The sequence below is a fragment of the Diplotaxodon limnothrissa genome, linkage group LG20 (assembly GCF_057381915.1).
Source record: "Diplotaxodon limnothrissa isolate DT_005_m linkage group LG20, D_limnothrissa_male_GT1.1, whole genome shotgun sequence".
Taxonomy (NCBI): Eukaryota; Metazoa; Chordata; class Actinopteri; order Cichliformes; family Cichlidae; genus Diplotaxodon; species Diplotaxodon limnothrissa.
Genome location: NC_140615.1, coordinates 17,052,463 through 17,196,641, shown reverse-complemented (window position 1 = coordinate 17,196,641; position 144,179 = coordinate 17,052,463). Strand labels below are relative to the sequence as shown.

General features: G+C 41.3%; 4 protein-coding genes across 10 annotated transcripts; all 4 read left to right on the top strand.

Annotated features, from left to right (window-relative positions):
- Positions 1-23,713: 23,713 nt before the first annotated feature.
- On the top strand, positions 23,714-59,517 carry lamb2l (laminin, beta 2-like). The gene is made up of 34 exons (XM_085345478.1): positions 23,714-23,732; positions 25,526-25,695; positions 30,210-30,345; positions 31,131-31,204; positions 31,433-31,621; positions 33,789-33,852; positions 34,969-35,171; positions 35,376-35,496; positions 38,102-38,290; positions 38,434-38,613; positions 38,707-38,819; positions 39,615-39,694; positions 39,909-40,065; positions 43,343-43,483; positions 45,980-46,141; positions 46,230-46,351; positions 48,905-49,025; positions 49,395-49,587; positions 49,699-49,842; positions 51,544-51,775; positions 51,867-52,030; positions 52,138-52,362; positions 52,467-52,681; positions 52,781-52,877; positions 54,299-54,671; positions 54,753-54,934; positions 55,087-55,334; positions 56,397-56,612; positions 56,690-56,834; positions 56,928-57,135; positions 57,699-57,840; positions 58,194-58,370; positions 58,469-58,634; positions 59,378-59,517. Exons 1-34 carry the CDS (start codon positions 23,726-23,728, stop codon positions 59,515-59,517), a joined length of 5,496 nt encoding a protein of 1,831 aa, XP_085201604.1. The 5' UTR covers positions 23,714-23,725.
- Positions 59,518-62,474: 2,957 nt separating this feature from the next.
- On the top strand, positions 62,475-106,562 carry lamb2 (laminin, beta 2 (laminin S)). Of its 3 annotated transcripts, XM_085345399.1 has the most exons (36): positions 62,475-62,537; positions 62,903-62,969; positions 76,772-76,941; positions 77,063-77,198; positions 80,614-80,687; positions 80,782-80,970; positions 81,725-81,788; positions 84,798-85,000; positions 85,906-86,026; positions 86,207-86,395; positions 87,210-87,389; positions 87,485-87,597; positions 89,369-89,448; positions 89,980-90,115; positions 90,202-90,360; positions 90,455-90,582; positions 90,663-90,795; positions 90,866-91,058; positions 91,371-91,514; positions 92,020-92,251; positions 93,378-93,547; positions 94,011-94,046; positions 96,281-96,505; positions 96,608-96,825; positions 96,906-97,002; positions 98,315-98,496; positions 98,595-98,785; positions 100,668-100,852; positions 100,989-101,230; positions 101,413-101,616; positions 102,139-102,283; positions 102,385-102,592; positions 102,679-102,820; positions 103,983-104,159; positions 104,235-104,394; positions 105,379-106,562. In XM_085345399.1, the coding sequence occupies exons 2-36, from the start codon at positions 62,939-62,941 to the stop codon at positions 105,513-105,515; spliced, it is 5,394 nt and encodes a 1,797-aa protein (XP_085201525.1). In that variant the 5' UTR covers positions 62,475-62,537; positions 62,903-62,938; the 3' UTR covers positions 105,516-106,562. The 3 variants fall into 3 exon arrangements, with proteins under 3 accessions (XP_085201525.1, XP_085201523.1, XP_085201524.1); XM_085345397.1 differs by lacking the exon at positions 94,011-94,046; XM_085345398.1 differs by lacking the exons at positions 62,475-62,537; positions 62,903-62,969; positions 76,772-76,941; positions 77,063-77,198; positions 94,011-94,046 and adding an exon at positions 80,246-80,505.
- An 819-nt stretch (positions 106,563-107,381) lies between these two features.
- usp19 (ubiquitin specific peptidase 19) lies at positions 107,382-131,803 on the top strand. 5 transcript variants are annotated; one of them, XM_085344229.1, is made up of 26 exons: positions 107,382-107,693; positions 108,712-109,102; positions 114,208-114,336; positions 114,567-114,703; positions 114,946-115,476; positions 116,482-116,866; positions 117,998-118,154; positions 118,255-118,326; positions 118,849-118,964; positions 119,305-119,528; positions 119,765-119,957; positions 120,377-120,510; positions 120,624-120,782; positions 120,895-121,005; positions 121,114-121,224; positions 121,328-121,429; positions 121,549-121,689; positions 121,772-121,890; positions 122,792-122,935; positions 123,852-124,243; positions 124,340-124,450; positions 124,674-124,890; positions 125,793-125,945; positions 126,113-126,279; positions 126,390-126,565; positions 130,639-131,803. In XM_085344229.1, the coding sequence occupies exons 2-26, from the start codon at positions 108,877-108,879 to the stop codon at positions 130,777-130,779; spliced, it is 4,548 nt and encodes a 1,515-aa protein (XP_085200355.1). In that variant the 5' UTR covers positions 107,382-107,693; positions 108,712-108,876; the 3' UTR covers positions 130,780-131,803. The 5 variants fall into 5 exon arrangements, with proteins under 5 accessions (XP_085200355.1, XP_085200354.1, XP_085200352.1 ...); XM_085344228.1 differs by having other exon boundaries at positions 119,299-119,528; XM_085344226.1 differs by lacking the exon at positions 130,639-131,803 and adding an exon at positions 128,126-129,237 and having other exon boundaries at positions 107,382-107,583; positions 119,299-119,528.
- A 1,255-nt stretch (positions 131,804-133,058) lies between these two features.
- Positions 133,059-142,653, top strand: LOC146610747 (uncharacterized). The gene is made up of 6 exons (XM_085345186.1): positions 133,059-133,394; positions 133,883-134,055; positions 137,047-137,262; positions 141,071-141,231; positions 141,331-141,463; positions 141,908-142,653. The coding sequence occupies exons 1-6, from the start codon at positions 133,115-133,117 to the stop codon at positions 142,082-142,084; spliced, it is 1,140 nt and encodes a 379-aa protein (XP_085201312.1). The 5' UTR covers positions 133,059-133,114; the 3' UTR covers positions 142,085-142,653.
- Positions 142,654-144,179: the final 1,526 nt, after the last annotated feature.

Sequence of the window (144,179 nt, the reverse complement as noted above, 5' to 3'; positions counted from 1 at the left end):
ATATGGCTGTTGTGCAACTGAACTTGTTATTTGCAGTCTAATGACAAGAATCAAAATAAAAAGGACTTGAGGAGCAATAACTGACAGAAGAGTGCAGATAGAACTAAACACAGGAAATGACACAGAATGAAAAGGCGTGAAACACTGAGGGAATATAAAGAGGTGAAAGTAAATAAGACTCAAACTGAAGATATTTAATACTAAATATCTATACAGAACTTGAAACACCAAAAACATAAAACATTGGATCAAAGGCTGAGGAGCATGACAACAGCCCTAGTTCTTTCATAAAAGAACTCACACATGGTTCATTTAACAGAGAACTGGGTCATCATTTCAAAGAGGAACTTGTATATGAATATGAAAAGTAATGGGAGGATAATGCAAAGAAAAAAAATCACTAAAAGTCTAAAAATGAATGACTATCCATCAAAGAAATAGCAAAGACCTTTGGTTTGTTCAGTTGAAAAAAAAAGTGGTGTAAAAATGGTATAAATCCAGTAGATTTGCAAGGTGAAGAAACAAAACTTCACCAAGTGAGTCAGCAATGTTTTTATGACCAATTTGTACCGTTCTTCTGATGGCTGTTTCAAATCATCTTAAACTGGGTTCTTGAACATTACAATGGGTTCACTGTAGTCACCAGGCCTCAATCTAACAGAGAACCTTTGGGATGTGGCAAATCATGACCGCCAGCCCACAAATCTGCAGACGCTGTCATCTCAGTATTTGCAAATACATCAAGGATTTTCCAGCACCTGCGCCACGAAGACAAAGGGGCAGTTCCGAAAACAAAAGGTTGTCCAACTCATACTAGTAAGGAGTATCTAATAAAGTGTCACGTTAGATTACTTTTGTTTGCTTTTGTTCCTTAATACAAACCTATAAATAGGGCTTCTGTGCTCTTAGTCAGTCCAACAGAACAATAGGAATTTCAAATATTGTAATATAATAAAAACCTTTTTTTGCACTTTTATGTGCAAAAAATGTAGATGCCAATGAGCCACACAAGAAGCTGTGGAAGAAAAATTATTACAATAAGTGATACAGATCTGGTAATTTTGCATTATCTGCATGGCTAGCCTTTGTTGTTGGAATTCCATGCATTGTGTTAGCTAGCCAAGGCTGACAGAAGTCGGAGGTACATTAATATGTGACACTGCACTTCTAATAGTTCACAGGTAACACTGTTGTCTAGTGAACTGCAGCACTCTCTCGGTTATCTCTATAGGCACTACTACAAAGGTGTTAATGCTGAGCCACAACCTCACAGCTGCCCTGTTCATCTCCACCTTGCGCCAACTAATCCTCGGTTTTTCTAGTCCAAACACGACTACGTTCGTTCGCATGTGTCTGCAACGCGCTGCAGGAGCTCCTCACTCGCTACTGTTTGGTCATGCCCTTGCGTGAGTTTTTGTCAGGCTTGTCAGACAGGCATGTCCCTTTGAGTTTATTTTGCTTTATATGGTAAAACACCAAAGACTTTGAACGATAACGCTCATTTCAGGTGATCTGATGCAGAATGTTGCTCGATTGTTTAGAGAGAAAAAACAAAATGTATCGGTTGTGTTTTGAAGGGGATTGCACGTTCACACTTCCCATTGTGTGTCTGTGTGTACACAGGTGGTGTGGAGCAAATGTAAGCCAAGCAGTAGGCGGTATTGGGTGTGCTTTATTTCATGCTTGTGTCAAGCAGCAGAGAAAATCTGGATAAAACTGTCTTTGATTGTGATCTTTTCTTTACTGTATAAAACGCGCCAACTGTCCAGACAGCATTATGAGATTTCCTTTGGCTCCCGGGGTGATGATCTGATGATTTATGCAGTGGTTTTGAAAGTCGTTTGAAGGCAGTTTTTCTTTAACTGAACTGTTTACTTTGAAGGTGTTCTGTGTGAGCAATTGGTGCATACAATTGTTATAACATGTTATAACGTGAGACTGAAGCAATAGAGGCTTAAATGAGGTCAGTGAGCACCAGATGCTCTGAAATAAAGGGGCGAACATTGACTGAGAAGGGCTGAGGCATTTAAGGCCGCTCATCTATAAAGCTGGAATTGTTAACTCACCTCCAGCTATATGGTAATAGAAAACCCAGCTCATTCTATTAATCTAAATATTAAGTTAATTTCCTTAAAGGGTAAGATTTAATCGTGTCCTTATTATAAACAAGTCTCGACTTCCATCACAAACTTTTCCTGTAGGCTTTTAAAATGTGTTGCATTTTGAAAGATGTGCTCCAAATAACTTCACAGTGACTTCAACATAGGCTTAATTTGATCTGAGGAGACACAGTTATTGTGGCTTTAAGGGATGTTAAAGTAATTTATGACCAATATGACTCATGTCTTGCAGTTCAGTGCAAAAAGGCTTTCATGTATAATGAGTGGGATTGAACCAGTATTAACAAAATGGAAAGACATGATCTTATTTGATTCCTACATACACAAAGTGATTTGGTGTATTTTTGGACAAGGATTCTATTAATATATTGTGTGTATTCCAGCAATGGACTTTCACATTTTTAATTAAATGTCTGTATGTTTTGTTGCGTTATGCTCTTATTTAACCTTGTATTTTTTATAGCTTGTATCCTTCATTTTCATACGGAACATCACTGTACATTAGACTAATTCAAGGGTGGTTTCAATCTTGTCTCAGTTCTTTGCTCTAAACATTTAGTCAGTATCATTAGAGGAAGTGAATTTGTACAAATTTAGGGAAAAAAGTTAAGCTGCTATATATGTAATGTGTATTTGTCTATATTGTATAGTTATGAAGCATGTTACAGTTGTAGTTCCAAAAATTGTTAAATATCTGTCTCTTTCTTGTAGATCTTTTCTGATTGCAGATTTTCAGAATTCAGAAACAGCTTCTTCCATACACTCTTTTATAATCAAATATGTTGTGTCCCATCCCAAATAGGAGATCTTTCCTAAAGTTTTAAAGTCTGAGGGGCATGGTGTGAAATAGATTACTTGTAATTCCTTCCTGAAAAACATTTCCTACAATATAATAGATTACTATGTAGGTGTTACTCTGTCTTTCTCCCACAGCCTGAAGGCATGCAGAGGGTTAGATTAATCAGTGATTCTAAAATGACAGACGGTGTGAATGCCAGCATGAATGCCTGTCAGTCTCTCTGAGCCCTGCTACAGACTGGGAACCTGTCTAGGGTTTTCCCTAACTGGGATAGATGCCAGCACCATAATAAAGATGATGGATGGATACCATTAATGTAAGTAGAACTTAACAGGATTCCAGGTCATTTGAGCCCGCTCTACAGCAACCGAAGTAATGGCAGAGAAGTAATTTCTTGAAGAAATCGTTAATTTTCATCTAATTTTAAATTTTAATTGAGATTTGACCAAACAAAAGTATGTATGGTTTTTAGTTTTTATAAATGATTTAGATAATTTGATTACAGATATTAAAAAAAAGTTAAAATACACATTTGAATAAACTAATAAACAGGGTGTAACAAATAACAAAAACAGTAACTAAGACAGCTAAATAAAGTAATTATTACAGAAGAAGAACACTGAAAAAGTTTAAAAATAGTCTGGCATAATGTGTGACATTAGTTGCTCTAAAATAAAGGCGATATATAAAACCCCACGCTGTAACCTTCTGCTTGGGCTCACATGTACTTCCCAAGATATGGAATCACACTGTGGGTTGCCCCAGGTATCCCACAGCAGCTTGAATGGCGTGGGGGGGTTGCGGTGTAGGGGTGGGAGCAGTTTCCATTTACAACGTAAGTGAGGATGTAGATTTCCCGCAGATGTTTAATTCAAGCATGTTCACCTCCAAAGCGCTCTTGCTGAGACCTGAAGTTTGTTTGTTCTGCTCTGGATTTCACTCTTTATTTGCTCGGATTAGTTCTTCACGCTCCATCAGAGGTGGTTTTATATTCATTTATACGGGGTCAAAGTTATGTCAGTAATTCTAGGTATAAGTGGTCATAATTTCTTTATTTGATCCCACAGACCCACCATAATTCAGTATTTGATGAGTAACCCTGGTTATTAGCACTGTGGTTAGCACTGTTACCTTAAAGCATGAAGGTCCTCAGTTCAATTCCACCATCAGGCCGGCATCTGTTTGTGTGGGTTCTCTCTGGGTCCAAAGACATGCACTTAGTGAGGTTAGGTTAGTTGGAAATGTTAAATTGCCCACAGGTGCGAATGGGTGTTAGCCCTGTGACTGGTGACTTGTCCAGGGTGTACGCTGCCTCTTGCTAAGACAGCTGGGTAAAAAAAGGTGACATTTTCTTATCAATAAATTATATAAATTATGTTCAAGGCCCTCTGCTGCTTTTTTTGTTTTATTGTCCTGCTTTAGACGACTATAACATTGCAGAAATGGGTTGTCTATGGGTTGTCTATACTACGGTACCATAAATATCGAGTCACCTGCCTGTTGGAAAGTAAACTTCCTCCAGGAAATGATCTGATCCCATTTTCAGCCCAACCTTGTTTTACAGCATGTTAACAACAGTGACTCAAGCTGCAGTGTGTTGGCAGCAGTGATTTCAGTAGTTCGGCCTTCATTTCATGTGTACACAAACTCACAGACACACACACGCACAGAGTCAGGCTTATCATGTTATGGTTTTCAAGGATATGGGAACCTGGGTTTGTTTGGACTTGAGTGTAGAGATTCCTTGGCTTTGTCCGACCGCTATGCAGGAGTTATAGTGGTGGCACTGAACTTTCTGCAGGGTCCGTCTTATCTGTCCTATTGTAGAGATTGTGTGCTCGTCTGTGCCAAAGTCTTTGCTCAAGGTCTTTGACTGCCTGCAGTGAAACCTAACCAAAGACCTCTAAGTGTGATGATCATTGTCTTATTTGTCTACTTTAAGAAGAGTTCCAGGTTCAGTTCCTATTGCTTGCATATTCATAACAATGTTTTTCTTATATTTAAATACATCCATAAGAGCTTGCTACTTACAGCCTAAAACTGGGACACTTTGACCTATATAAAAATTTAAAAAATGAATAAAATGATGAAAGTCTGAAAATGTCTGTACATGCAGCTGAAACCACTGTCAACCCCTAAGTTGCCAATCTGATTTATTTTACTGTAGTTTTGTCTAACACCCAGACACCCGCATAGTTGGATTACAAGAGGATTGCAAGATATACGTTAAAAAGAGCTGCAGGCTAGAGTGTTAGAGGCATACTTGCAATTCTTTTTAATTTTTGATCTGCTCTTTTTTCTTTAGTTCTGTGAAAGTAGTGTCTTAGTTTCTGACCCTGAATAATATGTTGCATTTATTTTCAAGGGGATCAAATTCTCAGATGTTTGTAGAATTGTAGTTGAAGTTTTCAGTAATTGATTTATGAACTCTTACAGCAGATTAAGAAACCGCATTGAAGTCACTACTAGTTACACTTGCCACGTACGTGCTTACTGTGTGTTGAGACGTATCTCGCTCTTTTAGGAGAGGTGAAAGGTCACATCAGCAGAGAGCTGTGATTGTGAAAGCTGCTTTGTTCTGTGCTGCAGCTTTTAAGTTGTCGCGCCTGAATCACACACATGCATGCAGGGGCGTAATTTTCAGATGGGTTAGGGGGGTTATGATCCCCCTCCCAATAATCAGACCCAACCAATATAACCCCATATATGCATAAATAGGCTGTTGATTTTCTTTACTCATCTCAGGTATTACCAGCAAAATAGTTGCATGTTTAATCATCTGGGAATTTACCCAGATTTATTTATTTATTTATTTAGACAGAGATGGTGACACCCCCCCCCCCCCCCCCCCCCCCCCCCACAATGTTCAGCACAAAGTTACGCTGATGTATGCATGCACATGACCCACACACACTCATTTCAAATGCACATGCGTACTATCATGCATCTTCATGCACCTTTCTCTTTGCTAATCTATTCACAGCAGCAGAGTCACTTCTGTGATTTGAATGGAATTGAACTCTTTGACCTTATGCTTATGCTTCAGCTCAGTTTTATTTTCAAATCCTTTATTTTTTCAGTGGTTAGGATAAAAAAGGAACAACAAATTCTCAGCACATGCAATTTTGTGATTATACAAGTAGTCTTGTTTTAAAATATAAATTAAACTTTATTTTTAGAATAAAATAATCCTCTTTCTGGTAAATTGTTGATGAGAAGAAGATTATTGGCACGGTGTTATCTTTCCTGCTAAATATCGAGCTAAAGCAAGGAGCTAATTAGCAGTGCAACAGATTGACAACCTGTCCTTTCGCCCTGACAGCTGGATTGACAGCTGCATCTGTGGATGGATGGGTGAATGCTGCTTACAGGTTTGAAAAGTGAAACCAATGCATACATATCATAAACTAACATTTTTTTTATGTCAAACAGGGGCAACCCCTCTGGTCGCCAAAAGAAGTTTGTATAGCCTTTATTGTCACATGTCCAAAATGACACACGGGTTAATTTCATTTGGTTTGTAGTCACATTAATGAAAAAAACAAAATTAATCCCAAAGATGTTTCCTTTATACTTTGAAGAGATTTAGTCGGTCTCTTTTATGTTATTTAGTCATTTAGTTTGTACAGCACCTGACCTGAATATTTGGGATTTCTACCATAGAAAATTTCCTCTAAAATTTGCTCTTCAGTATTTTGGTGGACTTGTTATAATTTAATGCAGAGACAGGGCTGATCAGAGTAGATGTGGAAAATTCATCTTCTGCGTCGTTCTTCTTTCTAACTTCCATTAAAATGCTGTTATAGAGTCGCCTAGTTTGTATTAAGCTAAACTGATCAGACTGCCGGTACCACTCTTCTCAGTTTCTTTTGTCATTATTTTCCTTATTTTTGACATTAAATTTTCCCTCCTCTTCCATCATCCTCTCGTCTTCCTCTTCCTCATTGAACTGTCCCTCTCGCTCTTTTTCTCTGCCCTCATCTTCCTCTCTCACCATTCACTCTTCCAAGTGTCCAGAAGAAAGGGGTGGTGCATTCCAAAAGCCTGGAGACCATTCCCTTCTTTCAGGCAGTGGCCTGTAGAGTGACAGTGAAATTAGAATAAGAATAGCTGCCCATTCACCCCAGTGCCCTAGTGACGGGCTGGAGGGAGAGCAAAAAAGAGGGAGTGGGAGGGACGAGTGGAATGAAGGGGGTCCCTCAGACACGTTGCGTTCCAATTGGCCGGTGGCGTTCCCTGTGTTTTTACATCGCTGCCGTCGGTTGCACTTTCAAGTTTGTTTTACACATTTTGCCGCACATACACACTGCACATGTGCATGCATGCGGAAATGTACACATTGGGGTCCAAGGCTTGAACACGTGCACTGGAATACAGGAATCTACGCACTGTCAAGCAGGTTGGCCTCCAGTGAACAATTCTGACCACGCTGTGCAGAGCAGAGTGAGGTGACCCATGGCTGTGTGAGTACAAGGCTGCTCTCAGTTAGTTGGATTCATCATGAATATTACCCAGTTGTGTTTTTGTTGTTATTTTTTTAAGATAGGTTTTTCATTTGTGTAATATCAGCTAAACTCTGAATATATTTTGGGTATTTCTGTAGCTTGTGGCAAAGAGTTCAGATTAAAAGGCAACCTCGTGCTGTCGCCACTCATGTGGGCCACTTGTGTCTAAACTGTAAACTTTTAATCATGTAGCTGTTAAAATTTAAGATTAGTGCTACAGGTTGTTTTTTTTTCTTTGTTTTAACTCTTACCAAATGGCTTTTGCTAGAATGTAGTTTTGATCAAAACTGTTTATTGTCATCTTCATCCTTCCATGTAGATCTTGGATGGGTTAAATATAATATTACTGATTGACAAAATACCTCTTTGCAACTCTGCGGTGGCAAACAGGCATTATGATTCTTTGCAGATCTTCCCACTCTTAGACTGTGCAGTAAGTGGCCCCTCACTAACAGGGATCTAGTGTTTTTGGGACTTTTTTGTTTTTGAAAAAAAAAGAAGCACATCCATCTTACCTTTGTTGTAAGCCCATGAAGTTATGTGATTGATGGAAAGATGACTGTATGCCTTCTGCATTAATAACTAGTTTATATGCTCTTGATTTTAAACAAAACGTGTAAAACAAATAGATTTTTTTGTATTATAGATAAAAATCCAGCATTTTGTGTTTCCATTTTTTACTTGAGCATCCTACCAGTTCCATCGTCTAGACAGTAAATAGTGTCACATGTAAAATTCTGGTAGTGCATGAAGCAAATTATTATTGCAGTTATAAATAATAAGTATACTATTTTCTTTACAATCTAGCTCACCAAGTTGAGTAGTAAGGCTACTGCAGAGGCCCTGGTTCAAATTTATCCCAGGTTGTTTATTGTGTGTCTTCTCCCTTTATGTCTCTCTGCATGGATGTCTTAATAAAGGCAAAAAGTTTGCATTTAGGCAGCAGCTAAACTGTTCTAAAACGATATGCATATAATAAAGAAACCCTGCAGACAGTCTCTTTTTACATTTTGTTTATCATGAGAAACAGACCGCACATAGTAGAAATTTTCTCTACCAATACAGAAAACTTGATACTTTTTTTCTTTAGAGATCAATAAACTTTTTGTATCCTTTGATATTTTTCACATGCACAAAAAGTATCTCCTGGATTAGCAAGCAAAGTTGAGCTTTCTGGGCAATTCTTTCATATTGAAAACCTTTGTGGGGCAATAAAATCTGTCTCCCTCTTAACTAAGTAGGTTTATGTAGGGCGAAAGAAATCAAGGATGTGACATGCTTTCTAAATACACTTAGTCTTTTCATTTATTCTGGTCCTCTTGCCTTTTTGATAACCACTTTTACTTATCTCAGAGTAACATTTCAGACTATCTAACATGAGCAATGTAGACACTGGTTGGTTCTTTTCAGTCAAGACCATCTATCTTTCCCATACTACTACATCACAGCAAAGCCTGGAGGTTGTGTTGTAACATCAGCTGTTACCACAGCACTGAGTAATTATTACTCCAACCAGCCAAGACCATTGTTAAGATCTGTAAGGGACTCTACCACCTGCCTTGACTGACAGTGGTTAATACTCTACTTTAGTTTATGGACAAGCAATGCCTCTGTGTATTGTGGTGTTTTACTGTGGCCTAAATGTTTTATTGATTTCTTTCTCTCACAAATTATTTATGTGTGTTACAGGCAAAGAGACAGCCTGTTGTCCATCATGAATGTTCATCTGAGCCTCCTCATGCTGGGTGAGTAGAAGTCAGACATGTGTTTAGTCTTTTTCTGTGGGGTGAACAAATTCCTCGACCTGTGTAATAAGTACTGAGCTCTCTTAGCAAGAGCTCCGGTGTGCAGTGACCAGGACAGAGTGTTTATTACCTCTACTCCCAGGAACTTGTTACCATCTCCACTATCATGCTGTTGATAAGGAGTGGTGTTACCGCCCTGGCCGCTCCTGAAGTTGACAACGAGCCCTTTGATTGTAATACAGCATCTGCATGTTTGTGTTTTTATCATCCAGATGTGCTTGGCTCTGTTGTATTACAGAGGAGATGGCATCTGCCGTAAAGTGATTTGAGCGGTATGCAAACTGTAGTGGGTCAAATGCAGGAGGGAGGCTGGAGACAATGTGTCTCTCAAAGCACGTCATCATAAAAGGAACACTGTGGGGCAGTAGTCATTGAGATGAGTGACTGTGGGTTTTTGATGCCAGCAGTCTTAAAGCAGGAAGGTACAACAGTGGTCCAGCAACAAATTGAAGATGACTGTGAGAACTGACATTAGTTGGTCATTACTGTTCCTGAGCCCCTGTCCTGGCATATTAGGACTGCTTATGTTCACTCTCCTCAAGGTCTTTCAGACATAAGTTGTTGTAAGATTGACTGTCTGTTCATGGTATGTTTTAATCTCATCTAGTTTATCTTGTTAAATAGGTAAATAGTGGAGAAATGTGTTTTTGTGTGTACGGGGAGAATGGGGCTGGGGCAATTGTCTCTGCCAGTCTTTCTGTAAAGTCACTGCATGCCACTTCCTCATAGGTCCTTTATAAAGTAAACTCACTTCTTATTGTAACAGCCGATGCCTTAGGCATTAAAATATTTCCTCTATTGTCATATTCTGAGTAAATTTAACACCAGAACCGCAGGTTCAGAATAGACAACATAATCTTCAGTGTACACTTAGGATGAATTCCTTCTCTGAGGGAAAATTCTTTGAGATGTTTGTTTAGAATTAAATTTAAAAAGATTCCTGAAATCTGCCATGATGGTATTTGTGGAATGATAGGCCACTGACAGGAGAGCTAAATCAGAGGACTTGCAGGCCTAATAGTACGGTTGTGCGATACTTTTTAGGGCCACACAAGAGCATAGCCACCATTTCACTTGTAAGATTTACCCCCTGGTTAGTTATGCTGTACTTTTATAAGTTAAAGGGAAATTGTTATATATTTTTAGCCACTCACACACATGACAATAAAGACTGATTACATATTTTATGCTTGCCATTCCTAACTCGCCTATTCTCAGGTATCTGGGTCAGTCTCTATGTTGATTATTAACTGGAGGAAGGAACCATTCATACGTGCAGGGTCAGAAACTAAACTTTAATAATAATGAGCATGAACTTTGCTTCATCTGGTGATACATATTTGTGAATAAATGAAAGCATGGAAGGATCAGTTTAACAGTCATTGAATATCTAGGATGGATGATAATTTACTTAAAACCTTTCATATTTTAATATTTGTAAATATTGTGTAAATATATAAAGGTATATGTAAATATGTCTGACCTCTGCATTAAATATCCTGCAACAGTTAGTGAGTGTGCTTCCAGGAGATGAAGCAAGTTTAGAACTTGATGTTGTTGCTGACTTTCAAGCTCTGTTTTTTCATATATCTTTGCATATATTTATTACATACATATATTTTACCATTAACTGTCTTCTTTGTATTCACTCCATTCACTCCATTCTTCATCATGCCCTCCACACACAAAGCACTTTTTTCCCAGTGGGAAAAAAGATAAAGGAGATGAAGTAAATGAGCAGTTCTTCAAGTGCAGCTATATAATAATAATAATAATAATAATAAAAAGGACATAAAAGGAGGTACACTTTACTCACTTTACTCAAAGCAAGAACCTTGACAAGAAGGCTGTTCTCGAAAAAATTTATTTCTTGCCAGGAAAGAAGCTCTGAAAAGCAAAACTGGTTAAACATTTATATTTAAAAGGAACTAAAGCTGCAGCCACCTCACTGACTTTCCATTTACTATCCTGTCGGTCTTAATTAAGTGATACCCTCCCATTCCAAGAATCTAATATATTCTGGTGAAATGTAGAATGTTGATTGTAATCTTTTGAGAGGACCAACAAATTTGCATCAAGGAAAAAAAAAACCTACTGTAGTTCTTTTTACAAGAATACTGAGTGTCAAAAAACAGCCAGGTAAAGAATGTGCCTCGCACAAACAGCAGCTGGTTTGCCTCCATGTGATTATATGTAGCACTGGCACATGGCAATGAAACCCACACCATCCACTTGAATACAGCCTTATAGCAGGAATGCAGGAACATGAGGAAAATGTTATTCATGACAGAAAACATTCCTGGTGTTAGATGCATAGACATAAGTGATGCATACACAGATGGTACAGATGCTTAGAATTGCTGCCACCAGCCTGTTTCCAAGCCGCTACGAGTCCTCCATTCTTCTCCTGCAGTATATCTACTCTTCTCTATGAACATGTCCCCCTTATTCAATTGTTATTTCCCAAGAGACTGTTTTTTACTGATCGCAATATAGTCCATACAAACTGTTGATCAAGTATGGAAAATTTAAAATGGTTGGATAAAACTTGCAGCCAGTTTGACATTTCGTACAAATACAGCCACTTAAAATGGCCAGCTTATTCATAGCAGAACAGGATCCTTGACTGATCCCAACTGTGACGCTGTCAGCACTGATCCCGTAGAGCAGGGGTGTCAAACTCCAGTCCTCGAGGGCTGGTGTCCTGAAACACACCTGAATAAAATGAGTAGGTCATTAGCAAGACTTTATAGAACTTGACTGCAAGCTGAGGTGACAATTCAGCCATTTGATTCATGTTACGGCAGCTTATGAGTGAATGAACATGGTGCAATAAAAGTACTTCACAACCCCAGGTCAACCCATGCTCATGTCTGCTAATGCGATTCTAGAATTTTTGTGCAATCGCCCCTCTTTTGATTTTGTGTTCATTTAGAAGCAGGAAATTAGGGTGTCGGTGTGTTGGTGGTTCTTTGTGTCTGGGGGTGGGCGTCCGGGTACACACCGGCTCACTCCTTGGCGGCCGCTTGTCGGGGCCTGGGGCCTGGGGCTCGCTCGGGCCCCTTTGGAGGTGGGGTGCCCCCGGCCTCTCGGCCTGGGGCTCGGTCACTCAGGCACAGCTGGGGGCCGGCGGAGCTCACGGGCGCGTCACTGCAACTCCCCCTGACTTCTGCTCCGCGGCTGCTGGGCGAGCCCTCATCTGGGACTCTCCTCAGCTCTTACTGGAACAGTGGCGCGGCTGCCCCTCTGTTGGTCTTCCATGGTCTCTTGTGTTCTGGGGGCCTCTGGATGTCTGGAGTTTTGATCACCTCCATACCCGCTTCACACCCTGGAGGACGGGGCTGTGGCCCCCCCACACTCCCTAGCAGATCATTACATGGAGAAACCTTTGGAATGCAAGCATGCTGATCCACACAGGTATGCACACATGGGTATTCACAGACGCGGACTAAAGCTTTCTTGGCTGCTGCCTCAAAGCACACTGTGCGCTGTCTATCTTGCGTGCTGCACAATATCGTTTATTATTTAGTAAATATTGATATCTATGACTAGCTAGTTTATTGTGATGGTGCTTTGTTTTCTCTATTATTATGTTGCTCTTTGTTGTTTGCTGTCTCCTCTGTTTGTTTTTTTTGTTTGTTTTTTTTTTTTTTTTCTCCATACAGGTGACCCAGGAGTTCTTTTTTTTTTTCTCTCTCTCCCCCCCCCTTCTCACCGTCTCTTCTCCCCTTTGGTTTTCTTTCTTTCTCTCCCCCTCTTTCTCACATTCATTCCCCCTGTCCTATTTATTAAAAAAAAAAAAAAAAAAAAAAAAGACAAAGGATGAACTGAAGCTCTGCCATCACGTAATGTCGCATACTGCTGTTTCTGATGTCATTTAGAAGAAAAAAAAAAAAAATGACAAAGGATGAACTGAAGCTCTGCCATCACGTAATGTCGCATACTGCTGTTTCTGATGTCATTTAGAAGAAAAAAAAAAAAAAAAAAAGAAGCAGGAAATTAGAGATCATACAGATCTTTATGTATTTGACACATTGCTGCAGTTTAACTGATTGGTTTGTATCATCTGGCTTCATGGATATAAGCTGGGTATCATCTGCATAGCAAAGAACATGTATCCTATGGGTTCTGATAATATTGCCTAAGGGAAGCATTGTGTAATGTAAATGGAAGTGGTCCCAGCACAGACTCCTGTGTAACTTTGTGACTAACTTCTGTGCATGTGTAAGAATGTGCATGCACAAATTGGAGTCTATTACATGGATATGATTCAGACTACTGAATTCCTTTAAATCCATCTCTGTAGTAGAATATTGTGGTCAGCAGTATTGAATGTCTAACGGGACAAGCACAGAGATGAGTCTGCTGTCAGATTCAATGAGAAGATCATTCATATTCTTCACTAGTTCTGCTTCTGTACTAAGTTAGCTCAGTTAGCTGTTTTACAACTACTCTGTCATTTTTGATAGTGTAAGTTTTAAGTATAAAGGTAGGCACTACACAGGTGTATTATTTGTCACCTAATTATATTAATAGAAGGCAGTTATGAAGATGGGAATTATCTACAAGAGACCAAAATAACTGGTGAAGTTGGTACTAAACACTGCAATCATTATAATAAGATGCTTCAATGCAATCAGCCACAGTCACACAGTAATTGTGGGTACTGTGAGTATAAATGCATTTGCAAATAGATATACAGTATTAAAAAAAAGTCCTCAACAATACACACACTGAAGTCTTACATGCTAGTCAGGACAGGTAAAACCAAAGTGTCTGTAGCCCACACAAAGAGAAAGATCCACGCTATTGTCATGTCTGAGGTGCTAGAAGCATCTCAAAAATTAGTCTGCATAGGATGATGACTTTGCCTTGTAATTACCAAAGCAAATACAATTTTCTACCCTATCTTACACAGATTGAGGAAAGACATTAGTCAGAGCACTTTTGAGAGTGGCTTATATTCAGTAGCATTCTTTGCATGTGTGGTCTCCTTCAAAACACAAACTCAGTCATTAATTAAAACACAGGCTAAATCAGTACTGAGGTATACATGCCTAGACAGTGTTGGGAGAGGATCTCTTGGCACATTTGAATGCTGCTTTTATCATAGTCTCTATCAGTCTTTATATTTCCAATAAAATTGTCGTTGTCGTGCCAAATTTTCCCTTTTAAAAAAACTGCCCTTTTTTGAAAACCTGATGTAGGTAATTATCAGAGTACATTAAATGCACATTTTTATTTCTTTGCGCGGCGTGACGTGACTCAATTTTAATTTGGATTCTCATATTTTGTTTTACTCTAAAGCCAAATTTATTACAATGTCTGTTAAGAGGGTTTCCATGTACAGTGTTTTATGGTGCCTCACCTTGGACAGGTTATTTGATCATACCTTTAAAGTGAGGTCAGGTGAAACTCAGTTATACCTCTTAGTCATACTCTCTGTGTCTGTATTGTTAAATAGTTATCAGAGTAGTGAACTGGAACATAACTCTTAATTTTTAGCTGCGCCAACGACAAATATAAAGTTGAAGGTTTTTCTGCTTCTGAAAGAATGTATTTAAGCTTAAAACACGGTTTATCTTCCTGCATGTATGTAAGTGTGTTTTATGTTTGTCCAGGGTGTGTCTGCTCTTTATCAGTAGTCCACAGGTTTGCCTTGCAGCACGTTTTTGTACATTTCTGTATGTGACCATTGTACATGTTGTGGCATTTTAAATGTAAACCTCTTTCCTTTTGCTTTAACATGTTCTGCAATATGCTAAAAGCTTATTGTGTATTTCCTGGTATATTATAGTAGAATAGTCTGTAGTACCGCCAGGCATTGTTAATGTTTCACTGGAATTCAGAAAATCTTCCTCTGTTAATCTTGTACTTGAACTGATTCCAAGACATTGTGTATGTGTCTGTGTGTACAGAGAGATTGGAAGAGCTGTAGTCTTAGTTACTTTGGCCTGAGTAAACCAGAGAATCTTTAGGTTTTGAAAGCAAATATTTAATGTAAAATGATTTCCACAGTTGTCTTTTCAGCTGCAAAATGCAATTGCTTTACTCTACAGTATGCATACTAAGCATACAAAAGGATTTTCCCAGTTTTAATCTGGAACAAATCATGGGAGCTAGATCTGCAGTTTACTTTTTGAAGATCTAATGAGGAAACCTGACCTTCAGCTGAGAGCCAGTAACATTGTCACTACTGTGATTCTGTCATTGAAACTTCAGAAGAGCAGTCTGATGCCCAAGTGTTTTGGCTTGTGAATCTAATATGAAGATCCGCTACTGTAACAATATCTCTGTCTTTAAAGTGGAAATGCACCACTTATTTCACTGAATACAGTATTTTTTAACACAAAACATCTGCACCCTTTATATCAAAATTGCTATATTTCTATATTTTATATATATATATACATACATGTATATACATATATGTATATACATATATGTGTATATATGTGTATATATATGTGTGTGTGTGTGTGTGTGTGTGTGTATGTATATATATATATATATATATATATATATATATATATATATATATATATATATATATATATATATATATATATATATATATATATATATATATATAGGATAAACCGCCCGCAGGGGCGTGCTGGGTGTTTTTTTTTTTTACACTTATATATAGCTATATATATAGCTGACTATATATAGATATATAGATATATATAGATATATTTAAAAAAACAAACACCCAGCACGCCCCTGTGGGTGGTTTATCCTTCAAGCTCGGGTCCTCTACCAGAGGCCTGGGAGCTTGAGGGTCCTGCGCAGTATCTTAGCTGTTCCCAGGACTGCGCTCTTCTGGACAGAGATCTCCGATGTTATTCCCGGGATCTGCTGGGGCCACTCGCCTAGCTTGGGAGTCACCGCACCTAGTGCTCCGATTACCACGGGGACCACCGTTACCTTCACCCTCCACATCCTCTCAAGCTCTTCTCTGAGCCCTTGGTATTTCTCCAGCTTCTCGTGTTCCTTCTTCCTGATATTGCTGTCATTCGGAACCGCTACATCGATCACTACGGCCGTCTTCTTCTGTTTGTCTACCACCACTATGTCCGGTTGGTTAGCCGCCACCATTTTGTCCGTCTGTATCTGGAAGTCCCACAGGATCTTAGCTCGGTCATTCTCCACCACCCTTGGGGGCATCTCCCATTTTGACCTCGGGACTTCCAGGTTATACTCCGCACAGATGTTCCTGTACACTATGCCGGCCACTTGGTTATGGCGTTCCATGTATGCCTTGCCTGCTAGCATCTTGCACCCTGCTGTTATGTGCTGGATTGTCTCTGGGGCATCTTTACACAGCCTGCACCTGGGGTCTTGCCTGGTGTGATAGACCCCAGCCTCTATGGATCTTGTGCTCTGAGCTTGTTCTTGTGCTGCCATGATTAGTGCCTCTGTGCTGTCTTTCAGTCCAGCTTTGTCCAGCCACTGGTAGGATTTCTGGATATCAGCCACCTCCTCTATCTGCCGGTGGTACATACCGTGCAGGGGCCTGTCCTTCCATGATGGTTCCTCGTCTCCCTCCTCTTTCTTGGGTTTCTGCTGCCTGAGGTATTCACTGAGCACTCGGTCAGTTGGGGCCATCTTCCCAATGTATTCTTGGATGTTCGTTGTCTCATCCTGGACTGTGGTGCTGACACTCACCAGTCCCCGGCCCCCTTCCTTCCGCTTAGCGTACAGCCTCAGGGTGCTGGACTTGGGGTGAAACCCTCCATGCATGGTAAGGAGCTTTCTTGTCTTTATGTCAGTGGCTTCTATCTCCTCCTTTGGCCAGCCTATTACCCCAGCAGGGTACCTGATCACGGGCAGGGCGTACGTGTGGATGGCCCGGATCTTGTTCTTACCATTCAGCTGACTCCTCAGGACTTGCCTGACCCTCTGCAGGTACTTGGTGGTTGCAGCTTTTCTAGCGGCCTCTTCATGGTTCCCATTTGCCTGCGGGATCCCCAAGTACTTGTAACTGTCCTCTATGTCTGCAATGTTGCCTTCTGGTAGTTCAATCCCCTCAGTTCTGACTACCTTCCCTCTCTTTGTTACCATCCGACTACACTTCTCCAGTCCGAACGACATTCCAACGTCATTGCTGTATAGCCTGGTAGTGTGGATCATTGAATCGATGTCTCGTTCACTCTTGGCATACAGCTTGATGTCATCCATGTACAGGAGGTGGCTGACAACTGCTCCGTTCCGTAGTCGGTCTTGTTAATGATCTCACTGAGGGGGTTCAGGCCTATGCAGAACAGCAGTGGGGACAGAGCATCTCCTTGGTAGATCCCGCACTTGATGGTGACTTGTGCTATGGGCTTGGAGTTGGCCTCTAGTGTTGTACGCCACATCCCCATTGAGTTCCTGATCTTGTACAATTCTAGGCATTCCAGTATCCAGCTGTGGGGCATTGAGTCATAGGCCTTCTTGTAATCAATCCAGGCAGTGCACAGGTTGGTCAGTCTGGTCTTGCAGTCTCGGCTGACTGTTCTGTCTACCAGTAGCTGGTGTTTTGCGCCTCGGGTATTCTTGCCAATTCCTTTCTGTGTCCCGCTCATGTATTGACTCATGTGCCTGTTCATCTTAGCCGATATGATTCCTGACAGGAGCTTCCATGTAGTACTGAGGCAGGTTATTGGTCGGTAGTTGGAGGGGACCGGTCCTTTCTTGGGGTCCTTGGGGATCAGGACCGTCCGACCTTCGGTTAGCCATTCCGGGTGTCTCTCGTTAACTAGCAGCTGGTTCATTTGTGCTGCCAGACGCTCGTGGAGTGCAGTCAGCTTCTTTAGCCAGTAGGCGTGAACCATGTCGGGCCCTGGTGCTGTCCAACTCTTCATACTGGAGACCCTTTCTTGGATATCTGCCACTGTGATGGTTACTGTACCCTGTTCGGGGAGGTCGCTGTGGTCAGCCCTCAGATCCACTAGCCACTGAGCATTGCCGTTATAGGTTGCGTCCTTCTCCCATATGCTCTTCCAGTATTGCTCGGTCTCCGTTAGTTGGCTAACCTCCCTCCGTGCTACTTTGATCTTGCCCTCTAGCCTCCTTCTCCATGGAGGGTACTGCCCCTTGTGGCTGTTCAACTTGTAGCCAAGCATCTCCCTGATCACTGCTGCCGTATTGTAGATCAGCTTGTTAGTGTCGGTATTGTCCGTAGTGCTGCATTAACATCATCTAGCAGACCTTCTGAGGGTACTTCACGTAATCTTGGTAACCGGCTACGGGGGATCCAGGTTTCAAGCTTGGCCATGATCCTATCTTTCAGGTCAGTTCCTCTCGCACTCAACGATCCTTCTCCTATCGCACTTGGGGCTATGTACCCAATCTCGGGTCGGGGTGATGATATCTCCCCCCTGACCTGGCGTCCTGACTCTTCCTTGCCGTAGCATTTGTGTTGTACCTCGTCAATCTCTAGCTGTGAGAGCAGTCCCTTCTTTCGAATGTTGGAACACTGAGCTACTAGTTGTTTCGCCGTCATTGTGGATGTTGGGTATCGAAGAATCCATAGGTTCATCATCCTATTCATGTCTGCGGTAGGCTTGTTTAGCATAGGGGGTCTAGCCTTAGGACCCTTACTGGATACAGACGCCCCAGGCAGAAATCCAACTTGCGATCCTCTGTTCCAAAGGCGTGTAGTCTAACCACTACGATATATATATATATCTATATATATATCTATATATATATATATATATATATATATATATATATATATATATATATATATATATATATATATATATATATCTATATATATATATATATATATATATATCTATATATATATATATATATATATATATATATATATATATATATCTATATATATATATATATATATATATATATATATATATATATAAGTGGACAAACATCTTGAGAAAGGAGGTACACCAGAGAGATAGAAGGCAGGAGAATAAACCAGCTGTTCTCCACAGAACGAGCAAAGGTGTACTCTCAGTGGCAAGGGAACAATAAGAGAACAGCACCACCAAGGCTGGAGACGGAGCAATACTGGAAGAGCATATGGGAGAAGGATGCAACCCATAACGGCAATGCTCAGTGGCTAGTGGATCTGAGGGCAGACCACAGCGACCTCCCTGAACAGGGTCCAGTAACCATCACAGTGGCAGATATCCAAGAAAGGGTCTCCAGTATGAAGAGTTGGACAGCACCAGGGCCCGACATGGTTCACGCCTACTGGCTGAAGAAGCTGACTGCACTCCACAAGCGTCTGGCAGCACAAATGAACCAGCTGCTAGTTAACAAGAGACACCCGGAATGGCTAACTGAAGGCCGGACGGTCCTGATCCCCAAGGACCCCAAGAAGGGACCGGTCCCCTCCAACTACCGACCAATAACCTGCCTCAGTACTACATGGAAGCTCCTGTCAGGCATCATATCGGCTAAGATGAACAGGCACATGGGTCAATACATGAGTGGGACACAGAAAGGAATTGGCAAGAATACCCGAGGCGCAAAACACCAGCTACTGGTAGACAGAACAGTCAGCCAAGACTGCAAGACCAGACTGACCAACCTGTGCACTGCCTGGATTGATTACAAGAAGGCCTATGACTCAATGCCCCACAGCTGGATACTGGAATGCCTAGAATTGTACAAGATCAATGGGACCCTAAGAGCCTTCATCAGGAACTCAATGGGGATGTGGCGTACAACACTAGAGGCCAACTCCAAGCCCATAGCACAAGTCACCATCAAGTGCGGGATCTACCAAGGAGATGCTCTGTCCCCACTGCTGTTCTGCATAGGCCTGAACCCCCTCAGTGAGATCATTAACAAGACTGGCTACGGATACCGACTACGGAACGGAGCAGTTGTCAGCCACCTCCTGTACATGGATGACATCAAGCTGTATGCCAAGAGTGAACGAGACATCGATTCACTGATCCACACTACCAGGCTATACAGCAATGACATTGGAATGTCGTTCGGACTGGAGAAGTGTAGTCGGATGGTAACAAAGAGAGGGAAGGTAGTCAGAACTGAGGGGATTGAACTACCAGAAGGCAACATTGCAGACATAGAGGACAGTTACAAGTACCTGGGGATCCCGCAGGCAAATGGGAACCATGAAGAGGCCGCTAGAAAGGCTGCAACCACCAAGTACCTGCAGAGGGTCAGGCAAGTCCTGAGGAGTCAGCTGAATGGTAAGAACAAGATCCGGGCCATCAACACGTACGCCCTGCCCGTGATCAGGTACCCTGCTGGGGTAATAGGCTGGCCAAAGGAGGAGATAGAAGCCACTGACATAAAGACAAGAAAGCTCCTTACCATGCATGGAGGGTTTCACCCCAAGTCCAGCACCCTGAGGCTGTACGCTAAGCGGAAGGAAGGGGGCCGGGGACTGGTGAGTGTCAGCACCACAGTCCAGGATGAGACAACGAACATCCAAGAATACATTGGGAAGATGGCCCCAACTGACCGAGTGCTCAGTGAATACCTCAGGCAGCAGAAACCCAAGAAAGAGGAGGGAGACGAGGAACCATCATGGAAGGACAGGCCCCTGCACGGTATGTACCACCGGCAGATAGAGGAGGTGGCTGATATCCAGAAATCCTACCAGTGGCTGGACAAAGCTGGACTGAAAGACAGCACAGAGGCACTAATCATGGCAGCACAAGAACAAGCTCTGAGTACAAGATCCATAGAGGCTGGGGTCTATCACACCAGGCAAGACCCCAGGTGCAGGCTGTGTAAAGATGCCCCAGAGACAATCCAGCACATAACAGCAGGGTGCAAGATGCTAGCAGGCAAGGCATACATGGAACGCCATAACCAAGTGGCCGGCATAGTGTACAGGAACATCTGTGCGGAGTATAACCTGGAAGTCCCGAGGTCAAAATGGGAGATGCCCCCAAGGGTGGTGGAGAATGACCGAGCTAAGATCCTGTGGGACTTCCAGATACAGACGGACAAAATGGTGGTGGCTAACCAACCGGACATAGTGGTGGTAGACAAACAGAAGAAGACGGCCGTAGTGATCGATGTAGCGGTTCCGAATGACAGCAATATCAGGAAGAAGGAACACGAGAAGCTGGAGAAATACCAAGGGCTCAGAGAAGAGCTCGAGAGGATGTGGAGGGTGAAGGTAACGGTGGTCCCCGTGGTAATCGGAGCACTAGGTGCGGTGACTCCCAAGCTAGGCGAGTGGCTCCAGCAGATCCCGGGAATAACATCGGAGATCTCTGTCCAGAAGAGCGCAGTCCTGGGAACAGCTAAGATACTGCGCAGGATCCTCAAGCTCCCAGGCCTCTGGTAGAGGACCCGAGCTTGAAGGATAAACCGCCCACAGGGGCGTGCTGGGTGTTGTTTTATATATATATATATATATATAGAGAGAGAGAGAGAGAGAGAGAGATATATATATATATATATATATATATAGAGATATATATAGATATATATTAGGGGTGCAACGATACACAAAATTCACGGTTCGGTTCGGTTCGATACTTTGGTGTCACGGTTCGATATTTTTTCGATATAAAAAATGTTCATGCATTTTTAATTTGTCATTTATTAAAATTATAAATATATAGTTTAACTCAAAAGTACAGTTTTTAAATTTAACCCTAACCCTTGTGCGTGTTTTTTATTTTGACAGCGAATGCGCACCTGCGGACCACTTATGTGCAGCCCTGGTTATTTAGCTCGTCATATTGCAGCCACAGAAATTATTTTGTCCATGAAACCATAAAGCTGCACTTTCTTTTTGCCTTATAGTCTGATTTGTCATAACTTCTCCGTTTTGTGGTAAGCTTTTCTTTGGCTGTCACTTCTTCACCCTGACCTGTCTTATTTGGCTCAGCAGAACTGAAATGCTTTTACACACGCACTCACATAAGCTCAGCGATTCTCTGCGCGATCAACCTCTCACATGTTTAAGCTGCGGGAGATTTCACTTGTCATGTTTGCATAGTAAGCTAACGATTAATAAGACGATGTCAGAGGAATTGGTGCACAAATTATCATCACTCACAGATCAGTGCTGTCGCTCTCTATACACAGTTCGCACGATTGCAAAGTGAAAGCAAAAAAACAAGCGCAAATTCAAACGCGATTTCAATATGTCACATATCGACAGTGGCTCACCGATGCCAATGACTTAATTACCCAGCTACATTTCCAAAAGAATGCAAAAGCATTGACATACATTTTTCCTACAATAGCCCGACGGGCAGGGCAGAGATAGATTTTGGTAGCCCGACTGAAAAAATCGCTAGCTCCGGGACGTCGGGCTAGCGATATTGCAAGCCCTGTATCTGATTGAGGAATCACTCATCTTTGGAAAAGAGAGTTTATTACAGAGAAATGGCTCTTTCCAAAATAAAAGCTATACTATCCGTTTCTTCTGGGCTATATTCTCAGCAGCATAAGGAGAATCATGTGCTAACAGCTGTCTAAATGACTCGGCTAAAGTTAGTAGCATGCTTGCTTTTTTTTGTCTGCTTCCACTTGTCTTTGCACTAGGATGATGTCGGCGTAAATGTGCAGTCATATTCGTTGTGTTCCCACTAGTGCTTTCAGGTTAATCTCGTTGAAATGACCTTAACGCCACAACACGGCAAATCTCCGTTAACGAGCTACCGCCGATCGCTCCATGCATGGGGCTAGATGGCCAACACGTTAACGAGCTAACTGCGCTAACACACTAGTTCACACCAATGTAATTGAGCATTGCATGGCACATCCAACATACTGTTTTACTTTAGTCCATGACGCGCTTACCTTCAGGGTCATACGTCACATGAAAACCAAAATAATTCCAAACGCCAGATCTGAATGAGAGTGGGGGAGGTCCATCTTGCAAGGAGAGCTTAACTTCTGTCTCGCTAGCTTGCCCTGCGCTCTTCCTTCTGACTATGCTGTCTGTGTTGAGCGCTCAGTGGATCTGCGCTCGGCAGCCTAGGCGGAGTAGTCGAACACAGATTCACTGAGCGCTCAACACAGACAGCATCGTCAGAAGGAAAATTGATAAAATAAATTACAAATGTTGTATTGTTCGATACATATGCGTACCGAACCGAAAGCACTGTATCGAACGGTTCAATATCGATACGAATATCGTTGCACCCCTAAAATATATATATATATATATATATATATATATATATATATATATATATATATATAGAGAGAGAGAGAGAGAGAGAGAGATATAGATATATGTGTGTGCAGTGAATTGTTAGTATGTTGGAAAATCAATCTGGGTAAGGGAGCAGTGTCCTTTGTAGCCAGTAAGGTCAGTAACAGATTTGTCTTTTTTTATAGTTTCTAAATACGAAAGGCCATGATGAAACTTTCGTTTACATTTATTTGATAAGCTGTTATTCCCCAGCATGATCTAACAAATCTCTAAGGTCTTCTTCTAATGCCAGGAATGTTTGGTTTTGTCAGTCTTCCAGTGCTTTAATGATGTTTAGTGAGGCTTGTATGCAGGCTCACTTAACTTGCCTTGTCATGCTTTGTACAGAACTAATCCAAAGCATTTTAGAGTGGAATGTGTTGTCTGTCTCAGAAACTTTCTGTTAATGATGATGCAGAGATATTCTGTGTTAAGAAAAATAACCTGACGTCTGACAGTCTCTGGGAACTCTGATGCCATTTTTCACACTATCGCAACGCTATTGATGATTGATGTGAACACCGAATGAAACTCCTAATTACTATTCTTGTGATTTACTGCATGTATTGCTTGAATAAACCTGTTGGGATGTCTTTGTCTTGTCTCCCTTCCCTCACCCCATCCGGGCAGATGTCTGCTCCTCCCTCAGCCTGGTTCTGCTTCTTGTTAGAAGGGAGTTTTTCCTTCCCACTGTTGCCAAAATGCTTGCTCATAGGGGGTCATATGATTGTTGGGGTTTTCTCTGTTTTCTTTGTGTTATTGTAGGGTCTTTACCTTACAATATAAAGGGCCTTGAGGCAACTGTTGTTGTGACTGTATAAATACATTGAATAGTCAGGTGTACAGGGGTTCCTAATAAAGTGCCTAGTTACTGTCAGTCACATTAGAGAGGATGCTTTTGAGTCCATTTTGAACCATCTATATCTTTCCTGTTTGCTTTCTTTAGATCAACAGGATGAACAGCTATCTCTCATCTTTTATGTCTCTGTGCTCCGAGATTATCAAGCTTTGGCTTTTTCTTTAAATCAGACAAGAAAGGCATGTTTTTTTATTCAAAAGTGTGACAAGAAAAGTAGAACTCAAAAAGAGAAAAACTGTTTGACAGTGAGCATAATGGAACACATTCAAATACACAAAAACAGATGGCAATGATAGAAACTGGACTATAAACTGATTACATTTTTAAGAACTGTTATCAACACATATACTGAACATGGATAGACAGTGCATTTGATTGTGAGTAGCAACCTCCAGAGTTTAAAAATATTCATGCAAACATAGCAAAAACTGCAATTTCTGCATTTACCACTTGAGTCTAAAAGCGCGTCAATCCCTGTAGACTGCCATGTTAAGGTGCCGAACTTTACACAATTAAAAATTATGATCACATTATAAGAAATTGATTGTTTGTCCCATTTATAAAAATGGTTTCAAATAACCTACCTGTATGAAAAATTGCTTTAAGATTAGGGGCATGGCTGGTTTAGCTGATAACTTTCTAATGAAACTCTCCTCAGAGTCAGTCAGGACACTGAATTGGGCCTTTTCAACATGTTTGTCCCTTTTTGAGCAGTTGTAAATGACTTCTCTGACAATTTATATGGTCTTCTTGGTGGTAGAGAACTCCAAGAATTTTGTGCTTCAGCTTTGTTCAATGAAATACTGGTATTTTATTAATCTTTCACCTATCAGAAGTGGCTAATATATACATCAACATTGCATTATGGATGTGCACATTATGGAGCTTATTAGTATTAGAGTTAATAACCACTCCACCCTCATGTCCAAATACGGACACTTGTGGTTAAAGCCGTCAGACACAAGCCAAAACGCTCACACTGATGCTTCTGTGCCCATTTAGACAAAGTTTCCAACATGGCTTTCTGTAGATTCAAGCCGTCAAAAGGTCTAGTTTGCTCATATGTGATTCAAAGCAGAGGTTTACTTGGCAGTAAAGAAGTAAACTTTATGACTGTTTAATTCTTTCCAGCTTTTTGGGGGGCGATTTGAGATTTGTGATTCTTTTAAATACAAGAAAAATATCTAGTGGAAACATTGTTAGTGTGAAGCTGACTGTGATTAATGATTCTGATGATTCTGTTTTCTGTTTCTACCATCCATTAATCCATGGCCAGCTGTCTGTGTATTTGGACAAGAGCTCCCATCAAGCCCTCATGGCTGCACTGAGGGAAGCTGTTACCCTGCAACAGGAAACCTCCTGATTGGACGTGCTGTCAATCTAACGGCCACCTCTACTTGCGGCCTTAATGGACCAGAGCGATATTGTATTGTCAGTCATCTGCAGGTCAGTCACACACAAACTCCTGAATGTAAAGTGTAAAGAGCGAATACAAAGAGCATACCCACATTCATTCTGAGCATGAATTGGGAATAAGTGGTAATAGCTTCTCATTATATTTGAAGATCCAGGTAATGACAGACCACACAAGTACATCGTTTTCTTCCTTTATTTGAATTTACCGATTGATTTTTCTACAGCTGTTTTTTTTTTATATGCACTCTGCTTGACTCTCACTCATCACATTGCAATTTCCCTCACAATACATGGCAGACTGAGTAGTGCAAAGAAAAATGAGTTGGCATGTCCTGTCTATAACACATTCATCCATCTTCATCGTTCCCTCTGCACTACTCCATCTTCAATTGTTCATTTGTCTGTTTGTTTGCAGCCTTGTTTCAATGAGCAACACTCGCTGCACAGGCCCCAGGTGTAGATACACAAGTCAGCCACACCTTCTTTACCTATATGCTTTCACCTCTCTCTTTCTCTTTTTTGTATGTGTTTTTTTTTTTTGTGGAGCTATGCTAATACACATGTATATGATGCGGATGTTTTAGTGAAATAAAGCAGCTGCAGTTATTCAGGACAAAATGATGTTATAGTGTTCATTTCTGCAACGTGCAACTTTTTTTTTTCTGTTTACAATAATACGTCTCCCAGCATGTTCACCATGCTGTTGTCGTTTACGCTGCCTCCATTCATGCATTTCCGTTCGTCTGCATGTATGTGCCTGCTCTTCCTTTGCCTCAGGGTAGGAATATTCACCACATTCAACTTCCAGCTCAGCAAGACAGCCTTCTACTGCAGTGATAGGAAAGGTATAGGGTTCAGATTGTAATCAGTCACAGTATTTAATGTGTGTTTATGCTGCTTGTGTTTTTGACTCAGTGCTTTTGACTTTCAAGTTCTGTTTATTATTCATTGTTCTCTGTTGATTGTTAGCTTGCTCTTCATTTCTTTTGTTTTTATCACCCCTCAGCTGTAAAAGGCTGGTGGAGTTTTGTTTTCGGGCCAGTGGCTAGGATACCTATGTTTGTAAATCCAATAACTTGAGAATGAGGTGACGTAGGAGCTTCAAATTGATATCATAGCGGCATCTACTAAAAATCTCTGAGAAATCTGCATCTCAGCGACTACTAGGAGGCTTGGGTGTAGCACTGGCGGTTCTTACCCAGGTTTTCTGTACTACAATGGTTGTTCACTTCACTTTTTCTTTATTTTTATTTCTGTTGGCTGTAAAAAATCTTACAAATTGTATTTTTCTCTAAGAGTTAAAATATGATCCAAAACAGGACACGTGTTTGATGACCTTATATAAAATTTGTACATAGACAAATTCTCTGTTTGTGTCAAGCGGCGGCTGTGTAAAGGCAAGAGAGGACCCAAATGCACGGCTCTAGACACACGGGGATGAACTCAAAGGCAGGTCTTTATTAACAGGAACATAAGAAGTCATACAAACACTATACTGGGAGCAACTAAAGCTGAGGCGCTGGGAAGACACGGTAAATGCACACAACCTAGAGGGACGACGCAACACAGAACAAAGGGACACTCTGACATAAATACACAGAAGGTAACGAGGGAAGTGGGAACACACGGGGAACACAGCTGAAGACAATTACTCATGACCGAACAGGGAGGACACGAAACTGAAAATACTGACACCAAGATGTGGACCTTAAACACAACACAGTACACAGAGATGAGCACAGAGAGGCAGAGAGAGAGGCAGAGAACAAGGATGAATACGAGGGGATGAGGAGAACACAGAACACAAAGGACGGGAACACAGTACCAGAACAAACACCACAATAAAAGCATGGACACAGGGGGAATCCAAATACCAAACCAAACAATCCAATGGACATAAGGAACAAAATACAAAACTACAGGAAAACTAAGAACACTGGGTCAAAATGACCCAGGACCATGACAGTTTGAGTTATGTACTGTATGTCCAGGTGGAGACACAGATCCCTTTGAGGAAGGTATGAAGGAGCATGAGGGCCAAAGAAATTAAATGAAGTACAATAATAAAATACATTTTAGTTTTTTGCACGTTGAAATGAATTTCACTGGATTTTTAAGATTGTAATCTTTTCAAAATTAATATAAATTTTGATAATAACGTTAATATTTCCATCACCTCTTTCATTGGATTGCATAGGGGGAATCCCTGGATTACCTTAGCAGGTGGATAGCCAACTTTGTGTGACTGCTTATTGTGATTGCTGAGTTTAGTTTAAGTGAATCCAGGTAACAGAAAAATACCCTTGTCGTGTTGAACTTGTGTTGTAGTACAGGGCCTTGTTCATCATTTCCCGCCGAGCTGTGTTTTATTTCTCTAAAAATGAACACTGGCTAGTGTATGTGTTAGTTTAAATTGCTTCAGTTGCGCTTTGTTATTCATTGCACTGTTTGTCCACTGTTGAGTTCCCTTTTTATCTTCTGTTTGGATATGTAGGCATTGTTTTTCTTTTTTTGTTGGATTACTGCCTCAAAAAGGTTTATTTATTATGCTTATTAATTTGGGTCTACCTTCGGATTACACTGTTCCCACTTTGTGTCATTGAAGATTCAAATGCATTTAGGAGCTGCACGCACACCAGTTGTATTAAAGACTTTCAGAAATTGAGAAGAAAAAGGAAGAAAGTCATAGAGAGAAGATTGTGTGCAGGAGAAAGGATAATATGAATTTCACTTGTGGGGCTGAGGTAAAAAGAAACACAAATGATGAATCAAAGTGGTAGTTAATTTTAAAAAAGTAAAACAATCTCTGCATTATAGCAAAACAATGTTCTCAAAACAGCATCAAACCTAGGTGGGTGCATCGCTGACCACGACTGACTAATTAGTGATAAATATGAGCTGATCACAGGGAGTGAGGCTCGCCAGCTACAGCTTTAAAGTGTTTTTGAAATGTGTTGTCCTTACATAGCAATCCACAAAAATAAAAATAAAAAGAATTCACTTCAGTTATTCTCCCACCACTGTCACCAAAACACCCCCAAACCATAACATTTCTATGCTTGCTGGAAAGATAACCATTCTTGTAATGTATGCTCTATGTTATTTTTCCTCTTGCTTATTAGCTCAGGGCCTTCTCATTCTATTTTTGTTATAGTCATTTTGAAGGTTTTGGTTATTACCTACATGTATTAGTCTTTATCTTATAAGACTAAAGGAAAAAAAAACCCAACAATATTCTAAAGACCTCCACATGGTATAATGATAGCTGCAGAGGTAGTGGGTTGACGTACCTACGAGCGCTCATTCAATCAAATCATTGCTTTAAAAAAATCAGCACAACAGTTTTTTAGTTTTTCTAAAGTAATTAGAAAAGGCTACTTTATATATATGTGCACATGCACATGGATATACATGTGCATGTGCACACATAAACATCCAAGTTGAAATAGTGTGTATGTGTGAATGGATACACGCACGGTATATCCAGCATGCCTTCTTTTCAATTCTCAGCCGAGTCTCATTAACAGCCATGCTGTTGTTAGCAGCTTAATCGCCCTTGACAACCTAATTTATCAGCTCTGGAATCTACTGTTTCTCTTGCCAACATACCCTCATCATCCCACTCTGGTGTGCCCTCTTTCCCTCCACGTACTCCCCTTTTTATGGCCCCCTCTCAAATTGAGCCCTTTTTTTGCTCTTTCTCAGCATCTCTCTCACTCCCTGGATCTCTTAACTTACTACCTCCCCTCCAAGCACATTTGTCCTTCATCCCTGTTGCTCTTTGACACTCTGCTGCAGATTCTCTGCTCTTATCTGCATCTTTCACTGTCTGCCTTTTTTGAAACCACCCTTCATTCAAACTCATGCCTTTGACCTTGATCACATGGTTTTATTTCTCCCATAATCTCTGATTTCAAGTGTCCACCTTCACTCCTGCCTCATGTGTGTCAGTCTATTTTTTCTTCTTCCTGTACTTTCTCCTCCTACTCCTAGACTTGGACTTTTTTGCAACTCTTTTATGTTGCTTATGCAAAAATTCTGTTACAGTGTTAAGCAAAAAGAGCTTCTTTTTTTATTTGTGCATTTCATCCCATAGTAGAAGTAGCCTGAGAACCTGTTAGATCTCCTGTTGTTGATATACTTTTAGTGAAATGTCCTAATAATATTTGATGGTATTTAGTCAGTGTTAAGGTTTTGTTGAAAGGATGTTCTGTTACCTAAATTTGGTTGAAAAGTAACAATCTGTAATCTCCTCAGATGACAATCAGACCGCCTTGGACTTTTCATGTTTGTACATTTAGTACCATGACAGAGAGTTGGCATGCTCCTTCTGATGATGAATGTTGGATTTTTGGCAGACTTAAATAGAATGAGGACACTCATTCATGGCCTCCTTCTCTCCTACTTTCTTTGTTTGATGCTTCTCCTCCCTTTCTTCAATACCATAACCATGAAAGCCTTGCTTTCTATTTTAACAATTGAACTTTTTTTGAACTTAAATTTGTTGTTACTTTTAAAAAGAAAACTTTTTTCTGTTTCCTCAGCAACCAGAGAAGTGTTTTGAGTGCAACTCCCAGCATCCCTACGACCCGAACGTACACTCGAACAGCCACCGCATTGAAAATGTGATCTACCTCACAGACAGCAACAGAGTCAACACCTGGTGGCAATCTGTCCATGGTGTGTGTGTGTGTGCGTGTGTGTAATAACAGTTAAAAAAACCCAAACATGATCAGTGTGTTCATTGTTTGCCTCCATCCTCATATATTTATATGTATGTGTGTCTGTGAAGAATATGTTTCCTTAGATTGTGATGCACTGTATGAATAACCTGGGGACCTCTAGTGATGTGCAGTAATTATCCAGGTTGTCTGTGATGTTAACCCTGTGTGAATCTGTGATGTATCTGTAAGTTTCAATTCATGTTAATATTTCTACCGCTACGATCAGCATACTGTGGACACTTCTAAATCAGTCTAACTCTAAATCAAAGTTTGGACAGCATTTTGAAGACAACTTCACATTTCTTATGTTTCAGCATATGGACCCACTTACAGGTAGGCCAAGGTCAAATCTTGAAGGATGATGAGAATGATAACAAGCGTAGCCACAGATGTCAATAGGCCCATATAAAGTACAGACTTTTCTTACTCCATGTTTTTCTGTTTTCAGAGAAACAGACATGGAAAAATTTCTAAATCAGATAAACTCTCCGGGTTGAACTAACCCCACGTCAATAGGTATTACACCTACACCAGAATAATACATCTAGACAGCAAAATAATACGAAGGCAAATGGTCCTTCACAGAAAGGCTACTGGGTAAAGGTACTGATGCTACATTTGAGTTCCTGTGGGAGTAAGAGCAGGACTCTGGTATTTCTCGAATGAGGGAAATCTGAAAAGAAAAAAGGTAAAGGTCTGCAACAGTCAATCGACATTCATCAACAGTTATTTTCTCCACAGGCCAGGAGAGTGTCAGCATCAGACTGAACCTGGAGGCTGAATTCCACTTTACACATCTCATCATGAAGTTTAAGGTACATGCACTTTTCTTTCATGTGTGGGTATCTCCATGTGTTGTATACCTCTGTTGGATGTGCAATACTGTATGTGTTTAAGCACGTCAAAGGACATAATTCTTCAGGTGTGTGTTTGTTATGTACACTGAGAAGTGTGGTGGCTGCATTCCATCAGGCAGAAATCCTTTATCTGTGTGTACAGCAAATGAAAGGTTCAGATAAATCTTTCGTACTCTGTCTCCTCAGACTTTCCGACCTGCAGCTCTGGTCATTGAGCGTTCAGCTGACTTTGGCCGAACATGGCGTCCCTACCGCTACTATGCCTCCAACTGTACCAGAACCTTCCCCAGCATTCCTGCCAATGGCTTGCACCATATCAATGACATCATCTGTGAGGAACGCTACTCTGACATCGAACCCTCCACTAATGGAGAGGTAAAAAGTTTAAAAAGTACCTGTAGTAGTAAAGAGGCATGAAGAAGAAGAAGAAACAAAGTTCAGCACTTTTGCTCTTTGTTAACCTTTCTGCATCTTTTAGATTTAAGCCCACTCAAGGACTCAATGTAATTTATACAAAAGTACTTTCTTTATATTCCTATATATAGGAAAATGCACAGTAGGCAGCACAGCGATTTATTCAAACGTGCAAGTAGAAATATGGTGTACGAGGCAAAGAGCTGAGTATTATTTCTTGACGGGCATTCCAAAGCTCTGTTTTGGCTACCTTTTGTTCCATGACAGAGATTCTATTGGTTGTAGATAATCACCACATGAGACTTGTTCCCACTGATTTTCAGTCCAGATGTTATGGAATTTGGCATACCTCATCTTTTCTTCTCTGTTTGCCTTCTTTATGATTGGCCTTTTGACAGCCACCCTTCCACTGAGACCATTTCTGAGGAAATCAGTGACTAGTATCAACTAAGCATCAACTAAATGAATGAGCTAGGGCTGATTGTATCTCTCAGGTCTTGTATCAGGTCTTTGCTGGATTTTTTTCTCTCTATTTCTTAAGGATAAGACTTTCAGATGCTGTTCATCTGCTGTAGATAATGTTTTTTAGCCCTACCACTGATTTTGTCCTTTACTTGACCTATTTGGAATTTTTCATAGCTTTGTGTGTTAATTGCTGCTTGTAACAAAGTATCGAAAGATTTAATATGTGTTGTTTGTTAAGTTTTTTGTTATGTATAGAAAAAACACTGTTTTATTCCTTGATTTCGGTTCCCTTTTGTGTTTGAATGATTCTTAGGTCAGTGGTTAGTGGTTTAAAAAAACAAAAAAATGCTCCTGTGAAAATGGTCATGTACAATGACTCCACTGAAAATGAATGAAATGCACAAAAAGAAAAGAAAGGAACTTTCAGAAAGCCTGAAGAACAATTGTCTCTTTAAAAAATTACAAAAAAGATCTGGCTGCTTGGAAGTAAAGTATAAAGGAATGAGTGGTGGCTCAAGAATTCTGCAAAGTACTGCAACTCTAATCTTTTAGAGCAGCTTAGCACTATGGAGTTTTCAGCAAAGTAGGTTAAATGACACGTTTATAGTGGGATATTTTCAGCCTGCTTCACAGGGCAACATTTGCTGGAAACTGTCGTATGTGTTCATGGTAATGAAAGAGCATGTCAGTTTGGCCCTTACCACTTTACACCATCTACCCAAACGTCATTTATATCTGTAATATGTTTGTAGCTCAACATTAATGCATAAAAATACAATGTTTTGGATGAAGGGCACAATCTGACAACTCAAGTGAAGGTCTTATGATTTCTTCTAAAATAATATAACATGCATTTGGTGCTAACAGTTTGCAGTATGTTTAAATGCTAAGGGTCCCTGGAGAGGACAAATACACCTTTTACATGCTTTAAATTGCAACCAAAACAACTCACTCCTAAAGTTTGTCAGGAATCACACTTGATCAGCAAGCAACTGCCATCTGATTTCATCTGAACCATGGCCCATGTAATTTTCCGCATATAGCACCATAGCACATTTAAGGAAGATGAGAATCTTGCAAAAAAAAAAAAGGGGTGTCTCCCACTCTTCATGTAATATCAGGCCATTATTTTATTTGAAATCATGTGGTCATTTCACAATAAAACCCAGCATTTGCTTAAATGCTTGGTTTGTGTTTCTGGAAATAAGTGAGGAAATGCACTACTGGTTAGACCTCGCTCACGTGGTGGAGCAGGTCATCTGCTAATCAAAAGGTTGGCGGTTCGATCCCACCAGTCTGCAAAGGTCTTTGGGCAAGATACAAACCCCAAGTTGCTCTTCAATGCATCCTTCAGAGTGTGAATGTGTGTGAATGTTAGATAGAAAGAGCATAGAAAAAAGACAAAGTGCTTTGAATGCTCAGGGTAGAAAAGCACTGTATAACAACATTTACCATATAAACATAGCGTGTTTCTTTAAAGCACACTGAGTGGTTAAAAAATATGACTCGAACTTTATAAGCGCAGTTGGAAGATATCAAGGTATATGTGACCAGTCATTGCATATTTTCCATTTTGTGCAAATTTTTGTTTAACATTTGTTGAATATTTATAGAATTTCCTTAATACTGCAGTCTAATGAAAACATCTCTTCTTTTATTTAAGGTTATTTATAAAGTGCTGGATCCTGCCATTCCAGTGAAAGACCCCTACAGCTTAGATATTCAAGGTCTGTGAACACTTTTCATTCATTAAATGCATATAGTATTCTCATATATGTTCCCCATAGAGAGATTGTATGCATGAGGAATTTCATACAGAAAATGCCGAACCTTATTCCTTATGAAATAAGACACCGCATTTTTAAAATTCTGTATTCTACCAAGCTCCTGCTGCAAATAAAAGCTTCAAATGCTTCCTGTCTCTGATATTTGTTTAGCTGAGTCGTCTGGATAATGAAAAAGTCATACTGATGTTCACAGAAAACTTTGCACTTAGAATGGAGTTGCATCAAAAGAGCCACATTTGGACATAATTATGTTTTGACTTTGATGAAATCTTAACCAGAGATAAATGGATTGTGTGAACCATCACTGACCTCACTGACACGCATTCATCCCAAACAAAAACTAGCAAACAGTACAAACTGGTGTTGGGAACACTCTGTTTTGTTACCTAGCAGTCGCACCTATGGCAACGTATCCACTGTGTGCAAAGCCCTTTTGATATAGTAGAGGTTGGACAGACATTGCTGATGTTTAGGCCACACCTCTCCCTCATTTTCCCACCATTGTCCACTGTTTCAAAGAACTTGTCATTCTATCCAGGAACCATACCCAAATGTTTCACACAGTCTTTGGTGGTTTAGTAACCAGCACTGTTACTGCATATAAATAACACCACTGGTAAATATAAAGGGTTTGTAGGGAGGAGACAAATCCCTTTGGAGTTGTGTCAGGAATGGCATCTGGCATTAAATTCTGTTAAACCAAACATGCAGAATTACCTGCATGTTTAAAGGATGAATGAAGAGCTTTAGGTAAACACAAAGACCTGTCGTTTGGGTACCCTTTTCAGATAATACATTTAGATATAGATTACATGTTAATACCAGGTGTAAATATTGTACAGTACTTTACAAATTCGTCTTATTTTTCATCAGAATTCATCATCAATCAGTACAATTCTAACATTTACTGTCTCATCACACTCCAGGTTAATGCAGAAAAAAAATGTAGAAAATGTCAAGGAAAAAATGTGCATATTAATGAACTGTCAGCCTCGTTTTTTAATGTTGTTTATCTTGCAAATCTGGCTGACTTTTTAAAAAACATTTCCTTTGCAGATCTTTTGCGCATCACCAACCTGCGCATTAACTTCACAAAGCTCAACACTCTGGGAGATGACCTTCTGGACCGACGCCCTGAAGTCCTGCAGAAATATTACTACGCTATCTATGAGCTGGTAGTGCGAGGGAGCTGCTTCTGTTACGGACATGCTTCAGAGTGCGCTCCTGTGCCGGGGGTCAACGCCAGGGAGATCGGCATGGTCAGTTAGTGGATGATACTGCCAAAAACTCACTGAATCTGTAATTATCAGCATATCCTTTGTAAGACTAAAGGAAAATGGAAAATTATCTTCTTGTTTAAAATAATCAACAGCAGCACAGTAAATCACAGCCTTCTCATTTGCACTGCCCATACTAACCATGTCACTTTTCATCCTTGTCACCTTTCATCTTGCTGTGCTCAGATCCACGGTCGCTGTGTGTGCAAACACAACACAGAAGGCCTGAACTGCGAGCGCTGCCGGAACTTCCACCATGACCTGCCGTGGAGACCAGCGGAGGCCGAGAACCCTCACACCTGCAGAGGTGGGGCAAATATGCACTCCTTCAAAATTCAGATGGAAACATTTGTAGCTGAAATTCTTTCTTTATAGTTGTCAAATGTGCTTTTCTAACCTTTAGACTATTTAAGGAAATAGAGAACAAGCCCTTTGTTGGTACTACCAGCAGCAGCGCAGTCAGCTGATGAAGTCGGCTTTCTGTGACTGTGACAGTATCTGAATATGATTAATGGGGCTTTTTGTCAACCAGTGAAAACATATTTTCACGTTTCTTGTTTTACAAGATAACTGAGACACTTTTTGGGGGTTTAAATTAAAAATAAATATATGCTAGAAAGATAAATTAAGATGTACAGTGGGGCAAAAAAGTATTTAGTCAGCCACCGATTGTGCAAGTTCCCCCACTTAAAATGATGACAGAGGTCAGTAATTTGCACCAGAGGTATACTTCAACTGTGAGAGACAGAATGTGAAAAAAAAATCCATGAATTCACATGGTAGGATTTGTAAAGAATTTATTCGTAAATTAGGGTATTTGGTCACCTCAAACAAGGAAAATCTCTGGCTCTCACAGACCTGTAACGTCCTCTGTAAGAAGCTTTTCTGTCCCCCACTCGTTACCTGTATGAATGGCACCTGTTTGAACTCATCATCTGTATAAAAGACACCTGTCCACAGCCTCAAACAGTCAGACTCCAAACTCCGCCATGGCCAAGACCAAAGAGCTTTCGAAGGACACCAGGAAAAGTATTGTAGACCTGCACCAGACTGGGAAGAGTGAATCTACAATAGGCAAGCAGCTTGGTGTGAAAAAATCAACTGTGGGAGCAATCATCAGAAAATGGAAGACATACAAGACCACTGAAAATCTCCCTCGATCTGGGGCTCCACGCAAGATCTCATCCCGTGGGGTCAAAATGATCATGAGAACGGTGAGCAAAGATCCCAGAACCACACGGGGGGACCTGGTGAATGACCTGCAGAGAGCTGGGACCAAAGTAACAAAGGTCACCATCAGTAACACACTACAACGGCAGAGAATCAAATCCCGCAGTGCCAGACGTGTTCCGCTGCTGAAGCCAGTGCATGTCCAGGCCCGTCTGAAGTTTGCCAGAGAGCACATGGATGATACAGCAGAGGATTGGGAGAATGTCATGTGGTCAGATGAAACCAAAGTAGAACTTTTTGGTATAAACTCAACTCGTCGTGTTTGGAGGAAGGAGAATACTGAGTTGCATCCCAAGAACACCATACCTACTGTGAAGCATGGGGGTGGAAACATCATGCTATGGGGCTGTTTTCCTGCCAAGGGGACAGGACGACTGATCCGTGTTAAGGACAGAATGAATGGGGCCATGTATCGTGAGATTTTGAGCCAAAACCTCCTTCCATCAGTGAGAACTTTGAAGATGAAACGAGGCTGGGTCTTCCAACATGACAATGATCCAAAACACACCGCCCGGGCAACAAAGGAGTGGCTCCGTAAGAAGCATTTGAAAGTCCTGGAGTGGCCTAGCCAGTCTCCAGACCTCAACCCCATAGAAAATCTGTGGCGGGAGTTGAAAGTCCGTGTTGCTCGGCGACAGCCCCAAAACATCACTGCTCTCGAGAAGATCTGCATGGAGGAATGGGCCAAAATACCAGCTACTGTGTGTGCAAACCTGGTAAAGACCTATAGTAAACGTTTGACCTCTGTTATTGCCAACAAAGGTTATGTTACAAAGTATTGAGTTGTATTTTTGTTATTGACCAAATACTTATTTTCCACCCTGATTTACGAATAAATTCTTTACAAATCCTACCATGTGAATTCATGGATTTTTTTTTTCACATTCTGTCTCTCACAGTTGAAGTGTACCTCTGGTGCAAATTACTGACCTCTGTCATCATTTTAAGTGGGGGAACTTGCACAATCGGTGGCTGACTAAATACTTTTTTGCCCCACTGTATGTAGCTATGCTGGGCTACTCTGGTGTCCAGGAATAAAGATATAAAGCTAGAAATTTACTTTATAGGTCACCTCTAAAGGAGATGGGAGAAGCTAATGCGATGTGATAGTTTTTAGGGTATCATTATTATTATTAGGACGCCACCCAAAAAAAGGGTGGTCAGAATGGTATTCATGTTCCTCTAAATCAGGGGTTTCAAAGATAAGCCCAAAGCCTCCAGACAGCTAGACAGCTTCGGACATGTGATAGAAGGCATCGATTTCTGACTTTTTACTGTGTTGTCATAGCTTTTATAGTTTTTCCTACTCGTAAAGACCTCCCCCGTTCCCTTTGATACTACACCAAAGTAATAACAGTTAAAACACAGAAAAGTTCCCGTTTTTTCACTTGGTACTGTAAATTTTTATTTTTTACAATGACAAGTTTTTTTTATTATAATTGCTACCGTAACTTTAAACATTTATGGATTTTTTTGCTGACAGCTTTCTTTCATTACTACAGCAGCATTTTTTTATCATGTAAAAAAACTGGACTTCTTTTTTACGTTAAGCTGTTAAACATTTAGTTAAACATCTTTACACTGACAGATGGGAGAGTTTTGCTTTGTGACCCAAGACATAAAATAAGTTTGCTCTAATTGCTCTTTAACTGTTCTCATTTTGTTTTTGCCTGTTTCTGCAGAGTGTAACTGTAATGGCCACTCGGACCACTGCCACTTTGACATGGCAGTGTATATGGCAACGGGTAATGTTACTGGAGGAGTTTGTGATGACTGTCTGCACAACACTATGGGACGCAACTGTGAGACGTGTAAACCTTTCTACTACCAAGATCCAAACAGAGATGTTAGAGATCCACGGGTTTGTATCTGTGAGTCTCTCATACCTTGATTCTCTCCTTTGGTACAGAAATTCAGTACTGAGTATAAAAAAGGAATTTTGCTCTGAAACATAAAATTTTCCTGTCATTCCTGTCATCTTTTACCTACAATCTCCATCATTCCTTCACTTAAGCCTGTGACTGTGACCCAGTGGGGTCATTGGAGGGAGGCGTGTGTGACACCCACACCAACTTTGAAATGGGAATGATTGCGGGACAGTGTCGCTGCAAAGTCAACGTGAAGGGGACGCGCTGTGATGACTGCAAGGAGGGTTATTATGGACTCAGCCAGAATGACCCTTTGGGTTGCCAACGTATGTGTTCATCTGCCGCCAAAATGTGTTTGAACAAAAGTAGATATCTCAAATCTTTATGTGCATTCATGTTTCTGTGTCTTTATTCATCAGCTTGCAACTGTGATCCTCGTGGCATCATCGTGATGGGAGCTCCTTGTGATCAGATCAGTGGGGACTGCTCCTGTAAAAGATATGTCACCGGCCGCTACTGCAACCAGTGTCTGGTTAGTAACAGTCGTTGTTCTGTCTCTCAGGTTTCATCCTAAGCTCATGTCCAGGTTTGCTCAATAGCAGGCCTTGAATGCATGAAAATCTACTCTGTGTAGATATTCCAGTGCAGTCCAAGAATAAAAATAAGGAGGTGAAAGTGAGGATCTTTAAATAATGCACTGGAAGATGTTTGTCTTTGACTTGTTAAACTAATGGGGCCATATTTTAAAATTCTGTGTGGGATCTATACCTAAACCGTGCGTCATCACAGCAATTTTGTATTCAGCAATCGGACTGAATCTGAACTGGCCGACATGATTGCATTAATTGGCTATATGCACTGGGCTGTTGTTTAAAAAGACACTTTCAATAGCGCTATTTTCTTGCTGTTATTTTGGTAAACTTGGCCTGTGTAATGACAGAGAATACAGTGCAGTGAGCTCTTTGCAAGAGTTGAAACTGCCTTCATTTACAGCCTGGAAACCTAAACATCCATATTATTAGATGAGGTGACCAGAGAGTGTGTGCGCTAATAAAACACTGAGTGGAGTTTATCTTGATGCATGCACAACCATCCAGGTTAGGAAATCCCAAAAAGTTGATTCTGTTCATGTGGATGTAATGTTTTCAGTGGGAGAAATGTTTTTGTCACTCATCCAAGTGACTCCTTCAGTCTCTGCTGACTGCAGATTAGCCATGGATCACTAGCACGATTACAAATAGAACTCCTGCTTTGAGCAGCAGTGTACAAAAAAAGTGTACATGAACTGTGAAAAAAGCTAATTGTGAGGTTTGTGTTCCTCCTACAGCCTGAATACTGGGGCCTTAGTAATGACCTGGCAGGCTGCAGACCTTGTGACTGTGACTTTGGAGGAGCCTTCAACAACAGGTAAAAAGATTTTGTATCGTCTGTGTTCTGCTTTTAAGAACTAAGCATTCTGTAAATTGCAAGTATTTCGTTTAGATGCAAAAAGCATCAAGTGGACACGAAGTGAGGCTGTGACTCATTCAGTCTGATGGTCTGTGCAGACAACAAATAGACAGGAGATTTCAAGAACACCAGTAAAAGGCTGTCTACACATTGTTGTATGTGATACTTAAAGGTGCATGATGGAAACCGGCCAGTGTGACTGCAGGAGGCACCTAATTGGCCGGCAATGCTCTGATGTGCAGCCCGGGTATTTCTGCGCTCCGCTGGACTTCTACAAGTATGAGGCCGAAGATGCCACCGGACACTCTCCTGCTGACCCCGTACTGCCGGTGAGCACAGCAGCATGGTGCCGTGTAAACCACTTATTCACATTTACGATCATTGGCTCATACTACTAGGCTGACTACGTCAAAACAACACACTGTAGAATCTAACTTCAAAAACGTACATTTTATTTGAAGAAGCGAATGGGGGTGGGGTGGCTATAGCTCAGGTGGCAGAGCAGGTCAGCCACCAATCAGAAGGTCGGTGGTTCGATCCCAGGCTGCCTCCTGGCTGCATGCCAAATATCCTTGGGCAAGATACTAACCCCATGTTTGCCTACTGGTGGTGGTCAGAGGGCCTGGTGGCGCCTGTGTCCGGCAGCCTCGCCTCTGTCGGTGCGCCCCAGGGCAGCTGTGGCTACAATGTAGCTTGCCATCGCCAGTGTGTGAATGGGTGAATGACTGAATGTAATGTAAAGCGCTTTGGGGTCCTTAAGGACTAGAAAAGCGCTATACAAATGCAGGCCATATTGTAGAAAAATGCTGAGCTTACCCCAAACCCCAAATGAGTAGATGCAAAATTCACTTAAAATCATAAGCTGGGGAGAGCAAGCCATTTGTAAAGTTTAAGGAAGGCCATTGTGCAAGCATAAACCTAGAACTTAGACGTGTTTGTGTCTCATGCATGCAGCAGGTTTGAAATACTGATTGATGGTGGAGAGGTTATGTAACCGCTTTTCAAGAAGATGGTTGTGAGCTCAAAGTGAGAAAAAGCATGATTAGCTGCTGCAAGAAGACACATGAGGTGTTAAAACACACAAACAGATCTTAGTAGTAGCCCTAAATTTGACAAATTCATAAAAGCGCTTGAAGATTTTAACCTGGGTTTATAAAAAAGGACTGCTGCTGATTACAGCTACGTTATAGTTTCTGCATCTGCTTACCCATTCAGGAGGATTGGATTGTGTGTGTGGAGTCACTCTAATCCAAGAGGTATAGTTCCATCTTGTAACCCCTAATAAAGTTTCCTTTGGGACCTTTTTGTTTGTGTAGAGAACTCCTGTCATATAGTGGGATCTCTGTCACAAAAATTCATTAATTAAATGGACACGACTTTAATTAACAGGCTTTTTTCTTGTTTTAGCAAGAATGTGATACATGACGACTGTATCCATGGAAGTATGTTCACATAGTGTGGCTTTCAGTAATGAGCTGTATGATCCAACATGTTCACTTAGGAAACCTCAAAGGTCACCGATCACTTACAGTATCTCTACGTAAAAGACACACACATCTCAGCAAAAGGTCAGAGTCTCTTCTTCTGCCTGTCTTTTGTATTTTTTGGAAACTGTGTGAGCAAAAGAAAGATTTCACTCACCATCAAGCATCAGTTAATTATCCTTCATCACATTTTTAGCTTTTTATTAAGTTTTTCAATTATCCACAATTGGAAACAATGACCAGAGTAACTGGCTACAACAACAGCTTCTGCTGGTGAAACTGGGAGCCCTGAGTACTTTCCACCCAGACCTGTGTCCTGTTCCTGAGTTTTGACAGAACTTGCAACCGGTTGCAATTTCCGCATGTAAATGGTTCAGCTCTTTATCCTTTCAACCACATCCAAGGGTGCGTGGGAGCTTGCCGAACCAGTCTGCATGTGTTTTGTGGGCTTCAAGAAGGCTGCATTTCTCAGTATGTCCTGTGGAGGAGTGTTTTGGTTTCATAGAACATTGAACTAATTTTTGGGAGCTATCCCAAAATAAACATGGCTGGTGATAAGTCAGCCTCTTTCTCAGTGGAATGGGATTTCACCAGAGCTGCTCTCTGCTACCACTTCTGTTTATTGCTTTTATGGAGAAGAATGAAAAAGATATAGAATTTCTTGGCACAGCCGAGGTGTAGCGGGTGGTGAGTTTGGTGCTCTGAGGAGTTCATCTTTGCTTTTTGCAGATGATGTGGTTCTGTTGCCTTCATTGAGCCATGACTTCCATCTTGCATTGGAAGAGGCTTGGGTTTGTAGTTGAGTGTAAAACGGTTATGATGTGAAGTCTGAGGTGATGGTTCTCAGATGAAAAGGGTGGAGTTTCCACTCCTGGCTCGGAGCAAGTGGCTGCTGTAAGTGGAGGAGTTTATGTATACTCTACATCGAGAGGGCCATTTGAGATACTTGGACCATCTCACTTGGATGCCTCCTGGGCATCTCCTAGGTGAGGTATTTCAGTCATGTCCTAACAGGAGGAGGCCCTGGCATATACCCAGAACACTCTCGAGGGTGTCTTTTGGCTGCTTTGGGAACGCCTCGGCCTCCTGTAAAATAGCTGAAAGAAGTGGCCGAAGAAAGGAAAGTCTCTGCTTAGACTGCTGCCCCTGCAACCCAGACGGATGGACCGGATAGGACCAGACTGATCACCAGACTACAAAAGGGTCCCCCCATCCACCCTGTTTCAACAAGGAGATCTTGTCACTGCGACAAGTCTGTTCCTGTAATCGGCAACTAATTTTACATGCCTATCAGACTCCATTCTTCTTCACATCACTGTTTTTGTTGTTTACCACGTGTTTGTACCCACATTTGTACATTTGTTGTCCACTGTTTCTGTCTTCTGCACTCACCACCTGCTGCCATCCTCCTCATTGTTAATAGACACACAGCATACAATAGTTCCTCCTTTAGCCCTCAGGGCAAGCTGCAACAGTCCTCACTTACAACATCACAGCTGCAGGAATGTAGGGAAAACTTCAGTGACTCAGGAATGTTATGAGAAGAAATGTGAGGCACTAAACAAGTGAAGATATTGCTTGAACAAATAAGGGTTGGTGTCTTTAAGTTGTTAAAGTTGCAGGATGGTGTAGAATAAGCAAGATGTAGTCAAAGTGCTGGATCTCTGTGTAGGCCTTCACAGCTGAAGTAATCCATGACATCGCTAGACCAGATCACAGATACCGACATGTCACAATTTATTATTGCTGTACAACAAACAGCACACACACAAAAACATCTCACATTTTTCTTATCATTGTTTCTCTCTGTTACACCCCAGCAATTTGAGCACAGGAGACGAAACCAAAGTGAAGGTGTTTTGACATGTTTTGCTAAATGTTCTATGCACGAAAGACTCAGATCATTTCATCTCAGTTTGATAACTTTTGATAAAAAACATTTTTTGTTATTTACTTGCTTGTGAAAATTTGTTTGTATTTGTGTGGCGTATATAAATTTGACACTGTTGAAGATGGGATGGTGTTTTTTTGTGTTTTTGTGTGTGGAGAACTAGAAATAAAAATGTTATTTTCCTTAAACAGTCAGTTAAAAGTCAAAACTCTCCTCTTCTCTCCCCTCCAGGGCCAAGTTCGCCAACAAGCAACTAATGACTGTGTTCAGCACCTCAGCAACCAGCTCAGGAGGCACCGGCGGCACCGTAACATTGCCAAGTCGCAGCAACATCAGGCAGCACTGAGACGTATTCGGCAGCTTCAACAAACAGTATGATTTTTGTTTCTTTTATTGACTTATTCATTTAATTTTTGGTTTGTGAAGACCCCTAATAGGAACAGCTCACCACTGTACTATGCAGAGGTGGGACCAAGTCATTGTTTTGCAAGTCTCAAGTAAGTCTCAAGTCTTTATCCTCAAGTCTCAAGTCAAGTCTCAAGTAATGTCAGGCAAGTCAGAGTCGAGTCTCAAGTCACTGGTGTAAAAGTCCGAGTCAAGTCACAAGTCTGAAACTTTGAATTTCAAGTCCTTTCGAGTCTTTAAAAAAAACAAACGAAAAAATAATGTTGCAGTTATGCTAAATGTAAATATTAGACCATGTAATTTTAAAATCGGTGTTTTTCTCAACACATACAAAATAGTGAACTTAGAAAATATACACAAATTGTGAAATTGCACCTCTTTAAAATGCAGCTCAATTAAACTTAGCTCCAAGAATAATTTTCACCGACAGTTCTGAGATACGCTGCATGTTATTCTTGGATGCGGTTGTAGGACCAGCTTTAAAATCGCATGACAAAAATATCATACACATTAAAAAAAACTGTATCACCAACGTAGCCTGGAAAACATTTGCTAGTTAGATGAAGTCAGCTATCTCATCTTAGCATATTTATATGCATATTTATAATTATACGGTTCTTGGAGTGAGTGCATACACTCATGAAGTTTAGTAACTTCAGGTCACTGCAACAAGCCCAGGTACAGTTTACCGACGGATGGGTGCAGGACCTTGAAATGCACCGTGTAGAACGAAAGACCATCGTACGTATCATAAGTTTACCAGTCTCACAAATCGTCGTCATAAATACACATTCGTTAACCGTTTATTAATAGGACCTTTGAGCTCAACGGTAATTAATTAGTAGTGGAAATAATTTCTGGTAGCATCACAGAAATGTAGCAGTGACAATAATACTGTATGCTGTAATCGTACTGGACAATTAGTGATACAAAAAACCTGTTTTATCCTGTGAATAAAAGTATGTGTTTTTGTCAGTGTACCATAATAACAGAAGCGAAACGCAATATTGTGTCAGGATAATTTACTATTTATGCACAATAAATAAAGGAGCATAGCGCGACAATTTCTGTTCAGCGCCAGACTTGCTTGTAACCTATATCACCAATTATGTTAAGAAAAATGACGCATTAACTACAACAGCAGACTGACCTTTGTGGAAATGCTTGGAGCAGACTAACCTGTGAGCTGGAGTGTTCTAGGACGTTATATTTGATCTTTGAATGGCTGCAATCCAGTCGCCTCTTTGTTACTTCGGAAACATGGCTCGAACAATTTCTCTTCAACGACGTAATCCGATAACAACCGATCTCTTTACCCGTCGGCTTCCCGTGGCTGTCATGCGACCGGCTATTGCAGTTAATAATACAACAGCTTCTTGCCATTTTTGTGTTTCTTTTTATCGCTGTATAACTGATTTTAATTGAAAGCCTGCGTGCGCTAGTACCGCTTGCCACGAGTTCCCAGAATCCTTTGCGGTTCTACCCGTGAATGACGTCACATTTTCAATCTCCATATAATATGCATGTTAAATTTTATATTTGGGGTAAAATATCAAGTCTTTTCAAGTAAACCGGTTCAAGTCCAATTCAAGTCCCAAGTCATTGGTGTAAAAGTCCAAGTCAAGTCACAAGTCTTAGAACATTTTTTCAAGTCAAGTCTAAAGTCATAAAATTAATGACTCGAGTCTGACTCGAGTCCAAGTCATGTGACTCGAGTCCACACCTCTGGTACTATGCCTCTTTATACTGAGGTGTTTCTGTTATTTAGCCTATGCTTACTGATATAAATTGCATGGAAAAATAAAAGAAACAGTCATTATTAGACTACAGCCTCCAATAAGACTCTGCAGTTGTATCAGGAGAGTTAAATAGCAGAGCATTACTAATGTCTACAGTTTTAGGCGTTTGTGGTCATGTGCACGTAGACCACTTTCCAAGTGGACGTCAGTTTGCCTAATTAAAAGCTTAACTGTCAAATCAATGATATCAGCACAAACTAGTCAACCTGAAAAAAGAGTGTGGGGGTAGTGGGTACAAGACCACCAACACTGGGACAGATTAAAGAACAGGAATCCCAAAAGAGTCAAAAACATAATGAAAAAGTATTCTTTATTATTTAATTTTAATATATCAGGTCTTGTATTAACAGATGGTAGACTGGAAGTCAAAACAGAGTTAAAGAAAGAATTACTGTTGGAATAGCAACGTGATAATAATACTGTTGTAATAACACTGATGGGGACACCGGTCAAGATGATTTACATTTATTTGGTAAGCTTTGGTAATTTTAAAAGTTGTTTTATGAGACTTTTTCATTCCACCGACCTTTAATTCAGAGCTGCTGGCAGGAAGTCAGTTATGTCAGTAAGAGGAAACAGAAAATAGCACAAGTATTGCATAAAGTAGAAGTGATAATAGGTCAAAAAGAAAGCCATGCTTTGGTGATGTGTCTTTGTTATTCAGCCGGATGTGAGGACCGTTCATAGAGAGCACACTCTCAGCCATATGGTGACATGGACAGGACCTGGTTTTTCCCGTGTTAAAGATGGCGCTGGTCTGGTTTTCACCATTGATAACATACCCTATCCCATGGAGTATGACATCATGATCCGCTATGAACCTGAGGTGTGTGAGTATGGAGAGAATATGATGTTTTTTGTTAAAAAAAAAAAAGCAAAAATAGAAGTAAAAGCCTTTTTCCTTTTGTGTGTAGTCTACAGAGAACTGGGAGGCTGTTGTTAGTATTACATCTGTAGAATTGCCCTCCAGTCTCCGGTGTGGAAACCTCCTACCTACTGAACAGCTCTACACTGTCACTTTGCCACACCACAACAGGTAACAGGACCTGAATGAATGCATGCGAGTGTGCATGGGGTTTGCATGTAATCCAGAGAGGGAGCCATCACAGCCAGTATGTTTGCAGGATTTGTTCAGGAAAAATTGCATCATTACATTGTTGTAACTGTAACTTGCTCTCAGTCAGGCTTATTGCACTATACCAGGGGTCGGCAACCTGCGGCTCTTTAGTCCTTATAGTGCGGCTCCGCGTGGTTTGGGAAAATAAATTAGTAATAAACAAGTATTTAGCTGAAGTGGATTTTATTTATGTTAGTTCTTTTTTAACTTGTAGTTCTAAATTGGAAGATTATTGTGATATTGAAATATAAAAATAAAATAATATTCTATTATTTTTTCATCGCTCAAAATAAGCGTCACACTCGCGGAAGCCGGTATACCCGCCGAAACGCCGTGCATTTATCCAGACTTTCAACCCCAGGTAGGCCAATTATGGATCTTCGGATCCACATTGTGTCAGCAGCTGTTCTCCACCGTGAACTATGTTAAAACCAAACACCGCTCACGCCTCACAGATGACAGCTTACAGTCACTTCACTGTGCGCAGAGGTTCAGGAGCAGAAGTGCCATTGTAAACATATCACAGCAGACCCGACGATGTTTGCATGAACACGCTTTTCAGCATCTCTTTATTGACCACTTTTCACACACAGTTGCTGTACGCATACAGCCGGCTGTAGCTTTTCAGCTCACAGCCCGACACATACCAACACAACAGCACAGATAGCATGGACGTTAAGGCGGCGAGGCGTGATTGCGGGTGCCGCTCAGGTGCGTCCGCCTCCCCTGCAGCGGCGCAGCAGACCACGCCCCGCCACACACCTTAAACTGGTAAAATACATATTTAGGTAGAATTTTGCAAACATTTATTTTTCTTTTTTGAGCAGCATAGTGCTTTTTTTCCAATTATTTTTTAAAAGCCAGGTCCAAAAGCCCAAAGGCGATATAAGGATGGCGGCTCACAGCAGTTTTTGTTTGCTACATGGATCATTTTAGTTCAGCTGGGTGTCTTTCCTTTTGTTATATTTCTTTAAGAGTTCAAAATATGTTAATTACATAAATAAAATGTAATTTCCTCTGTAGCACTTCATGGATTTCATAAGCAACACACCTTAGTTGTTCACACAGAGCATAAGAGTAAAACACTATATATACACAATGTTATCTTCATTTTAGATGTCAAAAAGTATTTGCGGCTCCCAGTGTTTTCTTTTGCGTGGAAACCAGGTCCAAATGGCTCTTTGGACGTTAAAGGTTGCTGACCCCTGCACTTTACCCTCCTGCAGTTTTTGGGACAGTAAGTTTCAGGACTCTAATAAGCAACCATCACTTTAGAAATAAACAGCAGCACAGAGCGCCCACTCATTGATAAAATAATTAACCGCAATTAAAATTGTTTATTTTCCAACACTGTGCGCTAAATCACCAGATTAACAATTTTCTGTCATTTTTACAGCTATGTTGCATTTTACTGGTATATTTTTATAATCTTTATAGACTTTATCACCATTTGATAACATCTCTGTAGTGGGTGACACTCGCAGGGATCATTTTCTGTGGGATAAAATTTATATTCCTTTGGAGGAAGGTCAGCACTTTAGACTGATGACTGCAGAGTCAAAGTCATAATTCTTCATTTATTTGTATAGAGAAACAGAGGAAACATAAACAGGGTATAAGTTAAAATGCTCAAAACTGAAATGGTTTAGCTTTTCTGCTGAAAAGCATTTCAGAGTTTTAACTCATCTGGAACTAAGACCCTGCCCGGATCTGGCACTTCAACCGGAGCATATCACAGCTTCCTTTCTCTCCCGCAGTGGATCTGTCAGCTAAAACCAATTAGTAAAGTGAGACCAAAACACAGACGCAGGAGTTACAGCAAATATGGGTAGCTCAAGTCAACCCTGGTATAAAATGCTTGTTCTAAAAAACAACAGGAAGCAAACTGGCATGGTACTGTTCTGTAGTTTACTTTCATATTGGGTGTTTTCTAGTCACTAAAAGCTGTTTTAACTGCACAGCACTAAGCCCTGTTATTGATCTCATTTGCCATGCTGTTTTCAGAGAGAACCACATTTATAAAACCAAGGCTCACACTGTGTTATTTTGATTAGCATCTATCTCTCTCCCTCATGCTCTCTCATCAAATCTGCAAATTTCTTACATTGTTTTCTAATTTTCTGCTTTTAAAAGTCTTTGCTTAGAAATTAACACATTGTTAGTGTTAGTCACCAGAACTTTCTACTCCTATCAGTGCATTTATTGTGATTGTGACCCAATGCTAATTTGTCCTACTTAGTAGATTTGACTCTAAAACTTCATATGCTGTCATAATAACTTCAAGGCACAAATATGCCGACATAGCTGGACCTTTGTGAATGTGCCTGTGAATGACAACCACGATTTGTCACTTCACAGGCTTTGTTAATGTTGCCTCTCCACACATGAAATGAGAGTGGAAAGTAAAAGTAAGATAAAGTATAAAATATATCTATCATTACATGTTCTTTCATGTTCAATGTGTTCTTACAGATACATCCAGATGCCCAGACCATTTTGTTTTGAGCCCAGCAATCGTTACGTGGTTACAATCAGGTTCCAGCGTCATGGCGCCACACACAGACATCTCACTGCCTTCATTCTTATTGACTCGGTGAGCTAAGACTGGAAGCCTTCCCCTTTCATTATGCCCTTCTCATTCAGAAGTGCTGGAAGTTGACATCACCATGGCTTAGTGGGCTTTGGCTGTGCTTTTACTAGTATGGCTGTTAAGTCTGAACATGGTCCAATTGAGCTGCAGCAGTGGGTGGCCTGTGGGGGTGTTGCTTGGTGTTTTGCACCATCACATTTCCCCCTAGTGGTGGGACAATCCAATTGCAGTAACAGAAGTTGCGAAATGATTGTACATATAATAATAATAATAATATACATTTTGATTTAAGAACTTAAGATCATTTTCTTATCATTCCTGTTTACATTAATTGATGTAGCTGTCTCAAAGCTTTCTTTTTTCGCCCAATAGCTGGTATTGATCCCTAAATACATGGAGCTTCCTGGGTTTCAAGGTAACACACCAGAGTCAGAGCAGCGTCAGGAGGAGATGATCCACTACATGTGTCTTGATTCCTTTATGATCACTCCGATGCCTGCACTGGCTGAGATGTGCTCTAAACTCATCTGCAGTATTTCTTCCATTATTCACGACGGTGCCCTGCGTAAGTAGACACAAAAACACGAGGATGACAAATCCATTCAAACTCAGCACTGTTTTAAATGATAAACATTTCCTTTTGTGTATTCCATTTATTCATATCTGCTGTATCCAGCCTGTGAGTGTGACCCTCAGGGCTCCCTCAGCGGTGAGTGTGACGTAGTGGGAGGTCAGTGCCGTTGTAAACCCAACGTGATTGGCAGGCGCTGTGACCAGTGTGCCCCGGGGACCTACGGCTTCGGTGTGAACGGCTGCACTGGTGAGTCTGCCCACTGATCAGCTCAGTCTGTCATATAGTTCTGTTTATAAAACTGTGATTTCACACAATAATCTACAGCACAATAAATCACTTTATAGTGTTGTAGGTTTAACTTGAAATTACATAGATTTTAAACTTTACAAACTCTAAACGTGTTTTACTTTGAAAGCTGAAACCTGAATCCTCTTATTTACAAAAGTCTTCAGTCCCCTCTCTAAATATATATACATTCTTGAGCTACTTGCTCATGAGCGTTCTCTTGGTTTCAGTCTTTTCTGATTTTCACTGTGAGCAGCTGTCTGTGCACTTGTAGCCTGATGCTGAAATGATAACTGTTAATTCATTTCTACCTAAAAATACACAACAAATTTCTGCAGCACGGTGAGGTTTGTAAGAGCAGCAAGAACTGCGCAACAAGCTTGTTCATTTGATTTGGGAGTTCAAGGTCATCCTCTTCAAGTGATTTTACACAAGCGATCCTTGGGGACCTGAGACACCACACAAAACTCACTGACATTCGCAGACCTAAAATGACGACTGTTAAATAATCACTGGCAGTATGAAGTGGGCAGGTCCTAAAGTTTAAAGTTTCACAACTTCTAAGGATACCACTGATTAACACAGGGGTGGGCAAAGTCCACGAGGGCCGGTGTCCCTGCAGGTTTTAGATGTGTCCTCAAACCAACACAGCTGATTTAAATGGCTAAATTAGCTCCTCACCATGTCCTGAAGTTCTCCAGAGGCCTGGTAACGAACTAATCATGTGATTCAGGTGTGTTGACCCAAGGTGAGATCTAAAACCTGCAGGGACACCGGCCCTCGGCCCTCGTGGACTGAGATTGCCCACCCCTGGATTAACATATAGCAGAGTGTTAAGTGCATTACAGAGTTACCTAGGCAACCAGAGCCCAGAATGTTCCCTATAGTTCGATGACATTATAAATCGCTTCGTGTGTGAATGCCCTTTATATACTTTTACTTGTAGAAATAGAGCCAGGAAAGGTGTTTTTTCTCTGTAACTATAAAGCACTGTCTAAGAAAATCATTTTGAAGGTCAGATGCATTCAGTGGCTGTTTCCTAACTTCTGTTTCAGCTGTAATTTTCTTTTATTTTCTTTTTCCCTGCTCATGAGCTGTTTTGCAAAATAAACATTGTCATAAATCCATTTATTACTCAGGCTCGTTTTCCCCGTCAGGGAGAAATACAATCACCCTGACATGGTTTTGTTGGTTTTACTGACATTGTGTTCGAGGCCATGTGCACAAACGCACACCTAGAATGAATTGTAGGTTAAATGATGAGACATGTAGACATGAAATATGTAAATCACATGTGCGACTGTAAAAATGGGCTCACATACTCTGTTCTGTATTAACGAAGCTACTTATTTAACTTGCTGTTTTCTTTCTTTTAGGAGATACAAATCAGGGCCATTTAGAATAATAATAATGATCATAAGTTTTCTAAGCAAGATTAAATGTTCAACATAAAGCAAATCAGAGAAAAGCTTATAAAGTGACACATTTGCTCGTTCTAATGGGAAAAAGAAGAAACTTTAAAGAGTCGGTTTATACACACACGTTCATGTAAATATGAGTGTGACTCATTGGTAAGGCAGCTGTATTTTTAAATATATATAAATATATATATTCATGTTTGGGGGAAAAACAAAATATAACCCTCTAAACTCCCCTACCCAGCCTGTGACTGCCACTCTGACGGCTCATTGAGCCACCAGTGTGACCCAGTTACAGGCCAGTGTCAGTGCAGACAAGGAGCCACAGGGCGGCAGTGCTCTGACTGTCAGCCGGGCCAGTGGGGCTTCCCCAGCTGCACCCCCTGTCAGTGTAACGGCCATGCAGACCTCTGCGATCCCCGCACGGGAGAATGCCGAGGCTGCAGGGACTTCACAGCAGGACATCTCTGTGAGCGGTAAGGAAAATTCAGTGCCACACTTCACACTTCAGCTCCTTTGTCCGAGTGATCAAATTGAAAGCAAATCTTTTATCTCATTTTGTTCCAGTTGCATGGACACGTTCTTTGGAAACCCAGCACTTGGATCAGGGCAGCACTGCCGGCCCTGCCCCTGCCCAAATAACCCCAACTCCGATAACTTCAATGCGTTATCTTGTCAGGTTGACCACACCTCTGATCAGATCATGTGTAACTGCAAACAGGGCTACATGGGTGAGCGCTGGTTCATACTGGTTCATTCATCCATGTTTGACTGACAGCACTGTGCTGTCAAGTAAATGAAAACGACTTGTATCTTTATTCCAACTTTTCTCTCGTAGGTCTTCGGTGTGACCAGTGTGCCCCTGGTTACTATGGTAACCCTGAGCAACCTGGCGGACAGTGCTTTCCATGTGAGTGCAACGGCAACATAGACACCCAGGATCCTGAGTCATGTGATCCCAGGACTGGCGAGTGCATCAAGTGCCTGTACCACACTGACGGCCCGTCTTGCGCCCAGTGTCAAATCGGTTACTATGGCAACGCTTTGGCCCACGATTGCAGACGTGAGTGATGACAAAGTCACTGGATTACATAATCTTTAAAAAAAAAAAAACGTGGGTGTGTGATTTATGTTTTTTTTTCTCTGCACACCTGTTCCTGTTCTTAGGCTGTACCTGTGTGACTGCTGGTACCCTACAGTCTGCTTGCAGCGATGGACACTGTGACTGTGATCGGCAGACTGGAGCCTGTCTCTGCAGGGAGCATGTGGTAGGCCATAACTGTGACCAGTGTGCACCTAACTACTGGAACTTCGGTCAGGATCAGGGCTGTGAGCCGTGTAATTGCAACTCGCAGCACGCTCTGGGAACTCACTGCAACATGGTGAGGATGATTGCAAGCTTCTGTCTAAAGAGGGCCTCAGATGTGCTTTTTGATATGCTTGTTGTGTACCTGTATTGGACCAGTTTGTGTGCTCTTCAGTTCACAGGCCAGTGTCACTGTCATTCAGGCTTTGGAGGTAAACAATGCACCGAGTGTGAGCTGTTCCACTGGGGAGATCCACGGGAGCAGTGCCACGGTAAATCACACTGTGACTTTTATGAACGCCATGTAACGTCTTACATCACAGGTGGTTTTTTCTGAGCATGATGAGTGTGAACAATAATAATTCATAATCATTCAATGAAGAATATAATACATTTGTGTTCCACACATTGCTTTCAGATTAAATGGGATCAAAACAAATTGCTGCTAAATTACTAAATTGACAGTCAGATTTAAAATCACCCTCTTCAAAAAATAGGCGGCCAGTTTCACAAAGTCACCCGTGATGGGCTATAATTTATTTGCACAAAGATCGCGTGAAACCACTTCAACATTTCAGACTAGGTTGCCACAACAGTTAGAGTAAATACCAAACATTACGACAGATTACAAGTTTGAAATGCAGCATGAAATATAAACTCTATAGCTTACCCAGGAGACACAGTACATAGGGACATGTTACACCAGTAACATCAGTGATCCACTCTTTACCATACCAAGAAATATATTAATCAAACAGTTAAATTAGTCCTTCAAACATTTCGGCTTCTGTAACCAGAGCTGAGTATTTTGGTGTGTTTGGTTGTTTGTTCTTAAATGTGTTTTTTAAAAATCTTGTTTTACACTAAATTCATACTTACTTATTATCCTCAAGAGCCGATGCTTTGTGCAACGTCTGGATTTTAGGGATCTGTTTCACCTGTGCTGGTTAGATCTACAGCTTGGTCAGCATCTGCGGTTATGTCTGAAAGTTTCTGGACAGTTGTGTTTGTTTCCAGCTGTGACTCAGTACACCTCAATGCAGGTTTGAAAACAAAAGAAAAGATGCCATTACATTGCAGACTGTCATTTCATTTCAAGACAATAATCAATAATATTGTGCTAACCTTTGAAAGGATACACCTTAAACCACCTGGAAAGCATTTCTTCCTCACATCACCCCGCAGTCATTCGCGACTTTTGTCTTCCTTGGATATTTGGGTCTTTTCATGTTGATGTGCTCACCGGCGTATTCTTCTTTTCTCAAGTAGTGTTCAAACTCTCGCTGTTTGATGGATTTACGTTGCATTTTTGCACCCGAACAATCATGTGGCAAGAAAGAAACAACTCCCACTTATCCATGAAACAACTTTTGAGATTTTCCGCATCTGAAAATAGGGGACTGTGTATTAAAAAAAAAAAAAAACCTCAATGGTTAAAATATTATTGTTCAACACGATGAATTTAACCTGACAGTTGCTTCTTTATCGAAGTATTTTGTAGAGAGTGCTTTATAATAAGATGTCATCTTAGGACTGGTTTTATTTTATTTCTTTTCTTTTCTCCAGTGCTCTTCTTTATGATTATTCCCAGTTTTGCTTTAATATAACCTAAATGCAGTATTTAGTGATATGAGGTGTGGTTACAAGTATTTTATTTAGAGGTTCTGTTTATTTCTCTCTCTCCTCTACTTAGAATGCAACTGTAACCCAGAGGGCACAGAGATTGCCCAGTGTGACAGATTAACGGGTGCGTGTGAATGCCGGGAAGGAGCCGCGGGACTGCAGTGCAACCAGTGCGCTCGTGGTTTCACCGGCATCTTCCCAAAATGCATCCAGTGTCACCCGTGCTTCCAGCTCTGGGATGACGCCCTGTGCCAGATTAGAAGGGACCTGGATCACATCCAGTCCAGAGTGCAGGAGATCCTGAAGGGTGGCATCACACCGGGAGCTGGGGACGCACGCATCAAAGAACTGGAAGGGAAGCTGACGCAGGTGAAGGATCTCATCATTACGCAGGACAGGGACAGGGTCTACCAGCTCATTGGCCAGAGCATCGATGACCTCAGGTGAGGAAATAGCAGCATGTCGTTTGGTGTTTCTCATCAGCTACTTTATTATATTTTAAGAACATCCTGTATGTGTTTCAGGGCTGAGATTGCCCTCACTGATGGGCGTCTGATGGCCATGGGCCAAGAGCTGAATACGACAGCAGAAACAGACAGGGCACTCCGACACACGCTGGATAACATGGAAAAAGAGCTGCGGGACCTCAACACCACTGTGACTGACAAACAGAAGCTGCTTGAACTGTTCGGCTCAGGGTTTGCAGGTAATTTGTTGCCATCAGAGGCACAAATGAAAACCTTGAACATGTCACATGAAGCCTCGCTGCTGTAAATACAGGAAGCAGACTAAATCCATATCCAGTAGCAGAGTAGGTTTTATACGTTGCTTTTAAAAAGCTGCTGGTGTCTCTCACAGATCAGTTTGAGAAAGTGAAGCAGTACTATCAGGAATCGCTGCAGGCTGAGATGAAATGCAACGCTTCAGTGTTTGGTCCTATGAGTCCTGTGGAAGAGTCAAATAAGACCAGAGCGCGCACAGAAGACCTGCTGGATGAAATTGAAAACAGCATTAACCGTAATGTGGCTGCTCACAACAAGTCACTCAGCGACCTACAAAAACAAGCTCACGACCTCCATAAACAGGTCAATCAGCTGAGCGACCAGGTAAGCAGTGTGCTATAATAAAAAAATGTATGTTGGGTTAGGGTTATGTATGTACCCTAACCATGACCTCAACTAGATTAGACAACATTCATTGAAAGAGAATGGCAAGTGGAATAAGCGTAGATCTAAGCCTCAGAATTTGGAGTAGGGAAGGCCTCAGCGAGGAGTACTTTCAGGAGACTGTATAAGGTGACAATTCTGAACTCCAGATACGTTTTCTCTAATTAAAAGAATCCATGCCAGAAAAAGAAACTTGTTCTGTCATTCTGAGGTAGAAAAACTGACAAAGTGAAAATGAGATTAAAGCTTAGGCATTAGGCATCTAATATTGTAAATTCATAAAAAGTGGAGTTTTCTTAATAATATCAACATGTTCTACCTGTTAAAAAAAGAGAAGTTTACTCAAAAAAAAAGGAAAAAACCTCACTGATGTGTTTTTAAACATGCAACATGCCAAGTTTGTTTATGAACATTGTGAAACATCTGCAAAAAACAGTGTTGGAATTTTATGCTGGCAGTGACATCTAGTGGAAAAGCCAAATCAGCTCATGATTAAAGGATTAAGTAGAAATTGAAAATGGTTTTCCATCACTGATTGGTGAGTATGTTTTAATTGTGACAGTCCCTGATGTGCAAACGTAGCAGCAGTGGGGTTTTTTTTTTCAGAGCCTTAAAAACATTATTTAAAATACATGGCATTTTGTCATGTATCGTATTTTTACAAATTAGATCGCACACACACATTATGATGTCACTGCATTTCTTTGCTGATGGTAGTCTGCAAATTAAGGTATTTATTTGCAGGCTTTTAAGAAAATTAAGATATTTCCAGTGAGTCTGAGAATGCTGACACACGTCTGTTGTCTCCACTGACAACTATAGAGTGAAGCTGTCTACTTGCACTGTATTTTTGTTTGTTTATTAAGAGTATCTTGCAGTAGGGAAATTAAAATATTTGGTTTTTATATTTTTATATTGATAACAAAACTGCATTTAAGTCTTGCTGTCCAGCGTTGAAGTCTTATCCCACTAACTCAGTCAGTGCATGGTGCCATCTTTAAGGTGTGTGGCGGTCACAGCAATAACAGCATCAATGGCAGTTGCCCAGACAGTCAGTGTGGTGGTGCCGGCTGCCATGACAATCAGGGAAACCATGTATGTGGAGGAGTGGGATGCAGCGGGACTGTGGGCACATCTGTAGCTGCGCTGAATGACACCAGGAACGTTACAGACAGTCTGAACACTGCCAGTAAGGAGCTGCAGAAAGTCTCCAAAAAGGTGCTCGCAGTATCCGTAGTTTAGCCTCATATGAGTGAAATATTTCTTTGATCTGACTCTTGATTTCTTGTGTCCAGCTCCAGGACATAGCTGCTATGACACAAAAACTGAAGAACCAGACGATAAACACGCTGGAAAAAGCCAACAAGTTGAGCAAGGAGCTTAAAGAAAGCAATAAGAACCTGACAGAGTTCATTGAGAAAATTAAAAACTTTCTCACTGGTATGTGGATGATATTGCTTCAATGTCTAAATGTAACTTGATGCTTCCTGCATTTGCACTCCTTTTGTCCCTGTCCTCTCTTGTACTGCCCAGAGGAGGGAGCCGACCCAGAGAGCATAGAGAAAGTGGCTCAGGAGGTCTTGTCGATCACACTGCCACTGAACAGGACCGTTCTGGACAAAATGATCGCGCAGATAAAGGAAAGTCTTTCCAACATCAGCAATATTGAGGGGATTGTAAATCAAACCACACTGCACACCACTAAAGTCAAGGAGCTTCTTGACGCAGCTAAAGAGGCCAAGTGAGTTATCATTTTTGTTTTGTTTTGAAATTAAGGACCACATTTCCCATAAGCCAGCTTGCTGAAAGTTAAACTGTGACTGCATATAAAAGATGAATGTTGCCTTCAGCAGAAGGCAGTTAAGATTCCCGCTGGACCACGAGAAACAGACTGTTGCACCAATAAGCTGAAGGCTGCTCAGTATTTCAAATTGATTAATTTGATCTCTTTATATGCTTATTGGTGCCCCCCTCTACAACAGCCCTCTAAAACTCTCCTGCTCCTGCCACCCCTGCTCCAAGGCTATGTTTGTTACACCTGCATTCTGTGGCTACACTATTATCATCCATACCCTACAACATGAATTTTGGTTTCGGATATTGTCTTTCTTGTTGTTATTAAAGTTCAAATAGGATATCCACACATCTATCCTTTTTCCTTGGGTTCAGCTGGCACCAGGCAAACCATGGCATTAATAGGCTGTGTATAATTAAGCCTTATTAAATGCACTGAACATGCATTTATTAAGCAGAGCTGTAGGAAAAAGGTTTTCTCTCTGACTAATTTTTGGTGCTATTGTGCAGGAGGCGAGCAGAGGAAGTGAAAGACATGACCAATATTACCAAGGAGGCGTTAAAAGCATCTGGAAAGGCCATAGAGAAAGCACAGGCTGCCCTGAAAGAAGCCCACAACAACCTGAACAGCACAAGAAACGCTACTGCTGAGGTACAGAATCTTGGAACATGTAAATTTACAGGTTTCACATATTTTCTGTAATCTACCTCCCCAATGAGCACTTTTGTTCATTTCACTTCAGTTTTATTTATATAGCCCAAAATCACAAAAACAGTTGCATTAAGGTGCTTTTATATGGTAAGGTAAAAATACAATAATAGAGGGAAAACCTCATCAGACGACTTATGATGAAGCATGTGGTGACAGTGGGAAGGAAAAACTCCCTTTTAACGGTAAAGCTCCAGTAGAACAAATGACTGGTTGGGGTGAGCGGTGGGATACAGGAAAAAAGGCACAATGTGGTTCCCATAACTCTTTCCTTCTTCATGTCTCATTTTTTCCAGGTGGAGGGAAAGCTGGTGAGCCTAGACGCCAAGCAGATGGATGTCATGATGCGTTTAATGAACCTCTCCAAGGAGGTGGAAGCTCTGAAGAACAAGACGGAGCAGAACAGACAGATGGCAATCGAGGCTAAAGCACTGGCCGACAATGCCACTGACCTAACATCTTCACTGGAGCAGGTGAGGCTGTTGGTGGAGTTTGGACCAAACTTATTGAATAAATAAATATATATATATATATATAAATTCTTGAATAAAACGATTGCATCATCTGCCAGAGCCTCAACAACACAGAGAAACAGTATCGTGAGCTGCAGATGAAGATCGAGTCTCTTGGTGGGGTGTCTGGAGGTCTGAAGGACATCAACCAGAGGGTCAAAGATCTCAAAGAGGATGCAGAGAAATGGCTCAAGAATGCCACCAGTGGGATAAGAGAACTGGACGGTAAGTTCATATGGCTGCTCTCAGTGTTGACTTTGTTCTTCAGGTGAGCTACATACAGCACATTGTGACCGTAGTGCGCGACTTGACCAGAAATTGCCTGTAAAGAAGTCTCCCGTGTTAAACTACCACCGTTTAAATAATGTGCCATTGTTCATAGTGTACAAAAGACTCTGACTAGATGGCACAGTCATGTAATACAGCTCCTGCCTTATGCTAAAACCAGGATAACTTGCAGCTGTCACTGCAGCAAGATTCATAACATAACACATGATGTCACAGATGAGGATGAGATGAGTAGAGTTACACTGTTAATATTCATAAAATATTCCAAGATAAAGATCAGTTCCTTTCACAGGATCCGTGGATGTGCTGTAACAGGCACTAAATGACTAAAAGTAAGTGATAGAAATGAAACAATATCATTATATGTGGGCAGGATAGAAATGCAGAGAAACATTAAAAACATCAAAGCAGAGAATTCACAGTTCAAATCAGTGAAAATCAAGTGAGCGTTTCTGCCTTGGAACTAGTTTTAAGTCCTATATTAATTTAGGATAGAGCTATTACTGATATGTTTATTGTGTACTGTATGGTTTAACAATCGCATCTGCAGATTTGGCATAGATTTTTGGCTCTAAACAAACAACTAAGAACTTCGTAGTAGGACGTGGCTGTAGATCAACCTTTCAGCCTTTTGTGCATGCTTGTTACTTTAACTTTTCTCTTGCTCCCTGTGATTGCAGAACTTGAGGAAAAGTTCAAAAACAATGAGAGGCGGATGGAGAAGCAGCGCTTGGAGTTGGACAAGCTGAAAGACAACGCAACTAGTGTGCGGGACGAGATCCGGCATCGAGTGCAGAACTACAACACCTGTGTGCGATGATGCCTCCTGCGTGTCATCAGCTGCTGTAGTAGAGGAGAGTTAGAACTGCTGTTGTGACTGGAAAACAGAAAATTTGTCACCAATGAAAATAAAACGCTGCTCTGGAGGTTCCTCCATTCTTTCACTGGTATTTCAAGTTTTACACATTACCTGCAAGTGTTATGTCACAGAAATGCCTTCAACTGTCCATGTACTGTTTGAGTCCTCAATATCACTCCTGCCCTTGGTGGTGTTCATGTATTTAAGCTATTACAATAGGCGGATAACCTGTGAAGAGCATTTATTTCACTCTATAGCCAATAATAACGGATAATAATGGAATTGATTTACTGTATGTGGAAAGACTATATCAGAGTATGTTATCAGTTACCTATACCAAAAGTGCTTTCAAGATGTTGAGTGTTTGTGTTGTTTGACCACATTAGTATGGGGTGTACACACTGACATTCCTATTAAAAATTTTGAAAGTACTTTTTGTGCTTTTTCTTTAATTATAACGTACAAATATTCATATAAACATACACTGTGAGGTGATATGATGAAGACAAAGTCAATCTGACACTTTATATAAATGCATCATATTTGTGTGAGACTGTATGCAATATTTACATTGCTTAAGAAGGTATGTTGCTTCAGTGTTTTGCTACACAGGGGAACCTTATACACAGTTAAGTGTATAAGTTCAATCCCATATTTGTCTCTCTTTGCCCACAGCCTTCATCTCTTCTCAATTTACCACCTCTGCAAAAACACAGCTTCTACACTCACTCAAAGTTACACCTAATAGATCTCACCCATCATTAATGCCGTTAGTTAATAATGATAGTCACTTTGCCAGCCTATTGAATCCCTGGCTCAAGTTACAGAAAGTCATTTACCGCTCCAATTTTTAAACATTTTCAATTTACAGTAAAAAAAATAAAATTCAAAGTGTGACACAAGTGGCTGGTGATGGGCCGACACTAGCAAGCTGCCCCCTGAATCTGCATCTTGCCAGGCCTGTGGAGCATTTTAGCAGCTTTTAGCTGAAGGTTTTGTTTTACAACTTGACTGTTTTTGTTCTGTCTCGTTGTTCATACGCATGTTGTTTTCAGCTGAGGATTCGGCATTTTTCCAGCTCTAAAAACCAAACTGTACGCTGCTGTTTCCCTATTAAGCATCCCAGTTTGCTCTTGACTAGCTGGTGAACATTTTGTGGCAAAAGAGCCAGAGATTTTTTCTTGGGAGTTGGAGGAGAGCAAAAATGTAGCTCAAAGAGAATGTTGACAACTGTTGTATTTGTCAAGTTGCCAGAAACTGCAACTCAAAGTCAATGGTGAAGCTGATCTAATTGAACTACACACCCTCTGATATATCCATACACACAGCACCATTTTATTGGCTAATTGTAACTATGTTGCTGGGTGGTATCTTCCAAGTCATTAGATGGGTGTGCTAAATGATATGAAAACCTCTGTGTGAGAGTGCAGCATGCAAAAGACGAACAAACAAAAACCAAAAACAATGCTAACACATGGTGAACTTTCACCAAATACTGGCTCTTATTTCATTTAAGTGTCAGGGATCTGTTCTCAGTATGAAAGGCCTATTCTCTCTTGGTTGTGGCATTGGATCCTGGTCTCTAACAAAGAGGGGCTGTCCTGCAGCAGCTCAGGGAATGTGCAATATGACAGAGGTTTATAGCAGGCTTTGTTCTGGACGACGATCTGCCAGCAGTGAAACACTGGCGCACATCAGAAACAGTTAGAACTACGTACTACTCCCATGTGAAATGATCCACATGTGCAATGCAGTGGATTACATGAAGTCAACAGCTTTAGTTCATATAAGATTGATTCATTGCACCAAACTTAATTTCTATGATATTTCTTATCCCCGGACATAACTATTAGTCACGCCGTGCGGTCCACCTGCGTGGCTGGGCTGGTGCTTTCAAGCATAGAATCTGTGATAACGATCACGGCTCCTCATTGGATTAAACCAAAGGGAATCCAATCCGTCCTGCAGGGAGCGCGCATTCCTGCTCACGGGGACAGAAAGGGGGCTCGTCGGAAAACATGCAGCGGGTTACTGGAGGGAAACTTGACACAGGAATTACTTTGAATTCATTTTGCTTTAGCAGGGGTTTTTTCACACTCCATTATTGCCTACATAGGACCATGTTGATAAAGTGAAGTACATAATCAAGTAGCTTTTGTGCCGTCCTGGTATGTTAACAAACTGTTTTAAAAAAAAGCAGGTAAAGCAGCCAAATAAACTAAAAAAATAAATATAACATAAAAATAAAACAGACATGACAGTGAACTCAAAAAGAGAGTATTGTGCTATGAATCCAGTACCAACACCTGGACTCACCTGTAGAACCTCCTACTCTGAGGACAGTAACACTTCTGGCAGGGGTAACTTCTTTGGCACAACACCATAGCTTTCCTTGTATGTTTATTTACTTAAGCACTGCGGCCTAGTCATATTTCACATAGGAATCATTTTAAAGGTTACTGTATACATTACGTATAATCTGCTGGAAGTTAACCTATTGTAATATAGTGGGGGGGGGAGCAGATTGGTGGAAGATACTGTAAACGGATTTGCATGGACTCATGACTAAACACCTGAATAGACGGCTCTGGGTGATGACGTGTTAATAATAATAATAATAATAATAATAATAATAATATGTTTTGTGAAGACGTTTCACCTCTCCTCTTTCACTGGTAAAACGTCTTCACAAAACATAAAGAAGTCCAGTTGTTATCTTTCTAAACTAATCGAAAACTCATTTAAAGAAAGGCAACTGGGTGTGCTTCATCTGCCCACTGAAGGAATCGAACACGCGACCCAAGGATTCGGCCCATTTGTGCGCATTAAGAAACTCCGCTCCAGTAAGTCCGGCCCAGGGTTTCCCGGGCAGAGAAGCAGGAGCAGAAGAACTGCTCAGCTCCGCTTCTGTCCGAGAACTCCGCAACAAGTGGACGAAGAGGGGCAGCAGAGAAGGAAACGTTGGAAACGCGACACAAACGGTGAGAAGGTTTAAGATAATGCTTATGATCAGTTCATTTCTGAAATAAGAGACAATCAGTTATACTTAGCTCGCTGGATAGTTGAAAGCAGTTTATACTTTTTTTCTCCTTTAGTGAACCGGTTTACAGAGAACAGAGTGGCAAACGGTGATTTAAATAGTAGAAACAGAGAGTGGATGAAAAAAAGTCTGTGAAGGAGTCCTGGTTGTCCTCTGCACTTCAATTGTTGGTCGTCAATTGAAAAAAAAAAAAAAATCAAAGCTTCAATTTAACTTTTCCCAACGCTCATTTTGCATCCAGTAACACAAAACCCGCCTTTAGTTGTTACTGTGTATGTCTAATGATGAGTGTGTTGCGTGTGGCAGGTTGCTGCGGCCCAGCGGGTGGATGAGCGCTCAGAGATGCGAGCCTCGGTTGCGGTGCTCCTCTGCGGTAAGTAACCTGCGCACCCTTTGAAGTCACTCCGTGTTTTCTGCTCCATAACAAACCCTCAGAAGCGATTCACTGAACGGATATGGCGGCTATCGAGCGACTTCAGGTCACTGGTCCTGCTTTGATTAGTCTGTGGAAGATGTGTAGCTTTGTTAATCCTGTAAATGCTGAGTTCAAAGACACGCAAGACCTGAAGGGAATACAACATAACAATAGCAGTGAAGTGAGATGGTCGGGGTCATACTCCCTTGATGCCTGCACTTGGTTCATAGAGTCCCTGTCAGTGAGAATGCGCTGTGATCAGCACAGTTTTCACTTGTCATGATGGAAAACAGGGAAGAAGACTGCTTTGCAAACTCATTTACAGCAAGCAAAAAAAGTCAAGAGTCAAGAACATTTCTTTCAAAGTGGCTTACACTCTAAAAAGATTTCTCTAAGCCTCGATGGTTGGAGTCAGGAACTATACCAAGGCACTATCAGAAACAGTAGTCTGGATGTGAGGCTCAAGGGATTGCCTTTTACATTTCCCTGTGCAGAGATAAGATAGCTGGTGTTTCTTTTTTAAGGGCCCCTGGTGCCTTCAGGGCCTCAGGGGTCGTCTGTCTGCGTCTCTGTCTTTCTCTGGGTGGTGTTACCGTGTTTTACGGTCCTCCTAAAATGGCCCAGTTGAATCCGCAAATAGAGACACCCACTGCACACATCTAGCGCCTACATACTTTCTGGATGTTAATGGTAAACACACAGGTTTATAGAATGTGGCTCACTCACCCATGCGCACACATTCACACTCCAATGAGTGTATCGGGAGCTACTCAGGGTTAAGTATCTCGCCAAAGTATCCACGGGCAAGATGCAGGCTGGGGCAGCCAGGGATCAATTGGTAGATAATGTGGTCTGTATCATTTCTAAGTAATCTTCTAGGTGAATGTGTGAGTGTGTCCAGTATTGAACGTGTGCAGCGATGAAGCTAAGAATTGAATACAAAGACATATCTGATTTAAATCTCTTTTCACTGCATCCTTCATTTGTTTAACACAACTTACACGGTACATGTGGGCTCCACTCCAAGCTGAGAGGTTGTGAGCTACACCTCTATTTCACTGCCTGATAACCGTCAGTAAATGCATTTGAATGCGTTGCTCCTTGCAGCTAGAAGCGAGTGTGCTTATTGCTGCAGTTAAAGTCTATGAGCGCCTGCTGTCAGGCCTCACTGATCAAATCTGCAGCTCTTTGTGATGGCTGACAGAGCTTAGTGGGAGGTTTCAGGACTGAAGTTCTGTCAGTGTTGCTGGCCTTAATGTCTCAGAGTCACATCAGAATAAACTTTGCAGGACAGTTTTTTTCTTTCTAAATCTGTCTGAATTGAATATACCCGTGCCCTTTGGTGCCTGTAATGGTTTACCCAGAGCTGCTTTTGTACACATTTTTACACAGCTGGACAATAAAGCACCGCATAATCCCATCACGTTCATATACTACTAACCAGCCAGCCCCGGTCCTTCTTGTCTTGCGTTTTTCCTGCCGGATGGCTCACTTACCAGCTTGCTGTGGTGTCGGTCCTCAGAATCATCACTCATGTGCTTCCCTGGAGAGAATCTTGTTGTGGCGGACAGAAGTTGGCCACAGTAGTAGTTCTATTCAAGAGATCCACTGATGAGCAGAACAAGTTCTGCTTTTGGCAGCCGCACCACAAGAACATGGAACAACCACGCTTGTGGTTCATGGACAGGAGAAACAATTACAGCAAGCAATAAACCTTTTACTCTGCACACAGCAGGCCTGTGTGTGTTGTTTAAGGGTATCAGTAGAAAATGTAACCACGCAGGTAAAGTGTAGGTCAGAGTTGATTCTCAGTTTTCCCATTTAGTAAGTCAAGAAGGAAAAAGGGATAAAGTGGGCTATAAATATGATTCCTCAAAAATTCCTGGCAAAATAAAAACAGTTTTTAGGAGAGTCAGGATATGAGAAGACTGAGAGATGGAAATGACATGGAGCAAGGTTCAGTTCAGTCCAGCCATGGACTGTGGGCTTAACCCTGCAGGGGATAGAAGCCATGTACTCGTGTTTTATCTTTAAGCAATTAACAGCACTCAAGTCCAAATGTAATGATGGCGTTCTGTCAATTAAACCTGATCAAGTCACAGCCAGCGCACAGCTCATGAATCAGATTAACAAGAGCTTTCAACACGTCAATTACCAACAATTAAAAGTAAAATACGTCTTTGCTTCTGGTCTAATCTTCAACGCTATATACTTTCAGGAGTTTGATTAAAGGTGACTTTTTCAGGAGCTCACAGGCTTCAGCTTAAGTTTACTAAATTGGACAGAAGGACAGAAGGAACGATTAATGTGGTGAACTCTGATTTGACAAATGACTCCTGAGGATCGTTTTCAGACAGAGGAAGCTAACCCACTGCCAAACATAAATAAGAATTAAAGATAAATAGACTGACCAAGTATATCAGTAGGCATAGGACCTATTCTGTGTCATTTATGGCGCCATTATATCATCCTTGGACTCTAATAGTGTAGCTTTGCATTCACAGTTCAAAATAATCTTTATGGTCAAAATCACAGTGTTAGCAGCTGGAATAAGTAGAGAGAGGTGGGAAGTGTTTGACCTGATAAACCTCCCGCGCTGTCATTACTAACATTGGGAGGTGTCCATTCAGATGTCTCTGAGGATGAGCTGTGAGGTCAAGGGTCAATTCCAAACCCACAGGTCAAAGGAGGGGTTAATTGGCGTGTGTCATTATGTGTGCGCGACAAAAGCGAGAAAGGACTCAGGCTGATCACAGGAACAAAAGAGTCAGCCATCCCTTCACTCTTCTTTTCTTTTCACATGCTAGTTTCTTTTCTTCATGACTCCAGTTAGAAGTAGGAGCTGCAGCGAGACGGCCATATGTGTTGGTGAAGCACAAATAAGCTCTGGCAAAAAGGCTAGTTACCTTTAGACGCCTACCTTTAGTATTCGAAACCATTTAAAGTGCAGTTGAAGGAGGCACCAACTCATCATTACTCTGTAGGAACGAAAGGAAAGAGCTGGGAATAAGAAAGAAAAGAAAGCAAGCAAACCTGAACATAAAAAAGGGATCTGGATTGCCTCATCGCACAAAGTAAATCCTCTGTAATACACCTTTCTTGCAGGTTTATGTGTGTAGGAATTTGGCTTTTTTGAACTGCTGATACCCTCCTCATGTGTGTGTGTGTGTGTGTGTGTGTGTGTGTGGGCAGGTGAGAGCTGGTTAGGCAGTGGGAACGAGAGAGTGTGTTCCCAAAGCCTTTGTAAGCGACAGCCTCCGGAAATGTGCAGATGCCAGAACAATGGTGCACTAAAGCCTGCTAACCACCAGTACTAGAAACAGAGAGAGAGGGGGGGAGACAGAGCCTGATTAAATAGAAGGGGGGTGGGGGGTACAATCAGGATAGAATCAGGACAATGAGAAAGAAGAGGGAGAGAAAGACTTTAGACACAGGGGTGGAGGGAGAGAGTAAACCTGTTTGTATAAAAGGACCATGAGTTGGGTTTCCTGGGCAGGAGCTTTTCTGGATGAAAAGGGGAGGTGCAGATAAACTAAAGGAAGGAGGACTTGAGGATGGGGGAGGTGATGGAGAGGAACAGGAAATGGTGCTGGCCTCATTAAAAACAATGAAGTGGCTGGTGAAGTTATGAACCTGAGTGGAGCTGCTGTGAGTCTCAAGGAGAACGAATGCGCAGCTGTAAAGAAGCGTGACCTGTGACCTGTCGTATGAAGACACACGATTGTTAATGACATAACACACTTTGAAAAAATCACAATGTTATTATTATTCACAGAAACATGTGAGACTAGGGAAAGCACGGTGTAGTTTAAAGTGGGCCTATTCTGCTCATCATGTTTTAGCTCCTCCCTGTTTTAGAGGTTAAGGACACTCTCACTTTAGGCCAGCTGTTTTCTGATTGGTTTCCCTTTGTAAGAGCAGCAGGTGGGTGGGGCTTCTGTGCTCATAGCTAGCAAGGATTCCTTGAGATGAGACTAATCCCATAAAGGTCAAAGAAGGGAATAAACATGTTAAAGAGTTATGAAGCCTGAGCCTTTGGTTAACATGGATTAATTGTTCACACAATCTTTGTTCATGCTTAGTATGAGCATCATCCATTGGAACAGAATATACATCCAAAGGAAGTAAGGACGATTTGTGATGTGAGCGTGCAATCAAAAGTATGAAAGGAAAGCAGTTTTTATGCTAGATTAACAAATTATTTTCAGCAAATGTTATGAATGATGTTATGAATGGATACTTTTTATTCAATAAGATGTGGCTCTAATATCCACAAGAAGCAGAAATATGAATGTCCTTTTCCTTTCCAAAAACTGTGGCTGCACTGTCTTTATGTTTGTCAGATGCCAGGAGCTTTTATTGCTACGGGCCACAGGCTAAGTCCAATAACAGGATTAATGGAGTTCTGTAGCATAGCTTGTTAAAAACTAGCTATGCTCTCAGACGCGACCACACCTGATAGCAGACAAGCAGCAATTAGAATGTGACGCTGCAGTGTGGGAGGGTTGAAGGAAGGAGACGGAAGGGAGGAAGGACAGAAGGAAAAGGGGGATGAAGTCGAGACAAAGAGAAGAAGAAAGGAAGAAGGGAAGGATGGATTTGGTGTGCTTAGCATTTTCTTGAGATATTTGAAATTTTACTTGAGTTGCAGTGGAAGAAGTCACAGTGTGTGGTGCTTTCATCTTGGAGGCCTGTAATTACACACACACACATGCACGTGCGCATACACACACACCCCCACATGTAACCATGTACATATATAATGTTTCTTGTAACCTTGGGCTAGCTGTTTCATATGTTCCAAGTCACTGAATGAACAGTCCATGATTTACTGCTGAAATCAGATATGTATACTCCACAAAATGATGCATTAAAAATGTACTTCATTGAATATTATACTGCCCCCAAGGATTTTGGAGGCTTGTTTTTTATAAGTCATAGTTACAGGCTATTACACACTAATGAAAACATGGATGTAATGACTACATTGCATTTTTGCAAGTGGATCTATATCTTGCTCCTTTCAGGCAAGCATACAAGCTCCTACAGTGTGGCCTTATGGTCTTAGGTCATTGTGATTGCCCCGCCATGTTACAAATACTGCACCCATTTTCTATCTCCGTATTTCCCCACACCTCTCTTTCTACTCATAAAACTTACAATGGCTGTTGCTTCAATGCAGGAAAAAAAAGAAACCTTCTTTTGTGGCTGCTGCAGATTGTGGTACATAGAAGAGCCTGCTGTCTGTACTGAGTCAGACCCCGTTAGTCCTCTTTTTGGGAGTGTTTTTTTTTCTTCAGGTAAACGTCATTGTTTCACCTTGTGAATCCAGTAGGTCCCACACTGCAGTGGAAAGAGAAAGGCCGGAAGAGCTTATAAGGGGAATTTCCTGTAAGTGTGCCACACCTGCCCTGAGCTCCTGCAGTGAAAAAAGGGTGAATATAAATGCAAAAAGACCCAGTTTGAGATACAGAAAACTTAACAATTTTTGGTTACCTTTGCTCCTCTCTCAAGGGACTAATGGGGTCATTGTCAGTTCAGACCTGGTATTACAAAATGACTTCATGAAAGCAGTATTCCCCAGTGTATTTTAAATTGTGCTCAGAGGATCTGACCTAAGCCTCAAGCCACACAAAGGTTACCCTCCTCTCTTTTACACATGTGGCAATTTCAGCATTTATCAAGCCGACACAGTGCAATTATGTTATTAAAGTCACTTAGAGTCACATACAGGAATGTGAGCACAAGAATAGACCACACTAAATGCTAATTTCAAGTCCCATGTGATGCTTTCAGTTTTCCCTCTAAGTGGAGCCAGATTTTCTTCATCAGGCACTCTGATTAGCACGTCCAGCAAACGAGTATGGAGTCTGCTCGGTGCTCTGGGTCACCTGCTGAGCACCAAGGCAAATACACAGCACCGTAATCACTAAAGAGACCCACAGGAGTGCAGTCTCTTTGGTTAAATGACCGAAGGAAAAGCTGCACCCAGCATCTGGTGGCCACGTGTGCCTCGTATTTGGTGGATTTATTGACCTTTAGACAACATGGCAGGGGGAGTGTGGCTGGTAGATCATTTTTAGGTTACAGCAAACATCTCACACAATCCTGCTAAATCTGACCTGCAGTGTTTCCATAACTCCCTCTGATCACATAAAGCTTACACTTTGTAGGTGTTATGTGATGGGACTCTACTATTTTGCCAGTTTTGCAGTGGGGACTTTAACATCAGCAGCATTTAAAGATACCGTAATTGCACAGCATAGATATATATCCACTCAAAGTTAGGTCTTGACTCCTTCTATCCATCCCAGCTGCAACAGGGTGAAAGATGGGGTGCACCCTGGACAGGCCACCAGTTTGTAAGCCTGTTTGACCAGCATAATCTCCATCTTATGGAGATTATGCTGGATAAACTCACGAATATATGAATTATTCATGCAATCTAACATTTGATTGTGTTGATGTAGCTGACTAATGTATGTGAATTTCCCATTTGCTCATTCCCTGATGAAAAAACAAAATGCATCAAAATCATGCACTCTGTTTCACGTTGATGCTTCTTTGGATGTAAGTACTTAGTAACAACAGACATGTGGGAATGACGGCTTGCGGGGTGGGCACTAAATGCACTTAGCATGTTTCCCGTACCGCTAAGATAAAAACAGGCATTGTTCTAGCTCCTCACTCCCCTGCCCACCTGTTACTCACAGTGTCTTGTTCCATATTTTCTCTCCGGTGCGGAGCAGCTCAGACATCTCCAGGACGGGACAGGAATGTGAGCATATCCTCTATTCCAACCAGCTGCTTCTCAGTGCCATGCCTTGTTAATGTAACAGTCTGTGTAATGGGCAGCGCCTGGCCTTGCTCACTGAAACTCTTGCGTTTTAGATATCAATGCAGGCGGTCAGTAATAAACAGTTGGGAAAGACTCAGAGGAGACGTCGGAGTTTTTATTATAGAAATGATTTGAAATACAAACTTTAATTGGTTTAAGACTTCACGTGTAAATGAAGTGAAATGTGTAAATAATGGCTTGTGTGTCTGTGGTAACTCCAGTTACTGCAGTTTTGAATTATGGTGTGCATCTGTAAGATGTCTCAGAGAAAGCGTACTAGAGCCCTCCATGTTAGCCTTGTTGATTATGACATTTTCCCCAAGATCCATGGCCCTGCTCTTAGGGTCTGCTTTTGTAATAATAATTTTGAGATAATAAAGAAATAATTTTGCTCTTATTCAGTAAAACTTTTGTCTCAGCCACTGATTTATTAGATTTTACAAGAATTTTGACAGATGTCAAGATTGTCGTGGGCCCTACGCTTAGCCTTGAATCTCTAACAAGAAAGTAAGAAATACAGACACAGTATCGTCTCTGCTATGGACATCATTTACTTAAATGATGGGTTACATCAAGGTTAGCAACTATTTTTAGGAAGGAGGCCTTTTTCAGTAATGAACAAGGTGAGCGGGAGGTCAGAGTGGTGAATCCACCGCTCTGACCTCCCGGTGCAGTAGACATTAAGGGAGGAGAGAGATGGGAGGTGAGCTGTGAGGTGAGGAGGAGGAAGACCAGCTGGTTGTTTGGCTGTGGGAGTTAACCGTCCATCAGCTAAGTGCCGAGCAAAGAGAGGACGGAGACGCATGGAAGGGGAATGTAAACTAATTAGCTAGGAGGAGTTAAAAATAAAAGCAGTTGACTTCTCTTTGCCGGGCCCTTAAAGCAGCTATGCCATGGTGACTGCTAAACATATCTGTGGTGCCTTCTAGTCCCACACTGTCTTATGTCATGCAGCTCTTAAATGATGCTAATCCTGTCTGTTCACTTCCCCGGGTGAGCTAATATTGGATCTGACCCTTCCATCATTTTATTAATGTTGGATGCATGTATTGTCTGTGTTCTCCCAGAAAATACGTGTGTCCTTACGTGCTTTCTCTTCAGTCCAATTTTTGACTGTTTGCCTTGGTTTCCTGCAGAGTTTACACTGGTTCATGTGACAGCAAACTGTCTTGCCAGACCGTGCTTCTGGAATGTACCACGCTGATGTCACATCCCACTCACACACACAGAGCTAGAGGTTTTCATTAGTCTGTGGATTAGATGGGTACAGCTGAGTGACAAATTTAAGGAAATTAAAGAGGCAAACTGAAAGAAGGAAAACCGTTTTACAGCTTTGTGATGGTGATGATGTGAAACCATATGCAAACAAAGTGTAGCTGATTTATTCCTGTAGTGAGCTGCAGGCTTCTAGTTGGAGGTGATATCAGTACTTGACATATTAGCCCACTACCATTCAGATTTATCACAGCTGTTGCAGTGCAGTTTCATCTCTGCACAGATTATGCATGCTGACTTTGAAAAACTAACAATATATTAATCTTAGGCTAGCTAATATAGTTGGTACTGAGTGAAAAGTATCGTTCTAACAGACTGTTCTCCTTCACTTTCTCAGTTTGCTTTGTGTGTTTGTTAGGCGAAGGTGTGTAGTATAAAACCAGACACAATTTCATAAAAAGTACTGAAGGTTGCAGATTCTGTCCACAAACTTTTACATTTTTAATTGTTCTTTTTTCCCCACATGCCAGTTTTTACAATGAGAATGTTTCACTGGTAGAAATCTTCTGTAATCTGTCACCAGTCTCTAGGCAGCGAAGAGTTACAGTAAAGTATGTAAATGCTGAGAGCAAAGGAGGTCATCTCATGCTGACAACTGAGAAACATTTCTCAAGAGTTTTGTGAAATAGTGCCGATTTAATGTGGTATATGGTCTGCTTATAGAGAATGGTCAGAATTTGAGTGCAATCAGTGGCAAGTATGAAAGGAATAAACAGGGTTCGTACGGGTGCTTGAAAATGCTTGAATTTTAATATTGTCCTTTCAAGTGTTTGTATTTTGGATGCGGTGCTTAAAACTGCTTGAAATTGTAACTGTATTTTATTCACAAATAACTATCTGATTGAATACTTTTCTTATCAGATAGAGAATTAAAATGAGCCGCAAAGTCTAAAAGCTAAATTTCTCCACCTGAGCTGCCTTGCTGGCAACCTTATCCTTTTAGTATTGTTGTGTGGTGCGTTTTTCTTTGTTTTAGCAAAAGGGTAACAAAGGCATTTAAATCAACCTAGGATGATTTGTTTTCATTTTCACGTGTTGTTACTGAGGTGATGTGAAGTGAAACGTGCATCCTTGTTTTTTGGGAATGTGCTGGAAAAGCTACAAAATTCACCTTGATAGTGCTTGAATTTGACCCTGAAAAAGGTGTATGAACCCTTAATAAAAGCAGACTTCACTTGGAGGAGGTGTGTGTGTGTGTGTGTATCGAGGGTGGTGAATTCATTTCTGAAAGCTCCGCAGAGTTTAATCTGTATCACTGCCTCTGACAGTCAGAGACTTTCCTTATGTGGAAGACCTTTCGCCTGAGAGCCAAATTTAACCATCCAAGGGCATGAATGTAATGATTTCATGTCATGTTTTTAACTCAAGCTGAGAATAGGTTAACAGCTGTTGGCAGTAGTACACGACATGGAAAGCAAAAGCAGTTTTTACAGTCTGATGTCAAGATTATTAGAGAACAAATATAAATAAATAAGAATGTGCTATGTGGCTGCAAGATGATGTACAAGCTACATTCAGTATGGTTTTACTAGGGTGTTACAAAAGCCTGGTTGAACAGCACTGTTTTGCAGCCTTTGTGACACACACACACACACACACACACACTGCACATACCAGTAGCAGTGCCCGAGCCTCCCCTTTTTTCTTTCAGCTGTCACCCCACGTTTCACTTTGCATTCCTATAATGACAGTATATCAGAAAAATTGAGGAGAAGAAGGAAGGAAGCAGCTGATGCACTGGATTGTCCTTGTGACATGGGCCTTGACATCCCCTCACTTCCATCAGTCATCAACATAATTATCAGTGCTGCAGTTTTTATTATGTTCTTGAAAAACTGATTAAATGATTAAAGGTAGTTTCCTTGAACCTAATACTGCTCCCTCTTGTTTTTAGTGCATGTTTGTGATCAAAAGTTCAAAGGTAAAAGCAAAGATATGCAATGTAAATTGATTTAAAACAAAAGTAGATCATCCGATAAGCCAGAATGAGCAAATGGCATTTTGTTGGTTGGTAAACTATGAGGGTTATAGGGTCACGGTCCAAGTCCAACAATGTTAGGTCCACTTTTAAAGAGACATTCAGTAATGCCAGCTAACAGCAGCTAACAGTGACACAGACATTGGTGCTTACCCACAGAAAATGTCAGGATATCCTCAACAATTCAGATCAGTACTGCTGTCATTAGACAGAAGAAGAGTATCTGCGGTAAATGGGGGATAAACAGTCTAGAAAAGTCAGCCATTGCTGTTTTTTTCTGCATTATCCTTGGATTATGTATTTGGAATTGTAAGGGGTAAGAAAACGGAATACAGACTGCAATATAGTGACATCTAGTGGTAAGATTTTATACACTGGACCTTTAAAATCTGTCTGATTACTGTTGTCCTCTTCTTCTTCTTTTGGCAGCCCCCTTTAGGGGTTGCAACAGAGGTTCATTCATTGGAAAAAATATGTATTCCCTGGCCAGTTGGCGATTGTGGAAAGCTGCTTGCTGTTGCTAGGAAAAATTGTTTGCAGTAAAACACATGGTGCTGCACAGACAACCTCCTTTGCATTTGCTTTGGTTGTTGGCAGATTTCTGAAGTCATCAGTAGTTTCTATGGAGGATGCTGACTTGTTTGCAAACAGTTGCCAACCATGTGCTAAGCAGTTGTGAAACTGTGAAGCTAAAGTTAAAAAAGGATCCCCGCTCTCTTCAAAGTTTTGTAATGTGTTAGTTTCAGAATGAAAGTTACAGCTTTAACTTAGAGGGTGAATAGTCCCTGCTTCTGCTTTGCATTGTTCTTTTTTAAGCTTCATTACTGCTAAGTGCTTAGTTAGTGAGTGTTTTGAGACAAGTTGGCGTCTTCCAATTGCATGGAGGTTTATGGTGCAGCACCGTCTTTGTGACCAATCTGTTCATTATCCTACATGTCTTGTTTTTACAAGTGGTGATGTCATCCTGGGAGCACAGCGTAAAGCCGGTGAATTTTTCACAGAGAGATAAAAGACATCCAGAAACCTAGTGATTACACGACACATTAGATGTCTGTTTTACTCCTCCACCCTCTCCTCTCCACCTCTGATACATGTACACATGAACACCTTTGAGAGTGTGTCAGTAGTTTCCCAAATAGGTATCAAGTAGCATCTGTGTATATCCTCTCATTGTCTGCACAAAGGCTGTCTCTCTTTTTTCTTTCACCCATCAAACCATCCATCTGACTCGCTCAGTGTCCTCTCAATGTCAGATTTCTTTGATAATAATAACTGCTCAACAAATCCTCTAACAGGTGTCTTTTGTGTAATCAACAAGCACACAGTTGTTCACTTAAAAGGGGGGCTACAAAAGGTTAAAGTGCCTTTAAACTGTCATTTGAGCCATGAGTTTAAATACATTAATGAGTGTATCTTCATGCAGAAGAAGATAGAAGAAGTGTTGGTGTAGATGCACAGGTGTGTGTGAGACTGTGACCTCATCTGCTTGTTGCGCACTTAGCTTCAACAAATGTGAAACTTTGTCAAATGCCAGTCAAACACAGGTTTCCTCCGTAGTGTATGTCAGGATTGGGTGTGTCATATGTCAGTGTCCATGTGAAATCCTCTGCGCTGTTGCCATCAGGCTCCTGTCTGAGCTCTCAGGTCATCTGACCCAGCGGTCCCCAACTTTTTTTGCGCCACGGACCGGTTTATGCCCGACAATATTTTCACGGACCGGCCTTTAAGGTGTCGCGGATAAATACAACAAAATAAAACTAGTACCGGTACCGAAAAAAAGAAGATTTATTCATAACACATGTGACAAGACCCAGGAAAACCGAGTTAACGATAAAAACGATAACAAAATAATGCTAAAAACCGATAAAAACCCTGAAAACCATACATTTCATACCCAAGCCTCAACTCTCGCGGCCCGGTACCAAACGACTCACGGACCGGTACCGGTCCATGGCCCGAGGACATATACAAAAATCTAAGCAGAAGCTCTTAGGGGACAGAGCGTTCCCCATTGTTGCCCTGAGGTTATGGCATAAATTGCCTTTGGACATTAGACAGTCACCTGCATTGTCCATATTTCAACTGCCTCATCTGAGAGTATAAAGGTATAGCAGGTATAGCACCTAGTCTTTCCTTATGTGTGTAAGCATTAAAAATATCAGTGTTTCACAGAAACGCCCAATTATGCAGAAGGTTGATGTCATGGCAGGCTCACAGTAGTCATTTAGACGAACATTACTCCCTCTTGAGAAAATGAGCTGAAACTGAGGCACATAAAAGGTTCAAAATAAGTGTGCTGTCAGTTAAGTTTTGGAGCCTTGCCCAAAGGCTTTCAGAATCCCACTGGCTCACCAAGATCTCAATAAATGCATGTAGTTTATTCTGCTACAAAAAAAGTTCATAGTAAGTTGTTAAGTGTTAGCATTTTATCTTTTAGGGCCATTTAAAGTGCATTCATAGAGAGGGAGGGAGGATTAGAAACACCTGTTATTTGACAGCCCATAGACTGACAACAAGCACCCGAAGATCTCGTCTCATACCAGTTTCCTCATAGCAGTACATACACAAACGATCAGAGGTCCCAGGAGGAGGAACTCACGTCAAGATGTCCGGTGGAATGTGTGATGGCTGCTGCTGGTTGTCATGAAAGTTTATGAGGTTTATTTTAACTCCCACACATAGCACTGCTGTTCAGTCACAGCGAGGCTCTAGTTTTGTATCACCTAGACGCCCTGTCTCGGTACTTTGTGGTGCTCACCAAATCTATAAAAAACAGGTGTTTCTGCTTTTTTACGTAGCTTACAAGTCTGGCTTAGAGTAAATAATCACATCCCTATTATAATCACCATCAATAAAAAGGAAACCTGCATTGGCTTCTTCCCATTGGCTTTTAGCCAGCGCCTGTGCTCGGGTCATTTCTTTGGAACACATCAGAGCCTGTTAACCTTCAGAGCTGCTTTGACATAATGTTGTCCCAACACTGAAATATTTCTTGCTACTGTTTGATTGAGAATTCAGCTATGACTTATTGATAAAATCAGATTTTTGTTTTGTTTTTTGTATAGCTGAGCATTATTCTTTGTATGTGGCCAGTACAGCATATCTTTATTAACAAAAGTGCTACACTGTCAAAATGCACAAAGAACAATAGCACAGATGTCACACTGCTCATGCTGTTGTACAGATATGGACACAGAGGTCACTGAAATCTGTGTTTTCAGTTTCATATATAATATCATTGATAATCTGTAGAAGCAAACTAATTTGTACATAGTTATTTTTGACCATTAGCTCATATTATTTCCTTACAGGGAGTGATGTGAGAATTTCCTGATGTTAAAGGCCATTGCTAACTATATCTGCCACCATTTCAAAAGTTTCTCTTTGATATTTTGCAGGGACTCACAATGGATGTTGATGAAACTAATGCAGCAGTATTCCATTGACTCAAAGCTGCACATGTTTAGTTTCACTACCCATCCTAGAGTCTTTTCCTTGGGAAGTGATAAGAGCTTGTGATGTTGTCTAAATAATCAGGTCAGAATGGAGGGTACTGATTAGGTCTGCTTTACTTGCCAACTCAAGCTCGTGAGTGGGTGCACTGCTGGACAGTGATGCAACCATTGTTTCCTGTTCGCTTTAATGAATTTCCTGTGTTCTTTCCTTCAGTCCTGACTGTTGCTGTTGGTCAGGACCCCAGTCAAAGCCACGGCTGTGCCCATGGCAGCTGTTACCCAGCAACTGGGGATTTACTGGTTGGACGAGAGAAGAACCTTAAAGCCTCATCCACGTGTGGAATGAGATGGAAAGAGCCTTACTGCATTGTCAGTCATTTGCAGGTAAGTGTTTTTGTTGAACTCTGCTTTAATCTCAAGTAACAATTGAAGGAGTTAAATGTGTTTCTTCACTACATTCTGTCTGTGACTCTGTCACACTTCCTATTTTGCTGTCCTGCCGCAGGATGAAAAGAAGTGTTTTGACTGTGACTCGCGACGGCCTTATAATCCACTGTACAACACCATCAGTCACCGGATAGAGAATGTAATCACTACCTTTAAGCCTCACCGCAAGAAGTCCTGGTGGCAGTCTGAGAATGGTGAGGAGACTTTATGGTCATCTACTGATTTCCAAGCCAAGTTTTTGAATAAAATCTCTTTGGGAATCATCTTGTTGGTGCAAAAAACCATTTTACCTGTAAATGAAAATAACTGAAAAAAAGCAGCTGTTGTCCAAAAACAATGTTCAAAAACTTTCAGAAAGCCTGGAGAACTATTGCTAAAAACAACTTTAAAACTGTAAGAGAGTCTAGCTCTTTGGAAGCAAAATATGAAGACATGAGGAGTGATTTTATGATTGATGAGACCTACAGTGGGTTTTTGTTATTGTTAAATGTCTCTTAGATTAGCGTGAAATTTTGCATAGTTTTCACACTTTCCTGTCAACCTCAGATGTACTCTGTGTTTAGTGTGTTTTGCGAATATTATCAGCATGTGCCAGATCATGTTAGCATTCATGTTAGCATGTAGCTTAAAGACTGCTGGACATAAGAGCAGTAGACTCATCATATTCCCACATAGCAAAATTGGTATGGCCCTGATCTGGCCCACACAATGTGCTTACACATGTCCCACATACCGCAAAGAATGACGGCCCTTTGGTGGCCCAGATCTCGCTTGCCTGAGATGGGCCAGCACAAGGAGTATAGTATTGCAACATGGCATTTGGGTCTTCTAACTAAAATAGGAAAATAGGAACATAAATAGTGCCATCATTGCCAGACCTGGCCCACATCTGGTTGACATACACCCTGCCATGACACCGGTCAGTCAGAAGTGCCAGTTTAATACCAGATCTGGGGCAGACCTGTTTTCTATGATCCTGGGCCACATAACCCAAACCACAATCAAGCTAGATGGTAAATGGCCTGCATTTGTATAGCGCTTTACTTAGTCCCTAAGTACCCCAAAGCGCTTTACACTACATTCAGTCATTCACCCATTCACACACACATTCACACACTGATTATGGCAAGTGCACTGACAGAGGCGAGGCTGCCGGACACCACCGGAGAAATACAGTATTAGTTTTGTACACTTATACACACACACACACACACACACACACACACACACACACACACACACACACACTGTGGCCAGCATCCTCTGAACAGCTACAGATGTCCTTAATAACAGAGTGAGCTCTGCATGCTGTGGCATCTGAACAGAGTGAGGGAAAAGGAGAAGATGAAAAGTTAAGACTCTGATGTCAAAATAAGAGTGAGAATAAGTGGAATATTTAAGACAGGGTGGTGCACAGTAATAAAAACAGGAAGAGGGACAAACTATAACTGTTTTTTTCCAGGTGAGTTAAATTCTTCATCACTATAAGTGGTCGTAAGGATCTGTGCATGACTGGCCAATTTGACACAGTGCTCGTTTTAGTTGTTTGTGAGTCATTCCACAGTAACAGAGTGGTGTTGATGACAGCACTGTGAAGCTCTAGACCCAGAATAGATCGGGGAGAAACAGAAGAAGAAAAAGAGGGGCAGGAAGTACAGTGACTATTTTTACTCCTGGTAGCTGCAGCTTTTTCCATGGCATCTTTGTGGCATTTGTTTGGTGAATGTGGCAGCGCTCACAGAAGGCCGCTTTGATAAGGACACAGTGCGTTGATTGTCTTTACATATTAAATAGAAAGCCCATTTCCTGGGATTGCATGCAAAAATTACAAGGACATGCAGGAAAAAGCAAAAACCAAACAACCAAACCAAGCAACAGGAAATAACCAAAGGCAGTGATTAAGAATCCTGATGAAAACAGAAGGAGTCCAATAAAAGGACAGGACAACAATGAGGATGAGGATAAAACACAAGGAGGGAATTTAAAACACAGAAAGCCACACAAGGGACTGACCTTCAAAATAAAACAGGAAATTAACAAAAAACAAGCTTGATGCAGACATGGGGAAATATAGGAAACACACAAAAAAGTGTAGGATTATTAAAATTTAAAGGAGCTACAACTCTGTTAAATTTCTTGAATACTGATCAAGTAGCAGAGGGCATTGTTAATCATTTTCTGCTGCTTTGGTGTTACTGAATTTAATAACAGGTGAACTAGAGGGGCAACAATGGGACAACCTCCAAAACAGGAATGGTTTCAGAGGTAAGGGTCCCTATTGGTCGACTCCTCCAGGATAGCACATCAGTATGTACATTTGCCAGAAGGTTTGCTGTTTCTCCCAGCACATCTCAAAGCCATGGAGGAGACTCGAGAAGAGGGAGTTACTCTAGGAGAGCTGGCATTTGCTATAGAATACCAGAATCGGCAGGTCCACCACTGGCACCACTTTCACAGATTATGTTTTGATCCATTAGATGCTGCCCAGTTTCACCTCAGTCTGTTCAGGAGCTCAGTGGTCTTCTGGTCTAGATCTGGGAGGAGATCCTCCAGGACACCATCTGTCATCATCTGTCTCATTATATGAGCATGGGCCAACATTGTCAGGCATGCATACAAGCACATGAGGCTATACAAACTGAGTAGCATCTGAGTAGCTGCAGTGAAATTTCATGTGTTTTTAAAGTGTTCATTTATTTTTTTTGAGCAGTGTACAAGGATCAGGCAAAAAATAAGCCTTCAACAGAATTATGAGTGTCAGGTGCTCAGTGGAGCAGGTGTGTTGTGTGCAAACTCATTATGTGTGTTTCGATTCAGTTACATAAAGCAAAAACTGATCTATAATAAAGGTCAGAATCTACTTTCTCCTCGTTTTCTTCTCTCTTTTCTGTGCCTCATCAGCTTCATAGTAGAGTGTGCTTGTCATTCTAGTCTAAGAGAGTCTGACCTTATTGTCTAATAACACATTGGTGTAGGAAAAAAAGAATCAAGAAAGACGTGCAAGCGACAGGAGGCCTGAAAGGAACCATAGGGAGGGGAATATGAGGACTGGGCTCTTACAAAAATGAGCTGTGCAGAGAGCATCATGGAAGAAGGTGCATGAGTTTCAGAACACTTTCACTGAAACTCTGGATGTTCTTACTCTGCCACTTCCACTGCCACACAGCAGCATCTACACGCAGATGATACAGCAACACGGGTAGAGTCTAGTGCCCAAAATATTTTATTAGTACTATGGAAAGATCCTTTTGGCTTTGTTACTGCAGAATTAACACAAAACAAGGAGAACAAGAGTGAAAGTAGAGTGGCCCTTCAGAGAGAGCTCTACAGCTCAGGAAGTATGTGGGCATTTCCGGCAGGCACTCCGCATTTCTCCTGCCAACAGTGAATGTTTTTCCTGTCAAGGATCCATTCCACCAGCCAAGTGTGTGGTTACCACTTCACATAATGCCATTAACCTTTATTCTGTGACATCCATCTGTGGGAAATGATCATTTGAATGTAAGCAGTTTATAAATTCTTCATGCAAACCAACTGACGGACATTAGCAGATACAGAATGAGTGAGCCTTATTAACATCTCTGCTATTCCTTGTCTTTGTTCCCACAGGAAAGTCGGATGTCTTTATCCAGCTGGATCTGGAAGCAGAGTTTCATTTTACTCACTTGATTATGACGTTCAAGGTTAGAAAAATATCACAGATCATTATTTTGACCTTCATATTTTCACATGCAGTCAAAATCATATATGAAACAAAAAGGCGTTGTTCTTTTACAGACTTTCCGGCCAGCAGCCATGCTGATTGAGCGTTCAGCAGATTTTGGTCGTACCTGGCAGATCTACCGCTACTTTGCCCATGACTGTGCCGCTGTCTTTCCTGGAGTCTCACAGGGTCCTCTGCGTAACATAAATGACATCATATGTGAGTCACGCTACTCTGATATTGAGCCATCGACAGAGGGAGAGGTGAGCGACTGTTTTGACGCACTAATCCAATTTGAGACAAATGTGAAAATGACCTTGATCTTAAAGCATTGTTTAAATCTTTGTCATTTAGGTGCTTTTTGTAGTCCACATGTAGGACACACTTACAGCCTGGTAGTTTATCAGTTTATAAAATTTCCTAGCAAGTGAAAAATTCCCAGTTTAATCCTGGAAGGAAACACAAATCTTTTTTAAGGTTTGCAACATGCAGGGCATTTGGTGTACAAATTAAATGCTGCTTTGCTGAGCCCTTGCGAATAAGGGAGCAGCTCAAAGTAGCTTTAGGTGTAGAAATTTACTTTCTCGCTGAGAGTCTTCGTGCCGTTTTGCTCTCACTCTCTTACCTTGTCTTGGACTGTAACCAGGGGGAAACAGCCTGGCTCAAAATCTGTCAGTGTGGTTCTTTTCTGGGGTAATTATTAAACTTTAAAAAGGAGGTAGGCTGTTTTGTTTGTTTCAGTTTTTTCCTTTTTGACAGAGCAATATCAAGAGTATCTATATTTTGTTCTGCTAATCCTTTGAAGGCTGGAAATTAAGTAGCAAGTCCTTTGTCAGTTTGGTCTCCAAAATAACAACACTTCTTTTAACAGATTCTGAGCTTTCAAGTAGCACCTACTGTCCTAAAAAAGGACAACTAACATTTTCTATTTGTTAATTTTGTCATACATGCATATAACATGATGTGGCATAATACACATATGTAACGCATGTGCATAATATTTATTTCCCGGCTTAGGTCATCTACAGAGTGTTGGATCCAGCCATCAAGATTCAGGATCCATATAGCCCGACTATACAGAGTAGGTCCCACACAACAGCCTGCAGCATGCAGCAGTCATCAAAAATGTTAAACAGATAAAACACCTGGTCTATATTGGCTGAATCTTTCTTTTTTGGGGTTTAATATTAAAACATATCAGGCATCATTTACATGTTCGTCTAACAAGTGAAAGGTTGTTGTTCAACTCCAAAACCTTTTATGCGGTTATGTCAGGAAAGGCATGCAGAGCTACCCCTTGTGACAAGGGAGCAGTTGAAAGTAGCTAGCTAAAATTAGCAATGGAAAAGTGCCTGTGAACTTGTTTTTATGTAATTTGTTTTATGTAATTTATATGTATTTTTAAGAGATCTCGGACAGTTAGCACATCTCAGAACAGAGAGGTCGTCCACAGTTTGCTGTGGACTTTCCTTTGCAGTAACTTCATTAACAACAGGATCAAGGTCTGACAGGAAGCAATGCTCTGTGTTCTCTTTGTGTGTTCAGGTCAGATGTTACACATGGATGTCTGATTTGGTGAAATAGCAGCCAGTCTCTCAACCAGTCTTGTGTTTCAACCAAAGAAACCTTCAAACCTTTTCCCTCACTGTCTTAAAGTTTGTCAGAACATGTCCATTCCCCTTCTGCTCCTTCTCTAGTCTGAATGGCCATGTGGTTTCCTCCTCCAATCACCCCAGACTAGAATAGCCTCTGCCCTGGTGACTGGATCCACTGGAGGTTTCTTCCTGTTAAAGGGGAGTTTTTCTTTCCCGCTGTCACCTCTTATGAGCAAGCTGTAAGTGCTTAGGTATTATTGTAGGGACTTTACCTTACAATATAAAGCACTTTGAGGCGACTGTTTTTGTGATTTGGTCCTATAGAAATAAAGTTTAATCAAATTGACATTGTTGCAGGGATAAACGTGTGTAAAGCTACTCTTACTCTGTATTGTTTTTCAGATAAAAAGTAGCAAACCACACCAGTGTCCTAGATTACACCCACCCTCATCACATCTGCTATTTTGTGCTGCTTTTGGTAGATTGAGTAGGTCATTACCGAAACGACATAGCTGTATCCATATTCAGAAGTTGGTACATTGTTGGTAGGCCACCCTTCAAAAACATTGGTGAATATCTTAATTTGCCCAGCTCAGTAATTATTGCCCTAAGAGTTCTTGATGAGCAGTTGCTTCTGTAAAAACAAGCTTCTGTTACAGTCTTATAATGAAGTACATGATCATGTAAATGAAATATTACTAGAAGACACCCACGACAAATGTGTAAAAAAAATCAAACCAAACCCCCTGCCCTTTTCCCCTTCTAGTCATACTCACATTTATCATCATAAATCAAACTCCAGCAGACACAATTAGCTCTTGTTATTCAGCTGTGACACGTCTCTCTGGGGTGTGAAACATGGCCCTGCTGTGTGGAAGACATGGTGAGATGTGAAAAGCAGCTGTTTCTCTCCCACGCAGCCTCCCCGTCCTAACCCTCATATTTAGACTGGCAGGACATGAGAGCTTTTCCCAGAAACCCTAGCATGATTTCCAGTGCATCAGCAGAGGCTGTCCGGCTCAGTTGTTAAATATATTAGTGGAGCTGGTCCACATGTAGTACTCTAACTGCCTCACAGCTGAACTGTTTATATTTAATGTCTGCTGCTTGCAAGACAATTGATTATATCCAGTTATATCCATTATTAGTTCTTCTTCGGTTGCTGTTTAATTGTATCTTTGTCTCTTGAGGAAGAACCCAGCAGGGCACGTTACTGATGGACATTTACAATAATAATATTACTCACTTAATATTCACCTTTTGTGACCTAAATCCTTCGACCACACTCAGTACACACTCACTGGAATATTATACAGGAAGCTCAGTTGAGAACACAAAATCCTTAATTTTACTTGGTTTTCGGGTACTTGCCATAGCGTTCATGCAGTACTGACGTTCTGCAAAAATGTCTTTAGCATTACTGCAGTGATTTATAGGTCTGTGATATTTAGGAACTTTATATTATTCTTGATTGGTTTTTTTGCCCGGGTGGTTTCTGCTTTGTCGCAGTGAAGGGAAAGGTCCTGTGTTCTAACATGCACTATGCTACATAAACATTAGTTTGTGCGGCGACTGCTATTGGTAAACAGCTGGACTATAACCACAGAGAATGTTCCAGCATGTCGACAGGCTGAAAAGACAGACAAATCCCTCTGGAAAGCAGTGAGCTTCCTTCCCTAGCTCGTGCCAAATAGTTTCAGAAGATTAAGGTACAGGATGAGGGAAGGACTCTCTCAACGCCACATTCCATTACTGTCTGTCATTTTTGGACATGGTGTCAGTTTAAAGCTGAAGTTGTGCTTGATATATTCAGTTAGCAGCACCTGTAGTTTCTACTCTTTATAGCAGACAATTAAACAAGTCAAACAGGTGTAGTTCTCAAAGGTGTTTGAACTAAGACGCTAAAAAAATATTGCCAAAAATAAATTCATATATGACTGAAATATTTTTACCGTAGTGTAAGGAAGTACATATAAGGTGTTTGGACTGGCGGCAGCAACAAATGTAACGTCGAGGTACCTCAGAACTATGATGGCTAACTGATCCTTCCTCCATCCCAAATCATTAACTTCAGTTAGTGCGTAATGCTTTGCCTCACATTCAGCTCTGTCATGCTCCACTGGCTGACGTCCTCATGCTGCAGCAGTGATCCTTTGGACAGTTGTGTTTAATGGGGATGGACAGCTTTTTTTGTGCATCTTTTATAAACCCCTTTTTTTAAATTACTTTCGCTACCCCACTAATGTCATACATTAACTAAAAGAGTTTAGCTGTCATCTAGTTTTTTTCTTCCCACTGTCACCAGTGTTCACTGATAGGGGATCGTCTGATTGGTATATATTTTTTTCTATTGTTGGGGCTATACCTTTCAGTACAAAGTGCCTTGAGGTGCTTGTGATAAAGTTGAATTTAACTGAATTAAATTATTAGTAAGCTTAAAATATCTGCACCCTGTTCCTCTTCTGCTTATTCCATCTGTGTCTTCTTTCCATCAGACCAGCTAAAGATCACCAACTTGAGAGTGAATTTCACCAAGCTTCACACTCTGGGGGACAACCTGCTGGACCCCAGAGATGAAATCAAAGAGAAATACTACTATGCAATATACGAGCTTGTCGTTCGTGGAAACTGCTTTTGTTATGGCCATGCCTCAGAGTGTGCCCCCATTGATGGCATCGAGGATGATGTAGAAGGAATGGTGAGTGATGAAGTTTTCAAGAAAGAACAGTGACGTCAGAAAAATCCAATACAAACAGAATCTCACATGTTTTTTAACTAAGCAAAAAATATATGTATTTGTACTTTGGTTGGGTAACATCGGAGGTTTCTTCCTCTTAACAGGGAGTTTTTCCTTCCCACTGTCACCCCCGATGAGTGTTTGCTCATCGTGGTTCATCTGATTGATTATTGTCGGGTCTTTAACTTACATATAAAGTGCCTTGAGTTGACTGTAGTTGTGATTAGGCTCTACATTTTTAGTTTTGCTACTGTAACTGTCCACTTTCTGCTGTGACCCAACAAATTTCCCACGTGTGGGACTAATAAAGGGTTATCTTATCTTATCTTATATAAATAATATTGAATCCAACTGAATAGAATATAAGCTATATATATTATTTGCCTGCAGTCTCGAAGCCAGTGACAATGCCCACAACTACTACTTTGTAGTACTCACAGTATTAGCATATTAGATAAATTAATTGATAAAGTTGTTATTATGTAGAGACGATCATGAATATATGCCCAGAAAGAGATTTTATTAAACAGCTACATAAATATAAAATGAATGCTTATATCCCACAAAGTTAAGGGATGCATTTATTTGGCCAGTTAAAGTAGGAAAAATGAAACATGACTAGGTCTTACTCAACTCCCATTCCAGTTGCCAAACGTGCCATTAAACATTTGCTTGGTAAAGGTCTAATGGTGAAACATTCAACCCAGTACCATGGCAAAGGGTGTAAGCGTGCTTGACTGTGTGCACAGACTACGGTACAGAATACAGAGCAGTGCCTTTAATTAGCACATTACAGCCTGATTTTTCTCATCATTTCAGTGTTCTTCTTTAAGCCCCCATTCCCTTACTTCTTATCTCATGCTAAGGTTCATGGCAGGTGTGTCTGTAACCATAACACTAAGGGTTTGAACTGTGAGCAGTGCGACGACTTTTACAACGACCACCCCTGGAGGCCAGCTGAAGGACGCAACACCAATGCCTGCAAGAGTGAGTACGGATGAATGAGCTGGTTATGTTTAACATTGTAACTGTTGTAGGTTTATGAGAATAGAAAGTGAAATAGCTCACACACCTCAATAAAAGTTTAAAAAGAAGGAATAAAAGTAAAGGACTAATAATGTATAAGGAAGGACTCATTAACATGAAATAAACCTGTTTTTTCTTCAGAGTGTAACTGTAACAGCCACTCGACAGCCTGTCACTTTGACATGGCGGTGTATTTGGCTACGGGAAATGTCAGCGGAGGAGTGTGTGATGACTGTCAGCACAACACCATGGGACACCACTGTGAGATATGCAAACCTTTCTACTACAAAGACCCTGTCAAGGATATAAGAGACCCAAGAGTTTGCATACGTGAGTCTGATAAAAAAAGGAATGCTTCTTTGAAATATTCACATTTGCTGTGTTGTGCAGGATTTACCGCCTGCTTGCACAGCTCTTTGGCTACGCGGGGAGAGAGATTGTGGGAATTCAGGCACAAACTTGTGTGCAGTCCTCCAAAAGCCAGCATGATCATAGTGGTACTGTGGTACAGGCTGATTTTACCATGAAGAAGAAGAAATGGTTCTTCGTTGTTGTTTTTTTCTTTTACAAAAGCATTCTTTGCATAACATTGACTCTTCCCTCGTTGGCAGGAACAGGTCTAAGGACACAAGCCTGAAAGGTTCTGTGTAGCTTTTGGATAAAGCTAACATAGCAGCATGCCTGGACCTTTACCTGTGGCGTTATTTAAACACAAACAATGGAAACAGGGCCAAGTGGCTAGCCTGGATATGGATATACCATAACTGTGATCAGCCTATCAGCTTTCAGCTGCAGTTTCGAGGGGTTAAAAGTGCTCTGTGTGTAGTGCTGTATTTATCCACACAAAAGTTCTTTTAAAAGTCTATAATCAATGCATGTGCACTACAGGCTTCACGTTTCCGCCTCTGGTTAAGACGAGTTTGATGAAGTTAAAATTAAGTTAAATAGTTTAGTAATTATTCTGTCAATGTGAGAGCTGATGCTTCTTGTTGGAGGATATATTTACAGTGTTATAGAAACCTCTGCATGGACCTGTACTGGGCCATGTAGTATTTTATGAAAATCCCTGGATTCACAGCAGAAACCACACAAACTAGACTAAGTGTAGATTTTCATCATTTAATGCTGCACGTTTTTCCCGCAGCGTGTGACTGTGACCCAGACGGTTCACAGAATGGGGGGATGTGCGACAGCTACACGGACCCGTCTCTCGGCATGGTGGCAGGTCAGTGCCGGTGCAAGACTAATGTGGAGGGGCCGCGCTGTGACAGCTGTAAGACAGGCTTCTTTGGTCTGAGCACTGACAACCCTCATGGCTGCCAACGTGAGTATATCCCCTCTTAGCAGTCACACAAGTTCTGAATAGTCTCTGTCTACTACTCACTACTATCTCCACCCTATGCCCCCACCTACATCCAGCTTGTCAGTGTGACCCCAGAGGAACAGTGTCAGGTAGCTCCCAGTGTGACCCAGTCAGCGGAGACTGCTTCTGCAAGCGTCTTGTCACTGGACGCAGCTGTGACCAGTGTCTGGTAAGATGTCACAAACGCACTTAATGTTTTAGACTTATCTTAAATGTCTTCATTTTTCATTTTATGTACTCCCTCTTTGTCTCTTTCCCCACAAACAGCAGTAACCCATAGAAGGTTGTGATTAACCACGGCAGACCCGGTGACATGTCAATGCTCTTCAGCATGCTTTATTTCACAGTTGTTGTTAAACACACGGCCGCAGCTCTCCTACTACCAGCCGCACACATCACCAACAACAACCACCACAGTGCCATATTTAAGATCCGCCTTCCCTGCACGACACCGCAGGCCACGCCCCGCCACAAAGGTGTTTTCCAGACTAAAGCCGGTCAGTCATTCTTGGGCTTTATGTCTAGATCTGGCTGAAAAGTGATAGCCAGAAATTCATATTCACCCACTGAGCAAATTTCCATTGATTACAGATTTAATGTCCTAGTGGTCAAGCTGGTAACCAAATAAATCAATTTAGGTTAACTTTGGATCAGAAGTAAAAGTTTGGAAGACATCTGAAGAACACCCAGCTGTTTAAAAAGTGTAAACAAACTAAAGTTCAAGCAACAGTTGGTTGGTGTACAGATTCATATTCCTAGAGAGCGATTTTTAAAAAACAATTTATTTTTTAAAATAAAACAAAGCACTTAATATATATATATATATGTAACAAAAAATCATTTATACCATCGAAATGGGGCATAAACCTGCCGGATGAGGTCATGTCATGCTGATGTGCCAGAGTGGTGAAGTGGTAAGCGATGCTTTGATATAGTTGTAACATAGTAACATCTTGCTGCCATTTTGCCTTCATTTGATAGTTAGAGTCATTAGAGGTGAGACAGAGAACAGGGGAATTACCTGCAGCAAAGGTCCTGAAAGGTAACTTGGCAGCTGAGAGCGTTCACAGCCGTGTGTTCCCTCTCAACAGCTCAGACCTCCTTAGTTTGCTTCTTTCTTTTAAACCACTCCTCCCCCTTTTTACATGCTGTATTTCACATCACAGTTGATACAGTTTAATTACAACAGCATCAAATTAAGTTTGACATTTCCTCACACCCTCTCTGGCCAGAAGGTGATCAGCTTCCTGTTATAATTCGTTCTCTTGTCAAAACCCCCCTACTCAGCCAGGAATAGTGTAGGCAAGAATGTGTGCTCCTGCCTGGGTCATGCGTCTAAATTTAGCCCAGGGATTTGTGGCTTGTCCGGTTGGTGTGGGTTACAGCAGGCCCTAAATGGTCAGGTCTGGACCTGGTCCACAAGTGGATCCTGTTGTTTTACAAGCCTGCTTTTAGGAGCATTAATGTTCAGTGGAAAACTATTTTTAAGCACCCTGTCACTGCTTTGAAACTTTAATTATATATTATTATATATTATAAATTATCAGGGTGAATGCACATTCATCCATATCCTTCTGTGTCACCGCAGAGGGATGGATGTGAGGCTGGAACCAGAGCACACAATAAGCAATAACCAACTTTTTATGTAACTCTAATGGAGAAACCACAAAGTATTCATTTAGCAGGCAAAACATAAAAGTAAAAAGTGAAACTGCTGACTGCGAAAACATGTAGCACACTGTCAATTTAGCTTTTTCTGAGCGAGAAGACAGTGTGACAAAGTAAAGTTAAACCATCGGGGCAGTAGTGGTGCCCCATAGCTTGTTTTATTGGACTACAGAGCTGGACACAGTAGTGTGTATGGTGGTAGTGTTTTGCATGTTTACTCTGCTCGTCTGTATCAGTCAACCTGCCCTCTGTCTGTCCTCGTGTGTTTCTAGCCAGAACACTGGGCACTGAGCCATGACCTGAACGGCTGCAGAGACTGCGAGTGTGACATTGGAGGAGCACTGGACAACCAGTGAGTGCAGCTCTGAGTCGAGTCAACAGAGTCTGTTACAGCTTAGAGGACCTTTTAAAACCATTGTTAGATGGATGTCTGCTCAAAATACTAGCTGGTGTACTCAGCGGGATAAAAGCAAAAGGAAAAATGTAATCTTTTTATCCAAGCTGATCCATGCTGATCCAGCTTAGAAGTTCTGTGAGTCAACTTTAACTACAGGAAAAATCAGTAGTGCTTTATTTTCTGAACTAGGGCCACTGAATACTTATTTTGCAGCTCTGTTTGATATGTTTGGTACACACAATCATCTTAGCCAAAGCGTAACCACATCTGCAGTTTCAGCATAATGACTTGTAATAAATCTTGTCATCTCTTAACTTTTCATCCAACTCATCAGGACAAAGTTAATGAATAGCATCATAAATAGTAATTAAACCTTCCCATCACATCCCAAACAATAGCAAAGTACTACTGTGCATCACAGATCTTCTGGTATGGGTGCAGTTATGTTATGGCAGTGATTTGACAAGATGTATGTGTTATTCATAGCTGCTCCATAGAGAGCGGTCAGTGCCGCTGCCGCAGTCACATAACAGGGCGCCAGTGTACACAGGTGGAGTCTGGATATTTCTTTATGGCTCTGGATCACCTTCTTTATGAGGCTGAGAGCGCCACAATGGGACGGGTGAGTGAGGCCGTCACACATTGGTAGTCAGGCTCTTTAGTGAGAAGAAATCTGTACAAGCATGTCGTCCGTGTTTATGTTCTCAGGGCTGTGTGGTGGACATCAGGGAGCATCAGCCTGGCCGACCTGCTATGTGGACAGGTCTTGGGTTTTCCCGGGTACCTGAAGGTGGAACACTGGAGTTCCGTATTGGCGACATTCCCTACTCCATGGAATATGATTTGCTCATCCGCTATGAGGCGCAGGTATATGTGACTGTTCGTGTACCGTGTCATGTGTCATCAGAAAATGAAAGGAGTCCGCAAATACATGCTTACCATGCACAATGTTTCTATGCAGATGCCCCAGGACTGGGAGGAGGTGCAGGTAACGGTGATCCGTCCAGGGCCGATTCCTACCAGCAGCCCTTGTGGAAACACCATCCCCGACGATGACAGGCTCATTGTCTCTCTGCCTGCTGCAGCAAGGTCTGTGACTCACACATTTGCACACAGATGCGTGTCAGTACTGGTGTACGGTAACTGTGCGCTGCCTGCGTTCTCCTCAGGTTTGTGGTGCCTCTTCAGCCTTTGTGTCTGGAGAGAGACGTGACTTACACCCTCCGCTTGGACTTCAGACGCTATCAGGATGCCAACAGTATCCTCAATGGAGCAGCCAACGCCGTCCTTCTTGTGGACTCTGTGAGACGCATTTCAGCTGTCTAAAATAAGAGGTGTTTTCTTGCCTTTTTAACAAATCCTTCTTCTCCAGATCGCATTGATGCCACGGCACTCCGCCATGGAGATGTTCAATGCAGGAGATCCAGCCTCCAACATCAGGAGGCAGACCTATGAGCGGTATCACTGTCACGACGGGGCAAAGAGTGTGACGCGCCCACTGATGAGTGACACCTGTGCCAAGCTGATAAGCAGCATGTCCGCTATCATAAATGATGGAGCTCTGCGTGAGTTACAAATAAAGCTTATCTGTTTGTATGACTTTATGATTATATGTTTATATTCCTGGAGCCTGCATGATCTCAGACAACATCAGTGAAATTAACACTGTTTATGACACCATTATTGTCCTCCTTAAAGTTAAATGCAACTCTCAGAAACGCCTTAAATCACTCATTATTTATCTTATCATTTTCGAGATGCGCTCCAGACGGGTGACTTTAGCTCCACTTCTTTGCTCTTTTTCTCTCATTGTGATCGTTGTTTATAATACATGTTTGGATCCGGTGGTTTGATGCTGGGGCTTCTCTGTCCTCCAGCTTGTAATTGTGACCCTCAGGGGTCCATCAGCTCTCTGTGTGATGTCCGGGGAGGCCAGTGTCGCTGCAGACCCAATGTGATTGGTCGACGTTGTGACCAGTGTGCTCCAGGAATGTATGGCTTTGGGCCCTCAGGCTGCACAGGTGAGAAGTGCAGATCCAGCTCAGGCCTTTCTCATTTTTCCTGCAGGTCCATTCCATATTTTTTCCCAGCTGCTAATGTTTAAACATTTCCTCAGTAAGTTTAAACATTAGTGGCGATGAGAAGTTAAACATTAGTAGGGATGGAAAAGCAAAGTATTATGAGATAGCCTGACTCTTTACAAACTAAAGTGTCATACAAGTCAAGAACTACTGAAGCACTCTTTAGTGGAACCTGTTGTCAACTCACACCAGCAACATTACAGGTGTTGAGTAGTGAGCTTGAATTGTGTACTTGTACATTTACAGTTCTTTTAATGAGTTGTGTACAATGCATCTGGCGCCCTCTACTGCCTGTCAGTGCAACTTTGCTATGCCCAAAGCCTCTTTTTCTTATTTCTACGTTCAACTCTTTCTCCCACCTCCTCTTCTTTTCCCATCATGTCCTTCTAAAACCCTCTCATCGTTTTTAATTTCCTCTTGTAATCTCTGTCTGTTCTCTGTCAAGCCTGCGGTTGCAGTTTGGACGGCTCAGTGACCCGACTTTGTGACAAGTTTACCGGTCAGTGTCAGTGCCGTCCGGGAGCATTCGGTCAGCGCTGTGACAGATGCCAGTCGGGTTACTGGGGCTTCCCGAGCTGCCGACCCTGCCAGTGTAACGGGCATGCAGACCAGTGCGACCAGAGGACCGGCGCCTGCATCAGCTGCAGAGATAATACTGGAGGGGACAAGTGTGAGAGGTGATGATACAGTACTAGTTTGCTTGGAATCTTGTGGATGAGATCATCAACGATGATTTTATTCAAAAGTTTAGACAAAAAAAGAAAATGTTTGCAAAATATAGGGTTAGAGTTATGACTCTGCGCTAGTGCTGGAGTTGTCACCAATGATGCCTTAAACGTTTAGGGATAGGTTTACAAAATATTGATTTTCTTTTACTTTGATTCCATCTTAAATGAATAATCCAAAGATATACAGATTAAATTTAAGTCTGAATCTGAATCAGAATACTTTATTGATCCCTAGGGGAAATTATGTAAAGTGGCATCTGGCCACGCAAGAAGCCAGAGAATATGAAAGGAAACACTACAAACAGCTTCAGACACAAAAGAAAGCTAACGGTTCACACATCAGAGCAAAAAAGCACTTTGATGACGTACTTTGTAAGGCATTACTGCGAACAGTGGCTTTGAGTAAAACTGCGTTGTTTCACAGTGGTTAGCACCGGTGCCTCACCGCAATTGGTCAGATGGGTAAGATGGCGCTGGCAAGGCTGGCAGCCTTAACCCAATTTCCCTCGGGATGAATAAAGTATTATCAATCAATCAATAATCCTGGGTTCAATCCACCTTTCTTGTGGACTTGTGTTGTGTGGGTACTCTAGTCTCCTCACGCATGTTAAGGAAGCACACTAGATTAACTGGTGATTTTACCTTGGCTGTAGTTGTAAATGCGAGGGTGGATGTCTGTGTCTCTGCGTTCGCCATGTGACAGATTGACAGCCTGTCCAGGATGTATCCCACCACTTTGAACACTCCTTATTGTAGCTGGCATTCAAATACTCGCCGGGCATCCCAGTCAGTTCAAAACTGACTGTTTACATTTGCAGTGCATTTTAGCAACACCTCCTCATCAACACAAGCAGTGATGACTGTACCAGGAAATATGTGCTAAGCTAACAGAATCAGCATTGCAGAGAAAAACCCCTAAAGAAAGAGAACATTTGGCGCTTTTAGCTCACAGAGGTTATTGTACATGTGCTACATATTCACTATTTGAAACTTTAGCCACATTTAAATTCAATATACACTGCTGTAACAGAAGCACACCTGTTCACCCGAGTCACCCAGCTTGTCATTTCTGTAGGTGCGCCAATGGTTACTATGGCAATCCAATTTTGGGCACAGCATCCGGCGGTCAGTGTCGTCCGTGCCCCTGCCCAGATGGTCCCAACAGCGGACGCCACTTTGCCGTGTCTTGTTATCAGGACAGCCGTCACAGACAAATCATCTGCAACTGCAACCAAGGATACACAGGTAAACCTGAGTCAGTGCACTCTCCTACTGTCTCTGTACCTTAACTTCTGTTTGTTCCTCATCCTCAGCACGTGACACTGACTGGTGAGACCAGATGTGTGTGTGCTAGCTTTAGTTGCACACAGTATAAATACTTTGTGATACTACTTATCTGATGTATATTCAGCTGTAAGTTGTGTCACTTAAAGATAACCATGAAATATTAGTATTTTATGTCACTTGTGCTTCATCAGCATTGTTTTTGTAGCTGATTTGGATTTTGTAGCATATCCTGTGATTTGAATAACCTCAATGATTGATATTAATCTGAAACAGTGCTTACAATCTACAAGCTACAGTGATAACACAAGTTAAGACAGGGCAGAGGCTGTAACTGAAACGAGGTAAGGATGATTCTTTGACAGCGGCTTCTGGTGAATGGTAACCTTTATCGTTTCCTCCCTCCCCTGTATTACTGGCACAGGGATTGTTAAACGCTCCGGGGCGAACATTTTTAAGCGTGAGTAATGATGGTTGACCCTGCTCCCTTCCCACCAACCCTCACTTTCCGCTCCACCATTCCTACCCATGCATGGCTTCAGCACCCCTCCCATCAGTGGTGCTGTGCCACAGTGCACTCCTGAGTGAGACCTGGCTCAAAGAATGCCAAATCCTTTTCTGTGACTGTCTGTGATTTTTGTGCGCCTGAAATTAGAAGTTTAAACTGCATTAGAAGTGTAGAAATAGCATTTGAACCACATCTGTAAAAATGCTCCTAATACAAGGGCCTGACCCAGATTCAGTGTTTTTGAGCAGTTCTTACAAAAATAAACCTTTTAAAGTGCAAAGGAAGCGTAATGTGGGCGTGAGTCTGGGTCAGTTTTGTGTTTTGAGCAGGTTTCATCTGTTTCTGTGAATTAATGATGTTGAGAAGTGTTAGTAATTGTGGCAATATGGCCATACAATCAAGATAAACACATTTATTTGTATTTTATTTACTCCATAGATAAAGCATAATGGAGCACTGCAGGCCCTAAAAATGCAGATTATTTCTGTATATCCACAGCTCCCACTTTCTGCTCCACACTGTTTTTTCTTCCCTTTGACCTCCTCTCTCCTTAATTCTTGTCTTCCATCCAACTTTGCTGTCGTCTAATCCTCTCTGTACTTCAGTGTCTGTGCTGCCAGTGCAGCTTGACTTTACCTCTCCCCACATTCTCATTCTTTCTTTCTCTAAGTTTCTTCTGTGCTCCAGTTCCTGCTTGGCTCAGGTATGCCGAGTATTTCGGCTTTGATGTCCAACTTTTAAGGGACAGCTAATAATCTATGAAGACACTGTCAAAGCTGTGTGTAGCAGTAGTTGATGACATAATACAGTATATTACAGATTAGGACAGAATTATTAGGCCACCTATCAAAATTTTATTTTTTCATTATTTCCCCAAGTTCTGTTAAAACAGAGAAAGGAATTTCCAAATATCCTAGTTTTATTTTAGATGCTTATGCTATCTTAGTTTGCACACAGACAAACTTATATAAAAAAAAAGAAAGAAAACAACTACCATGGCCAAAATTATCAGCACCCCGTGATGTTAATAGTGGATTTTGCATCCTTTCTTGCTGAACAGCCTGCAGTTGTTGTGGTTTTCAACAAGTCTACACCAGGAGTGATGTATGTTTTGGGTCTTTGTGGTGTTGGAAGAGAAATCGACGACCCAGACCTAGTTTACCTGCAAACAGCTTGAGGTTCTTCATTCAGGATGAGGACCAAAACGCAGGACTCAAAGATGGGAATTTAACTGAAAACAACAGCTTTGTTGCTTGAAATAATTCTTCACAAATATAAAAAACAAAACCGAAAGCAAGGAACTCGAAATATGAACTCAAACCAAAACACACAGAAACTGGGAAACTAACGGACAGAGACGAACACAGGGCTTAAATACACAAGCAGGACAACGAGAGGATGGGGGAACAGGTGGGAACCCAGCTGGGACAAATGAGACATTCATAAAGACATGGACTAGACACTGAGACGTGGAAACATGACAGACTCGGGAACAGAGGAAACATGGAGCACAGAGACAAAAGTAACTAGACATGGAATATAGGGACGACGTAGTGACAGAGAACCAAGACAAGCATACAACACACGACAGACAAACAAGGAAAACAAGAATACAGAACAAACCTTCACTAGGGACATGAGACCAGGAACACAGCAGAGGCACAGAAACAGAACAGAAAACCATAGCAGATGAAGGCATGATGCTAAAATCACTGAACGTAAATATTATAAGCCATTATGTATGTGATCACAGGTGTAGTATGATGTCCTAGAGAAGAATGTGGGGACAAAGATGCTTCACTAATGAAACTGGTTAACAAAACACTTTTGAGTGATGGCAAGTAACAGAACTGCTACATAACAGACTGCTTTAGTAAAATATTGGATTTATGTAATCATTTCCTTGCTTTAAAAAATGGGTTGAGCCAAGTGTTAGACTAACAGGTTTCTTTTAGTAGAAAGGACTTGAGAATCTGTTCATGATGAGGGGCCGTATAACTGTTTAAACCAAGATTGTCTACTGATTCTAACACTGGAATTTCATACTTTCCTGCTTCTTCTCGGATCATTCATCCTAAAATCACGGCACAAAATGTAAAATGTAAAACTATTTTTGCCATCATATCTTCTTCCTCTCTGCTCTGGCCATAAATAATGACAATTTCTTCTTCTTTTTCCCAACCTAGGTGCCCGATGTGAGGAATGTGCCCCGGGTTATTACGGTAACCCCTCTCAGCCAGGAGGGCGCTGCCAGCCGTGCCAGTGTAACAACAACATAGACATGTCAGACGTGAACGCCTGTGACAGTCAGACCGGAGAGTGTAACAAGTGCCTTTACAACACTGAAGGTCCCAACTGTGGCATCTGCAAGAGCGGCTATTTCGGGGATGCTTCCCGACGAAACTGCAGGAGTGAGAATCACTTTCACTGTGAAAAGAAAAAGCTCTGTGTTGCACGTTAGCGATACTTCAGAAATCGAAAGAAATCTTAATTAGCCTTTTTTTCCCCTTCAGAGTGCACATGTAACTTCCTGGGTACTGAACGCAGCCAGTGTATTGAGCGCGAGGACTGCGTGTGCCAGCGGGCCACAGGCCAGTGCCAGTGTCTGCAAAATGTCGTAGGTCTGGCGTGCGACCACTGCGCCCCCAACCACTGGAACCTGGCCAGTGGGAGGGGCTGTGAACCATGCAGCTGTGATCCTAACAACTCTGTTACCTCTGCGTGTAATGAGGTAGGGAATACTTTGTGTTTTTTAGTGGGAATGCTTTCACTATACAGAGCTTGTGTGACATATTTCTTTTTGTCGTGCAGTTCTCTGGTCAGTGTCAGTGCCGTGATGGCTTTGGAGGGAAGGCATGCACAGACTGTCAGGAGAACTTCTGGGGAGACCCCAGGACACAGTGCAGAGGTGTGAGACACAAGAACATGAGAAAACAGTGTTAAAGAGACCAAATGATTTAAAGAGATGAACTCTTGCTGCTCATGCTTTGAGATTGTTTGCACTCAAGAAAGTATTCTTACAGAATGATAAACACATGCACACAGTGCTGTTAGTTACAATGAGTTTCAAAATAAATGTATTCCATAACTGGACAACAGTCACTCAGGTTAGTCAGTCAGGTCTCAACAAAAGGAGACTATTTATCCACCTGCACTATTTTCATTTGGCACACTAGCTTTTGTTTTGGGACCTCTGTGCGCTTCCAAATGCACACTTGGAAAATAGCAGCAGGACCCAAGCACAGAATACTGTCTGAGAATGTAAACGTTATGATTTAGAGACCCTCTTAAGTATTGTTGCATCCTCTAGGCACTGCTGTACCCTTGACAGGGGTTACTCAGTTGCATCCGTGTGATTTGTAGCCTACAGAAAGCAATCTTGAACTTTTTATAACAATTTTGTACCATAAAGTAATATTACAAACATTGACATTATAAAGAAAATGTGATAGTAGAGATTTGTGACTAAGCTTGTCTTTGGTGTGTGGTTGGATTTTGGCAGTAAGCTCTTTGTTATTGTGGAAATTTTGTGGGGCTATATGCAATATTGTACACGAGTACATTTGCATTGTTTTAAGCTAATATGCAGTTATGTATAAAATAACGTACACCTTCTCTGAATTCAAATTCAGCTGAAAGATTCTTATGTATCAGTTATGTATGTTTTGGGAGTTTGGTGGTCGGCAGCATCCAGCTGTGTGCTACCACAAGGAGGAATGACATCATCACTAATCTGTGAGAAGTAATTTTTTTCATGCCCATCAACCAGGGAAGGGTTATAACACCATTTCCAAACTATTTGAAGTTCATCATCCTACAGAGAGAAACTTGTTCACAAGTAGAAAACAGTGAAGAAAGCTATCATTCTTCCCAGCATGGACATTCCAACAAATTCAGCCCAAGGCCAGACTGTACAATTCTCAGACAGACTACAAAAAACCTAAGAGCTTTTTCTTAGACTCTAGAAGTCTGACTTTGTGTTTTAAACGTTAAAGTTCATGACAGTAGAACTGGAAAAAGACTGATTAAGTATGGCTTGTTTGGAAGGGCTGCCAAGAGAAAGCTTCTTGTGTCTTAAAGAAAGTAGAGAAAGAAAATAAGAGCTTCTCCTGTGCCGTGTTCAGCCAGCATCAGGTGAAGACTCACAGAAGCTAATATGGTGCTGCTAGACTACCTGCGGTTGTTCTCTACTAACTATCCTCTCATTTTCTCCCCTATAGCATGTGACTGTAACTGGCGTGGGATTGAGACCTCTCAGTGCAACCGAGTGACAGGCCACTGCGTTTGTCAGCAGGGAGTGTCGGGTGTCCGCTGTGACCAGTGTGCCAGAGGCTTTTCTGGCCAGTTCCCCAACTGCCAGCCCTGTCACCAGTGTTTTGGGGACTGGGATCGCATTGTGCAGGTTCAGCTTTAATGCAGGGAGGATGGATCTAATCCTTGAATCATTGATTGATTAGGTGTCAACCCCAATCTTTTGTTTCTCTTTCTTGTCATTACCAGGACTTGGGAGCGCGCACAAAGGCTCTTGCAGAGCGTGCCCATGAGATTCAGACCACTGGGCTTATTGGACCTTATGAGAAAGCCTTTAAAGACCTGGAGGAGAAGCTGGCACAAGCTCAGGACATTGTCACTGCACGCAATGCCACTGCTGCAGCTGTCACTACCCTAATGGAGCTTATTGAAGATCTTAGGTAAAGCAGATTCATCTGCAGTTATTTTATTGCTTAACTTAGCTAATAGTTTCAGCATAAACCCTTCTTTCCTTATCATGCTCAGTTCCAGCTCCATAGTTTTATTCTTTGACTCGACTTTCATAGCTTAGCATGACACACAGTCCAGAGTGCCTTAGTCCACCCTGTGTCTGAGTTAAATATTTCTGGCTCCTTTCACCTTATTATTATTCTGACTGGTAGCAACCTGTAAACAGAAGGTTTGGCAAAGTGGTGGGCGGAGCCTCTCTTCTCACAAAATAGAGTTGTGTGCCTGAGATGACCATATTAGGAACATCTGCTCTCAAATGCAGGACCAGCAGTAGAAATAAAAAAACCTTTTGATCAAGGACTTTTTATCATATCTTTTGCCAGATCAAATAGCAAAACAACATAATCAAACATCATTAACATATTTACTCAGGAGAAGAGATGGCAATCATGGGACGTCTTGAACAGCGATACAGTGTATATTTTAGAACAAGTCTAAAAAGTTTATTACACAATCTATGTTGCTATAGAGATAACCAAAGCATGTCCATTAGTGTGGCTGGGGCCCCTCTGCAGTCATATTTAGGGTCCAGTTCTATATGAATTTTTGATAACTTGTCCTTAGACCAATGAAGATGATGTGCGCCTTTAAACTGTGCTGCAGAATGTCTAAGGCACACCGTACAAGTTTAAATCTTCCTTATACTTTTTCCCATTTGGGTCCAGAGTCAGTTTCCCATTTCAAGATCATCTCTTCCCCTTTTTACAACAGCGCTTTTTTGTAAGTTATGGTCTTTATAGATTTTTAATCACCATTTGACGTCTCCAGAGTACGTGGCAGGGATCATTTTCTGTGAAAGAAAGGATGTGCTGCGAAACACCGCTTGGTTAGATGCTGGCAACACCAACCCTTTATGTGAACATCCGGGGTAAATGGGATTAATTTAGCAAAATTAATAACCAGCTTCATCTGACTGTTTATCCTGTTCCCCAGTGTTAGAGTAAGTGAGTAAAGATAATGATAAGATACACTGTTGAACTTGCCCTGATCAGTTGAAGTGTATTGAGAGAAGTATACATCCTACTCATTTGTTTGTCTCATGTGAAGCAGGCATGTGGTTGGCTGGAAATGGACCCAGAATTCAGGACTCAGCAGACGAATGTTAAACTCAAAATCACAACTTTATTGCTGGCAAAATGTGACACAGGGACTGGGGATAAACAAACATGGATATATGACTGACTGGGGAGACAAAACGATGAAACACAGAAGATTATGGGAACAGGAAGGGCTAAATACAGGGACAGGACTACAGATGTGTTAGATTGATTAGACAGTGAAAGCAGACAGACACGGGGTCATGAGCAGGGAGACAGAAAGGATAACAAAGCATGGAGACTAAACAGACTACAACAGGAGACGCTGATGACAAGAAACAGAGATGAGACTAGGAACAGACTGGACACGAAAGGGAACTAACGTAACAAAACAAGAACCTTGAACTAGAAATAACAAACTCAGGTGCGCTAGAGAATACTAAACTCAACATTAACTAATATAAAACTTGAATGTAAACATTTCATAAATCCAAAGGAATGAGTAAGAGTTGAAGACCCAGGACCGTGACATTTTTTTGATTTGATTTGAAATCTTATCAACATGTATTACATTTTCAAGCCAAACATATTTTATATATACAAATCCTACAGTGATTTTAGTCAGGTATCAAAGGCTTCATCATTTACAGAAGGGGTAAAGATGTTTTTTTTTTTTTTTTTACTGATGCAGCAAACCAGGGAAGAAAAAACAACTTTCAGAAACTGAGATTTGTCTGTGGATACAGATGTTACAGATGTTTGTCTTTCTCACCAGAGCACAGATTGGTGAGACCACTGACACCTTAAACAGTCTTGAGGGAGAATTAACCATCGTGCAGGACAGCAACTCAGAGGCAAGCAAGGAGCTGAGTGCTCTGGAAAGAGAGGCCAAAGAGCTTAACCTCACTTCAGAGCAGCTACACCACCAGCTGGATATCCTTAAAAACTCCAACTTCTTAGGTGAGAAAACTGTGTTGATTTAAATTTCTGTCTAATAAAATCTAAGAATATTATTTTTTTGCATAATTCATCTACCTCCCATTTTTCACTCCAATCAGAAATAACATCAGCATCTCATCTAATATGTTTCTTAAAGGGGCGTATGACAGCATCCTTAGCTCCTACAACAGGTCTCGCGATGCAGAGAGGCGGGCTAATGAATCAACCACCACCAAACCCAGTACAGTCAGCCAGTCTGCAGACACACGCCGCCGCACTGAACGCCTCATTGCTGCAAAGAAAGACGACTTCAACCGTAAAAATGCTGCAAACAAGCGTGCTCTGGGAGAGCTCAACACCAAAACACAGGGCTTGGACATGAAGAAGCTCAACGAGAAGGTTTGTTTTATTCTTTATTGTTCTTGTTTAGCTGTCTGCACTCATATAGTTTCATATTTACTCATATTTATTTTGTAGGTGACATAGGCTCTATCCACTGTGGATTAGAGGAGTACTTGAGTCCTGCACATATACTTGCAATATCCATACCAGTGAAATTACATTTGCATTCATACCAACAGGTTTGTGGTGCCCCAGGTGATGCCCCCTGTGCAGAAAGCCCCTGTGGGGGTGCCGGTTGCCGTGATGATGAGGGGAAGCGTCATTGTGGAGGCCTGAACTGTAACGGTGCTGTGGCAGTAGCTGACAGTTCCCTGGAGAAAGCCAGACATGCAGAGAGGGAGCTGAACAAAGCTATGAAGGAAGTGGAGGGACTCTTTACTAAGGTATGAGAGTATATGCAGATCTATAGATGAGATGGGTGTGTGTGTGTGTGTGTGTGTGTGTGTGTGTGTGTGTGTGTGTGTGTGTGTGTGTGTGTGTGTGAGAGAGAGAGAGAGAGAGAAACGGGTTTTCACAGGACTCTGGATTCCTGCAAAAAACGAATTACTTCTAGCAGTATCTGGAAGTATAAGCTTTATTTGTAGTTGAATGACTTTATCACTCTGACATATCAATGTGGAGGAATTTTTAACCATCCTTCTCTGCCACAAGGCTTGCATCCCTATCCCAAATATTAACATTAAGAGCTTGGGTCAGTTCTGTGTCTGACCAGTTTGCTCAGTAGGTTGAGAAACAGACAGAAGTGTGAGGAGCTTGCAGAAGGTGATTTCTATAGTGAGACACTTCGCTTGATTTTCAGAGAATTGAGGTTACTCTAGTAACCAAACATTTTGATTGCACCCACAGTAATAAGTGCAGTTGTAAATCTCCCTATCAAAGATATAAACATTTGTGTCTTTATCCAGGTGGCAGAGGCTAAAACACAGGCAGAGGAGGCTAAGGGTAAAGCCAAGGCAGCTCTGGATAAAGCCGCCACTACCAAGAACAAAGTGGAGCGTTCCAATAATGACCTGAGAGACCTCATCAAACAGATCAGGGACTTTCTCACACGTAATCTTCAAAAGATTTATTTATTTATCACTGAAACCTTGTTGAATATTGATGTTACCTGATAATCTAGCCTCCTAATAATCCTGATATATCTCTCTCAGAGGAAGGCGCAGACCCAGATAGTATTGAGGCAGTGGCAAACCGTGTGTTGGAGCTCTCCATTCCAGCTTCACCCATTCAAATCAAGCATCTCGCTGATGAAATCAAGGAGCGGGTCCACAGCCTTTCAAATGTGGATGCCATCCTGCAGCAGACGCAGGATGATGTCCGCAAGGCCGAACAACTGCTGCTGGATGCCAAAAGGGCGAGGTAGTTAGATTTAAAACTGTATTATAATGTATCGGTATAGAGTTATTTGTGCTACTTGCAGTCATTAACGCTTCATTGTTGTGAAGGCATCATGCTGAGGGGGTGAAGACGACAGCAGAGACAGTGGAACAGGCCTTGGTGGATGCTAAGAATGCCCAGACTTCAGCAGAGAAAGCCATAACAAAAGCCAGAGCTGACATCGGGGAGACTAAAAAACGGCTGACAGAGGTTAGCAAAAATTCATAACACTTATGTATATTGTGGGCATTGCCTGTATACAAAAGATGGATGTAGTCGCTGTGACATCACTCATTGGTTTTGGATTCCTAGTTTTAAAGTTTCAGTGTTAGTATTTTGACCAACATCATGTTAGTTTTTTAGAGCCCAAAATTGCTGTATATGGATGAAAGGGGTTGAGTGCTAAATTATCAGCTAATTAGCAAGCTTCTTTAGCTAGCTGCATACATAATCTGTATGGATATAATGCACACGCTGGTATACTGGTCTCATTTGCTAAATGTTATTCTTACTGAATCCAACATGATGTTAATTTGATTAATGATGCTCAACATTACTGACAAAAAAGATGATAAAACAGCGTCGCTTTGGGATGAGCCCACTGTGTGACAAGTCTCTAATGTAAGAGCAGAGCCGTGGCCTTGGTTTCACAGTCATTTCTGCTCCTCACTAGTCACATTTCAAAGCACAAATATGGTGATGATGAAAACTTCAAATGCCTTTGTGCACTTATATGTACAGTTATCTTAAAGCAATTTCATTCTAGTGGTCAGTAGAACACAAAAACCTCATGTTTAGTGCCCAAATAAAAACAAAAATGAAAGTTTGAAAATTTTGCAGACTTTGTCCCAAAGAAAAGTTTAAAAGGTTTTCTTCCGTAAAGGTCATATTTCTGCTATTTTGTTTGTTGTTGCAGAATCTCTCTGGTCAGTGGCTGTGAGCCACAGTAGAGCTTAACTGAACAACAGGTTATTTCTTTAAGCATTTTACATAAAAAAAATATAGTTTAGGAAGTTAAGAGTTGTGTCTGTTGGACAGCTTCCTTTTTCAGCAGGCAAAAACAAAATAAAAAAATTAAACTAGATTTTAATGACCCTAATTATAAAAGATAAATATACATATCACAGTGTTTTGTTTATAGCATGTTTCTGCTGCCCCCTAGTGGTTATAAAATACATAACCATAGATTAAAAGAGTTTTTTTGTTTGGCTTTTTTTTTTATTCGTGAAATTTCAGGGACCAAAACATATGCAAGCTGATCAACATGCTTAGAGAAATTACTTGCACATAAGGGATAATGACAGTTATCCCAGTTAGATAACGTTAATTTCAATTCAGAAAGAACTTTACTTCTTTTACCCACTCTACGCAGATTGAGTCAGAAACATCCGATGGTGAGATGAACCTTAATGATGCCGTGGCCCGCCTCAACACACTGAGACGTGAGATCAATGCCTTGAAGACCAAACGTGCCAGCAACAGCATGGCAGCTGCCCGAGCTGAAGAGACAGCTACCATGGCACGGGACAAGGCAAATGAAGCCAAGCAGGTGTGTGTTTGTGTTTGTGTGTGCTTCATAACAACCAGACATGTCTGTTATAAAAGAAGATGTCTTTCTGCGCAGATTCTGGATGGTCAGTTGACAGATAAATACAATGAGGTACAGCAGCGGGTTGACACTAAAGCCAAGGCTGTGCAGGATGCCAAGAAAAGGGCAGAGAGACTCAGAGATGAAGCCAAGGAACTTCTGAAAGATGCCCAGAAAAAGCTACAGAGGCTTGCAGGTACTTATTAATGTCTGTGAGTGTCTGGAGGACAAAAGCAGATAGTTGCAAAGAAACAGTTGATGCAATACATTTATCAAATTTTGTCTAAATTATGTCAATCTTGACTTGTAGGCAACATGTGTACATTTTTAAAATGTGTGGTGACTGACAACACTCTAAGAATACAAGTCTTTAAACGACATTAATACAACAAAATGATCAGTTATGAAAAGAATAATGTGGACAAAAGGCAAATAAACCTTACCAAACAGAAGACATTAGTACTTGTGTAAATATATACACTATGTTTGATATAAACATGACTTTTCAAAGACTAACATACCTGCTCAACATACTCACATACTCAGATCACATCAGCAGAGAACTTCAGTATATTAAGCTGACAACTTTTGCTCCACAATTATTAACTGAATTTAGAACATCCATTGAAGCAAAAAAAAAAAAAAATCAAAATTGTTATTAATTAAATTAAATATGGTGTGATTAATTTTTATAAAATTAACATTTTAAATGTCACACTGTTCCTTCCAGGCTAAATTCTGTGTCGATCATAACATTCCCTTTATGATTGACACATTCATTCATAACATTTCTCTTTCTTTCAGCTTAAAAATCTATGTAAAATACTTGAGTTGTGGCCTTTTTGGTTGCAAAGCATTAAAATACAAATCTAAAATACATCTAAGAGCATCAGTAGGTTTCGTGGCAACAGAATAGATATTTAGCTTTATTTGGCTGTCATTCCTTATCATGTGAATACTAAATGAAGAACATGTATATGACTGAAAACATTTGGGTCCTACAATTGGTCCCTGAGGAACTCCAAATGTTAATTCACAGTGTTTTAAAAACAGTCTAAAATTGACAGTGAGAACATTTTTCCAGATACTCCAGATTAGATATTTTGTGTGTTTAAAAGCCAAGACCCGATCAGCTAATGTCTCGCTGTGTAACCATTCCTGAAATGTCTGGATTCTGCAGAGTTGGAAAAAAACTATGAGGAAAACCAGAAGAAACTGGAGGGGAAGGCTCGTCAGCTAGACGGTTTGGAGGACAAGATGAAAAGCATCCTCCATGACATCAACAAACAGATCCAGATCTACAACACATGTCAATAACTCACCACTCAAAGTCAAAAAGAAAGAAGTCCGCCATCTTCTCCGTCTGCCACTTCCTTCAGATACAGTTACACGTCAAAACGCAACAAAAAATAAAGTCACTCCAGAAGTGAATGTGCATTTTTGTCTCCAAATGTTCCTGTTTTGTCAGTGTTTGCAATCGTTGCTATCATATTGACATAAATAAAGGTTGTCTGATGTCATGTTTTATTTCTGATTCAAATTCGAGCACAATATATTTGCATTTATTGCTGCAAATAAGATCACATGTATATGTTAAAATGTGTGATTTCAATTATAAAAACAATGTAAGTTATATATTTTAAATCATTTTAAATTATAATGTTTTCCCTTTATTTACCATGTGATGGTCTAGCTGTAGTTAGATGGTCCAGGCCTTAACCATTAACCATTGTCTTCTGTTATTGAATGTGGATGAAGTTGCAATCAGCTGTCACATTTTTCTCTTAAGTATTATTTTGTTATTTTGCTTTTTAAATTTGAATAAAATCCTCAGAGGAAGGAGCAAACAGAGCCGTGTAGTTGTAATAAGAACCTTTATTATATATATATCTATATAAAATTGTCCAATGAAGCACAGATGAAGTGTGAGTCAGGAATCCAGTTACCATGTTTGTCTTCAAGCAAAATAGCAGGGAAACAAATCATAAACATTTATATGTGGAAAAATAATGAACTGTTTGTCTCTGCTGCCTGGAGTAGGAGGGTGGCTGTATACTGAATGTTAAGAATTGCAACCAAATGCCAAGATTGTGAATGTTTATCACACATACTGTGATGGAGCTTGGAGTTATTGTTTATTGAAGTGACATAGTAATAAGCGATGTGTAGTACGCTGTTTAATTGTGCCTTACATTGCCAGTATCATACATTCTTTTACTATTTGCATGCCAATTTGTTTTTTTGTTTTTTTCTAGGTGTAACAGATGATTTTGGTACACCTAGAAGCTGCAGCCAAATGATTGATAACTGCTTAACAAAATGAAAATACCAAAAGTAACCTTTGTAAAGTTTTAAAGTGTACAGTTTGATGAATGAATAACTTTTAAAAAATCTGTGTAGATGTTTGTTTGTTTGTTTGTTTTTTCATTACATTTATCACAAAGCAGAATGATTTGAAGTTTCCACGTTTTCTAACCGTGCTGTCTTGTGGCTCCAATGTGCATGGGGTTTGCAGTGGTGCAAGATGTCCCATTTCTATTTTTGTGTCTGTGTCCTTGATGTGCCCTTTTGACAGAATCTGCTGCACTGCAAGTTTTACAGCTGTCCGTTTACCAGGTTTGCCACTAAGTGTTGGCAGATCTCAAAAGCAAAAGACTTGAGGTTGATCTGAAATACCTACCTTATGCCATTTGTAGTTGCCTGGATTTGAAGTTTTTGTAAATGAGCCAAAATTGTAATGAGGTTTGGAAGTTATGGGTTTGTTTCTTGGTGCGCTTTAAATGTAGTTGCTGCAAAACCAAAGTTACATACATTTTTCAGGAAAAGACAAACAGACAAACTACTACGTACTGTAGTCTAACAAGATAATGGAGACCTATTTGGGACAAGGCTTACTAAATCTAGACCTCTGTCCTTAACTTCTGTGAGAATATTGGTGCACAAAAGGATGTCGTGAGCGCCATTAAATGTTGATTACAGAGGCTCTCGGATGCTCCTTAGATGACTCGGAAGGTTTTCAGTGTCTCGAACATTTTTTTAGACATCGGAACAATATAATAAATGTGGTATATAATAATCAAAAATCGAGAAATTTAATCTAATGCAGATTGTTACAGAGCGAGAGAGAAAGAGAGAGAGATCACGTGAGCATGTCAGCCAGGAAGTGACCGTGCAATCGTTTCAGGTTTGGCCGGTCAGCGCTGTAATTTCCTCCAAACAAAGTAGGACTCGCCCCGCAGAGGCCGGATGAAACCAATGGATTGAGCAGGATTTCTGCTGTTGTATTTTGTTTGATTTTCTTCGCAATTGAAATGTGAAGAAATGGGCCCTGGTTAAAGGAAAGAAGATTCTAGAAACACCGTGGACTACGGGGTTTCGAGTTCGGGTAGGAGCATAGCGGCCTGCGGCCGAGAAGGGAGCTTTAGCAGCCGGGCAACGAAAAGAAGTCGCTCGCTATTGTGTGTTAAAACGGAATTAGCATCATAATAAATCCCCGTAAGTGTCATGTTGTTACGTTAATATGAATGTAGTGTTTTAACTGCTAATGTTCGTCAGGTGTCACGAGATGTCTTGTCTTATTTGTTTAAATTGAATAGCCGTACCAACCCGTTTGGTTTGAGCTACCGCTAGCGTGAGGCTAATGACTTTAGCTGCTTGGAGCTCTGTAGCAGCGCTTGATTAGACGACCTGCCCGGCGCTCCGCTGGGGCACACGGTAATGGAGATAAACTACAGCCATTAAAACATTACTGGCGGTATGCGAAAGTAATGCCACTGTTTACTACTGCCCCGAGAAGTCAAAGCAGCGAAATTAGATACGGTATGTACATAAACAATTGTTACATTTCGCAGTGTAGACCAGGTACATCAGGGTTACGGTATTATGTTACTCTTCTGAAGGTTAGCAGGTTTTTTAAAGAGAGTTGCCAAAGCATGACTTTGAGAATATAAGGTTAGTTTGAAGCCTCGTGGAGACCTATGTGCATGCTTCATTATTTACAGGCACATGACAGCCACGAACACGTGTGCCTTAAAATAAACGAACCTATATAGTCTGCTGGTTATTGGCTAACTTACAGTAAGTAAGCTAACTAGCTTGATAAGGGGAAGCTCAGCAATACGGATTAATAAACAGCGGTCGGCTATTTAGTAAATGGTTTGTACTGAACGCTAACTAAAATGGCTGATTTATCTGTTGTCCTTTGTTTGTCATTTTACTGTGGGCTAGCAACTTGCGGTTGCTATGCTAAGGAAACGGAGCAAAGCTCAATGTCCGACTGGTTCAGTCGATGTTATGCTCAGCCATATGCTTTTTGTTGTAAGGCACAATAGTCATGTTCTTTTTCAGCATTGCTGTTATCTGACACCTGCTCTACAGCAGGTCCCTGTCTCTGGATGTGTGCATGCGTTTGCTGGTGTGTGTGTCCTACTCAAGTCCCATAGCTGTTTGATATTCTGTTACATCTTGTAAATTGCACATCATGATAACTGACAGTGAATTGTCTATGCTTTAGGTCCCCATCCCTCACTAGTCTTCCTGATTCTGTTCTGGGAGAGTTCAGACCAGCATCATCGCCAAGATAGCCGGGCCAGGCAGGAAGAGGCACACCTCAGATCCAGACCCCAGCAGTGGTAGTGACTCTGGCGACGGGCGGCCTGTCAGTGCCAAGTGCCTGAAGATGGCCAGCAGCGGCAGTAGTGGTGTGGCCGGGAGTGAGGCGGTGGGCCACCGTGGTGGAGCTCAGCAGAGAGGAGGCAGTAGCAGAGAAAACGGCTCAGACTTGCCCTCCAGTACGAGTAAGAAGAAGCAGAAGGACAGGGCCAACCAGGAAAGCAGAGAGGCCAAGAGAGCGGCGGCAGCAGCTGCTGCAGCCGTGGATGGGGTTATTGCAGAAGTCAAGAAAGGTAAGAATTACAAAAAGTGTCCCAGCTACACGCATTTTTACATTATTTTATTTTTTGTGGATGTCTACTCTTAAAATGTGGGTAAATGTTTTGTTTTGAAAGGTAACCATGTAGCCTCATCCCCTGTAGCGTGTCCCTGGTATTTTATTTTTCCCTACATGAAAGCTGGTTAGGCCACTTGTGTTGCTTTGGTGTCATTCAGCTGCTTTTCCATGGAGTTTGTCATCCTCCTGGTGACTCAAATTCCACCATCTTGAACTTTAGCTAGTGACGGTGATTGTGGTCCCTGTTCTGCTTTGTGAGAGATTCACTGTAAGCCGGAGGGTTACTCAAACCACAGCCTGTGGAGAACTGGTTCATTTGTTTGCTGTGATCAGTTATTTTTGTCAGTAATTATTTCACTTCATTCTAGATGCACATTAAAAAGCACATTTTTATTATGTCAACAAAGTCCTCTGGGTGAGAGACCCTCAGTGATCTAGAGACAAAAGCATCTGCAGCCAATCAGTAATCGTCATCTTCTTTCTTCTGGTTCCTTTAGCTGATCCACCACAGCAGATTATTTTGCCTCCATCTCATCCTGTCCTAACATTCTCCTCTGCCACACCAGTTCTCTGCATGTCCTCCTTCACCATATGCACTAAAGGCAGAAACACACTAGTGATCTAGATTTACCTTTAGATGAAGCAGACAGACCAAAGTGCATGGCTGTAGTTGAAAGAGGTGTGCTGATTTTATAACAGAGAGCAAGACAAAATCTTCATAGCAAACAGAAACATAACAAAGAAATTGTTTTATGCTCATTATTTTATTTTTTATAATTAATGAATAGTACAATTGTAGCTGAGATAAATATACAATTTGTTGCTTGGCCCTAGTTTGTGTCCTTAAATCAAACTCAAAGGGCTGTTCCAAGAACCCCCTTAAATCACCTGCCACCTACACTCACCAGGTGCAGGCCAAGGCAGTGGAGTTAGAGTCCTTAGGATATTGTTGAGGCATTTATCCCTTTGCAACTTCTTTATCGGATAAAACAGTAATAACAGCAATAAAATATTAACTACAACTACATTATATGAATTTGGTAGCACACGTATGTGTAAATGTAAATGCCCAGCTTTTAGTTTGTCATCATTTTATTTATTTTGCAGTACTAAACTTTTTTCTGTGTAGTGGAATAATTTGCACAAGAGAGTTGAAGAAGACGGAACGGGTTAAATGGAGTGGTTGGAGATGAGTGTCAGGGTTGATTTGTGACAGAAGGAATGTGAAAGAGTAGATTAATAAAATAGTAGTGAGACCTGCTATGATGTATAGTTTGGAGGTGGTAGTACTAACAAAGTGATACAAGGCAGAATTGGAGGTGGCAGAGTTGACAGTCTTTGGATTTTCTTTGAGAGAGAACAGGATGGGCAAGATTAGGAATGAGTACATCAGAGGGAGAGCTCAAGTTCAGTGTTTTAGGCTACGTTCACACTGCAGGCGAAAGCGCATCAAATCCGATTTTTTTTTGACCCTATGCGACCCATATCCGATCATGCTATGACAGTGTGAACGGCGCAAATCCGATATTTTCAAATCCGATCTGGGTCACTTTCGTATGTGGTACTGAATCCGATACATATCCGATGCTTTAGAAAGCGACTGCTGTTTGAACGGTCAAGTCGCATTAAATCCGCCTTTTACGTCACCGACACAAGACTGAAGCCAATTATCAGCGCCCGAGAAGACATCGCGAACGCTTCCTAGCCATCCAGTGTAGATGTCAGTGAAACTGTTGGGAAGACAACGTAAACATTTTATTTGTACTGTATAATCTGCAGATTCTGACAGAAATCTGCAGCTATCCTTTGAAGCACCGCTCCTCTCTTAAACAGCAATAAGGATCATTATTAGGTTATTTACATTATTATGTAAATAACAAAATAACTTAAAGCAAAAATTGGGAAACGTAAAGTCCGAAGTCTTTATATTAACGGCCATCAGTCAAACAATACTGTTTGTTCTTGGTCTAAACAGAGCGCGTTGTGTGTGACATCTTCTTTTGCGCATGCGGGCCGCTTTGAGCGTTCACACTAGAGCGCGTTTGCTGTCGCATTTTATTTGTAGTGTGAACGAGGAGACAAAAAAATCGGATTTGATCAAAAAATCGGAATTGAGCATTAAGACCTGCAGTGTGAACGTAGCCTTAGAGACAAGGCTGAGGTGGTTTGGACATGTGCAGAGGATGGATAGTTTTGATTATAAAGAGCCTCACAGAAGCAATGACAATGTAACAGTCTGAGACTCACCATCTTCTTCTAGTAGATACTGAATATAATGTGTTAAAAGATGAAGAAAACGTTTTATGCTTTCTGGAATAACATAATGGAATACTTTTCCAGTTTAAAGGTTAAAACAAAAGCAGCTGTAGTTTTCTTGTCTGACCACTGAAGGATTTATTTGAGTCCACATAATCTTTGCACAGATTTGTAAATTAGGTTTGTGGTTTCTTTCTTCTTGATGTTTCTCCTTTTCTTTTTTCCTTTTCCTCCATCATTTATTTGTCTTGATCGAGCAGTATTAATCACTTAACTCTGTTACAGTTGTGAGTGATTTTGTCCCTGAAGGTTGAAATGCTAATGCAAAGCTTCTCACATTTTCCATAAGCCCTTGATCAAATAAGCTATTGATTCACAGTGCTTTTTCTTTCCAAAGTCTATAGTCTTTGGCAATACCTGTAAACTATACACGTGAGATTCGCCTGCCTTTTGTTTTACTTGTTTTCTGTATTTGTACTCGTGGATTTGGACTCAAAGCATAGATACCTCCCTAGCAACTAAAATAAGCACCACAGTAATAGAGCTGTAATCTGCAACAATTACAGCTCTATTACTGTAGTGCTTATTTTCTATTCAATAACCACTTTAGTCCAGCAGTAACAGCTTTTTGGCCAGTAGGGGGAAGGAACATAGTAGAAGATTGTCCCGTTTTTAGCACCTATTCCAATTGCCAATTGCATTTACTCTGTTCGTCTCTGATTTGGTGTCCATCGTGTTCTGATCTTCAGCATGTGTGACTACCATATTGTCACACATTTCGATATGTTGTTGTTGTTGTTTTAAGCCTGCATAATTTGATACTAATAACAGCTTTTAAAGGTGATATTGGATCTCATGTTGATGTGAACGTAGTGATACAGCATTTACCTGATCATGTAGAGCACAGCTCATGCCTGTAATCAGTGCTTTGATTATATATACTTGGTCGTGCTGGAAGTATTGTTTGCAAGTTATCTTAGTGGGTCTCATCAGACTAGACTGTGTTCAGGTCAGTGCGGCTGTTTGTAGTGTTAATAGATGAGCTCTACTCTGGCTCTGTTTGGTTTCTCATGAGACTGAATGTGAGAACATTTGTCTTGCTGGTCCTCTTCTTCATAGTGAAGGGATGTTATTCTAGCTGAGATACTGCCAGATACTCAACCAGCTGTAGGCTTTTCATGAAAAGGCACCAGTAATTTTTTGATATTATTCAAAACCCGCAATCACCAACTCTGTTCAGTGATGCAAAGCAAAATGTATTTGGAAACAGCAAATTAAATCATTTCATTTTTTATTCATTAATAGTATTACAGTGTGAAATGCTATTTAAGTTGAATTGGTTGACTCACTTTAAATTAAATGTAATTTAATGTTCACAACATTCATGCTGGTAGTTGATCTAACCGTAGTGACAGTCAAAATGAGTTTACCTTAAACCAAAAGCTACTTTATTAAAAATAGATTTTGAGAAGTTATTTTTTTTCCAGTTGCTAGTTTTGTAGATCTTTCTAAAAGAAACTCTTGCTGCTTGGCAGCCATCTTTGAAATGTTTTGGGGAAAAATAAATTGGGAAGAAAATCTAAACTTCACTTTGAGAGTATTATGTGTGTTAATGTGTACAAGTCAAATATGATGACATACTGCAAAAAATAAAAAATAAAATTCTACACACGAGCAAAGTTTCAGAACCTCCACACAATACTCGGTGCTAGCATAATCGGCGTCTCCTCTCATCCAATCAGAGTGCTTAATAAGTTCCGTACTATTTGACAATATGGTTACTTTAAGCCAAGAAAAAGCCAAAGTACTGTTATCTACAATTTTACTAAGCCCACAATTGGACTTCACAAACAACACTGCAACAACATGATTGGCTAATATCTTTACTTTTTCAGATAGTGATTGGCTCTTGTTAGCTTGAGCAGGACAACTATGGGCTCTTAACAAATGAGAGCTCTCCAATTGATTTCTGTTCAAGAATCTTTGATTGCATGTCTGCTCCTTTCATATTCTGGCTGTAACAGTCCACTGTTGCAGTAGTGTAATTTTAATTATACTGAGAATTCACAAAAAAATACACTTAAACACACATGTTAAGTGTTTAAAAAAAACAAACAATTTGTCACAAATGTCAACAAGTTTATTCCTGTCATTTGAGTGGCACAGCTACACTGGTAATCTGACTGTCACCAGCTGAAGGGGATTGAGTGTTCCTTGTGACCTTTTTGGAGTGATTCAGTTGGGGAGAGATTGGATGAGGAAATGAGTGTGGGAAAGTTGAGGCTTGAAGGCTGGGTGCTATGAGCCTTGTGGTACACGTCTTCTTGTTTCTTTCTTTTTGTCCACGTTAGTGTGTTGAGTCTACATTTGAAGAAGTGGCTCGGTAGCATGCAAATGACTTGATGATTTTCCTTCTTGCAATTGTTTACTTGGAATACAGTCTGTGTGGGGTGGATAATTTTAGATGTCCCATTTGTAATTGCTGAGTTCACTGCCTTCTGTCTGCCTCGGTCTGTCCGTGAGTGCTCTAGACTGACCCAGTTGAGCATATGAGCGCAGTGGTCTGTGTGAATGCGTGAGCATGTGCATTCAGTGTGTTTTCCTTTGGGTTCATTGTACTGATGCTGTGCTCTTCATTGGTTTTTACTTTAAAATTTCCTTTTTAACCAGAGGATTTTTTTTTAGTTTTTACGTTTTAACAGGGTCACTGTGGCTCAGGCTGGAGGCTGAGTGATCAGGGTGGAATAATTTTCAAGTTCCTGCTCATCTTTAAAACTCATATGCCTGCTTCTTTGTTTTTTCAAGATGTGTTTGTGGACTGGAAGCAGAATGTCAACGAAGTGACTGTCAGGCTGCGCTGTGGCGAGGGGGTGCAGAGGATAGAGGACATAAACACCACCTTCACAGACACACACTGCAATGTGGATTTCCCAGGTAATTCACAGCAAAGTATAAAAGTGGAGATCAAAATAGAAGCTGGGTCAGTCATAAAATATAAAACTACAAAAGTACATAGCTGTACAGTTTAGCCTTCAAACTCTGGAATTTGGACTTTAAACTTAATCCTTTGGTTTATATCTTGGATTTATTGCAGTTATTCTATTTGAAATGATACTGTAGGTAGAGCTGTGGTCTATTAAAATCGGTGCATTCTCATTCTTCAGATGGACGGCAATGGAGCTGCCAGCTGCAGGAGGAAATCGAGGCCTCATGTAGCAAAGTCCAGTATAAGGAAAAGGGAGGCTTCCTCCATCTCATCATGCACAAAAAGATTCCTTTCCACATCTGGCCTTCTCTAAAGGTGAGTCGCATAAAATTGTTCATCGCTCATTCAAAACAAGTTTAAAAGAATATTAAATTAAACTGAGGTAAGTATGCTAGCCTGCAAGCAACACACTGTACTTGTTATAAGGGTTCTGCACCACGTTTAGAAAAACATTTTGCCCAGACGTGACTGTTATTTAATCTTTGAAGGAGAGTCTTGCACATTGAAGCTTTAAGTAAGCCCTGTGTTTTTCTTCTGGCTCCTCTCCTCTGCTTTAGTCAAATAAAAAGAAGGAGGCAGTATCCATAGAGACCAAACCAGACATGAAGCCCGTTGCCTTGGAGTCATCAGAGAAAACTCCACATCTCCAGCCCCAGCCTCCCTCGTCACCTGCACACAGCGAGTCAAGACGCGGTGTTAGCAAATCATGTGTCAAACGCAGCCTGAAAACTAAACTGACGGGTGAAAAGGCCACTACGGACTCTGCAGGTGTTAAAAGCACAGCTGGAGATGGCTCCACCACCAGCAGCAAGCCTGTTACCGTCACGAAAGCAGAGCAACCGCATCAGGAACCTAGTGCCAAACGCACAGTTGTACGGCTGCCTAAGACCTCTAAGGACGCTGCATCAGCCGACCTGCCATCTGTGATGTCTACAGCAGCTAACGGGAAATCCACCTGTGCCCACCTGCCCGCTGGTCGGAGCCCACAGACGGAACGGAAAAGTGGAGACAACAGATCTGAGACTCGTGGCAGCGGACAGAAACAGGGAGCAGAAGCAGCTGCTTCCACCCTTACCAACAGAACTCAGGTGAGATTAGCTATAATATTGTGATTTATAATTCAGTTTCTTTACATGCCCTTAAATAACTGGATACAGTTGACTTACTCCAGTAAGCTGAGCTGTTAACTGTCCTGTAAGCAAGAAACCTGCCAACTGTTAGAAAAACTTGATTCCTCTGGCAGGGAAATAAAAAATTCACAAACACCAAAACAGTGTGAACACACAACGGTAAAGAGCTGTCTGTATTGTACTATCTCTATTTTACACAGCCACTTAGCTACCCCAGCAACAGTATTGCTGTTTTCTTTTATTGTGTTTATAGTCACACACAGCTGTCAGGCGGATGTGACGTATTCTGAATGAGCCCAAAATCATGCAGAACCCAATAAATAGAAATAATATATTTCCATATTTAATAATATTTAAAATGATTAAACATTTTTTTTTTTTTTTAATTTAAATAATTTCCCAACTCTGACTCATTTAAAGACTAAAATTGCAGATTATTTCCACACATCACCCAGTACTAGGATTTAATTCGATTACAGCCAGTAACACCATCTGCCATGTGTGGGCTCCCCTTTTCCAAGTGTCCCTGGAGCTTGGGAGAGATTTGTAATTTTATGAAATATTTTTACACAACATACTAACAGATGCCATCTAAACCTGTCACCAGACAACAGCCTGCCAGATAAAGAGCAGTAAGTGAGACATGAGAGGACTGTCTGCTCATGTGTATTGGCGTGTTTTCATACAGCTAAGGTCACAAAAGTAACTTTGCAGATACTTTAGATCTCACTGGATAATCAGCTGTATATGGCATCCTTTGTTTTTGGTCACTGCTGTAATAAGAGGACTAGAGGGTGCTGTGTATACCCTCTCAAATGTGAAAAATCTGTAGCTCATAGATATTCATTTAGTCTCCTTTTCCTATGGGGACTTTGGGAGTGAACGTTGCTCTTTCATTTTTAAAATGTCTCCTGTTTTGTTTTTGTTTTTTTTAAATGTATTAATTTATTTGTATTTTTTCAGTTGGCTGAGAAACAAAACCAGTCATCAGACCAGTCTGGTGCAACAACACATGTCAGTGTGAGCCAGCCAGCAGCTCCTGTTAGCACCAGTGACTGTGTTAAACCTGTCGCCTTCAACAAGGAAATGAATTCGACTTCTCCCCAAAGGCTGGGAGACAGAACAGACTCTGAGCCAGCTGGAAAACCTGTTGAGCAGGAATCAGAGCAGGATCCTCTGATTTGTCAGCAGCTTGGAGATATGGAAGTGGTACCAGTAGAGGCGATGGGAATGCCAGCCAAGCAAAGCCAGCCCCCAGGTGTTGCCCAAACGAAGAGCAGCTGTGACGATGAGGAGAAGCGGGACCAGTCGAAGGAGGAGCCGCTACTGGAAATGAAGCAACTGGATGGTTAGTTGTATATGGTGCTTAAATGTGCTTCTGAAAAAGGTTAAGGGAACAGTTTAACACACAATCAGTCAATTTCGGGGACATCGGTTTGCTCAGTGAGGAGGTGTAAACCATTGGGAATCCATTTCACCTGCTTTGGTGCAAACAAAAGGAGAGCAGATGCACTGGAAAGGCAACAAGAGGACCACTCCAAAAAGGGGAATGTTTTTGCATGTGGAAGCCAAACCATTGCTCTTTCCTCGTCCCCTATTTGCTGATTTTTCTCTAGCTTTGCTTTTTGCTAGTAACCTTGTCACCAGCGACAGGTCATAGTACCTGTAGTGCATTCATATTGGTTGACAAGCCAGGGTTCTCCGTTAGCACAAGTCCCACTAAAGACCCTCATGCCACACTCATAGTGTCTGTTTTGACAGTTTGGTTAGAAATGTGTACAACCCTGTCCAGCTGTCCTTGAGTAATGGATCATCTCTTGGAGTCTCATCCATTCTTAAGACAGTGCTGGGAGGCTTGGAGAACACTATCATAACAGCACCAATGTGCTAATCTGGGGAAGCTGGACTATCCATGCAACATGTACTGTGTCATGCTACCAGTGCAGTGCAAAGACAGTGGCAAAAAGTAGAGGTAGAGGAAAAATCAGTCAGCTGGAGTAAGAGAGCAGTGGTATACCTGTAAAACCATTCACTTTCTTAGGTTCGGTTGTTGCCTCTACGGTGCACTTGTTGTTTTTGCACAAAAGCAGGTGAGATCATTTCATAGGTTGATTCCCCCCCCAGTTTGACTGACTTTGTGTAATATTTATTTATTTATTTATTTATTTAGCGTATAATTGAAGGTGAAAATAGTAAATTCCAAAATTTGGCACCTTCCAAAATTCTCTTTTAGTCTCACTAACTTTTCTTCTTCTTGAAACTGGTTTATGACCAAAGATCACAACTGCAACATATAAATGCTGAAAACATTTAAAATCTTTGGTTCCAAGCCAGCTGTGAGATAACCTTGGCTCTCAACCAGGACCTGTCCCGCACACCTTAAACACCTTTCCTGGGATCATATTAGGCATGCTATTCAGATGCACAAACCACCTCAAATAACTTCTTTTTGTTAATACTTTGTCCAAACTTCCCACAGCCCCAGAGCCCATGGTAAACCTGCAGTATGTGAAGAATGATTCATATGAGAAGGGCACAGACTTGATGGTGGTCAATGTTTACCTGAAGGGGATCTGCAGGGATACAGCCAGAGTCATCTTCAGGGAACAGGACTTCACCCTCATCTTCCAGACAAGGTTATGACCATGAATATCTACTAATAAAGCATGTGGCTTCCTTTTGGCCAGTCTCGAAAGAGCAGCGAGTGATTGACCTTCCTTTGGCTTTCCTTTACAGTGATGTCAGCTTTCTGCGGCTTCATTCAGATTGTGGACCGAACACAGTCTTCAAGTGGCAAGTCAAACTCAGGTACTGTTGGAGTTTGCTTGTTCTTGCTTAGAAACCAGAATCTTAAAATGAGCAGGTGAAGAGCGCAACACCGGAATGTTTTTCTGTGTAGATGTGTGGGCTAACTGTACAGATATACTGAGCTGTTCCAGGAATCACGGCTAGCTTCATCAGTATCTAACTAATTGGAACAGCCTAATTAGCCATGAAGAAACAAGAGTGCTAAATCACTAGGGTTAAATCAGGGCAAAGACATCAAACTTATAAGGTAGAACCTGTCACCACATTTAAGGAAACTTGTGGAATCAAACTTCCTTATCTGTGGTTTCTTTTTACGGGTTTAAGCACTCGGCACAAATGGAAGTGGTGCGGACAACATAAATATGTTTAATATCTGGAATGTTATAAATGTCTTCCAGACATTACGTGATGAATAACAAAGTGGGAATGTTGCACTGATGACATTCTCGTAGATCACTCACCTCCCTGAACTTCTTTTTGCCTTTACAATCTGACCTGTGTACTCTCCTTCCTGTGATTCAGGAATCTGATCCAGCCTGAGTTGTGCAGCTACGCCTTCACTCCCTCCCGTCTGGACATCACTCTGAAGAAGAGGCACAGCCAACGCTGGGGGGGCCTGGAGGCCCAAGCCACACAAGGTCTGCTGCCAGGCTTCTACTTGTCAACATTAGATAAAGTCTTTGGTTTTGTTCTGCAGGATTTTTGGACATGATAATCCAGAGAAGTTCCACAATAAAGATGACCAGCACTTATTGCTTGAATTTAGGGCAGTTTGTTGTCTTTTGTTAGTGTTTTTTCTTTACTGTTTGTGGTTGAGACAAATGCATGTGGGTTTTTCAGGTACAGGAATTTGACCTCTGTAACGTGGCATGTAAATGAATATTGCTGCAAAACTATATTTATTATTCCTGTCACATCTCTTGCTGATGAGCTTCATTTTCTAACCACAACCTCTATTGTCCTCTGTTTAAGGTGCAGTGGGTGGCGCTAAGGTCGCTGTGCCCTCCAGCCCTGCCTGCATGGAGAAGAGCCAGCCAGGCAGCAGTCAGCACAACCTCCCAGCCAAGGAGGAGCCTCCGCGGGTTGGGGAAGAAAAACCCAAGGCCCCAACCAGAGTGGAAGATGGGGGTTTGGACTCTGTGGCTCCACGCACAGTCTCTGAGCACGTTGCTATTACCAAGCCAGAGCCTACTGTTACCATGGTGAATGGATTAATGAATACCCATATAGACTTGAAACTGTGTACCGTACTACTATTGTTATATTGTTTTTACTTCTAGTGGTTTTATTATCATTTGGTCCACGTGTGTCATAAGAGCTGACAGCAGCAGAGGTGACACCATAGAGTCTGGATGAGTGAATAGTTATTAAGTGAGGCTAATAAAAGTACAAATACAAACATATACAACTAGAGTAAATGACAGTGTGTGTTTCCCAGCCTAAGCCTACCTGCATGGTGCAGCCCATGACCCACGCACCTCCGGCCAGCAGCGAGCGCCATGAGGAAGAGGAAGAGAAGAAGGTGTGCTTGCCTGGTTTTACAGGGTTGGTCAACCTCGGAAACACCTGCTTCATGAACAGCGTCATTCAGTCCCTGTCCAACACCAGAGAACTCAGGGATTACTTTCATGGTAAATAATGGATTTACTCTTTTTACCTCTTAAAAATAATACAGGAATACATTTATAATTCAGCACTGTTTTAATAAATGCTGCTCTAATGCACACCCAAAGGGATAATTTACTTCATCTTTAATGCTGTTGCCAAGAAGAGCACCGTGTTGTTGGGTTTTTGTGTTGAAAAGTAAAACAGGCTATGTTTTATTATGGCTTTGGTACAACGTCATGGCCCACAGGGGCAGGCTTAATGAGTGCTCAGGAACTTCCACAGGATTTATCTCCATTAGCTACAACTGCAGAAGTTTGTGGACTTGAAGCATTTAGAGCACTGAAAATCTGGGTCACCTAGTTCCTTGGAAACAATGTAATTCGCCAAAGGTTGATAGAAAATATTATCTTTTTGCATTCCTGTATTTTCTGTTTCCCCACAGACCGAGCCTTTGAGGCAGAAATCAACTGCACTAATCCACTGGGAACAGGAGGCAGGCTAGCCATCAGCTTTGCTGTGCTGCTCAGGGCTCTTTGGAAAGGAACGCACCACGCCTTCCAGCCCTCAAAACTCAAGGTACAAAAGCGGCACCCTGAGATTTTCCTGAGATCTTCTCCTCTTCTACAGCAATTTTTCTCTGGAAGTTTTCAATCTGCCTTCATTTTCTCCATCTGTTTGCAAACACACAGGCAATTGTGGCAAGTAAAGCAAGTCAGTTTACTGGTTACGCCCAGCACGATGCCCAGGAGTTCATGGCATTCCTGCTGGACGGACTCCACGAGGACTTGAACCGCATCCAGAACAAACCTTACACAGAAACGGTCGACTCTGACGGGCGGCTAGACGAAGTTAGTGTTTTTCTTTGGCTAATGTGATGAGATTAAATGGTAACTGTTTCCTGCTAGAATTTTGTCAAACCTTGACCTGATGTTTTGTTTTGTTTTTTTGTTGTTGGTGCAGGTGGTGGCAGAAGAAGCATGGCAGAGGCACAAGATGCGGAATGACTCCTTTATAGTAGATCTGTTTCAGGGTCAGTTCAAGTCCAAACTGGTGTGTCCCACATGCTCTAAGGTAACACAATAACACAATTTTTCAGTCCCCCACCCCCCACCCCCACCCCACAAACACACATGTTTGGTTTCTGTTTATTGACATTGACATCTCTGTCCTCTTTTTCAGGTATCTATCACCTTTGACCCCTTCCTCTACCTGCCCGTGCCGTTGCCACAGAAACAAAAGGTGCTCTCAGTTTTCTACTTCGCTAAGGAACCTCATAAAAAACCCATCAAGGTAAGATAAGAAACAGCTTTGCAGTTCTGCATCAATTATTAAGTGCTGAAATTCAAAGGTGTCTCTTGTGACCTGTTAATGAATATTCATCTGTATGTGTCAGTTTTTAGTGAGTGTAAGCAAGGAGAGCTCCAGTACTGCTGAAGTCCTGGAATCTATCTCTAGAAGTGTGAGGGTCAAACCCGAGAACCTCAGACTGGCCGAGGTTAGACATTTTAAAATGTCCTTTAACAGTGTCGTGGAAAGGAGGGAGAGTCGTATAATACCGCAGACATTTAGAGGTGACTTTCTCAAGGACACTTTTTCTCTTCCCCCCCATCTCAGGTGGGAAAGAACCGCTTCCAGCGAATGTTCCTGCCTACCCACTCCCTGGACACAGTGTCCTCCTCTGACATGTTATTCTGTTTTGAGGTGCTTTCCAAAGACCTGGCCAAAGAGAGAGTGGTATTGTTCAAAGTGCAGCAGGTATAAATCTCGCTTTTACATTTTGAAAACCTGTGAAATATGTGACTACAAATATTTTAACAGCCTTGTGTTTGCTCTGCAGAAACTTCAGGTCCCCAATATCCCCATCTCCAAATGTGCTGCCTGCCTGAAGCCTCCGGTGTCTGAAGAAGACAAACTGAAGCGTTGCACTCGCTGCTATCGCGTTGGCTACTGCAATCAGTAAGTTTTCCAAAACATGTTTTTTCCAACTGTAAATAGCTGATTAAGAACTTTCCAAGGGATTGCCTGGAAGAAAGTGACTCCCATATCATGTTATTAATTCAGTCGGTTAACTTTTCTATGAACATGTGTTGCGAAATCAATCAATGTAGAGCAGTGACACAAACCACAGAGGCCCAGAAGAGTGCAGTCAAACAATGAGTTTATTAACACACAGGAGAGAAAACATCAGCATATGTCTTCTGCCAAAAATACACAGAGAATGGTTTATATATCATCAGGGTTTGACGCCCCCTCTTGCGTTCTATAACATATTTTTGTATTTCTAAGAACATCATTTGCATCTTGTACAGACAATGAAACAATTTTAGAGCTAAAGTCAGACACAGAAGTTCCTCTTTCTAACATCCCAAATAAGGTGATAATTTCAGGCCCTGGAGATACCCGTTGACTTGTCCTCCTGTTGACCCATCTTCTGTCACCTGTTACTAAGTAAACTCAAATGCCACAGGTTGCAACAAGAAGCTGAATACATTCAGGCCTTCGCTCAAGCCTGTTCCTAGATTATATGTACTATATGTATTATAAGCGTGTAGCGGCCTTCTATGTTCTAAGTCTTTTACACAATAGATTGTGAAGTCATAGCGCTTCACAAAGCTTGAAACCTTCAATAAACTGAGACTGAACATCAACTCTGAATGAGCACAATCATGCAATGTGTATGAAATACTTCTGGCTGTACCTGTAATAAAAGGTTAACATGGTGGAATTAACTTTAATAAACATCTTTAATACAATATCAAATGCTATAAGAAATAAATGATAAAACTGCAGATTATATGTTAGCAATAAAATTTCTGTACTTCCTCACATGTTAACTCTTCTGCTCTTGTTTCTCCAGAGTGTGTCAGAGAACCCACTGGCCCAACCACAAAAGTCTGTGTCGACCCAACACAGAGAACGTGGGCCTGCCTTTCCTGGTCAGTGTCCCAGAGTCTCGACTCTCATATTCCCGGCTCGTCCAGCTTCTAGAGGGTTATTCCAGGTACACAGTCACTTTTATTTCAAAGTCATCGTGTTCGATTTACTAATATTAAATTTGCTGTGACGTGTCTGAATTAGAGATGGTCCTGGGAATTCGTTTTACTTGATTAATGGAAGAAAAAACTCGAACTACTTGACGATTCTAAAAGTATAAACAAAGACAAGGAGGTAGCGGATGGTGTCTAAACAAATTCTTCATGTATGTAAGGGCCATTTGTAACTGTTAATCACATTTTTAATAAACTGTTCATATTAAATGCTGCTGAAATATGCAGCAAAGTTTGCTACCAGCATTGTTTCTTTGTATTACACGTCTGTCTACATGTCTGTGGCGTAAAGTACGCATGTCTGACAGTCTTCTATTCATTTCAATCTATTTGACCTTTACTTTTCCTCTTTTTCTACAAATATTTATTTATTTGCTTTTCATCTTTTAACACTTGGCTGCTCTCTGGCCCATTCCATATTCTCTCATGGAATAAAGAAGTATGATTTTTATGTAGGTGTTAGCAAATCCTTTTCTGTCATGCTCCACTGCTAAAGCTCAAAAAGTCATTAATAAAGGATTCTAGTTTACTTTTATAAAATGATTTTCATTCAACTTAGTTTCTCTATTTTCCTTTTTTCCCCTGTCACTGTCTTAATGCTGGAAACTTGAGCAATAATCAGATCCCCCTGGCTGTACTTTGTATTTTCTCTGTGCCAGCTACACAGATGGATCTGTGAACACCCAGAAACATTTTTGATGCTCAGAGTATGACAAAAAAAAAAGTTCTGAATGTCTTTTCAGTCAACGCTTGTGCTTTTTGATGTAAAATAATCAGAGTTTAATGTTTATGGCATTTAATAATGAATATTATGTGAACATACTAAAATGTGAACTTTTAGTATAACCTTTACTGTCTCTCTGTGTGCAGGTTTTCAGTCAACGTGTTCCAGCCTCCTTTCCAGTCAGGCAGAACATCCCCTGAAACATCACAGTCCCGAGTAGACCTCCCTCCAGTGCCAGCAGGCTCCCCTGACGGTCCTGGACTGGAGGATGAAGCTGTGGGTGGTAGCAGTACTGTAGGAGCAGGTAACTTGGAGCTGGAGAGCCACGCTTCGCTGCCTGAATCCCAGGCAGAGTATGCTCAGGCCTCAGCCATCCACTCAGGGGACTCGGAGTCCCTCTCCTCTTCCCAGACGTCCCTCTCCACCACACGGACCACAGATTCAGGGTTCTCCGAGTCACTCTCTTCTGCTTCTTGTTGCTTTCTGGACCCTCATGCTGAAAAAGAGACGTCCTGTGAGAAGGCTGTGCGGCCAGAAGGTAAATGTATTGTACAGATTCTTCATTATTTTGGTGATTTGCCTTTTTTTTTTTTTTTTCTTGCCTTCTTATTTAAACTTCTTGAACGTTCTGCAGCTGCAGTCGCAGGGTATCAGCATCCGTGTGAATCTGCTTCAGGTCATGCTAGTCAGTTCTACATCGCTCTGCTGGATGCAAACAACAAGGAGCAAAGGCTGGATGAGAGAGGTACCACCCCACTTTCTACAGAACTGATTTTCTTTAGTTTTATTCTTTTCATTGCCATATTGGGTTGATTTAGCAAGATATGGTGCTAAATTGAAAACCTCTTCAAGACTTTTCTGTCATAAGATGCGTTTTGACTTTTTCAGGCTTCTGAGGTTTAGTGTTACAAAAATAAAACAGAAAAAGTTCCACACATCAATGTTTTCCTCTATCAACCCGTCTGCAGAAGATGCACTGGCAGATATACCTGACGATGCAACCCTGGAGCTGGTGTGGAAGAACAACGAGCGTCTAAAGGAATATGTGCTGGTGAGCTGCAAGGAACTGGAGTACGAGGAAGACCCGGGTTCTCTGAGTGAGACGGCCAGAGCGGGACACTTCACCCTCGAGCAGTGCCTCAATCTTTTCACCAAGCCAGAAGTGCTGGCACCTGAAGAGGCTTGGTAGGAGTCTTTAAGAAATGAGCTCTAAATAATGTAGCATCGATTGTGATTCTAGACGTGTAGCTCTTTTTCAGGTTATTCACAAATTCCACTTTGTCTGATGTAATTCTAAACTTGGTGAACATACCAAGTGGTAAATGTGTCTAGCCTGTGTAACAATAAACTCAGGTTTAACTTTCTCTTTCCCACTCCCAGACAGCAGCGACTAAACTAGGAGACATCTTGTATACAAACTTCAAAAAGAGGAACTAAACTTAACACTTAAACCAACAACCTGGTCTGTAGCTGGATAGTGTCAGGGCTCCAGATCCTGCATAGACATTCAAACAGAGGCTTTTATTTGTGTATTATTACATGAGAGAGAGAAAGAAAAAGATGTTGATACATCAAAAGGGAAAAACTCAGTATACTACAGTTACATACACTAACAAAACAAACTGAGTTTGGATAATGATGCTCTCAGGTTTTTAAACAATGTTCAGAGGTCAACTTTTATGGGAAAGATCTAGAATTTATACCTGGGCTAGGGGAAGAACTGGTGGCAACCAGTATTTTTATTGTTTATTTCACAGCATTATTCTTTAGGTACCACAGTCATTGCAGTAGTGATGGTGACGATAATAATCCAGTAGACTTTAAAAATTCTCAGTTTCTGAGTTCAAGTTCAACGCTGAATCATAGTGAACATAAGTAAACAGGTGTCTGCTGCGTAAAATTGGATTAGGACATAACATTTGCCCAGTACTTTATTACTCTACACTGTGCTAAGAGATACATTAGTGAACTTCATAGTTGAAACTTCTTAAATGAAATTCGGTGCAGGCCTGACGTGAAAAGTCTTATTCGATTATTCTGTGCATTCGTCTCATCAGCTGGTCTTTATCTCTGCTCTCTGTGTTAAGGTACTGTCCAAAGTGCCAGCAGCACCGTGAGGCCTCCAAGCAACTGTTGCTGTGGCGTTTGCCCAACGTTTTGATCATTCAGCTCAAACGCTTCTCCTTCAGGAGTTTCATTTGGAGGGATAAGATCAATGACATGGTCGACTTTCCAGTCAGGTCAATACAAGCTAAATGTTTTTGTATCCTAATTTTCACATCATTTGAATGTTAATGAAAAAAAGATTTGGTCAATTATTTAGCTAAGTGTGACTATTATTAGTAGTAATACTGTATCATACTATACTGTATTTGTTTCTATAACATTAGCCTCTCTCGTCTTTCAGGAATCTAGATCTAAGTAAGTTCTGTATTGGCCAGAAGGATGAGATGCAGCAGCCTCCTATCTATGACTTGTATGCGGTCATCAACCACTATGGAGGAATGATAGGAGGCCACTATACTGCCTACGCTCGCCTGCCAAGTGACAAGAACAGCCAGCGCAGTGATGTTGGTAAGTCTGATCAGTGGCATCTGTTTTTATGTATATGGAAGTTATACAATAAGTTCCACTCTGACATCTTGCTACCACTTATCGGCCTCTCTTCCCTCCTTGACTCTCAGGCTGGCGTCTATTTGATGACAGCACCGCGACAATGGTGGACGAGAGTCAAGTGGTGACGCGTTACGCTTATGTTCTGTTCTACCGGCGCCGAAACTCCCCAGTGGAGAGGCCGCCACGCTTCCTCAGGCCTGTAGGTGCAGAGTCGCCCACTGCTGCAGGAGCTACTGCCAGCCAGGTGAGAGAGCCATAACAATAAGACAGGAAATTTTTCCCACAGCTAACTTAGAGCTCCTGTAGTTTTTGTTGTTTTTCTGGTTTTTTGGGTGGGGGTGAGTGAACTGTCACTGTTAGTGTGGTTGATGGGCTGTAGGAAGATTTTAGCTTGGGTCAGTGTGGTTAATGAGGGAGTTGTACATGTTTATTCCTTTGTACATTGTATCGAGTCCATCTGTCATTGGGGTTTGGGATATTAATAAGTGTCACACTAATGAGGAACTGGCAGTACTTGCCAGGTGTTAAGAGACAGGCCTGTGTGTTAAATCTCTCTGAGAACTGCTGCTTCTGTTCAATTAGTCTTGACAAGAGGAGCTTGTGCTCTGACATTGTTAATGACAAACAGCCCAGTGGGTTTATAATGGATGGATCCATCATGAGACACACTGTTAATCTCTGCAAAGCTCAGATGTCAAGTGGCATTAGCTTTGTGGGTTTTTTCTTTTCCCTTTTTCCCACTACTTGAGTGTAACTGCTTTTGAGGTTTTTTGTGGGGTTTTAAATATCATTCCCTATCATTAATAAATCTTGCTGTTGATCTGGTGGACAATTGAAAAGCGGGAAATACACATTATAAGCAATTTCAGTGTGTATTGTAAGTGATCTTGCTTAGACATCCAAATCCATATGGGTATAAAATTAAGTGGAGAATGGCGTCTGGACTTCTTTAGGTTGCTTGAAGACACAACTTAAAGAAGTCCAGACGCTTTTCTTTCCAAGCTCCTTAGACTACGATGACCTGGATGACTGAGAACCTTCACAGACATAAGTGGAGAATGTATAATCTGCATTTTATTGTCCTTTTTCATACATCTTGGGGGGCACTCTGATATTAAAGGATTCCCTTGTAAGTAAATGAACAGCTAAATAACGTGAGTGTTTTTAGTGGAAGAGTATTGTGTTTTAAAGACTTTATATTCACTTTTAAGCTGTTTTTCATTCCTGTCCTCCTTTTTGCTGGAGCATTTTAGCCATGTATTGATCAGTGAGACTTTGAACCATTGAGTTGTCTTTCCATGTGAGCACAGTGCAAATGATATACAGATTATTTATTAAAAACTGACTTCATGTCACTGCCGGATGTGAAAAACTCCACTTTGTTCCTTTGGGATAAATGCTGCACAGTCTTTGTTCAGTTACTTTCATTTCAGAAGCTGTCAGATGAGATTTCAAGGCTCAGGCTTAAATTTCATATCAATCTCACAAAATTTGCTTAAATTGGTAAGAATATACTATGTTACAGTGTTTCCAACAAAATGGTTAAAATATACATTTCTTAACCTGGGCTTTTAGTAAGAAGAGCTTGAAGATGTCCCTTTATTTTCTGGCCCCTGTAAATTTGATTCCCACTTAAAGAACAATCTCCTCACTGTCCCAGTTTCAGTAGAGCACACGTGTCATCTCCGTACAAATCACTATGCTCAGCAAGTACACACATTTGGAGGTTTCTCGTGTAATCGTAGTATTTGTTAGAACACGCACCTTTTCGCAGAAGCTGACACAGGTTTCCCGCCAATCGCAGGCCTCTCTAATATGGCGGGAACTGGAGGAGGAAGACGACGGGCTCGACGAAGGGCCCCGTGGACTGTTCCTCTCTGCGCTGCGGCGACACCGAACACAGAGAAACAGAGACGAGGAAGAGGAAGATGGAGCCGAACAGTCGGTGCAGCAGCACCGCAGGCAGAGGATGTTGGACTATCCCGACGACGACTGCGTACGATACTTTGTTCTGGGCACGCTCACTGCAGTGCTCGCTCTGTTTGTCAATTTGGTCTACCCTCTTCTTTACAAAGCCACCTGGAGCTGAGTGCTGGGTTTACGTGCTGGACCGCCCCTGAAATCAAAAAAGTCTGTTTGTAGAAACGAGAAGAGATGTTTTTAGTGTTTTTCCAGTAAAATATTTGTGTTCTACATAGCACCACAATACCTGAAGTGGCTAAACCCTTTAAAATACTCGGCACTACTTCACATATTAAGACTTAAACAGGCTGATGTTAAAGTCACAGCTGCTGACTCTTTCATCGTGAGAGACGCTAATTTAAAGCTGCAGGAGAGCTACCCCCACACTGTAATGATGTACTGGGTGTAGATTTCTCACTACATTACCTCTGCATTGTTTTAAAGTGGCTTCAAGCTCTGTACATTTCTAAAGAAAGTTTCAGTTTTTATTGTCACACTTTGGGTAATAATTCTCAGATGATCAGCCATGACAGCCTTAATTATACATTGTATATGTGGAGTTGAAGCGCAAACCCTGAAAGCTCTTTTGGAGCCTGTTTAGATGCGTTCAGGAGTCAGATAATTGTGTAGGATCCTTTTTAAGATGCTTATAGGAGCATTATAGAATAGCAAGGACCCACTGAAAAGCGCCTTTTGTTTCCAGTGCACTACACTCATAAAAGATCAACGTGCAGGATTCGGGGCCATCTAGTGGTGAGGTTCCAAATGGCAATTAACTGAATGCCCATTTCTTTGGAGCACCTATGCAAATCTACATTATAACCGTTTGGGTCTTCCCGTCTGTGTGACTTGAGAGACATCTGTTTATATTTGCAGGTGTTTGTACACTAATGAAAACAATGATTAATATATTCTTATAGAGCCCCATAAATCCTACACATTGGTCCTTTAACAGTAGAAATGTATGATGGGTGGAAAATGTGTTCTTGAAGAAGAAAATATTAAACCTTATTGTATGTATATGTATGTGTGTGTCCGTGTGTGTAGCTGCTTTTAGTTTGTATTCTGAAAATTAAGAAAAATGAATTTCGGGGCCTTTTTAAAATTTCTGATCTTGTCAAGACAACATGTCCTCTTTTACATGTACTGTAGTACACTCTAATTATATATATATATATATATATATATATATATATATATATATATATATATATATATATATATATATATATATATATATATATATATAAAATTTTTTTTTTTTTTTTTTTTAAATTGTGTGTTTATTGAATACCTCTAAGCCATAACTGCTTTGAAAAGTTAAGGGGTTGTGTTTTTTGTGGGTGGTGGGGACTTCTTTCTGTTAATTTGTCTTTGTTTATTTTTTAGCAGTTTGCGGCTAACTAAAGTATATTCAGAACAATAAAACTATACATGTTTGTCCGCCCCTGAATGTAATGTTTATAAATTGCACTGCTTTAAATGGAGTTAAATTCTGAATGATTTGGGAGCTCTAAAGGACAGTTACACATGAATTGTTCCTTACTTGTAAGCTATAAGCAAAGGTATTTTTGTAGAGCCTTCTTTAAATTTAAAATTTTAAAATATATTTATTTATTAATAATTCCGTTTAGCAGCTTAAGTTGCTGGACGACTTCATCCACAGCCACTAACTGTTTGCAAGTGTTGTTGAGACTCCACACCGTCCACAGATCAGTTCTTTGCTCTGCAGTCATCCCGTGATGATCGTGTGTGAGTGTGTATTTGGGTCTCAGGGAAACCTCTGGTATCAGGTCAGAGTACACAGACCTGTATGTGCTCTGCCTTACTCAGATCACCATCAGACTGTATACTTGATTCAGACATATGCAATTCTCAAGTCTTTATTCTATTTTTATTTTTTTATTTTTTTATTTGTCTACAGTGTTCTTGATCTAATTTGTCTCCTCAAATCAACTCTGTAGAAGTATTTTAGGGGGCACGACCTCCAAGTGCTGATTGGCTAATGATTTAATGGACTTGACTGATAAAGTTATCTTTGTGTGTGAGTGTGTGTTGGGCCTAATTTAAAAATGTTAATTGCAAAAGAACAATAATCATAACCTATATTTTGATGCCTCTGTATAATATTACCGAGTTATTGCAAGTAGTGTATTGAATAGATCATAACCTATTTTAATTTCCATGCAATAATGTATCTCAATAACTCCACCTGAATGCTGCTTTCTAATATATAAACTTTGTGAAAATAAAATTTCCATCTGTTTATGGTCTTTGTGTGTTTCATGCCCACACATGAACACTCTGAATGCTGAACCAATGTGATTTAATGTGAACGCTTGGTTTATTTTGCAGGCCTCTAGCCAGTCGCTATTTGGGACAGATCTGGATGCCGAAGGACCGCCTACGCTGACCCCTGAGGTACCGTCTGACCTCTTTGCCCACTCCGGCGAGTGTGCAGCACCATCCTACGGCAACATGGAGGAAGTGGACTAACAAGTATGAGGGCTGATGAAAGAAAGGACAGGAGAGTGGAGATCCATGGAGGTCCCCCAAGTGGGAGCAGCTCCTCGGCTGATGACGCATCTGTCGTCATTGGTTACACCGGCATCTGAATCAGGTGTCCGGGGGGTGCAATGCAAAAAAATCTGCAGGTGGTCTGAGGATTTGACTGCACTCACTTGAGACAGACCTTTGTTAATATACTCACATTAATAGCCATTGAAAAAGACTTAACAAGTTACATGTGTAGTTTTATTCATTCAGTTCATATGGGGACACTTATGATCTAAGAGCTCCTGTTAACAGTAGCAGTAAGTAGTAAAGCTGCTGCTAATGGAGTTCCTCCTCCACCACCTAACAACCACCTACCAGAGAGAGGGTGTCCACGCACCAAAGCACCTTGTGGTCTGGTTTCAAGCTAAAAACCGGCTCTTGCTAACATTAACCAGACCTGTGGTCGATTATTAGGGGATATTTGGACACTTTGATGATTGTCGTAATATAAATGTGTTGTTTGTTTTTGTTGTTTTCCTTTTAAAGTTTGAGTTGCCTGGTTTGATTTGTTTGTGGTGGTGTATTCAAGATGGACTGGAATTGTAGCATCACATTAAGGAAAACATGAGATGGTGCTGACCCACCTTTTTTTTTTTTTTTTTTAGTGTTTTGTTTTTAATACAGTGAGCACACACTTTTTCTGTCCCGTTGCTTTCTAAACTTGATTTAGCTTCACTTTCTCTAGCTTTGTTCATTTTTTTGTACTTGTTTAGTTTTTTCATTCCTGTGGATGCTTTGTCTAAAGGCTTCAGTATAAATTGAAATGTGCATGGCTGCATGTAACCCGAGCCCCTCGTCAGATGTACCCTCACCCCCTCTTGCTGCGTTTCATTACTTCTGTTTCCTGTAAGTTGTCTAGCATCATGTTCTCACCCTCCTTTGTAATGGACTGCATATATAATGTGGGGATCATTAAGAATGTTGCTGTGGATGCATATAAATGGTTAATATAAATAAAAACAGTTTTGAGAGTTAAAGACACCGGTGCCTGCAGTCTTCTCTCTGTGCATAAACGGCAGGCTTTGAGCGAGCATTGCGCCAAAAGTGAAACTCGGTTTAGACTTGAGAAAAAGAATTGTTGATGTTCACGAAGCAGGAGATACACAGAAGATCTCTACACAGGAATGGACTATGAGGTTGCAGACCAAAAAAAAACCAAACTCCACTGCAGAAGAGACCTTTAAGTCAGTATACAGTATGTGGAGGACAACCTGGAGAAAGATTCTGCAGTTTTTTTTAATCACAGAGACGACGTATGTTTGGTGAATGAAGGGAGAGCAGCGTCCCCACAGTGAAACCTGGTGGTGTTGTGCTGTGGGAAAGTTTTAGTGTGTGGAAAAACTGGGTGTTGGTCGTCACTGTGTCTTCAAATGTAACGATTCAAAACGCGTGTTGCTCTTTTGCTCTTCTGGAGGTGGTGAAGAACTAACTCCAGAAGACCAAAGTGACTGACTTGTCTGCCATTGAAAATGAAGTGAGGTTAACTGAAGACCAAGGTCTATACCAGGAAACCATTACATCTGAGAGAGTTTCCAAAGAAGAATGGGCTAAGATTGCTCAGGGAAACAACTGCAGTCTGTTATTCAGCAAAAATGAATTACAGTCGACTATTAGCAACAGGGGGCTGATAGTTTTGACCCTAGTAGTTTTTGTTTTTGGTGCAGTTTCTGTGCACACAACAAAATAATGTGAGCATCCACAATAAATCTAAGATGTTTGGAAAAGCTGAATTTTAAAAAAAATTCTTGCTCTGTTTAACAGCACTTGGAAAATACTTTAAAAAATGCAGTTTTCATTCCTCATCTATAAAACATCTGTACGACCTAAACACAGAAGGACACCTTCAAAATGATGCCAAGTCAGACTAGTGAAAGTGCAGGTGGACATAATACACTTAAGGCTGAAATTCATTCATTTAGCATCATCACATTGAGCCTTATTTCTGCTGGTGCCTACTTGCTGTCACTGGGAACTAATCAGAACAGAGCAACCAGCGTGTTGATGACACATTTTGACTGTGAGAACTTTAGATGCCCATCCTGCTTTATAATATCATTAGCTATAACTTCCATATGCACATGAATAAACACGTGTGCGTGACACAACAAACGGAAGGTGGCGCTGTTTCGCGTGGTTTGGTTGCATTCAGCCACAGAGCGGCTGAAGAAGAAGAAAGTAGGCAAGGGAGAACCGGTAAATAACCATGAGTCAACCCTGAAGCCGGTCAGGTAGGAATTTCTGTCTGTAATAGTCTCAGTTCACTAACGACGCTGTCATGTCGGATGTCGGTGAGAGCAGCTGGCGCCAAGCTGAAGAACATGACGGCACAGAAAGCGAAGAAGTCCACGCTTCTGTGTGGGGGGCACGTGACCCTGAGCTGACAGTCCCTCAGGGGCTCTGGACCGCACATCACGAGCCGACCAGGAAAAGGCTGGTGCTACATGTTGACCTAAACAACACCATATTGGTGTCGGACGCCGTGACGTGTCAGGGGACTTTGGCTGCTCTGGACTACTTTCTGACCACTGTCACTTGGGGGAAGAAGAACAAACACGGTAAACACGGATGGTGCTTTCCAGCAACACGCGGGAATGCTAGGAATGTATGTGCCCGGGCGCGCGCGCGTGTGCGTGTGTCAGTCAGGTGATACGGGGGAACCGTTTACTTTTTACTTTCTCTGTCAGACCCCCGGAACAATACTTTTACGCACAAATACTTGGGCTTGATTGAAATTAAACGCATCATTGGAAACGTTGAATACCATCCAAAGGGACAGGTTACCTTTTATTTAACGCAAATTAAATTCTTATTTTCTTTAATGTTTGGCAGAATGTAAGTTCCACCAAGGCTGAGGGGTTGACATGTTACATTTTATTAATGAATGAAAATTATTATTTCAGTTTAACTTACATAGAGTTCAAAACAAAAGCAGTGATTTTTCAAAAAAGTAAAGGGGAAGTTTATTTTAATGTGCATGTTAAAATCTTGGAAATAGACCCTCCTTTGTCCAGTTGTTTATTGTGTTGTCATTGTTTCTATACAGGAACCTGGGAGTGGTTGAGTGACTCACCCTCTCTGCTCCCACCCTGCAGCGAGGCTGTAAGCTACTACTCCCAGTTTGGACGCATTCCTGGTTTCACCTCTGGTGCTGGCCGTCGCTTCCGTAAGGTTCTGGATGAGCACCTGGACCTGCTCTGCTGGCCTGATGGGGTAAAGGTTGGTGTCTTGATAGACAGAGTCGCTGCGGGGGCACTGGGACAAAACCGTTACCCTCTAATTACTCCTTCTTGTCAGATTCTGATTTTTCAGCGACCCTTTTCACCTGGAATCTGCGTATATGCGATGCAGTTTTGTTAGTGCAGCGCCATCTGGGAGGAAACAAGTGCAGCGCTCTTCAGTTTTTCATTTTATATTTAAGCTGTGCCTTATCATGCTGCTATAACCAATTTAATATTTACTCATGATTCATTCATTTTCTCAGTTAATTTTCACACAATGTTTCTGACCCTGGTTCTGCTGAAAGTTTCTTCCTGTTAAAAGGGAGTTTTTCCTTAACACCGTTGCCAGTTACCACAGTATTTTTTCTCTGTATTATTGTGGGTTTTTACCTTACCTTACTTAATATGTGGACTGTCCCACCAGGGGAGAGAAAACTTTAGACTTACTGTATGCTAACGTCAAGGATGCATACAGCTCCTCCTCCCTCCCCCCACTTGGTAGGTCAGATCATAACCTGATTCACCTCACCCCCCGCTATGTGCCAATTGTGAGGAGGGAACCTGTGACCACCAGGACTGTTAGGAGGTGGTCAGAGGAGGCAATAGCGGAACTACAGGGCTGTTTCGAGGTGACCGACTGGGAAACACTCTGCGAGCCTCACGCCGAGGACATCAATGGGCTTACTGAGTGTATCACAGACTACATAACTTTCTGCACCGACTCCATTGTTCCAGCTCAGACTGTTCATTGTTACCCAAATAACAAGCCGTGGGTGACTAAGGACATCAAAGCCCTCCTCAACAACAAGAAGAGGGCTTTCAGAGGGGGCAACAAAGAGGAGGTGAGGAAGGTCCAGGTGTTACTAAAGGACAAGATCAGAGAGGCTAAGGACAATTACAGGAGGAAGCTGGAGTGGAAACTCCAGCAGAACAGCATGAGAGAGGTGTGGAGGGGCATGAAGACCATCACTGGATTCAGGCCAACCAACAGCAGGGGAGCTGAGGGAGGTGAGAATAGAGCCGACGAGTTGAATCTGTTTTTCAATAGATTCGACACCACAGTGTCTGCTCCCACCCCCACAACCTCACCTGTAGTCAGCCTGGAATCCAGAGCCACACCACTGTGCCAGCCTCTCTCTTCACATGTTGCCTCCTGTGAGATTCCTGACACCCCTCCCCCACCCATCACCTTCACTCAATACCAGGTTGAGATGCAAATGAGGAGACTTCACTCAGGCAAGTCTGCTGGACCAGACGGAGTGAGTCCCCTTGTCCTCAAGACCTGTGCCCCCCAGCTGTGTGGAGTCTTTCATAAACTGTTTATGCTGAGTCTGAGTCTGCAGAGGGTCCCGGTGATGTGGAAGACATCATGCCTCGTCCCTGTACCAAAGACGCCTCGTCCCAGTGGCCCCCAGGATTACAGGCCCGTGGCACTGACCTCCCACATCATGAAGACCCTGGAAAGGCTCATCCTGGACCAGCTGCGACCCATAGTAAGACCACATCTGGATCCCCTTCAGTTCGCTTATCAGCCTCGTCTCGGAACAGAGGACGCCATCATCTACCTGCTCAATCGTGTCTACACCCATCTGGACCAGCCGGCGAGCACTGTGAGGGTCATGTTTTTTGACTTTTCCAGTGCTTTCAACACCATCAGGCCGACCCTCCTGGGTGATAAGTTAGCAGCGATGCAGGTGGATGCTTCTCTGGTGTCCTGGATTGTTGATTACCTGACAGGAAGACCACAATATGTACGTCTCCCACAGTGTGTGTCTGACAAGGTGATTAGCAACACAGGGGCACCACAGGGGACTGTCCTCTCCCCCTTCCTCTTCACCCTCTACACCACAGACTTCAGCCACTGCACAGAGACCTGCCATCTTCAGAAGTTTTCTGATGACTCTGCGGTGGTTGGATGCATCAGCAGGGATGATGAGACAGAGTACCGGGCTGTGGTCGACTCCTTTGTCACGTGGTGTGAGCAGAATCATCTGCAGCTCAACGCGGCAAAGACCAAGGAACTGATCGTGGACTTCAGGAAGACCAGGAAACACTTGACCCCTGTTTCAATCCAGGGGGTCAGTGTTGACATTGTGGAGGACTATAAATACCTTGGAGTACACATTGACAATAAACTGGACTGGGCTAAAAACACCACAGCACTTTACAGGAAGGGCCAGAGTCGTCTCTATTTTTTGAGGCGACTGAGGTCCTTCAACATCTGCCAGAAAATGCTGAGGATTTTCTATGAGTCTGTGGTGGCCAGTGCGATCCTCTATGCTGTTGCATGCTGGGGGAGCAGGCTGAGGGTCGCAGATGCCAACAGACTTAATAAACTGATCCGTAAGGCCAGCAATGTTGTGGGGATGGAGCTGGACTCCCTCAAGGTGGTGTCGGAGAGGCGGATGCTGTCCAAGATAAAGACAATGTTGGATAACACCTCCCACCCACTCCATGACATGTTGGTCAGTCACAGGAGCTCGTTCAGTGAGAGACTGAGATTACCGAAAAGCACCACTGAACGACACAGGAAATCATTCCTGCCTGTGGCCATCTCCCTGTACAACGCATCCACTTAACACACTGTTTGCTGCTACAACTACACATGTTTCTTTTCCAACTATTTATTTATGAGTGACTTATGTATGTATGTATGTATATATATGTATATATTGTACTATTCTTAGTTAGCGTATTGTCTGTCTTGTCTTAATGTTGGTTTAAAATGGAGCACTGTAACAAAAAATAATTTCCCCCAGGGATCAATAAAGTATTCTGATTCTGATTCTGATTCTTACTTATATAACTGGTGTGAATAGAAAATCCACACCTGTGATTGGGAGCCAGGATGTTGTATGCCTGTCTACATCTGGGTTAGCGGCCAAGTGCTGCTTTCCACGATTAAATCAGCTGTTGCGCTTGTTGCAAACCGGCTTGACAGGTTGATGCAATTAGTGTTAACTGCTTTGTGGCCCTGTGTCTGTTGCAGGCAGACAGAGACCTGTCTGTAAAAGGAGAAGACGGACGCCTGTACCACTGGATCCTCCCGTCCTTCTTCCAGCTGCTCAGAGATCTATCACAGGAAGGTCGTGAGTTTGCCATCCTCTTCCGTACGTTTGGAACCGACCTACCTCGCGTGCTAAAAGCCGTATCCCGAGCACTCGACGGGGCACACCCACTGTTCCCTGATCTGCCTCAGCTAAAGGTAACTAACACAGGCATACATTCAGCTGTAATACTTGATGAGACTGCACTATATAATGACAACGTATGTGATAAGTTAGAAATGGCATGAATGGAAGAGCAGGGGTGAAACTGGTTTTAAAAAAACAAACTGTCCGTCATTGTTCTAGAAGACACTTTTTGGAGCAACATGTAGAGGTTTATAGTTGCAAGACACTAAATGGACTGAAATAAGTCATTTAGAATCAGGGTGCCTTTCATATGAGGTAATATTTCCAGGATTTGGTTTACGTATAATGAAAACCTGTTCAGATAAATCAGGGACAGCAGCAACTGTAAAAGTTGCTCTTTCAGTAGAGGTTTTAATTGGTGCAGAAACGAATGCTACCAGCATTAAAGGTACAGGCAGTAATTTTTTGAGGTTATTTAATACAAAAACTACTGTACTCGTAAATGTACACATGTAATTTCATGTTTCATTCATGCATTCTCATAAACTTAACTCCATTAAAAATATACTGGAGCGGGTTTGCAGTTTCTGGTTGCCACAATGTTACTCCACCATATTCGAGTCCAGAGGGCTGGGAAGGAGATCTCCCATCTGACTAATGGTGTTTTACATATGTGGCTGGAGATCAGCCACGGACATAGTTTGCCAAAAGAAGAGGAGAAAGACGGTTGTAGGCGTTCATGGAGACACATTTAAATTCCTGCCTGCACCTTCAGACTCAAAATATGAAGGTTCTTACCTACGATTTATCATTAAAGAACACCAGAAAAACAAAACCGTGAAGAAAAGAGACAAAGCCAGAGGTCAGTCAGAGAAGTAATGGCATCCCAAATGATATGTTCCTACAATGTTGATTTATTCAAGGCAGAATGAGTATATAGAAGCTCCAGCAGTGTATATTCTGACATCATAGCCCACATCTTTTAAAGCTGCATTTCACGTTCTTGCCTTCACTGCGTTAGTCCATGAGAACTCGTACTCAAAATGGTTCCACTGGAACAATGATGCATACACACCACTGGTCTCACTTCCTTCTCAACTTATAACTGTTGCTGTCATCACTACCTGGAAGTGATACACAAGTAAGTTGTAAGTTGTGCTTATATAGTGCCTTCCTACTCTGAGCACTCAAAGCACTTTTTGCCTCACTCATGCATTCATACAAGCAGGTTTTTGTGCTTTCTATCTAACATTCACACATTGCATTAGAGAGTAAGTAGTGGGGTCAGCATCTTGCCCAAAGATATTTGGAGCCACCAACCTTCCACTTATGTAATGTAAGTAAATGACCTGCTCTGCCTCTGAGCTACAGCCAGCGGGAGCTACACCTCCAAGTCACCTCCAACCAGGTCTTTTATGTAATCTTATAACCTTAAGCTATTAATGTTGCATGCACATCGAGCTGATGCTTAATCTTACTTAAGAACTTCTTTTAGTTACACTTTAAGCCTCACATCATTAAAGAATAGAAGAAGGCAACTTCAAACACTTGTTTAAAAACACTAAATAGGACACGGTAATTAGAAGCCTTATTATTAATGTCTTGCTCTGTTGCTCTTTTTATTTATTTTTTATTAATTTATTTTTTGACCAATAGAATTCATTGTAGCTGTGCTGCAAGTATCGTAATTTGTTCAGCTTTTTTTTTTTTTTTTTTTTTTTTTTTTTTGGGTGGGTGGGGTATTTTAGACTATGCCTGATAAATTGGTGTTGATATTGTGCACTAGATCTTGTGCAGAGCACGATCTTCTGTGCTCTTACACATGAAACCTTCCCCAGACTCAAACATGCATGCACTTGACTCGTCACCTGGAGGGTTTTGTACCTGTTGTGTACCTGTTAGTGCACTACAGTGGAACCGATTGATTCTGAGAGAAAAGCAGAGATTGGAAAGGATGGCTGGATAGATATGTGTGGAGGAGGATGGACGAGATGCCCTCAAACTTAGCCTGTCAGCCACAGTTATCTCTGTGAAGAAGAGCTCAGTGGAAATCTTATTCAAGCAGCCTCCTGTCAGATGCTATTAATCTGTGTGTCAAGACAGACGGAGCAGGGGGGAGATCAATCACAGGAACTAATGTGATTGCTCACTTTGTGAACTTGAGTTGTCTTCCTGCTACTTGGGGGCAGCTGCTCTGCTGTATTTGTTGTCAAGTTGCGGGGATGTGTGTACAGGGGGAAAGGTGTTTAATTAAATGAGTTCATTAACCTTGGTTAGTTTACAGTTAAAGCCAACTCCATCCTAATGTCCACATCACTGTGTTTGGTAGCATCTGTGTACCTGATTGTAAAATCAGACCAGCACAGCCAGTTATTATTACATCTCTTTAATTTCACATTGGATTTGACTGTATGTTGCAAATGCACCACATGATGGTTTAAGCTTTTTAAGCCAGTAGTTTTAAGTAGAGTACACTGAAAATCCCCAGTGTTTGATTCAGCAGGGAAAAGCAGACCCTGTGAGGCAAAGCATGCAGAGTGATGGGGGACAAACGGTAAAGAAACACTGCAGTAGCTGTGTGCAGAATGGTGCTCAGAACCAGTGTTAATGTTAAACCGACTACTCGTAGGTCATCCATCCATCTGTGCTTGAACACAAAAGAGACAATGATGATGTCGTGTCTTTAGTGACATAACAGGTTGTCAGGGGCACGAACAGCTGTGTTCAGCTGTACCTCAGCTCAGTGATGCTTTGAGTTACATGCACATATAAAAAGTGGCAGTGGCGATGTGTACGTTTTATCTATTTTTTGCCATGTTTCACTGTTAACATGCTGGAATATGCCGAATAGCATTTAGCACACAGAGATGCTTAAAGGTATTTAGATATAAGGCCAACTGAGGTTATTATAGTAAACTAAATATAGATATGTTTGTTATTAACTGTAATAACAAAATACCCTAGATCTTTGGAAAACCGTGGAAATGAACTAAAATCAAATACAAATATAGAGGAAATAACCTTTTAGTATTTGTTAGCGTTAGTTGTTAAAATTCCCCTGTAGTTACATAGTAATGTCAGATAAAATAGATTTGTTTAATTATATTGACCTGCCAGTACTTAAAGGTAGGTACAGTAGAATAAAGGGGTAAAAAGTCACGTTTTTACAGGAAAGTAAGTTGTTAATGGAGAAAAGTCCATTTTACATTTATATTGGTAAAACAAAAGGAAAATGGAATAAAAAAAATAAATATTAAAGAAAGATAAATATAAAATAAATTATTGATAATATTAAAAATGAATGAAATATAAAAACATATGTGTGTGTTTCTATGTATCCTGAAATTCTAGCCTTGTTTGAATTTGGTTTTATGGTTGAGGTTAGACGTATATTTAGGTTAGAGTAAAGATTTCATTTCTAAACTTTGGATGAAATTGTTGATTAATGGCCTCACAAAGATATTTAAACAGATACGCCTGTTTGTGTGCCTGTTGTCCCCAACCCCTCTGCTCACGCTGGCAACAGAGGACAACTTTTAGCTAAGATATGAAGTAGGTGAAGAAAAATGGTTTGTCAGCAAGACAATAAAGGAATCACGGTAGAGCTGAGGACATTTTTAAGTATCCACAGTACAGGATGGCAGAGTTGTTGTGCACGTGGCTGCCAAAGCATTTTTAAAATTTCACATCTGCAAGAATTTAAGCTGATTGCACAATTAATTTAGGTCAAGTCTACCAGAGGCCTTATTTTAATAACAGAATAATATCACATAATTGGTTTATTTTTATTTTAGTTTTTGCTTACAACAGAGTTCTTTTAAAGACGAGCTCTCCGTCTCGTTTCTTTATCTCTGACTCTTCTTCTTGCTCTTGGCTCAGCTGAGCGTGGCTGTGACTCCGGGCAAGATCCGCTGCAGCAAGAAGGGAATCGTCCTGAATCGAGCCGAGGAGCGGGTGTCCTCTCGCGATGGAGAGAGAGGTCTGTACGAGTACTTCAGCTCCGTGCAGGGTCTGGGAGGATTTCAGGACCACTTTGACTGGTATGCAGAAAGCTTCTCTAAGAAAACCTGGCTGTGGATTTTGGGGTTTTATTCTGAGCTTTTCCAAACCTTTCCCTATATTCGTTGTTTTCTGTCCAGGTGGGCTGCTAATTCCTTCTCCATCCGTGGGGGGAAGCCAATGTGGGTCGACCCCTTTGACAAGCACGTACAGCACATCTTTATAGATGACAACATACGACAGAATGATGAGGATACTATAGTTAACCCGAAGGTAATAGCACCGCTTTACTCACACAGTTCAGCCTATATCTGGTGAGTTTAGAAAAATAAAGTACACCAAATTAGTTCATGATAATAGATTTCATATTGTAGGAGGAGACAGGGTCTTGGAAATGGGTTGATTTTGTGAATGCAACGCTTCTGTAATTTAGAGATGGCATTTTGTTTTCGGCATGGCTCACTAGGTGTTCACTGCCGTACACCAGCCTGTTGCAGTATGTTTCACACGTGTGTATTTGTCATGTATTTTGAGGCTCTATTATATATATAATCCCCAGACTGTGTGTCATAACTGCGTACAGGCTGGTAGATGCAGAGATGTAGGCTGTAGCTGCTTCAGAGCTCCAGAAACTAAACATGACTTCTAACCTTACTCTGGTTTGCTTTTTGTGTGTGTGTGTGTGTGTGTGTGTGTGTGTGTGTGTGTGTTTTGCAGGTGTTTTTGGACCCGGGTGGCTCAGACACTCGTATAGCCTGCACCGCCGAGCTGTATGATATCGCCTTGATCCAAACCGACCTCCTCCAGGCCATTTCTGACCCCAGCTACTTCACTCAGCGTGTCCACATCTGTCTGGAAAACTATGAGAAGAATGTCCAGCAGGGGGCAACCTAGAACACACTTCAAACTTTGCATACTTCCTGTACAGTACATCAGTTTGTCTGTGAGGCAACCTGCAGTGCAGACAGGATTAACAGGCAGGCGGGATTATTACACACCAAAGCAGAAGACTTGCTCAAAGTCTAAAGTTTATCCAAACACAAATATTAAGCGGTTACATGAAGAAACAAGTTATATGGACAGGTGGACATAGAAAAAAGCGGCAGCTATGTAAACAGGACTGCAATTCATTAAACGGTTTAAATACCACATATCCTTGATAAAAAAGGATAACTGTGTAAACAAGGAGCACTTCAGTCAGATTGCACTGTCTGCTGTCCTAAAGTGAACTGGGACCCATGTTTTTGACCCAGTTGAGCACTGAATTGGCCGGGCTGGACTCTTTAATTACACCGACAGCTCTGTGACTAATCACTCCACGGTATAATTGGCCAAACTCAGAATTTGGAGGCAGACAGAATAATTGGTGTCAGATATGGAGAAAAGCTCTTCAGCTCTTATGTTAGTTGTTGGTTTTGCTTCAGCTCCTTTTTCTTTCTCGGGGCGCTGTTTACATCCACTCAGAACCCAGCGGTAATACTTGAATATTTTCAGGTGACTGAAGCATCTGATTACTGAGTATGCGTTACTTCTGAATGCACTGCAGTCATAAAGTAACTCTTTGTGACAGTTGGCTCAAACTTTGAGCTGTAACCTGGTTTAATATTGCTGTCAAAAGTCACCATAATAGATGTAGAAGAGTACATATCGTGCTCCTGATCGGATCCGGTGTCTATGGAGCGCTCAATGAAGCAGTTAGATGGTAGAGAGTAACATCTGAGCTGCAGAGACGTTTGCATTTCATTTGTTTGCACTGAGTTATTTTTATTTTATTTAAAGGCATGCTTGAGAGAATTGTCTAATACGTTGAATTTGGGAGGAAGTTATGGTAATTTTTGCTTTGAGGGTTTTTAGAATATGTTTATTGCTAAGCTTCCAGGGAGGCTTTAATGACTTTGTTTTTCTCAGGTCAGTTTTTAACAGACAGCCAAATGAGCAGTAATATAAAGGACCCAGATGTAGATAGAGTGGTGTTTTTTTTTTTTTTCTTCTTTGTTTTGTTTTTCTTCTTCTTTTTTTTTTCTTTTTTTTTATAGCATATTTTCACCGATGTTTTCCTTGCTGATGAATACACTAATAAGAAAAGTTTGGAGAGAAAGCTTTAGTAGCTGTGATAACATCACAGAAGACCCGACTGATGAACTCTTTGGGGCTGATGCTGATTTTTAGGAAGGTTTTTTTTTAAAAAAAAAAAAAAAAGAAAAAAAAAGAAAAAAAAAAAAGAAAATGCATGTTCTGCTTTGTAATGTTAAAAACCAGGTTTTGGTTGGCACATATTGAATAGAGCATTTAATATGCTGCTATCAGCCAATAATATCAGCTGACTTGTATCAGTCAGGGTCTAAATCACAGCCTGTATACTCACTGGAAAATCACTCGGACAGTAACTACTACTAAAAAAAAAACCTCTCCAGTTATCAAGTTTTAACAATATTTAAAAGTTTTTATTTAAAATGATGTAAATTAAAGGTATTTTATTTATTGAAGATGGGATTCCATCCAAATGTAGTGCACATGTTTGCAATATTTGGAGAAAATCAACTAAATAAATGCATTATTTAGTGTTAAACCAGTTCAGAAGAACAGGAATTTTCCTTATTATTTTTTTATTTTTATTTTTTTACTTTGAGGGATCTAAAATGATCTCATAGCTCAGCACACATCAGGTCATTTCAGCTGCCATGTTGGTTTCTGTGGACACTGAATTCATGTTTCCACTGAACACTGGGGCATTTTTAAATTTTATTTCAAAGTGCCAGTTAACACATGCTTAAAGACCATGCTTAAACCTCAGTAATTTATTTATTCATACAAACCAAACTGATTTGTACTTTAATCACAACACTGAACCTTTCAATAACTTGTGTAAGTTGAACCATTAGGTCACTGGATGTGTGAAAACCTCTGACAAATGCAGTCAAATATTGCATTGATTCATAGGTTTGTATTTTTTGATGGAGGCACCAAAACTTCAACATTAAATCTAGTA

Excerpts from the sequence above, each read along its gene's own strand:
- lamb2l (XM_085345478.1), top strand. Across the intron at positions 39,695-39,908 it reads GGAGGAGCCTTCAACAACAG|GTGCATGATGGAAACCGGCC; the intron begins GTAAAAAGATTT and ends TGATACTTAAAG. Across the intron at positions 52,031-52,137 it reads CTGCAAACAGGGCTACATGG|GTCTTCGGTGTGACCAGTGT; the intron begins GTGAGCGCTGGT and ends TTTCTCTCGTAG.
- lamb2 (XM_085345399.1), top strand. The coding sequence starts at position 62,939 with ATGCGAGCCTCGGTTGCGGTGCTCCTCTGCG. Across the intron at positions 94,047-96,280 it reads CGGGGCGAACATTTTTAAGC|GTGCCCGATGTGAGGAATGT; the intron begins GTGAGTAATGAT and ends TTCCCAACCTAG. Across the intron at positions 98,497-98,594 it reads ACTGGGATCGCATTGTGCAG|GACTTGGGAGCGCGCACAAA; the intron begins GTTCAGCTTTAA and ends TGTCATTACCAG.
- usp19 (XM_085344226.1), top strand. The coding sequence starts at position 108,877 with ATGGCCAGCAGCGGCAGTAGTGGTGTGGCCGGGAGTGAGGCGGTGGGC. Across the intron at positions 118,327-118,848 it reads AAGTGGCAAGTCAAACTCAG|GAATCTGATCCAGCCTGAGT; the intron begins GTACTGTTGGAG and ends CCTGTGATTCAG. Across the intron at positions 119,958-120,376 it reads ACTCAGGGATTACTTTCATG|ACCGAGCCTTTGAGGCAGAA; the intron begins GTAAATAATGGA and ends GTTTCCCCACAG.
- LOC146610747 (XM_085345186.1), top strand. The coding sequence starts at position 133,115 with ATGTCGGATGTCGGTGAGAGCAGCTGGCGCCAAGCTGAAGAACATGAC. Across the intron at positions 133,395-133,882 it reads GGGGAAGAAGAACAAACACG|GAACCTGGGAGTGGTTGAGT; the intron begins GTAAACACGGAT and ends GTTTCTATACAG. Across the intron at positions 141,232-141,330 it reads TTTCAGGACCACTTTGACTG|GTGGGCTGCTAATTCCTTCT; the intron begins GTATGCAGAAAG and ends TTTTCTGTCCAG.